General features: G+C 34.1%; 3 protein-coding genes across 4 annotated transcripts; 2 read left to right on the top strand and 1 right to left on the bottom strand.

Annotated features, from left to right (window-relative positions):
• Positions 1 to 10687: 10687 nt before the first annotated feature.
• On the bottom strand, positions 10688 to 24744 carry LOC137406351 (potassium channel subfamily K member 1-like). The gene is made up of 7 exons (XM_068092921.1): positions 24651 to 24744; positions 23268 to 23476; positions 20148 to 20288; positions 16525 to 16679; positions 14601 to 14772; positions 14181 to 14252; positions 10688 to 11575 (listed from the first exon to the last, which is right to left on the bottom strand). The coding sequence occupies exons 2-7, from the start codon at positions 23458 to 23460 to the stop codon at positions 11355 to 11357; spliced, it is 954 nt and encodes a 317-aa protein (XP_067949022.1). The 5' UTR covers positions 23461 to 23476; positions 24651 to 24744; the 3' UTR covers positions 10688 to 11354.
• An 823-nt stretch (positions 24745 to 25567) lies between these two features.
• On the top strand, positions 25568 to 85103 carry LOC137406618 (methylcrotonoyl-CoA carboxylase subunit alpha, mitochondrial-like). 2 transcript variants are annotated; one of them, XM_068093224.1, is made up of 15 exons: positions 25568 to 25586; positions 26098 to 26156; positions 28300 to 28436; positions 29948 to 30125; positions 31315 to 31502; positions 33775 to 33906; positions 36641 to 36824; positions 39800 to 39904; positions 43148 to 43353; positions 66157 to 66267; positions 68249 to 68370; positions 70142 to 70299; positions 76630 to 76823; positions 83999 to 84178; positions 84528 to 85103. In XM_068093224.1, the coding sequence occupies exons 3-15, from the start codon at positions 28356 to 28358 to the stop codon at positions 84633 to 84635; spliced, it is 1947 nt and encodes a 648-aa protein (XP_067949325.1). In that variant the 5' UTR covers positions 25568 to 25586; positions 26098 to 26156; positions 28300 to 28355; the 3' UTR covers positions 84636 to 85103. The 2 variants fall into 2 exon arrangements, with proteins under 2 accessions (XP_067949325.1, XP_067949324.1); XM_068093223.1 differs by lacking the exons at positions 25568 to 25586; positions 26098 to 26156 and having other exon boundaries at positions 28290 to 28436.
• A 23079-nt stretch (positions 85104 to 108182) lies between these two features.
• LOC137406992 (methylcrotonoyl-CoA carboxylase subunit alpha, mitochondrial-like) lies at positions 108183 to 125387 on the top strand. Its single transcript, XM_068093592.1, has 6 exons — positions 108183 to 108209; positions 108412 to 108533; positions 110302 to 110459; positions 116859 to 117052; positions 124749 to 124928; positions 125280 to 125387. Exons 1-6 carry the CDS (start codon positions 108183 to 108185, stop codon positions 125385 to 125387), a joined length of 789 nt encoding a protein of 262 aa, XP_067949693.1.
• The last annotated feature ends 1080 nt before the right edge of the window (positions 125388 to 126467 follow it).

The following is a 126467-nucleotide window of genomic DNA, read 5'->3' as shown; positions in this document are numbered from 1 at the left end:
AAAGCAAATTCGTGTTTTCTGCTCCTATTGTCTGATAAACAAATAACTATAATCAATTAACAGTAGTCAGGGCTTGGCAAACATCAACATGTAGCTGACAAACTAAATGTGTTTTAAATACAAACATATTCACAAAAGGAAAACATTTGGCTAGGCAAACATGCATTCTTTTCTCATTTGAGACAAACTAACTATTTGGTGGTTCCTCATAGGCACATTTCCTTTGAAGGGTTTTGATGGAGCATGAAGTAGCCATATTGGTCAAAGACTGGTGTTTTAACAAACAGCTTCCCTTCACTTTCCTTAGTGACTACTATAACCCTGTCAAGCACTTTTATTTGCAATCAAATTGTTTAGCTTTAGTTCAATAGTCTAATTTCTCTAGCCTTGCTCTTGAACTGAAATACAATAATATCAGATTACATAAGGCCTGCGCTATGTTAATACAAATGTATAAATATACACACTCGAGAGTCACACGATCACACTTAGTGACCTAACATAACAACTGCTAGTTCTTTATCTGCGTTTAGATAGAGAGACAGCAGATTTGTTAAAGCTCTTTCATGAATAACGCTCATTACGTAAATAGGCCAATAGTAAATCATATTTAAGATAACCAAAGCTTATAACTAACCTCAATAAATGAAACAGGATGAATAAGGATGCTTGCAAAATAAAAATGTTGTTAGACAATGTCATACACCTAATATTTATCTCAGAAGAGTTAGCGGTGGCATCGTTTTGTGTGAGCACTCCCTCGGAGAGGGAACAGAAAAACAGAAAAACAGAAAAGCTACTTTAAGCATTTTTACATAGTACAGGATAATCAGTAGAAGTATGGCATTTGCTAGCTGCCAAATTACTTCTCTGTCTAGCAAAGAAAAAAGCAAACATTTTTTGTGAATTAAAACATTAAAATTTGTCCATTTTTTGTAAATTAGAGCTCGGAGCTCCCTCCCTTTCTATCTCTTTTTTTCTATATTTATCTCTCTCGCTATCTCTCTCTCTCTATCTATTTATCTTTATCTCAGTCTGAACTTTTTTATAAGTTTTCCTTTGCTGACCTTCAATATCAACAGCGTGCGCTGTCGGTACAGAAGGTCAGCATGCACTATATATAATGCATGCATTTGTTCCAACAGCAGGCAAATGTATGTATGCCTTTAGTCATGTTTTATGATTTTATCTTGCACTCATTCTGTATCAGTTAATAAAACAACGCTATTTACAGGTATGTTCATGTGAGAGCGCATGTCCTGAGACTTGTTATGATATACTAAATCCTACAGCCTATCACAAACATAGAATGGGCCTTTGGTAAAACTTGTTACAATTTTAAAAGATAAAATCTGCCATAGTTTATATAATAATACCTTGTTGTATTATTTTCAGTACTGATGGCGTTCAAGAATTCCATAGTGGCGAGATATTCTCGGTTGATAGACGATTGTTTGGATGCCAGTCTATGGCTTTTGTATAGAATAACAACAGTTTTGACGTATATCATAGCTTGAAAGGAAATTAAGGCATTGTCAAAGTTTCCTTCTCAAGACATGAAAGTGTCTAGTACTAATTATAGCAAAGGTTTCAGACGAGATAAAGGAAATTGCATATTTTTAATCTTCAACAATTTGCAAGGTTTTGAAGTGTCACATGCCACTTTCATGAAATTAAATGCCATTCAAACAAAAATGAACAGCATTCAATCTTTTTTAATTGTTCAAAAGATTAGTTGATACAATAGCTTTTAAACAAATTGCAACATTCAGGGGGAAAATGGTTAAGATCAATATTGTTTTGCTTTGCGTAAACCAAAGTTTTAATTGTGCAGGAGAATTTTATCACCCTATGATTACTTATTAGCTATAAAATTCATTGTATTCTGTTCTGAGTAACTCACCTTTAGTAATATGCTTGGTTTAGTCTGACTAGTTGCTTTAGATTCAAATTGTTTAAAAGTTTTTTCACGCAATTTTATGTTTGTGACATTAGTTTTAAAAACTAACATTTTTGACTTTTTTTGTCAGAAAAATTCCTGATTACATATTGTTGGCCAAAACATTACATTATTTGAACTGTAGCAAAATTTTTCTGATTTCGTAAAATAAGAATAGTTAAACAAACAATCTTAGCCTTGGTTCTCTGTTGCCTGTTAGAAAAAGTATTCTAATCACCCCTAACAAGACAACCCATGTCTTACTCATATTTAACATAAGAGGAGTTATCCTTACTTTGACTTCGTTGCTGAGGAAAAATAATGGTTGCTATTTCTTTATCAAATTAACTGGTTCTCTACTTTGTAGCTGTGCATTGTTGAACTCTCACAGTTCTATTGAGTACGATATTAACTTAGTACACAAATGAATCAATGATGGTTTTTCTGGCAGTCGATATCTATGGATATCCAAAAAATTCATTTTTATACTATTTTAAAATTAATGAGATTCAATCCATTTCATCTCTTAACCAAAACCTGAAATAGTTTGACTATTTCTCACGAATGCTTGTTCTAGCGTCTTATTCTTTTCTATTTACATGTACTTTGAATGCAAACAACAGTCAAAATAAGCCGCTCATTAAAATTAGGTCTACAACATGTTAAAATTTGGAAAATAATTTATATTAATAAGACCCACATAGTCATTGCGTGTGTGCATGTAGATGTTAGTTTGCATCAACCCAGCGCTTTTTCATTTTATCACTGATTTCCTCCAAACTTCACTAGCATATGTGACCAGCCTCCCACTAGGCAACTAGGAAAATTTCGTCTCAAAACCTCATTTGGCTTCTGAGAATCAGTCTCCTAGTCTGAGAATCAGTCTCCTAGTCTGAGAATCAGTTTTCTAGTCTGAGAATCAGTCTCCTAAACACCCACTCGCTGCGTGATTAAAAATAAAAGTAGATCTGATGCATTGTCCAGCGTAATGCTAGTAGTGAAAACAACTAGATGGATATCGGAACTTACTCAGAAATTACGGATTTATGGACTTATATCCACATGTACTCATATATACAACAACTGATCAAAGTTTATGAACTTATTTATCAACTTTTGTTTCAGAAATGGTTTTGTGTCAGAAAAATGAAACAAAACTTTAAATTTAAAATTTTCCGACTTTTATGACAAGCTGTAACCAACACCTGCATTTATATTGAATGTAGAAAACCACGTTTCTGCACTACAACTGAAGTTGTTGAACTGTTTATTATTGATCAGACTACTTTCAACTGATATAGTTTGTTGATTCAGGCTGGTGCTTGAATTTCACTCACATAACCTGGAGTAGCTGAAAATACCTTAAAAGTGCTCTGCCAAGTTGCGCAAGGCTGAGAGAGTATAAACGTACTAAATCTTTAAAACGCTAGCCGTTAGTATGGCTAATGTTTGTAAGATATAAATGGTTGAGAACTGTGTCATTGTAATCTAGGCACAACATTCCAATTCATAGTATTAGTAGTGTTAGGAATATGTATATATTCTTATATACAATTATATAAATGTACAATGTTGCAAAAATTACTAAATACTGGCATAATTTATAACTTAGTTGCAAAGATAAATGAGTTAAAAAGCTTAAAAACACAGTTTATGAATATATGTGCATACGGAGTACTTTGACTTTAGCACAGTTCTTTTTTGAGCAAATACTTTTTAATTGAAGCGTTTCGGCGGCAAGTATTTCAATAATATAAAATATGAACACTCAGTGACTGTTGACCAATAACGGCTTCATCGAGTGGTTGCAATCTAATGGTGTATGCAATTATACACCTACCCTATATTATGTATTTACTTTTCTCAGAATAGCAAATGGTCTTGGAGCAAACACAACTCAAGTTTAAAAAACATGTAGCTCAGCTTGCTTCTTGCTCCCTAAGATTTGTTTTCTATTTGCTATACGGATCACTAGCTTCTAGCAAGAGATTTACTGAATAATGGTAATATGATATAAAAATGAACTGTTTGTAATAATTTTCATGCCTTACCACTTATATATATATATATATATATATATATATATATATATATAGCTTTTATGAAATAATAGCTAAAAGAACAAACTTAATGCATGATAACGTCTAGCAACATCAAATTAGGTCAAAGTCAGTTATTGCATGCTGTCTGATAATTGCAAGTGAGGTAACTTACATGAAGTCAGTGCGATAACTAGGCTGTAAATGAACCACTTTGATACCTAGTGATACCTCTCCTTTTGTTTATGAGCCTTAATATATGGCTATCTGTAGAAGATACAACAGAATAAAAATTTTGCTGTTGTGCCTTCTGGAACAAAAATAGTTTGAATTGAGTTCTCGTAAATCTAAATCAAATCAGCAAAAGGAAACTTGGGTTTTGATGAATTACTATGTTACTAAACTTGCACCGAGTAACTACAGGTGGTTTTATATCCACACAGGTATAAATATTATAGCAGGTGAGTCTCTCATCCATTATTCTTCCTATAATTCTCTTAAGTGCAGTTTACGGCTCTTTGCACTGAGTACTGCTACACTATGGCTTCTCTACTTCAACATCCTACTAAGGAAACACAGCTAAAACATTCAGTACATACATACACACTTAGATACATACATACAAACATACATATAAACATGCACACATATATACATATATAGAGACATGCATATACATATAAATGTATACATGCATTCATACATATAAATATACATACAAAAGACAAGTATACAAACATACCTACATTATATACATACAGACATACATAAATACATATGTACATGCCTATATACATACACACATTCATACACATGCATACACACATTCATACACATGCACGCACACACACACATACACACACACCCTCACGCACACGCAAACGCACGCGCGCACGCACACACATGCATACATACTCACCAAACAATTCTTTAAGCCCAATACCTAATACTTGCAGAGGCTCAACTGTATAGTATAGAGTTTAACATGTACCCACCATTACTGGTACTAGGTTCTCATACAATAGAGCTGATGTCACATTTAAATAACTTGCTGACCTGGAGTCCTCAGTGCCAGTCACTAGCAAGTCCAGTTTGAACTAGCAGCTAGTATTACATTGAGAGTAAACTGACTGCCAGCGCGTTGTTACGGCTGTAGTTAGTATCAACAAAGAGTGACAACAATCGTTTAATCCTTGTATGGATTATCTAAAAATAATAAAGATTACCTCGACTCCTAACAATGCCTCTTTGAAAAATGTTGTTTTAATAGATGTCATCATTCTTCCCAATGTCAAACATCTACTTAGATATCAATTGGATCATGCTCTTTCAAATCGAGCTTTTAAGATCGCTTGTGAACAAATACGCTGAAAAGAATCATTTCACTATGCAAATATTAAAGATAAACACGGTTTGCAAGTATTACAATTAACAAAGGAAGAGTTGTCATGGCTGACGTAATCGAGCAATATTTGTTATGTGGTTTTCTAGAGACGAGAGTAAATCCTATTTTGTCTGACACGTTTGTGCTGGTGTATATATTTACATTGGCTAGTCAAGCTTGTCCGCAGAGCCAAGTAAATGGTAGTCAGGCAAATTTGATCATTTGCTTGTTTAGCAGTATTGAATTAAAAATCCTTGCACTCATTTACATGGTCTCCTATGTTAAGCACTTGATTGTGGCCTTTGAAGTCACGGGCGACTTACAATCGGGAGCGGAAAGAACATTGGTTACTAATATTAACTCTGGGCCTGAAGTGACTTCAAACATCACAGAGAGACACGCATTTCTTTTACTGTAAAATAACTTGCCATGTGTATGCTAGAATATGTGTATGTGTATGACATACCAAATAATTTGTCTTACAAACTCTGAATTTTCTTATTTTTGTTTTAACAAAAGAACTTTCACATAACATAAATAACTATTTATGGCTTAATGGAAATTTTGAACCAATTTCTGAAAGTGCAAATCGTCAGCTTCTCTCCTATTTAATTAATTAACAGACTAAAATATGTTTATTCAAGCAGCAGGAGGATAAAAGAATTGTGTTATGAGCTATAAAAATATATAGTTGCTATGTAAAAGTTAAACTGTTCAGCCTTATTTTTCATTGGGCACAAAATAAAGCAGCTAATTAGGACTCTGCGTACGATGGTTACATATAATGAAAAGTACAACAGTTTTTACTATTTGATATATTATTTTTCACTTCTCATGCACTACCTACTATCCAGCTAAAAACTTATAGGCTGGTCAATAACTAGGTGTGGTGCTAAACCAATGTTAGTGTTTGGCTAATGCTCTAACTGCCGCACAATCATTCATTAGCCTTATTCTGAGAGCAAATAGGTGATAAGCTAACATGACGACTCACTGTGCTATGTCCATAGTGTTTGCTGTCATAGCGCTAGGAAACAGCATGTCGTTGTAATGCTTCTGCTAGTGTAAAACTTTTCTAGTAATTTCAAAAATTAATCGAATATTAAATTTTAGAAACATTGTTTTATTTATGAACAAAAACCTATTTATCTTTCACTAAGATACCCTATATTGTTAATTAGATAGCCTACAGATGGACACACACAATGACAAAATATGATTTATTAATATTGATGTTGTCCAAAGTTCTCGCCAGTTTATAAAAGTTAAAAAATGGCTAGCTGTATTATTGATAGCGAGCAGAGAGAAATTGAATGAATTTTTCAAGTTTTGTGTTTAGCTATGACATATGGAAAGCAGAAAAAACTTATGATATATGTTTATAAGCACCTTAAAATTTGATTTTAGGACATATGCTCACTCTCGTCATAATTTTCCACTAGTATTTTACTAAAAACTGAATGACCCGTCACCATGAAGGTGTTGTTGCATGCAATCAATCTTAGATTTAAAAGTCAATCGCTATTTATAGCATATCTTTAGAGCTTTTTCTAACACTGAGGAAGCATTAAAAGAAATGTTCTAATTTTCAATTAAACCTGCTGATGCTTTCTGAAGCTGTAAAAACCAAACTTCCTAAAATATTTTTAAAAATAGCTTGACTGACTATCTGGCAGCAAGAAGATGAAATAACTCTTTGCTTTTGTAAATTATATGAGCCATGTTACTTATTCAGTAGCAGCTATCAGTACACGCTCTCCTTATATGCCTATTAGCTGAACACCTTAAGCATGATTTAGGCTTTCTTTGTACTTTTTTATTATGAAATGCTATAGATTTTTGATTTGTGTACTAGGGTGCTTTTACTGTTTGTACAATTTAGATAGGCAGCTTGAGAAAGCTGCAACATGAGAAAAGCTACCATTTATATGCTAATAGTGGTTTAACTCGGGTGCTAGTGTTAGTTACTGTCAGCATTGACTAACTATATATTATACAATGTCAAACAAGACTTTATTATGACCCGTCAAAAGTTCAAAACTAAAAAAACTACATAGAACTACAAGTTTACATAAGAGCTATTATTTATTAATGGTATTGTATGTACTTCGTTATCGTATATCCAAAACTTTGTTGAGAAAACTTTGGAGAACGTAATGGACCAGCCACTTAGTTGGCGGACTTGCTTAATTAATATTTTAGTGAAAATACAAGAAAATAATTAAAACAGCCAACAATCTATCAGTTGTGAGTATTCAGCAGCTAAAGCCCACTGCCGGGTGTAAGGATTTCACAATATAACAACCATACAACTTTGAATAGTAGGTAGACAGATATGCGCTATGTTATTACTGGTCAATGTCATTCAAAGCAAGTCAGACAATGAAACAAAATATAAAATAAACAATAGTAAATTAAATTATGCCGATTAGAGGAAAAGGCTCTTGTCACATAACACTGTTCTATAATGTGAATTGGCAGGGTGTTAGTATTTGGTAGAAAATACAAGGAGAGTGTTAAGTACCATCAATTAAGAACCATCAAGTTGGTACCATCAAATAGGTACCATCAATTAAGTACCATCAAGTAGGTACCATCAATTAAGTACTATCAAGTAAATACCATCAAGTAGGTACCATCAATTAAGTACCATCAAGTAGGTACCATCAAGTAGGTACCATCAATTAAGTACCCTCAAGTAGGTACCATCAATTAAGTACCATCAAGTAGGTACCATCAAGTAGGTACCATCAATTAAGTACCATCAAGTAGGTACCATCAATACCAATATCATAAATAGAAACTGAGCTTACCACCCACTCACACACACACACACACACACCATTACACAGCACCACTACATCAGCTTACCTTCACAGAACCATGCCTCAACGCTGTAGAATTGAGTTTACTGTATGTTCAGATTTCCATATGTAAGCTGTGGCTGACCGCGTGTATGCTGGAGCTCAAAGGAGCAAACCTAATGATCAAGGCAGCTGGAGTTATTGATTTAAACTCGCTGCATGGACTGTTGATAGTGACCTAAAGGCGCATACACAAACAAGGACATAATGCTATACATTATGCAGTAAGTTATTGAATCACATAATGATGCTATTACGTATTCTATCTTTGTTGAATATAAGGCTTGATGAAAATGCTTTCGAGCTTAATACCAATAATGCAAAATATACAACAGTAGTGTTGTCTAGTGCTCAAGGGCAAGTCTTGTAGGAAGCTTTGTGAAGAAATCTGTTTGGTCGAAGTGCTAGATAGGTGAAGGTGTCATGGCAATCATGCATTGCTAGGCCTTATAAAACCGCTAGTGTGGGGGAACATTGCTATGACTGTGTAGCTGTAGATTTTAGTGCTTTCCTATTGAATGAAACTAAATCTATGTTATTGTTTTATCGTTTGTGGGAAATTTACGATGTTCAAACTCAAGCAGAATATCGCTGAATCGGTAGGTTAGATAAAACAGTCAAAGATATTTTGGGAAGTGTGACCACTTACATAAAAAATATGTTGTGTTTCATCCTTAATTTTGTTGGGAATTTGTTCTTAACACATGAGACAGAATATCAGTATCTGCCATAAAAGGTTTTATAGATCTGTATTAATAGATATGCCGATGCTTTGAGATTTATTGCTGCAAAAGTTGACTTTAAGCTTATATTATACTGTATTAATAAGGTATGGAAGTTTGATAAAGATTTATAATGAATATATGTAATTTTAGACCATGAGCTAAATTTTTCAAAATGTTTAAATACGAGATCGATTTGTTTTGTCTGCATTAAATAAAGCTTTGATGAATTTTCGTTTTCAGATGTAAAGGCAAATATATATATATATATATATATATATATATATATATATATATATATATATATATATATATGATATAAACTTTCAATGGCGAATACATTTGTTCATATACTTCTTCTGTCTGAAGTCTAAACTAAGCATCTAAGACTCTACAAACCCTGCATATTCTTATTCAGCAAGGTTTTAAAAAAGTTTTCATCAAACAAAAATTTTTAATTTGCATCGTGAAAGTCGCACAAAAAATTATTTAGCCATTGCAAAGCTTCACTTTTGACTACAATACATTCAGCAGATAGACCTACGTCAAAAATTTTTTTAAGTTTCTCAGTTAGATTTTCAGGCTAAACATGGCTCCCAGGAATAGTGCTGTTGATTGAACCAATGCCAAACTCTCAGAGAAACTACCTGATGACCACAAAAGCTACAAATCAATTGATAAAATGGTTGATTCGAATGAAATCATTAAGTATCGACTAGAATTCCTAGATGACCAACAACCTACAAGATTGCATTCCCATAAACATGCTTGGAAGTAGGAAACAGAGCTATTGTTTTTAGAAACCTAAACACAGAAAATATTTGCTATGAAACTCAGTTACTTATTAAGCAGACGATAGCATATGCTTCAGAGACCAGCATTTTGGCAGGGAAATACACAGCTGAAAATTTGTTCATCCAAGGAATTTCCCATTCTATCAGATCTGTCATTAGAGTTCAAGAGATTCAGTTTCGATTTCAGCATTGCAATGTTTTTGAATAAAAGTCAAAGACAAAGTCTGGAAGTCATTAGACTAAACTCTAAAGAGCTTGCATTCTCTCAGGTCAACTTTATGTAAGCTGCTCAAGAGTTAGTAATACTAAAAATTGTACATCTTGACACCAGATGGACAAACCAAAAGTGCTGTGCGCTTAGAGGTACTCCAGAACTAATATCTCAAGATTGTGCCCAGAGTATCAACAAGGCTTTTTTTAGAGATTATACGGCAATTGTATAGTTATTATTATTACCATGTCATCCTATGACAAATCCCATCACACCTTTCCTTCAAATGAAATAACATCACAGCTATAACAAACAGTCGCTTTGTTCACTATTCACTTCTTTTACCCGTACAACTCCTGGTACCTGTGCCAGTATATAATGTGTATATATAATTGTTTTCTCACCCCTATCAACCAAAGATGGTGGCAGTGTATACCCACTTAGGTTTCCTATCAGAAAGCTAGAGGTTTGAGCACTTGCCTTAGATCTTTGCTGTTTTCAATAGCTTGCTTTTCTGTAACTAACTTTTGTTTATCACTGCCAGTATTCAGGCAAGCCGCATTTGATGTCCAGGTATTATAGTACTATAAAATATAAATGCTCAAAAACTGCTTTGCCGTAATTAAGACAAAGCCTTTCAGTTCGTATAGTATTAGTAGTGTTAGGAATATTAATATGTAAATTATTAAAGCAGTTAATAAATTCTAGCATAATTTTGTACCTGGATTTAAAAAGAAATGAGTTAAAAAGTATAAAAATACAGTTTATGAATGTACGGAGTATTTAGACCTCTGCACTCTTCTTTTTTGAACCAATCATTTTTGTTCAAAAAGGATTTGTTCAAAAAAAACAATAACACCTGCACATCAAATTGTTTGTACAAATTAACCGATTGCATTTATAAACACAGTCTTTTATTTAAGCTTAGTTTAAAACTGTAATGATGAAGAAGAAGGAGCAAAGCTGATACCAAACGTATTTACTAATCACAGTGGCAGCAAGCAGTTGCTAGATACCAATGGTGAGCAATATGGCAACACGCTAAACCTTTACAATGCTTCTGAATTACCCTATAAACAAAAACAAAGCAAGTGACATAGCAAAGAATTACTTTATGGCAAGAATACTAACTTTTTCTAAAAAATACAATAGATACATTATAAGCATCTGTTGTTGTGACTTCAGGAAACAAAAATAGTTTGAATTGAATTCTTGTAAATCAAAACAAGTCAAATCAGCATAAGAAATTTGTGGATTGATGTATTTCCATTTTACTAACTTACACTAACTTACACTAACGTACACTAACTTACACTAACTTACACTAACTTACACTTACACTAAGTAACTTGATGGCCATTTATATCCACGCAGGTATAAACATTACTGCAGGCAAGTCATTCATCCATCATTCCCGCTGTAGTTATCTTGAGCGCGTGCATTTTCCATGTTGTAGTTATTATTTGTAGATGTGTTTACACTGCAAATAGACTGTCTCTCTTGGTCTTCTCTCTCCTCAACTTCTTCCTCCGGTGAAAAGTAGCGAACAAAGTTTAACTGTTTGATGTTTGTGACAGTACGGATGGTAACCATAACACATATTATTCCAAAGAAGAGGTAAACTGCAAATAAATTAATATAGAAGGTGAATTAAATTGCCCTGTATAATATACTGTAATATATGTATAATATACTATAATATAACACAAAGGTTGTTCAACTGCTGCTAATGAATCTTTTGGCTCCATTTATTGGCTGGCCACATTATATTCCGCTGTTTCATAATTTTGTGTGGTTTAAACTAAACAAAAATTGAGCAAGCTCTGATAATTTTTTTACTGAAAGAAATAGCTAGAGTTTTTCCTCAAGGATTAAGTATGGTGTCTGCAGAGGCTGCGCATGCTTTTATGAGCATTATTGCACCAACAATGCTGGTCTGTGATTTTGGCTGAACATGTCCAAGTTCATTTACAAAGGGACCTCGAAGACTGAAGACATGCCCAGTTGCAGAGAGCAGTTTAAGGTTGAGTATACCATTCTTGTTACCACCAGTGGCTTTCTGTGAGAATTCAACTCCAACCTGTTGTTTGCAAATCAGGAGTCGTAAGCTATTTGGCGGCAGCTGTTCTCAATAGGCAATGATAGCTGAGTGACAAGTTACAAAAAAACGTCTAAAACTCTTTTAATGAACTTTTAACAGTGACGGTCTAAATTAGAGAGATGTGAAATTCTTGGCTTTTACCAAAAAAAGCTTTTGTATACTTTCCATTAAGACACACATTAGTATAAAAATAACTTCTCATGACAAGTTGCCGTTTGCCAGTTGCCATATCAAGTTGATAGAAACAAGATGTTGTTGGCGAGTCAATGTAGATTTTGGCAAGTTTATGTTGGCTAGTAGGTTATTTGGCTAGCGGGTGTTAGTTGGCTGATGTTGAAAGGTTGGCATTGCCATGCTGGTTCTGGCAACTTTGCACATGCAAATTGAAGCTGGCACGATTGTACTGGCAAATGTTGGTAGACCTATGTCGTTAGTGCCCTGTGACAGACTAGTCAATATTGTCATGTTGTTGTATATTAGTTACTGCTATATCGGTTAGTACATGGCGGGAGCCAGCATTCACTAGAATGTTGAGACCTGGCATTGGTGATTTGATGCCAAAAACATTATGCTAAAAAAGTTATTTTATGAATTTTCATGGGAAATACAAAATAGGAGATTTGATGTTGGAAAATGAATGCTAATGTAAGTACACATTTTACACAATTTAACAAAGTATGTAAGACCAATGGTAATTGAAGTAGTATTAGGTACTAAAGGAGACTTTTTTAATTCGTCTCAAGTTCTCGAAGTTGACAATATGCTTGCGAAGTCTTCCAAAACTAATCTTTACATACATTTTAAATGTTTCTGTCATCTGTGATACTTACAGACACTTGCCTGGTTTAATCCATAGCAAAAATATGAATAGAAAAGGGAAACATTTCAAACATACTTGTGCTATTTTACACATTGTACCAACTCTAACATATGTTACAGTTGTTAATGTATACCTATATCTTATAAAAACTCTAACAAAAAGGTAGTTTTGAGATAAATGTTGCTGTATAAATACTAACTTATATCACATCAATATATAAGGCAGGCCTAAGGGAACAGATCAAAGTACATTTATTTACCATTGTAGAAAACTCCCCGGTTAATGAAAAAGATTTTCTGCATTGCAGAAAACGAGAGTCAAACAGATATATTAAAGACAGCGTACAGAATATGGCAGAGTCTTGCTGATTGTCAATAACTACCTATTTATTAATCAAATACATGTAGATGAGCCTCTTTGATTGATGCAAATTTATTTGCAATGAACAAGAACACTTGACAAAGTTTAACGACTGTCCTGCCATATTAAACATTTCTAATGTTTAGAAGATGTTTTCATTTCTTTCAGATGCTAATACCTTACAGCTATTTCAGTTCGATAGCTGGCATTCATCTGACAACAGAAGCAGGTCAAAGGGTTATTGACATGTGTCTCCACATGTCAATAACCCTTTGGTCTGCCTGTGAATGTAATTGGACAATAGATCCATTAGTTGAAGACATTTTCTTTTAGTCTCAGAAAATACGCAAAATGTTTTAATGATGTTCGTTAATTGCTTTCATCCAAATCTTAGAAGAGCACCTAGTAGTTCGACAGACAATTGTATAAGACCAGCCCCTGCCTTTTTAGCTATATATAACTACAACAGTCTTAAAATAAGTTATATTTTAGCTACTCATTTAGAACATAGTTATATTTCTAGATTTAAATTGTCCTATTAGAGTAAAAGCTTTTCTATTTATGCAAAGAAGCAAAAATATGTTTTATAACATTCAATGGAATGATTTGTGCTTTTTAAGTTTTCAATTGACATTCAACAAAATTGAGAAATTACATTGTGATGACTACAAATAGAAGATAACTCTTAGCTACATGTAGCATTGTATTGAAAGTATTCAATCATCCAATTTAAGTCAATCATTGTCCAAAGATGTTTCGGGTTGTAAAACTTGTAGTAAGAAAGGATTCAAGCAAATTGGTCGACTTGACATTCTACTAAAACAGCAACTGTTTATATGCCTTTGGGTAACTTTTTTAACAAAAGCATAATCTACAAGTTCTTGAAAAAAATTGGCTTCAATTGTAAGCACATGAATAAATGTACGACAACTCCAAATATACTTACTGGATACACTAAGTTGATAGAATGTGCGTGATGGCTGGGAATAGCCATTCCCAGGAACATAGTCACCGAGACCTAAAACATATTCACCTTGACTTAAATTATATAGTCAAATATTTAATCTTTAGCTGTCAGGCATCACCAGTCTTATAGCAATTTGCCTGTTTGTTCACCACAGGATTTTTTACAAACAAGCAACTTCAAAGTTGCCTTCTCCTATTTACCAGAGGCTAGAATTGCAGTGGCATGAGGAGACATACTAGTTAATCGCTTTATTACATTTAGCAAACTATAATACTGGAGCTAAGAGACCAAAGTACATACTTTGTGTGATGAAATGATAGACAGCTAGATGTACATGTGTATGGCTATACTTATGAATTTCATGTGTACATGGCTATTTGGGTTATACTTGTTACCTACCGATGGTTGATACTGATATGATGCAATAGTAAAGGCTGTCAAGGTAGTTCCATTCACTCTCTAGAGATGAGAATATTGCTGCCGGGAGTAGGAAGATACAAAGGAGCAGTGTTGATAGCACTATGGCAAGATGAACTAGCTTCATGTATATATCTTGTTTTCCCTTCAATAGCTAAAACAGAGGTCAATAATGTTTAGAAATGATGAGAAATACAATAAAGAGTTGAGATTGTATAAGTATTTCCCTGGTTTACTGAATGACTTTGCATAGCTTTTTCATGATTACAATGTATATCTATAATCGCGAATGCATGTGCATGTGTATTTACTTGTACCTGTATTTGCTCATTTATAATTAAATTTACATGTAAATATACATGCATATTTGCATGTACATGTAGATATACATGTACATGCACATGCAAATATACGTATACATAAACATGTAAATATCTATGTACATCAATATTTACATGTACATGTATACATGCATGTACATGCAAATATACATGCACATGTAAATATACATGCACATTTATATTAGTATGTACATGTAAATATACATGTGCATACACATATAGATGTGCATATGCATGTACATGTAGATATACATGCATTTGCACATGTGAATATACATACACGTGTACATATAAATTGTACATGTGTATTTACAGCACATTTGAATGTACATATACATATGCATGTACATGACTGCTATAGACTATTGTAATTCCACTAAGAAGTTTTTATAAATGTTTTCCAGTTACCTAACATTGTAATTTTTAAACATTTTCTATTTGCAAGCAAAGAAATTAAAATTTTGAATATACTTATTCTAATATAGATAAATAAATATGGAAAATATAATAAGTTACTTTGTTTTGTAACAAGTGATTTGATATGATAATGTTATTTGCTTGTTTCCAAAGAAATATTATTGACTGTATATTTGCAGTTTTTTTGCATAAAAACATAACGGGTGTATGACAGTTTGTTTTTTACAGCTATCAAAATATATTTGAATGTAAAAAAATCTCTAGCTGCAAGACAACCTTCCATAAAGACACAAAAACAACAAGTGTTCCACTTCTAGCTTAATTCTCTTTAAAACACACGTTTTTAGATAAAACATTAGTTTTTCTAAAAACCGATAAATCCATAAATCAATAGCAAATTTTAACCAGATATATTTATATATATATTTATATATCTATATATATATATATATATCTATATATATTTATCAAAGTTGGTGCGTCTGCTTATGTTTTTCTGTGTTTGACTAACTATAGGTATTTAAGTCTTAAAATAACAAATCCGTATTGCAGCAGGTTTGATCTCAGATCTTCCCAATCGCCAGTCCAATTCCTTCCCGATTAAGCCACACAAGCTTGATAAATCCATTAGGTGATATATGATATCGTTACAACGCAACATCATGGAGGGCGTTGGCATAATTTTAGGCGTGCTCAATCGGACAGCAAGTAGTTAGCTCTTATTCTTACTCAAACTAGCCATTGGCAATGTGCCAGGCTAATGGCAAGTGACAGGCAACTACATTACCTCTCATTGTTTTAGCATAGAGCTATTAACTATATTTAATCAACTATACTCATTAACTAATAGACCTATTAACTATACTATATGTATAGTTAATAGGTCTATTTTTATAAGCTGGTTTTTAATACCTGTAATTTCACTAGTAAGATGATAAAGTAATTATGTTTAGCAAATAAACAGGAAAACAAAGTTATTTTTTCACCAGCAATAAGGTAAAATATTTCAAAATTATGCCATGAAAATTTAAAATCCTTAGCTGATGCTGAGTTTTAAAATGTTCAGCTACCCAGGCATATTCATTGGTTTAAACAGACTTAACTACGATCATTTTTCGTTTTGAAAATCTTTCCTTTGAAAAACTTACCTTTGAACGCAGAAACCTCAAAAGTAAATTAAGTGGTTTCATCAACCTTAAGGTGACAGCTGACAGCATCACAAATGTCAGAGGCACTCCGAAAGTTGCATAAAATATTGCAAAGAGTTTTCCTGAGTCTGATAAAGGAATCGTATAGCCATAACCTGCAAAATTTAAAAAGTTACATGTAATTAGTAAGATTGTTAGAAGCATTTCCTGTTTAGTTATCACAATCACTAAAAGGATTAAAAGAGTCAAAGGGCATATGACAAGTCAGAGCTGATTGTGTAAGATAACTCGATATTTTGGCCCAGAAATTTGTAGAAACAATCTCTTATGGTGCGTTTGCACCTGGCCGAATTGTCAGAGTTGTGTTTTCTTCAGGAGAATCAGAATTGAAAAGGCTTTTAGTCTGTAAATGATTTAAGATACATTTTGCAGAGATTTTCTACCAAACCAACTCAAACTCTGACCATAGAAATGTGTCACCATTTTATCCATTGTATACAACATCAATACCCAATCTATTTTCCGCTCTTATCAGCATAAACACACAAAAAGAGTCTTTCGTTGCTACACCGCATGTACATGTGCGTAATGAACATAGCCGGTAGTAATTACTAATTAGTTTTGATTTTAAATTATCTTGGTGTAAAAGCACCTATTCTGCTATTAACGCTATTTGTAACTGATTCTTTGAGAGAATAGAATATACCGCCATTGTATTTTTGGAGCTATTTTGAAATATTATTGGCAAAATACTCAGTATATATATATGTCGGTCAAAATCGAACAGCGGAGACTAGGACAAAGCCGATTGACAACCAATTTTCAAAATTAAGCAGCTCCGATAAACTGGACTAGTGTAACCGCATGTTTATGATCATTTCACGTACGGTAATAATTTTGGAGATATTTGCAATTGAAAATGTCTCAAAAGTTATGTATGGTATTTGCTTTCTTGCGTCGGCATTTTACAACAAATTTTCATTTTACGCCAAACTGACTTGGTTGACGTGGGAGCAACTCCGATATATCAATCTAATAGAAACGCAACTTTATGGTAATTTTAGTTAGTAATTTTTATTGCCAATATCTCAAAGGTCAAGTATGATATTTGCTTGTATAGGCTGCTAGAGTCAATTGTGCAGTGTAAGAGCAATGTGAAACAGACAATGACTCTGTGAGTTTGACTAGACATGTATCAGTCCAGTAGCACCAAAACTTTGATGATCAGAAGCATGCTAAAATTCAATGGATACCCAGTTATAAGCTATGCTAAGAATTCATCTGCTTTAGCAGTTTCATGACAAGTTGTCAGAAACCATGTTGCATTTGGCATAAAGAACAGGTTAAAGTCAGATGCCCTTCATGTCTCCATCAGTAGCTATTCTAATAATTGGGTCCAAACCTATCATTCTCCAATAAGGTGGTATATAAATTTAGTAAAAAGCTCGATATTTGTTCTCACTTACTTTGTCTTGCTATGGATAAGTTTTTAGAAGTTTATTTCAAGGTTTCGAATTTTTAAAATTGTTTAGGCGTTTTCAAGTCTGGATAAGTATGAGCATTTCTCACAGTTTTCATTTATTTTAAATTTTCAATAATTAAGCTTATTAAAATATATTTTTTGACTTTGGTATATGTCTCCTCTTCTATACATATCCACAGTTTATAGCTATATTTTGTTAAGTAGAAGATACACGGATTGCTTTTAAAACATTGATGCTTTTAGCTAATAAGATCTTCATTTATTAAAATGCATTTTTTAGACTATTACATACTGGCAAACGCATAAAACTTTAAAGCGTAAAAAGAAAATGGGCAAGTATTGTCTATATTTGTAACATATTCTTTATCTACGTTGTGCTGTTTACATAAAATAAATTATGCTAATAATGCATTATCAACTCTTTTCAACTCTATTTTGCCATAATTGTTTTAATGTAATTATTATGGCAAAGAAAACACTATGGGCTTTTAATGACTACAGTTTTGTGATCGTGCCCTGCTTGGCTGAGCTCTGTTTGCTCGGATACAGTCTGTAGTTGATGATTTGTAAAAGACCAAATGTAGATACTACATGTTGTCCCTAAAAGCATCCCAGTGAGTCTTTAGTCTTGAGTCTTCAGTTTCTCACTCTTGTGAGTAGTGTTCTAAAGCTGAGGTGGTGACCAGCTGCAAGTGTTTACTTTGCATGGCCTTCTTAGCTGATAAATTACTGTTTCCTGCAGATGGTATTTCTCATAGGAACTATTTAAGTAGAAGTTAGGGGGTAAAAAATCTAACAAAGGAGGAAAAAAGTTGAACCAAATTTGACAAGCTTTAGCTAAGCATGATTAATTGCAAGTTACGGTGCGGTGCGATAGTCAAAGCATGTTCCTCTTTGCTTTTACTTATTAATGGTCAATGCGGACTTCTTCATGCGTCGCTGTTCTCATTGCAGCGACTTTAGACGAGATTTATGATGCTAGCTGCAAACACTTAAGCTGCATATTAACATCAAACTACATGAACAGTTTTTGAATCACATCTTATCACTGTATTAAGATATAGTATATTATTATAGGTCTACTTCTTACAGTCATAAAACACATCAAGTACTTTTGGCGTTACACTCATTTATTTTTATATTGGCTTGTATGGATCATGGCATACTTCTCATGGTGAAACATTGAATATAAATTATGCTGCACTGTTGTAAGGTTAACAAAATATTTTCTAAAGGCATTGCATCTGCCATTGGAAGATTGGAGCTAAACTGTATTTTAGAAACAAACTGCTAAACCGTTTGATTTTTATGAGAACTACTAGGTCACAGTTTTTGACTCGACCATGTTGGGCACAGCAAAGCAAAGCCAAGTTTTTGTTGGTACAGACTGCCAGCAAAACCTTTGCTTTTACTAAGAATGTTTAAAATTCTTTTCTGGGTTCATTCTGTAAAATAAAATATCAAGCACTGGCTGTTTACACCGGGTGAGCAGCCACTCAAAAAGTGAATATGGTGTCTGATTAGTTTATTGTGTGTGTTTGGGAGCATTGTTGCACAAACAATGGTTCTGAGTCATGATTGGACATACTCGAGTTCAGTGATAAGGGAACCTTCATGGTCAGGTCCACACCAAGTTAAAGATCAACAGTTTAAGGTTGGATGTGATTCCTGTCATTACATTTATTGAGAATTGAACTTTAACCTGATGTTTGCAGGTCATGCTAGACCACTAGACCACTGCTGCTCTCATGCTGCGGACTAGATAGCTGGGTATCTTGTTAAATTCAAAGACACAAAGATATATTCATTAAAACTAACAAGGTCTAAATGTAATCCTGTAGCATGGTATGGTAAGTTTAGACCTATCTGCTATCACCGTGTATTCTAACAGCAAATTGTGCGCAGTTTCTGCTGAATAATATGCTTGGATTATCGGAGGAAGCTCCTTGTGATCAAGAGATAACAGAACATGATTAATTACTCTTCTCAAATGCAAAAATAATCTTGCTAGTCTCTGTTGTAACATTTTTGTATTTTTAAGCTAAAGCCTTTCTTCTATGACAAGTTTGCATTACAACGTGACCTAAGAAAACTAAGTGAGACAGTAGATACATTGTAAAAAACTGTAAGGTTCCCTTACCAACTGTGGTTAATAGCGAACACGTGAAAAAGAATGCTTCTCCAAAGGTCCATCCAGACTGGAATGTAACATTGTTTGTTACGAGAACCCCAAACTTGTTATAGTTGATGACTGCTTGCAGAAACTCTTCCAACTCCTCATCTACAATAGCAGTTGCAAAATAAGAATTGAGTAGCTGATAGATGCTAGAATTGATACAATTACGGCACGTTTTAAGATTTCAGAAAGAGAGTTGAAGCCTTTTTGATAAATGCAGTGTGTATACTGTCAATAACTATAATAACTCCCAAATTAATTTACAATGTGTCTATGGACCCTATAAAGGTTTAATGAAACCAAAAAATCAAGAGAACTATTAAAATGTAGCTTCAAATAGCAAGATAACTTAGCAGGCCAGGTATATTTTTCACCTGCTTAGGGAACAATGGTAAAAACTGCATTTGATTATCAACGTGGTGCTCATAGAACAACATTGATTAATAAAAACCTCTGCAATTTATCCGAACTTCACAAATATGAAATACAATACATAAAATAATTTCAAGTCATAAAAAAGTAAAACAATCTTTTGAGAACATAAAAATTAGCAGCATAACATAAAGTTAATATCAATGTTCAGCACCACATCAAGGAGAAAAAAATGTTGAATCTATGCCTCATCATTTTGTTACAAACGTAACAAGTGTGTAACATACTTACTTATATGCAGCTTACATACCTGTAGAATACATGCATGTAACTTACATACATGTAACTTACATACATGTAAGCTACATACATGTAACTTATATATACTTGCAATTTTTACACACGTAATTTATAAAATCAAACTTTGTATCTAGCAGTGATTGCTTCCATTTTCAAATTTTCGAAAAGTGCAACTTCTTTTCATTTGTATAAGGCTGCTATACAGATAGCATGCAGATAACTGGCTCACCTGTTATAAAGGCTAAACAAACTGGAGTTACTAGCATAATTTTAACTTCTCGGTCAGTCAAAAGACAACTTAGCCTGTAATTTAACCGCACTGCTATTGAAAATGTTATGAGATGGAGCCTTTTATTTAAGAATTCCACTCTATACAGATGCTCATTGATAAATTGAGTGCACTACCAGCATCCTAATATAAATTGTAGCTGAGATACCAGCTTAACAGTTTTCTGTTAGTGGTGAGTCAGAGAGTCAAAGTTGTAGATAGCACTTACTGAATGTCCAAATACTTTTAAACTAGTTTACTGTGGTGTAGAATAGCAAATCAACTACAACATTAGTACAACTTTAGGTTTAAGGCTGAATGCACAAAGCTATGCGCCTACATAATCTTTGAACCGTCACCCATGAGTTAAGGGAACAATGAGTAATCACATGATCACTTAATGGCAACGTTTCAGATGTCGATGCTAGTGGTATAATAGCTAGGATATCATTGAAAACCTAAGTCTTGGATTTGGAATAAAAAGGTTATCATATGATCTTCGAAGTTTAATAATTACAAACACGTTCAAAAAGAGCTTGAAGTACTGGGTTATTATTGGGTTAAAGTACTTAAAGGCTTTAAAGAACTAAGTACATATGCTTGACACATAAAGGACTCCTAATCATAGCAAACAGAGAGACATCAGTTAGCAGCACTTAAACCTTTCTCTTTGTGGTTTGAGAGAAAAAAGCCTCAAGGGAAGACCAGTAATAAAGAATTTCAACTGAGTTTCAACTCACTCTATTATGTCGAAAGAAACATGGTTAAGCTTTTAACCGGATAAGTGGCATATCGGAGGTTTTACGCTCAGATGTAAACACAATATTTCAGTTAAGTATCATAGTAGTTTTTATTGTAAGCCTACCCTAATATTTATACCTATCTATAGTTTAATTTAGTGGGAGTGTACGCAAAAAGCAAAATAAGCACAAGTGAAAGCACTATAAAAACTATTCTACATTTATTTTGGAAGCTGTATATTCATGGTACTGTCAGTTGCTGATAAGGCCAATAGTGAAGTTTAATTTTCTCTTACTGCTAGTTACAGCAATTATAAGTGGAACTACATATAGTTTGAAATGGCAGACTGCACTGGTATTTACTGAAGCATAATTTTAGATTTTCAGTTAGGTGAACTTTTGCAAAATATTACATGTGTGCAAAATAAAAAAAACTTAAACGGTTTTTTGGAGACAATGGCCAAAATATTTTTTAATACTTTACAGAATAAAATAGTTTTTACAGATGGTTTATTCTTCTACAAGGTTGTAATGCTTAATGTTTGTCAGGTACATCTAGTTGTTAACCATGAGGAAGTTACACTGCAGCTAATATATATGCAAGAAGGTTGAATTAGGTTGTCAATTAGCATGCATTGGCTAACCGTATCAAAGTCACACCAGTTGTCAGACGCCAGATCTGGTCAAACTCAAATATTACTAACAAAAATGAAACTCTATATCTAGAATGGAAGTTAACGGAGTAACAACTCAAAGTAAGTACATAACAACTTTCTTCTCAGTTTACTGTAGACTGTATAATGTAATGATATCTACACTACATCAGCTAATATAGACAACATGTGTGAAGTCTCTGACATACATTTTATATCTGCAGTAGATTGTAAGAGCAACTTCAACCACCAGTTTTTCTACTAGGCAACTGTTTTAAATCTATTACCTGCATAAGCAGGAAATATAATACTCATAGCTCTCAAAATCTGTCAAGATCTTGAGGGCTGGAGATCATCTCTATGTGATGCAGCAGTAATATCATGATATTGTTAAATTGAAGCAAGTATGAGGCATTAATCGATAACTCAAGTACCATCAACTCTTCATATTAGGAGTTTAATGTAGCTACCGACCCTAGTGTAGCTTATAGATTTATAAGAGTGTTAAAAAGGTCTTGAAAACTCTGAGTGGACATTGAATTACTAGCACTGCAACTATACACCTAACTAAAGTAAAATTTCAGACATTTGTAAGAAGCACCTATCGAGCTATGGCAAATGAAATATAAGAATGCTTTATCATTGAGATCCTTTGCGACCGCACTTTTTGACATTTTTAAACTTCCTGATTAGGGATTTGATGCAAATAATAGGCTACCAAGTATAACCACTGATAGAACTATTTACTTACGCGTGATAGAATTGTTGACTTTGGTTGCAAACTGCTGACGAATATGTCGCAGTTCGTCAGCATACTGTTTTTCTATAGGTTGTTCCAGACCAGAGAACACAGCAGCACCAAAGATAAGATAGAAAAAGACAATAGTGGTGAATACAAATAACTTAGTATTAAGTCCAAGTTGGCAACTGGTTGAGCTCACCATTCTTCCAGACTGTGACCTGCAAAAAGAACAAATTACTTATCCTAGAGCAGTGATTATGGTAACTAAAAATCTGAAATTCCATTCATGAATCATTTACCTCTTACTATATTCTGGCCTATGGGCATAGTTAATATAGTAAGAGGTAATGTATTTTCAATTTAGAGCTTCATTGGGTTAATGACAAAGTTGTTTTGACAGATCACATCTTTTTGAAGTCGAAATACAGTTGAGCCCCGCTTCTTTGGACATCACTTTCTCAAACTTTCAATTTTTTTGACAATTTTGAGAGTCTGAAAAAAATCAAATGCGAGCGTGTTTGTCAAAAGAATGACACTTTGACCGATTGGCAGAATGTTGTAATATAATTTTAATTTGTTATTATTACTTGCAATAATATTATACTGTAACCTAAAGCAGGTATAACCATGTGGTTCTTGAACATGTACACTGTACACACTTATTGCACCATATTTTAGTCTAGTATACGTGCAAAACTATATATGTAGGCTGCATGGCTATCATATGGGTGTACAGTACTCTATTTTCTATTTGTAGAATTTTTCAATGTTCAGACATGGCCCAGTTTATATTAGTCAAACAAACAAGAGTTGTTTGTAACCTACAAACAACGTCTATCATTGCAGAGTCTTTTGCATACAAGTAAGCATAAACAGTTAGTGTTTTATCCGTATTCCATGGCAACAGGTTTGGTTCAACACGTAGCAGTTTGGCCAAAAGAAGGACATATGTGAACAGTAATTTTATTAAAACTAGTTCATATTACTAATAACACTATCAAAAAGTGCTCCATTTCCTTTTGAGATGCTAAAAAGTGGGTGGGTAATTGCAAAAGCAAGCAGAACATTGCACTCAAAGTAGGCAGTAAAGGGATACACCAGATTTTCCATAAAATATTGTAAGGCATTATAGGCAAGACAACACTAAAATGGGCTGTATAGAAGCTTTGGAAATAATTACAACACAATAAAGATAGATGCTAAACCTTTACCAGTTTTGATGAATCATAACAACAGTAACATGAGGCTCCAATAAAGATCTCTCTATTGATGAATCATAACAACAGTAATATAAGGCTCTAATAAAGATCTCTCTATTGATGAATCATAACAACAGTGACATAAGGCTCTAATAAAGATCTCTCTATTAAAGTAACTTCTTGCGCTGCTTACCAGATATAGGGAGTAGCAGTCTGCTGTTAAGTTATGCTAAAATATCAGTTTCATTTAGGTAACATGTATCCACTTCTGGCATCCTTGTTAAAACTTGCGAGTATTATGAGATAAATTAGAGAACGCAATAGTATTTGTTATGTGATGCTATGCTATGGTAGCTTCTTAGCTCCACCCACTATTGGACAAACATATTGGTGCTGATCACCAGTTAAACTCTTTGCTCTATGTAGTAGAACTAATGCTATATGTTGTCTACCATACTTGTGTCAGTGTTTAAATTCATCAATTTGAGATTCTTACGAGTTTTTCTGATTCTGATCTTTGATTATTTGTTAGTTATCAATCATTGACATACTTCAAGCCTAGTCTACTCGATTTGCACTCATTAAAACTGTAATACTTTCTCTTTAACGTTTGCATTTTTTTGCATGCAACTTAATATACATATACATGAACTAAAATTTAATATACCTAGTGTTTTTATTTGTCTTATATTGCCTACCATTTGATTGCAGCATTTTGTTATTTTCTTTAAATTGGAAAATTGATTCCTTGGGATTTTTCCTCCAAAAGTTGTAAATTTTCTTAACTACTATCGACATGTATATCTCTTTTTAGTTATTTCATTTTTTACTGTTGTTGTTCACTCACTTGCTCGTTCACTCTTATACAGATGTTTCAGAATAATTTTAAATGCTATCGGTATTAGCCATTATCCTACCTAAACATGTCTGATTGAGAGTTGTTTTAACTGCGAGGAGACAACTTCGCAACGAATTATTTGCTAGCGGTACTTACTTATTGCCTGCAATTGCTTTATCAGATGTAGCGAGCTACATTTCTCGCATTTTCATAAAAAATGGCAGCGCCCGTTAGACTAATACAAAATATAGCTTGCAAATGGCCGGCTTTACTCAGTGTCACTCATCAACGGTAAAGTAGCTATAATGAAATTTTGGTACGTGGCTGAGCTTTAGCAAAACAAATATTCAAATTAATTCAACGCCATTGAAGGAGTCGTCTACAAGCAAACTACTTTCGTAATCATAATTTCATTACTTTTGCTCGCCCTTTTGGGCAATTTTTGCAGTTTTGAATTTTGACCGTTGTCCAAGTTGTAGCGTTGCTGTATGTTCGTAGCGCAAAATATTTTGTTGAATTTGTAGAAGCTATAGCTTTCTCTTCATAAATACTGCCGGCCCCTACACTAGTAATTGAATGACGAATTTAAAGGCTGTTGTGATTTTTGAGAAGAAAGTTTTGATATTCTTCATTTAGTTTTAGCCTTTTCTAATGACAAATATATCAAAAGTACTTGTTGTGTCAGTACAAGTTCGTTATATACTTATTGGTCTTATTGTTGGACGTTTTGTGGTGTTCATCAGTTTGACTTGTTAGTCAATTTGACTGGTTAGCCAATTTTAATTTTCACATTTTCTTGTAGACGGCTGTTGCTGAGTCAAGCTTATGTTACACAAGTAGGCTCTCAGCAGGATGTTAAAAGTAAGTAGATTACTTATATAAGTTATTATTTTTAGTGGCCACTAAGCCAAAGTTTTGTTTAATAATATACTTGTTTAGCCTATCAGCTTGTTACAGTCATGTCTGCCAGAGCTGCAGGAGAATGATAGTCCATTCTGATCATGCTTAAACAATTTGCGAAATCTTTACTATAATAAAAGCAGTGTCTATCCATCTTTCAAAGTCAGGGTCGAAGATTGCTCGAACACATGACATTCAACTTTTTAGTTTAATACTCTAACACTCCCGACAATCAATCGGCTTCTGCCGCTTCAGAGTAATTGTGCAGATAGTTATTCTGTGTGATTTATCGATATATCTTACGATCTCTCGTGGCACCTTTAACTGCCAGGGTACTTGTTCAATTAATGCTAATAAGGCAGTGTTTTGATTTTTCTTCACAGTTGCAAAAACCTCGGTTAAAATTTTCTGGTGGATATTTAAAAAAATTAAAGATTGTTTCTACGTACAAAATGCAACAAGCGCGATACTCTAGTGGCGTAAGGAGAGCGTTAGGTTAGACCAATCCAAATACTACCTGTTTGGTTGACTCGATTCCTAGGAGCCATTTTGATTAGCTAGTTGTGGGGCCTTTCCTAAATTAGTTGTAACAATAGACTTCAATTTTAGTTACAAAACATTGAAAACTTGAAGTTATAGAGAACCGCTGAGCTTCTGCTATCTTACATAAATTTTATATTCGTCATAACTTTTGTTTAAATTTTGCTAAAAATTGAAATTGCCAAAACTTGGTTCATCCTCAACCCCGAACTTAAGAATAATGAATTTAGGGATGAACAGAAATATTAGTATAATGATATTCCAGCAGTTTTCTAACCAGGCAATCATCTCATAATAGTTTGTCATTATGATAATAGTGACAGAAATGAATGACACGTATCACATCATCGCCTGTTTTATGCTCATTGGTTCATTACCTGACATTATTAGCACTAAGGTTCCTTCCTTAAAGCACATAAATTATATAACTTTTTTTATTATATAGTTCAATACATCAGAGTCTTGGCTTTCGAATGAGCCTATATTCAATACACAAAGAATAGTAGAACTATGAAAAGCAGGGTGTCAAAAGCATGTCCTGCAATAAAAAAAACACTTGGTTGCGGTTCCCACAATGTGATGTCATAAATATTATTTAGCCTTAGGTAGTCGATCCCTTTTGCTGCCATTGAGGCTTCGCTTTTCTGTGACATTCGGTGCTGTTAAACCCAGAGAGCGCTAATAATAAACTAGGATTCTAGATTATCAACAATGCTCAGGGATCGTGCTAACGCCCGACCAATACAAACACATGTTCTGGGTTAATTAATTATGCTTCAATAAATATACTGTGGTTGATAAAGGTAATCAAATCACATCGATTAAATTGTGACCTGCAGTTGCGTGGCCCTAAGTCTATATGTCAATCACACTGTCGCAAGATCACGCAATGCTTGAAATTAAGAGAGACCGAAAGAGACCGCATTTATTCGGAACAAAGCCCTTCGCTGGAATTGTGGGATAGGTTGAAAAGGTCGAGCGGTGTATTGTGGGATACATAATCGCACGCACCCATCGCAAGGATCCATTCTGTTGGATACTTGCGATCAGCGTACGCACATCGCGCGACCGTCGTGCGTTGACGTTTCCATATCACAACTGGCCTACGCACGACGTTGTGCACCTTGTTGCGCGCCTTGCGCTGTCATATGGAAACCAGGCTTAAAGTAAGGCCTTTTAAAGATGACTCCGCTGCAGCATAACAAAATTTTAGACAATCAAGGAGGTTATTCAAGTTGAAACTACCGCAAAGCCTATTATTTTCTATAACATTTTCTAGTTTTATGAGGAATGATATGTGTTAAAGATTTTTCCTCTACCCTGAGTTTGTTTCTATTTACCTCATCACATGTATTTCCATTTTGCCTTTTATAATTAGTTTCCATTGAAGTAGGTTTTTAAGTGTCAGCAAGTGTGGATTGCCATCAAAGATGGCCACTGTAGTTGTTATGCTGATGCGCTGATTGCTCTGTGGAGCCGAGACTTTGGCAGCCTTACTTAAGGGAACTCACAGTCCTTGGAACTATGTTTGTTCAAATTTTTAGATGTCTACGTATGTTCACAGGAAAGCCAATAAGGAAGCTAGTGATAGCTAACAGAGGGGAGATAGCATGTCGGGTAATGCGCACTGCCCGAGACATGGGTGTAGAGACCGTGGCTGTTTACAGTGAAGCTGATGCTAAATCCCTCCACGTAGCTCTGGTATGTACTTAGAGCTATCGGTTGCAATTGTTATATTCCTTGCTTCAAGGTAGTGGTGTTTAAATGGGTTAAACACTGCTGATAGTTCCAGATGCTGCTCTGAATTAATACGAACAATGTACAAAGTGTACAATTGGAGAAGTGATAGTTAAAGCCTTTGATTTGCAGTTGTCAAATTTTAAAAGTGTATACACTCATCTTTATCTTGTCAGTCTCTCGGCCAAACTATAGATGTCATAATCACACTTTTGTTTGAATCCAAGAGTTTTAACCGCGATCAAGTTTTGTCGATTTTAATCTCGAAATATTCTTGCAGTCAGATCACCTTGAGTGTCAAAAGCCATCGCAAATAATAGCAAAATACCGATACTTGTTCGTCTTTAAAGGTTGACTGGCAATAATATTCACATTACGTTTATTTGGTATCAAAAGGTTCACCATGTCTTACTCTGCTGTGTTGTAGGTGCAAAATATGTGAAAATGTGATTACAAGCTCTTAAAAGCTCAAAAACGAACAGTTAATCACAGCCATCTCGGAAACGCCAAAGTTTGGAATCTCTTTCTTAACATAACTATGCTGCATTATGTTGTTTATAATATTTATACGGTTTGTTTTATAGTTTTTATTTCAGAATTCAGCCATGTGAGTAAGTATCTAGTCTCTGTATCACTGTATTTACTGGCAATATCTATTTTATGCTTACAGAACTCTCTGAAGAATTATTTTCTTCTCCAAATAGAAAATAGAAGAAAGTTTCTAAAAACAATCCATATTTTGTTTCCGATTTTTTTTGCCGCCGAGATGGACAGATTGATGACTTTTGGCATTGTGTTTATCATACTTTCCCCATCAATCTTTCAAATGTGGAGAAGCATCTGTATGTTGTAAATGCTTTATTTGTTTTTGGATCCTTGTCTTTGTTATAACAAAGATAAGTTGTTTCTTGAGTCAGCCTATCAAGATACTGTAGTGGACCAGCTCTCTGTTCTGCCTGAAGAGAAATTACATTCAATCACAGTTTTATCACCATTTATGTAATTTGTTTTATAATTGATTTCCATGGTACCAGTACAACCAGTTTTATCAGTACAACCAGTCTTATCAAGACTTTCATACATGGTTCCTTTTGTTGTACAAGTTGAGTGCAGTTTATGAGTAAGTTCAGTTATATTATGTAATTTTAAAGTATTGTCAAAGTTGGTAAAATGCAATAGTTTCTATTTTTAAATATGATTATTTCTCACTGACCATGGCTGGACTAGACTAAAGTGACCTGGTGTCGAAGTTTCTGGCTTCAGCTTTACAGTGAATGGAACACTGTCATCGAGAAACACAATAATTATAATCTATGATATTTTAATTTTTTTCCTTTTGCTAATTGGTTTTCGTTTAAGCAACGATACAAGTAGTGGGCAGCAGTCTCCAGTGTTAGCTTTAGACAACCTGAGACAGGTACTTTACTGGCGCTGTCTGGTAGCTCTTCTCAGCCTACTACTGCTGTCTGCTGCAGGCTGACAGCGCCTACTGCATCGGTCCCGCCGAATCTCAGAAAAGCTACCTGAATAAGGAGAAAATAATAGAGGTCTGCAAGATCTCTGGTTCTCAGGCTGTGCACCCGGGCTATGGCTTTCTCTCAGAAAACACCGAGTTTGCTGAACTCTGTCAGGAGAATGATATAACTTTCATAGGTCGGTGAGCTCTACATATGTATATTTAGTCGAGCTGATCGAGTATTGAGTTCCAGGAGATACTCTTTGTAGAGTTGAAGTTAACATCATGCTCTGTTGTTTTAATTGCCGGAGACATTAATTCAGAAACATTGAGACAGGTAGACTGGCACTCTAACACCTGCATCAATGGAACGTCTTCAATTATTTTTGAATGATTGCGCAGTTATTCATTCCCTTTCCCTTATCGTCACACCTGAGGATCTCTCACGACATGCTAGATTGCGAGGTACTTGCATATATACCACACTTTTCGGACTATAAACCGCACCCCAATATAAGCCGCATCTGCTTTATTTTCCAAAAAATTGTATAGGCCGCAGAATTCAGGACAGTGATTTTTAACGCGGCCGCAACTTTGCTGTTTAAAATGGAACAGTGCCTAACAGCGCTGTTTCGTATTAACCAACGCTTTTTATCCTAATGCCTAACGGAACAGTACCGTTAGTCATTAGGTTAAAAAGCGTCGGTTAATACGAAACAGTGCCGTTAGGCGTTGTTTCGTATTTTCTTTCACTGCTAAAGGCGCACTAACAGGAGATTCTGGTTATTGTGCCCTAGTGATGAAGGAAAAAGCCACAGAATATCCGCACCCTTATATAAGCCACATGGCTCAAATCGTCATAAAAAAGTAGCGGCTAATAGTCCGAAAAGTACGGTAATTGAGGTACCTTATACCCATTTTCGCTCATAAGTGATGCAAGAGGGAAAATGATATTTTTAAAGACTCTCATTTTTCAAATTGAATTTGAGAACTTGCACCGACTTGACACTTTAATCTATATGGAATTTTTTATGTAATGCGACGCAAAAAACTCAACATAAACTCTTTACGTTAAGTGGAGCTTACATTATGCGCTTTATGTTACAAGAAGCGTCTTTTGCATTTGCATCTGATAGTCATGCATTGAATTGGATACAATTATTTTGGAACATCTTAAATCAGTAATAAATTATATCTATTCTAGTGGTTCTTCTAGGTCATTAGAGATGACATAACGATAGCGACATAATGTTGTAGTGATATTATTTTAAAAAATTCGGAGTTGTTCTCTCTTGAGTAAGTGTTGGATAACTTCTGTTTAGTTGTTTGATGTAGCTGACTGCATCCTCTAAATATGCCTATAATTATAGTTTTGTACTCCTGCAGGTCCTCCTTCTACTGCCATACGAGACATGGGAATAAAGAGCACCTCTAAATATATTATGTCGGCTGCCAACGTGCCAATCATAGAAGGCTATCATGGTGATGACCAATCAGAGACCAGACTTCTTCAAGAAGCTGAAAAAATTGGATATCCTGTGATGATAAAAGCTGTGAGAGGCGGAGGTGGCAAAGTAAGGCTTATTGAGTTTATTATCGATCTTTATTATTATTATCTGTATGCAATAATGTATGTATGATAGCCTAAAATAATATATAAATTCTGATTGGCTGGCTGGACCTTATCTCCCAATTTTGCAGATAGTTTGCGCTATTTTGCCAAGTTTAATGGCGGACTGTGGATCAATACCAGCCCAGAGCCACTCAGTTCCCAACCAGTAGACTGTAGACTAATATAAGTTTACAGGAGAGAGGCTTGGGGCTGATGGGCCTAGACCGTGCTTTTTCTTTTGTCTGTAAGGTTAGAAGAATATTAGAGTTTTCTAACATAGAGCTGGTGAAGTGGGGTATCATTCTATTAAACTTAATAGCCTCTAAATATTTCATGATATATTCCTTGAAACTCTTTCACCTTGTCATATTTATGACCCCATTGGTTTTAACAGATGTGAGACAAAATTATTATGCGTTAAAGTTTTACATTTGAAATACGCAATAAAAATAAAATTGAATGCGATACTGATTTAAGGTTGCTGCTCAGTTACAATAGCCGAGTCAAGATCTTTTTTAAATGGATTTTAGAACAGCGACAAACGGTTTGAATGTGATGATCGAACCTTTATAAGGAAGTACAAGAATTAAGCTACTTCTTGCTGCCTATAATAATATACAGTAAAGTAAAGCTGATTTAAATGCAGTAGACGCTCCTAAAACGTAACTAATCTGTTCAAGGAACGTTTATGTTACAGCGAATTTATGTTATATGAACAGTAAAATACATGTGAATCGCCTAATCCGTTCCAAGGTTTTTTAAACAAACCTCTTTGACCATATAAAAAGGAAAAGTAAGCTTAACATTTTAATTTGTTGGCTGTACCGTAACTAATATTATTAGTTTGCATCGACAGCTGGTTTCCTTTTTCTCATCAATTTCACCGGTTTTATAAACTATGATTGCGGTGAGTTTACAATAAGTTGATGGGGAACACACATATTCGACGCCCATTTACAACGATTTGATCATTTTTCTTAAACAGTGAAGTCTATTCTGGAAAGTAAAACTAATAACAAAAACTTTATACTTCTACAATAAAGCAAAACAAAAAAATATTTTACTATAAAAAGAGCGTCATCTACTTGTTAAATCGTCTATCCCTATCTAGGGGGTCAAGGTAAGGATAAAAGACAACTTTTTGCGATACTCCCAACTCTCGCAATTCAAATTGGTAGACCGACGCCGTAACACCTGCACCAATTGATCGTCTTTAAGTAGTTATGAACAACTCCGCAGCTACCTATTCTGTGTTTTGTCGAGACATCTGACGATCTATCGTGACGAAATAAAATGTTATGGAAGCTGTTCATATAATAGATATAAGTTAAACCTATGTCTTTTTTTTTCTCTCTCACAAGCGCGGCGAGATATGTTACCAAACATATCGAATTTGAGAAGTAGTCTCTACTTGACACTTTACATGATGTGGAATTTTTGTACATAGTACGAAGCCTAAGTTCTTTATGCTATCTACAACTGAAGTTATATGAGGTATACTGTTATACGGTTATACGGTCTACTGTATATGTTTTTTTATGAAGGCATACCCCGGATGTATAGTGCGCCGTTAGAGATCGTCAGGTGTGCCATAACTATCTGCACAGTTATTCAGGCATTGGCAAATGTGATTGATTGGGGCAGGCGTCAGAGTGTTCGCACAGTTCTTAGTCACAGTCGGTCTACCACGCTGAAAGTTGCGTGTTCGAATCCTGTATGATGCAAAATTATTTTGTTTGTTGACCTTTAGCCGTGGTTTTAGTTAAATGGACGGGCATGGCTCTTATCATAGTAAAGATACCAGCAGAGTTACCATTTCAGTAACAAAATGAGTGTTTTGATACCTATGCTATAGTTCTAAGAAAATGGGAGTTGTCTTAACAATGCTGCGTATGAGGGTGCCATAAATCTTTGAGTGATCTAGAGCAACCCTAAACGAATGATAGCATGCAATATGAAGATTTTGTTAGAGCTTTACAACCTAAAGATTACCTAGACCCATGTCCCTACAGTCAGTCTAATGATGAACAAACTTTGTAACAATGGAATGAACCTTAACTATAGTTTTTTTCTGCGTTGTCTAGATTGATAACTGTATGACTCTCACATATATCATAGATGAGAGGCCAATCAATTCATGAAAAATGGTGTCTCCAGATAAACCTCCATGAACTGTGCTAAGTATGTTACCATCAAGGTGATAGGCAACTCTTTCATGGTTCTACTTTGAAAAGGGGATGAGAATTGCCATGACTGCAGACGAGTTCTCCTCTCAGCTCGCTTCTGCCAAGAATGAGGCTCTCAAGTCCTTCAATGATGACATCATGCTAATAGAAAAGTTTGTGGTGAATCCTCGGCATGTGGAGGTAACTCTCAACTTTGGTTTAGTGCTTGTTTGTTTGCATGCTGATCTACAGCGTTACATTATTGTAGCCAGACTTTTGCTAGTTGGTATTGGCTCCTGCATAGCGAGTCTTATTATTCAGCATATGAGTCTAATATTATATTTGTACAATAGCCAATCATAACACTAGCTGATAATCTGCTCCTACCTGCCAGCCTAGTTTTGTGCTGACCATTTTTATCATTTTGCCCCCAGTTTGGCTGATATTAAATGCGCAATTATATACTTGCGTTGTTGTTAATCCGTTCTTATTGGCTCTGCGAGCAATCATTTTTGTCCAATTGTTAGAGGTCAGGGCTGTATTTGAATGTTTTGCAGAGACAGTTCTTAGTTATCAAGCGATGACACCTTTTTAGGTTGACAATTTTGGACACGAATTTATCAAGTTTCAAACTTTCTTGTAGATAATTTCTGCTCTCTGCAGTTATCGATATTCAAAATTGTTCATATAAAATTGTTAAAAGTGGCTAATTCTAGTTACACCCATTTTCTGTTTATCAACTTTCAAAAGTATTTTAATGCATCACAATAACATAAAAGTCTTGTAGTTCCGTGTCTATAGTCATGGTGTGATTAATTAAAGACGAAAATGTAAAGTGAAAGCTCCATATAGTCTTAAATCTACATATATAAATCTCAAAGTTTGTGTGTCTGTCCTTCGGTATGTCCAGTGATAGCTATTAAAAACTTGGAATGAAGAGCTTGCTGCGTGCTGGATTTGAAGTCACCGAGATTGCATCCGCAAGCTACAAACCACGCATTTAACAACTGAGCTATGCAGTCCTTAGCATTCCATAGATCTTATCATATACCATATGCTGTATGCACATAATAAATGTGCACTTTTGATTATTAACTAATATTACCTTTAGCACTTGTTATTCTTTGAAATTGTTTAAAAGCTAATTTTTTGCTACCATTACCTATTTTTTTAATTTGTAATTTTTGAATGGGCCATTTCAAATGTGTCGCTACACTTCTATTTCCAGTTTTTTTTTGTAAGGTATCCATTGCTAAATTGGTAAAGGCTGATACTTTTCATGCGAACAATTGTATTATTTCGAATAGGAATAGCCTCTACAATCTCTCTCCGTTCGGTCAGACAAAGTACCAGACAAAGACTGTCCAATATTTCATTTTTACATTTGTACCAGAATCGAGAGGTACCAGTATCATTATATTCACAGTTTTGAAGGATATCTTCTGTTGGAACAGTTACTTTTCTATACACACGCACTTCTATGCACAAATCATTATTAATCCCACATATTCAGGATTTTTATTTTTCAGTTCGTATTAATTATATCATTACCAAAACATGTTTTGTTGTAATCGTAGCAAAACAGATTTAATTTAGCTAATACTCGCTAATTATTCTACATTTACATTTAAACACTTTTATAGTTGTTTGATTTTGTTTCTTAATTTATTTGACCTGCACAAAACATTTTCCTCATGATATGAAGTTTTAAAGTTACAGATGTTTGACAAAGTTTGAAATCCTTTACAGTTGTTTTGTTTCTTCTCTGAATTTATTTAAACTGCACAAAAATATTTTTTCGTGATAAGAAGTTTAAAAGTTAGAATGGTAGCTGTTGTTATATGTTAAATAAAATTAACTTTTCTGTGCAAAGACTTGTTACCCGAGCAACGCCGTGCATTCACCTCGTATGCGTATATATACACTGTATTTGAAAGAACTGACTTGTCAACCACAGACTTGTCATCCACAGACTTGTCAACCACAGACTTGTCAACCACAGACTTGTCAACCACTGACTTGTCAATCACAGACTTGTCATCCACAGACTTGTCAACCACAATTTTGTCATCCATAGACTTGTCATCCACAGATTTGTCATCCACAGACTTGTCAACCACATATTTGTTATCCACAGACTTGTCATCCACAGACTTGTCAACCACAGACTTTTCAACCACAGACTTGTCATCCACAGACTTGTCATCCACTGACTTGTCAACCACAGACTTGTCAACCACAGATTTGTCATCCACAGACTTGTCATCCACAGACTTGTCATCCACAGACTTGTCAACCACAGACTTGTCATCCACAGACTTGTCATCCACAGACTTGTCAACCACAGACTTGTCAACCACAGACTTGTCAACCACAGACTTGTCAACCACTGACTTGTCAATCACAGGCTTGTCAATCACAGGCTTGTCAACCACAGACTTGGCAATTGCAGACTTGTCAACCACAGACTTTTCAACCATAGATTTGAGCAACTTTCTGTTTTACTCAGCATATTAAAAGAACACTGCTTCTCGTTAAATACTTTAGTTTAAAGTTGATTGTAACTAAAGCTTTTACAGGTGTGTGAGAAATTGAGAAATTACAGCAATGTAAAAACAGAGATCTAGGAACCTTTACTACTGTGTTCTCCATATTCACTACTGTATACTAGTCTATCATATTTACTACTGTATACTAGTCTATCATATTTACTACTGTGTACTAGTCTATCATATTTACTACTGTATACTAGTATATCATATTTACTACTGTATACTAGTCTATCATATTTACTACTGTATACTAGTATATCATATTTACTACTGTTTACTAGTATATCATATTTACTACTGTATACTAGTCTATCATATTTACTACTGTGTTCTAGTCTATCGTATTCACTACTGTGTACTAATCAGTCATACCTGTTACACAGGTTCAAGTTTTTGGAGACCAACATGGAAACTACGTTTACCTGTTTGAGAGAGACTGCAGTGTGCAGAGGAGGCACCAGAAGGTGATTGAGGAAGCTCCTGCACCTGGTCTCTCTGATGACGTACGCAGAAGTATTGGTGAAGCAGCAGTGCGGGCAGCCCAGGCAGTCAATTATGTAGGGGCTGGTAAGTACTGGCAGCACCGTGATGGTGCTAGCGGTAGTAGGATATGATTTGGCAGGGATTTGCCATGTGTGGCTAGCTATGGACCTTCAGTTCGGAGTATTTTCTTGGTGTATTGGATTTCAGTTGTAGTGGAGAGGTGGAAGTAGTACGGTCTGCTCGGTTTGTGAAAATTATTCGAGGATCACTTTGTTTCACGAGGGACTCATTTACCCATGAACACACGCACTCATTCACACGCTTGCTCACGAGCAGCAATTGAGGTCAATGACGTAGCCAATTACTGCTACTTTAGGTTTGTAGCCAACTATCTAGCTGGCTGTCCGAAAAATTGATGCTAAGGGAAACACATTATTACTACAATGGTTTTGTTTTGCCAGTGGGCTTGTTAGAACTTTGTTTTTGGCAGCTAGTTTTGTCGCGGAACAATTTTACTACAGTGAGGAGTATTTGTACAGTTATTGGAGCGTATTGCCAGGGACCGCAAGTTTATTACCTGCCATAAACAATATTATATTATTGTTGCTGTGGTTTGAAAGTCAGTGAAGTTTAATGCTTCTCAAGGTTCTATCATTTGTCAGAATTTTTTAAATCTAACGTGAGCAACCTTATATAATTTCTTATTGCTTTAGAAACCATTGATTTCATAAACTTTGTGTTATATCTAGTGATGCCTCTAGTTAGGAAACAAACATAATAGTTTGTTTGTTCTCGAAGTGCATGGATATGTTTAGGGCATTGAAAAAGCGTTTTTACTCACAAAATTTTCATATTACTAAACAATGTCTAGAATGATCTAATTTTGCAAGTAGAAATACTACTTTATGTTTATATAAAGCTCTGTGTGTCCAGGAGTAAATAATATGCAGTTGACAGCATTTTAATGCACCGTCCAGCAACAAGGCATAGAGTTAGAGGGAAGCAAGTTAAAAAATTGGTTTTGATTTACGGTTTTGACAAATTGATAATCAGTATACGAAGAGGTTGTTGCTGCATTTATTCGTGAGTTAATCATGGGACGGCTCTTTTAAAACCATTTCCTTCATGTAGAGATTAATTACTTCCGCAGCCTTTTGTTAGCCGCATGTTTTGATTAACATTTCCATGAGCTGAAGCTAAAGGTTTTCTGCTAGGATAAATTATACACAGGTTTTACTTACTCACGAAGCTCGGTCTTTTTTCCAGTGGATGAATTTGGGATTTACTTCATTTTTTGATTGTTAATATGAAACCTCTAGAGATGTACTCGCTAAAACTACTATTTTACTCATGGGGAACTATTCTCTATCCCATCACTCTTGTAATTTTTCCGCAATCTTTTCCGTGGAACAATACATTGTAGTCGAAACTGGAAATGCTCATTATTTGTGAAAACTGGTAATAATCATCTCATAATTCCTGAAGGCGCTCTAGATTAGCTAAGCGTTAATGTAGTTCATTTAAATTTAGCAGCCCACACAGTGTGTCATCCTCGCTCCTGCATTTCACGTGTTGCATGATGGTCTGACACGCCTGTTTCATTTTAGGTGCTATTTTTCAATCTGAATTTTATGATTGGATTTTTGCTGGATTTACTGAACACATCAATTCTTTTGTCTATAAAAAGAATACCGTAAGTTAAAAGTATAATCAATACTGTACACCCGGTATTCATTGACTTTTGATTTGGATGTTTGGAAGAGTACTAGGAATAACATAAACTGCAGTGTTATGGCTGTCAGGATCTCCAGCGACCATCTATAGATGACTGTTGGGATCTCTAGCACCCAGTAGACAAACGGAATGAATTGAATGTCCAGAGTTGTCCTTAATTGCCTTCTTGTCGAAGTAAACCTTTGTTGAAAGTGTTTACCAGGTTTCCACTCCGATCCACACTGATTTGCAAGGTTGAGTCTCAGGTTTCCAGGAATAATTTATCATCAAGTTTTTGTTATTCACTTGATGTTGAGTCAGAGACTTGGCAGAGCTACAGGGTGTCGTACAATTTTCATACACATCGGTTGGTTCAACTACAGCCAAAATATAACCATTAAAAGGGTAATGGTTTTACCTTTAAAAATGCACAGTAGAACTTGGGCTATTCCCCTGGAGAAAGCTTTTAATTTCTTCTTGCGAAGTCAGTTTTTCTCTGTTTGGTAAGTTTTTTGGAAATCTATAGTGACAGTTCTCTGAACACAGCGTACAACAGTAATACACCTATCATCATAGATTTTTTATGCACTTTAGTTAGGGAGCTATTGCTCGGCGATGAACCATTTTTTATATGCGACACATTTCTGTACATGGATGAACACAATGATTGACATACCATTTCTGTACATGGATGAACACAATGATTGACATACCATTTCTGTACATGGATGAACACAATGATTGACATACCATTTCTGTACATGGATGAACACAATGATTGACATACCGTTTCTGTACATGGATGAACACAATGATTGACATACCGTTTCTGTACATGGATGAACACAATGATTGACATACCATTTCTGTACATGGATGAACACAATGATTGACATACCATTTCTGTACATGGATGAACACAATGATTGACATACCATTCTATCATAAAACACAACAGATGTTCCTCCTTTCGGGCTACCACTGTATTTCTCACAATTTTTTAGTCCAAAAACCTGATTGAGTAAGCAGTGTGTTGTTCCTTTAAGTTCTTTTTGCTTTGTAAGAAAGCGCAGAAGGATTTTTAGGGTCGGTTTGTAAGCTCAGCATCGGTTACAAACATTACTTTTTAGCATCTAGTAAAAGTGCTACTCTATTAACACTCCCAGAATCTTTAGCTGAACTAGAATATACTTTTTTTCATGTGTGTCTCTTTGAACGCTTAAACTATCATCAAATAATCATTAAATATTCCTGTGAGTTTGTCAATCCCAAGCCGTAACTGTCCACTGTGACAGGAAGTGGTCAGTTCTCTGACGGGTATGTCTAACGGTCCTATGTATTCATAGGAACTGTGGAGTTTGTGATGGACTCAGAACAAAACTTCTACTTCATGGAAATGAATACAAGGTTGCAGGTAGAGCACCCCGTCTCTGAGATGATCACCGACACAGGTTAGCTTAAGACCTTATAAAAGTGCTCGGGAGGTGTAACTACCCCCAATTCAGAGATAGCACGAGTCATCACTCTCTGCTAAGCATTGGCGTGGTCATCACTTGGGTTGTTGCTACCAGGGTCTTGAAAAGGAAGACTGTTATGGTGTTTGACAATTTTTGTATCCAATGGTATATCCTATGCTAACTAAGTAGATCTATGATTACTAGGTAGATCTATGACAACTAGGTAGATCTATGATAATTAGGTAGATCTATGATAACTAGGTAGATCTATAATAACTAGGTAGATCTATGATAATTAGGTAGATCTATGATAACTAGGTAGATCTATGATAACTAGGTAGATCTATGATAACTAGGTAGATCTATGATAACTAGGTAGATCTATGATAACTAGGTAGATCTATGATAACTAGGTAGATCTATGATAACTAGGTAGATCTATAATAACTAGGTAGATCTATGATAACTAGGTAGATCTATGATAACTAGGTAGATCTATGATAACTAGGTAGATCTATGATAACTAGGTAGATCTATGATAACTAGGTAGATCTATGATAACTAGGTAGATCTATGATAACTAGATAGATCTATGATAGCTAAATAGATCTATGATAACTAGGTAGATCTGTGATAACTAGGTAGATCTATAATAACTAGGTAGATCTATAATAACTAGGTAGATCTATGATAACTAGGTAGATCTATGATAACTAGGTAGATCTATGATAACTAGGTAGATCTATGATAACTAGGTAGATCTATGATAACTAGGTAGATCTATGATAATTAGGTAGATCTGTGATAACTAGGTAGATCTATGATAATTAGGTAGATCTATGATAACTAGGTAGATCTATGATAACTAGGTAGATCTATGATAACTAGGTAGATCTATGATAACTAGGTAGATCTATGATAACTAGGTAGATCTATGATAACTAGGTAGATCTATAATAACTAGGTAGATCTATAATAACTAGGTAGATCTATGATAACTAGGTAGATCTATGATAATTAGGTAGATCTATGATAATTGTTACCAAAGTTAGTTAAACAATAAATATCTATAGCTGATGAAGTTTTAATAACCAGTCAAAGTGTAGAGGACTTAGAGGTCCGTTGTACATACTGATATTGATGTATGCCGTTTATTTTATTATTGCAATTATACATGTTGCTAATTGAACAGTTTTACATTGGTATATAGCTCCATGAAGACTAGTCTCGCGTATAAAAGCAGGTTCTCTGATCCTAGACCATATTAACGACTTTCTCTCAACTGTGAAAGCACTTCGGATATCACGATTCCTTTTGAGCTGAATAGTAGTTCAAGGCATCACGCTTGTAGAACTCAATAAAATTACAGAAATTATATAGTATAGAGTGTTTTTCACCCTCTTTCAAAGAAGTGATGTTCTAGAGGTAACTGAAGAAACATAATGAATGTAGTTAACCGAGTCTGATGAAGTCTGTATATTTGTTGAGTAAAAAACAAATAGTTTCAGGGTAGGGATCTTGTTGCTGAGGAGAAGCTTCTGGCTACTTTTTGGTAATTTATTTCCGATTATTTCAGTCAGTGTGTCATGAGAGACTAGTGTTCTGTCAGCAGCCATTTTTCATTTCTCGGTTAATTAGAAGAGTCCTCATCGTTTCAGCGATATCTCCACAACTCGTAGTAACTCAATCAACTTGTTACTTCGGAATATACTGAACACGTATTATGCAAAAAATGACTGAAGTATATTAATCCAAAACAAAGGAAAAATACGAAGTGAAACTACCCTGCCGAGTTTACTCGGGAGTAGGATGAGGTGGGAAACAACTCCCCAAATTTCCTCAGGCCCAAGCTTCAAAGTTCAGTCAGAGCTCGACATACGAGCTTAATATATTCTGAGATTGAGGACTCAGCTCCTATGTCTATTTACTTGTGTCTCAAGGCGATATTTCCTATATAAAATAACTAAATACTAATTAATCTGTTACCATATTATGAGACAACCACAACACAGGGTATTACGGTGGAAAATGTTTTTCAACTGTTATAGTTTAGTATCTATGCTAACAAAGTAACAAATACTTATTTAGTTGTTAAAGTTGGCAATAAATTTCACATGTAACATCACTATGTACACTACTGTAAGTTTAACCTTTGAGACAGATGTAGTGGCTAACAACGGTCTGAGTCAGATTTGACAGCAATGCCTTTGGTGCACTAAGCCTTTGGGACGCTACGTAACAGAAAATTTGACTTTAACCTAAAATGAATGCATCTTACAAACGCACACTCTCTTGTACGCTAAGTTTTAATCTTTTACTAAACTTCAATTTTGTCGTCTTAATTTTTTATTATCTGTTTCCGATTTGGCGCTTTTTGCCTCGCGCTGACTATAAATTTCGGCCAACATTTTAACAGCTATTTTCAAACTGATTAGAGGAGAAAGACCAAGCGACGCTGTTCTCAAAAGCAGCCTCTCCATATTCCGCTATGCAGTTGCCATCGAGAACCAACTTGTGTTTGTTGTAGTGAGTTTTTAGTATCTGTTTCCTGTTAGCCGTGTTTTGGTTTGTGTTCTGTCAGCAGCCATTTCCACTGTTAAAAAATTACTGTATCTCAAGGAGGAAATTTAGCCAAAATGCTGCTTGTATCTCAATTTTTTTTGTATGTTGGATCAGTTGTATGTTGGATCAGTTGTATGTTGGATCAGTTGTATGTTGGATCACTTGTATGTTGGATCACTTGTATGTTGGATCACTTGTATGTTGGATCACTTGTATGTTGGATCACTTGTATGTTGGATCACTCATATGTCGAGGTCCGACTGTATTATTTAAATGCTAATCTAGAAGTATCAGAATACTCATATTTTTATTTAAATATTTTTCTGTGAAATTTTGCCCAAGCAGCTGTGACATGTACAAAAGGTGTCGCTGGAATATACATATACCATCATGTAACTGGCTAGTAGAGGCAAAATTTGAATTTGAGTTTTTAATGGAATTTGACTACTAATATAAAATGAGAGGGGGTTTAGAGATAGATAATTGTTCAACTGCTCATTTTGCTATGTCTGAATTTTGTTGTGTGGGTGTAGCAAGGTTGTTTGCTGTTCAAAATATAACTGCCGTTTATTTTTGTCATATAGGAAGCCATCTTTCAGTTGGCTCTGTTAAAGCATGAATGTTGGTACAGTGCATTTGCTCAGGTCATCATATAAAACATTTTTATCAATGCAGACCTGGTGGAATGGCAACTACGGGTAGCTGCTGGTGAGCCCCTACCTCTTACCCAAGATGACCTACAGATATTCGGTCATGCATTTGAGGCCAGAGTATATGCAGAGGATCCGAACAATGACTTCATGCCTGGAGCAGGACCACTACACCATGTGTTGCCCCCAGAGCTTGTGCCTTACATGAGGGTAGAGACAGGCATCAGACAGGTGTGCAGGTTATTCCATCAAACTATATGTTGATATATATATAGATATACCCTAGGACACTTTTATTTCGCTAGTATTTAGTTTCGTGAGTAGCCCACAGAGTAAAATTTCGCTGCAACTTAATTTCGCGGCTCTGATGAGTGCGAAAATATAGTGATGTGAAAATAAATGCAGTGGAAAAAACCGATTACATTCCTCAGGTCCAGTTCGCTAATAAGAAAAAAATTCATTTTAGGACTGGTTCGTATTTGTAAACTGCAGGTTGAAATGTGTGGGTGAGATCAATAATTCAATTTGATCACTTGCTGCCATTGTTTCTTATACTATCAATGGCATATAGGTCCCTCCCGCCGTGAATTTCACATTCGAGTCCCAAGAAGAAGAAAATAGATAGGTAACAACCAACTTCACAACCAAAACTGTACATGTACAACCCTTTCGCTGCCATAAACGCATTTATGCGTTTTCTAGGGGCCACTGCCATAAACGCATTTTTGGACTTTCTCAGCAATTGCGTGGTAACCTGATTTTATTATTCGTTGACCACATAACCCACGGTCTTTAAGACTTTTATGAAGTTGACAGTGTTGTCCGAAGATTTATCTATAAAATCAGCCTAAAACAACGAAGCACTTTTAAACGTTTGTTTGAGAATTTCTGATCTAAAAACGAACATTTTTGTGTGAGTTCATTAACTACCACCACGAGTCATAAAACAGATAACTAGTTGATGATGACAGTATAGCCAATTAAGATTTGCGTGATTATACAGATAATTAAAGTAGCAGCACTGTCTCTGACAGTGGTGAAAGTAATAGTTTTGTAAGAGTGAGGAACATTGTGGAGGATAGTTTTAGCTTCGGATCGATCGTAGCTTCACATAGCTTTATCATCGCGCACAATTAGAGATACATTGAATTTTTACATAGCAATATTGGTTGAAATGTTGGCAAAATAAAATATGTAACAAAAATGTTCTAGGTAGAGATTGAACTTGAAAAAATACTGTATACATATCATGAAGCAATATCGGCAATTTCGGTAAAATGGCTGGCATTAGGCCGATAGCGAATTTGTACATGGTTGGCAGTGAAAGAGATAATGTGGTTGGACCTGATAAGGGTTGATATTGTCTTTGGTTGGTAATAAAATTCATCACTACAATAATTATTCTTCAATTTTATGACTTCACCTACCAGACTTTCATCCTCATCAGTTACAAATTCGGTGACTAAACTGATATCATCTTAATTTGCTTTGCCATGCTGCTCAGTCGGTGTATTAGCTATAATGAGTTTTCCAGAATTTTCCCATTGAGCTCAACCACAGACGAAAATTGCCTGCATTTCTAATATGACGATTTTATTGTGGATATCAATAAACAAAGCTATTTAATTTCGCGTTTTCGTTCGTTATGATAGTTTAGTTTCGCTCATGAAATTTTTGCGAGAAGATGACACCGCGAAAATGCGAAAGCTAGATGCCGCGAATACATAAGTGTCCTAGGGTATATATGTATGTATATATATGTATATATATTTATGTATGTATATATATACCCATATTTCCAAGTTAGGAGTTGAATAAATATATACCAGTTAGGAGGTTTCGTAATATAAGGGATTAGGAGTTAACGCAAATATATATGGGTAAGCCTCCTATATGGTCTAATTTATCTACATTGTAGATATATATATATTTATTCACCTCCTAATTATTATATATTTTTATGGAAATTTTAGGAGAATATGGTATCATACAATATATATTCATTGCCTTATCATACTTTGTATATATGCATGCTAGAAAAACTATCAAAACTTGGAGAATGTCTAGATGGTTGTCGTAAATTACATATCAATTTGAAGGTAAAATAATTCATAACTCAATGAGTAAGCAAAAATAATGATTACCAGTTAGCAGATTGCTACAAAATACACATAAATTAGAATGTTACCATTGTAACTTATGTAATAGTTACAATGGAAACATTACATAGCATGGCATAGCTTACATACACTTTGGTAAGATGCCATAACTTATATCATTAAAGAGTTTGCTATAACTTGTTTCTTTTAGAGGCTGCTCTGATTTACATATAATAAAGTATGTTGCTATAACTTATAGATCACTTGATAAATTGCTATAATTTGAATTTCACATAGTTGGTAGCAATTATCTATATATCAGTGAGGAGGCTGCTATAAGTTATATATTATTTAGGAGGCTGCTGCTATTTATAAATTGTTTTGGAGGTTGCTATAACTTACATATCATTGCAGAGGCTGCTATGAGTTACATATAATTTTGGATGTTGCTATCACTTATAGATCACCTAAGACCTTTCTATAATTTGAATTTTCCATAGTTGATAGCTATTATTTATATATCAGTTAGGAGGCTGCTATGGATTATATATTAATTAGGAGGCTGCTGATATTTATATATCATTTAGGAGGTTGCTATAACTTACATATCATTGCAGAGGCTGCTATGAGTTACATATAATTTAGGATGATGCTATCACTTATAAATCACCTAAGACCTTGCTATATTTTAAATTTCCCATAGTTGATAGCTATTATTTATATATCAGTTAGGAGGCTGCTATGGATTATATATTAATTAGGAGGCTGCTGATATTTATATATCATTTAGGAGGTTGCTATAACTTACATACCATTGCAGAGGCTGCTATGAGTGTCATATAATTTAGGATGATGCTATCACTTATAGATCACCTAAGACATTGCTATATTTTGAATTTTCCATCGTTGATAGCTATTATTTATATATCAGTTAGGAGACTGCTATGAATTATATATTAATTAGGAGGCTGCTGATATTTATATATCATTTAGGAGGTTGCTATAACTTACATATCATTGCAGAGGCTGCTATGGGTTACATATAATTTAGGATGTTGCTATCACTTATAGATCACCTAAGACCTTGCTATAATTTGTATTTCCCATAGTTGATAGCTAGTATTTATATATCATTTAGTAGGCTGCAATGAATTATATATAAATTAGGAGGCTGCTGCTATTTTTACATCATTTAGGAGGTTGCTATAACTTACATATCATTGCAGAGGTTGCTATGAGTTACATAGAATTTAGGATGATGCTATCACTTATAAATCACCTAAGACCTTGCTATATTTTAAATTTCCCATAGTTGATAGCTATTATTTATATATCAGTTAGGAGGCTGCTATGGATTATATATTAATTAGGAGGCTGCTGATATTTATATATCATTTAGGAGGTTGCTATAACTTACATACCATTGCAGAGGCTGCTATGAGTGTCATATAATTTAGGATGATGCTATCACTTATAGATCACCTAAGACATTGCTATATTTTGAATTTTCCATCGTTGATAGCTATTATTTATATATCAGTTAGGAGACTGCTATGAATTATATATTAATTAGGAGGCTGCTGATATTTATATATCATTTAGGAGGTTGCTATAACTTACATATCATTGCAGAGGCTGCTATGGGTTACATATAATTTAGGATGTTGCTATCACTTATAGATCACCTAAGACCTTGCTATAATTTGTATTTCCCATAGTTGATAGCTAGTATTTATATATCATTTAGTAGGCTGCAATGAATTATATATAAATTAGGAGGCTGCTGCTATTTTTACATCATTTAGGAGGTTGCTATAACTTACATATCATTGCAGAGGTTGCTATGAGTTACATAGAATTTAGGATGCTGCTATGACTTATAGACCACATAAGAGTTTACTATAATTTGAATTTCTTATAGTTGGTAGCTACTATTTATATATCAGTTAGGAGGCTGCAATGAATTATATATTAATTAGGAGGCTGTTGCTATTTATATATCATTTAAGAGGTTTCTATAACTTACATATCATTGCAGAGGCTGCTAAGGGTTACATATAATTTAGGATGTTGCTATCACTTATAGATCGCCTGAGAGTTTGCTATAATTTGAATTTCATCTAGTTGGTAGCTACAGTACTATTTATATATCAGTTAGGAGACTGCTATGAATAATATATTAACTAGGTGGCTGCTGCTATTTATATATCATTTAGGAGGTTGCTATAACTTACATATCATTGCAGAGGTTGCTATGAGTTACATAGAATTTAGGATGCTGCTATGACTTATAGACCACATAAGAGTTTACTATAATTTGAATTTCTTATAGTTGGTAGCTACTATTTATATATCAGTTAGGAGGCTGCAATGAATTATATAGTAATTAGGAAGCTGCTGTTATTTATATATCATTTAGGAGGTTGCTATAACTTACATATCAATGCAGAGGTGCCATGGCTTACACATAATTTGGGATGTTGCTATCACTTATAGATCAACTAAGAGTCTGCTATAATCTGTACAATAAAACAAAAATCTGTATAAAACAACAATAATTATTGTTAGAACTTACATATTGTATAGTATGTTAAACTTTAACGTAGGAATCAATAAATTTGTATTTAAAACAACAACAGCCACCATGCTTGATACTAAAAAATTCAACTAGTCAAGTACCATAAAATGGTCGTTGCTTAGTCACCAAACGGAGTAAATTTATTCAGACGTCAAGTTTAATGCGATATTACAAAAGCCTCAACAACAAGAAGACCCTGCTGCCAGTTTAATTTTGCCGCTTCTTGAGTAAGTTGTGGGCTCGGGCATAAGTCATCATTATAATTTTCAAACACCAATTTCTTTTAACAGTATACAGCTCTGGCATTTTTGGTAGTTTGCCTCAATCTTCCGATCATGGCTTTTTGAACTCTCAATTTTCTTTTAGGCTGCATAACTTTCTGCTAACTAAAATAAACGAATAATTTAACTCAATATTTATAAATATGGTCTATGTTATAGTTTCTTATTCGGTCACATATCGCTGCTGCACTGCATACAAAAACTTTAAAAAATTAGTTGGTAACAATGCATGGACGCAACTCAGTTACTGTGATTGCTAAAATGAAACACACACATCTTTGCTTGCTGTGCATATTATCTACAGTAATAATATGAATTACTTGCACAACATACTTAGTTACTCAATCTAACATACAATAACAGCAATGTCTTTCTATTCATCTTAAGCCACTCTTAGAACGTTAAGTAAAAACATTTCCCCATTCGGGAATGGAGTGTCAGGTTGCAAAACCTGCGCAATACCACAGCACCATAAATTGGGTAGATTCCAAACAAGCCCATTGTGCCTATGTAGAACCCAGGGAAAAACTTAATGTCACATAGAGAGCCAATAAAAATACAATAACATTCTATCTTGAGGGCATTTTCGCTTTTCAAAACTTCTTTCTTACTGCAATTTATTGTTAGCAATGATCAGTCGGGCTGGACCCAGCACAGTACCAAATTTCTTCTAACTTTAGATATCTTGACTTTGGGTGGTTTTATTGATCAATAGTAATACTGAGTGCTATTATCCACATTTTACCAGTAATAATAATGCCCTGAACTGTCAAGAAATTGATAGAACATTCTACTCAGACACATTCACTTAAATTTGGAAAATGACCCAAAAAGATATATTTCTCATTGTGTAGTTAATTTCTGATTGTTTTTAGTCAAGCACAGCGTTCTAAGTAATCTTTTGGGCTTGTCGGTTTGACAGTAAGTTGTCAGTAGACTGGCTGCTGCGGCATATTTCCTTATATTTGGTTTTTCTTTAAAAGAATTATTATAATTTATCTTAGAGCTTGTTTCTTGAATAATACATAATAGTGTACAGTGCAGTACAACAGATAATATCTATTGTCGGTATTGTATTATCTATCATAGTCATTGTTTTATGCACATTTTCTGTACATAAAATAATAGCTAAGACTGCTTGATACAAAATAACTATACAAGTGCATTACTGCGGAGTTGGCCACTTTTAGTCTTCAAAAAGAGCACATTAATTGACAAATACAACGCAATGATCATAAGAAGGTTCAACAACATAAAAAATTCAGCTGGCATTTTTTCTCGCAGCCTTCTTTAGCAAGTTGTTGGCTCGAGCCCGAATCACTATAACACTTCTGTTAGGCAGCGTTGAGTGTATAGCATCCAACACTGATCTTGTTGGCAGTTTGCCTGATTTTTCAGTCCAGTGCTTGTCAAATTCTGCTATTTCCTCTGCACTTTACCGTTTTCTGCTGACTGAAATAGTAAATAATGTGAATTATCATTTATAAAAATCTGATAAGCTATGGCTTTGATGAATCACATATCATTGCTCAGCTCCATTCAAAAGTTAAATTAGTCTTAAATTAAAAGTTAATTAGGCTAATACTTGACCTATGGGGTCAACCACTGTGGTTAAACACGCATTGTTCAGGTGTTCATTGAAACCACTAATGCCTAGATTGCTCTAGATACCTAAATGCCTCTGACTAGGAGAGCTATGTTTTGTAACCTGACAGCAGCAGAACACAAAAACTAGTGTCAGCATTTATGTAGGCAACGAATTTGACTGAAATACTTGAAAAGTTAGACACCTTTATTTTTTCTACTGCATTTGAGCTACAGCAAAATAATCACGCTTGTTTCCCTAGTACATTGTGTTAGTTTAAAGCCACTTATCATAGCATCACCCACATTTAATCTGATGTCTGAAAATCACTCTTCGATGTTGATAATCCATGTATGTCACTCTGCACTTATTTAAAATCAATGCATTTTTGATTAGATGCTACTACACAAAGAGAAATATACCCTTGGGTTCTTTTTTTAAATTCATGCATTAGTGATTTGCAAATATATGAAAGCAGAGCCTTATTTAAAACTAAAATCTTTTTGCGTCGATATTTGCAAAGTTATGCTTGCTATTTTAACCTTGACCCAAAACTCCAATATTATAACATTCTGAAATACAGCTAAATTGACATAAGGTAGAATCTTAATTTGAAGGCCATGTTCATTTGAGTGCTACTCTAGAAAACTACTCTTGAAAACTAGAGTGTCACCCTTTAATTGACAACCACATCCAGCTGACTGCGACTTCAACATTCTTTGATCTTTGGATCCGATTTTGGACAGGATGGATAGAAAAATGTTGACAAATTTTTACTAACAATGACTCAGTTACAACAATAGCAATTAATACTTTTGTCAATGCATATTGAAGCGAGTTTTCTAACTTCTAAGCTTTACAGTGTTTTCGTTGAAGCTTTGAAAGCAGCACCGTGGAAATAATTAATAACTCTATCAGGCTGATAATAATTTTATTGTTTAAACGGCCTTGATAGTTCGGCATATATGAAAAACCCGTTTAGCAAATATGATGAAATCTGTACTACTATTTGAGGCTAAAATTTCTTGCACATGCTACAGCATTAGAATAAGCAGTTAACGATGGCATTTTGCAAGCTCAACGCCCAGTGTATATGTTATCACTGGATCACAGCTTAGTTTGTGTGTTATATAGTTTTTATGTGTTTTTTTCAAAAGAAGTAGCGTTCACTTGAACGGTGGCGTTCTATCTTTAACCGTCATCTATTATAGTACAGGTCTAGTAGAGGGGCGTTTAAATGAATGGGGATTCAATTAGAGATTACATAATATTTTATTAACCCTTTCACCGCTGCATGCGCATTTAGGTGAAATCAATGGACGACCGGCATATGTGCATGTTGCGAATTTCCTGGCAATTGCGTAGTAACTTAATTTTATTATTCGTTGACAACATAACTAACAGTCTTTAAGACTTTTTATGGTATTGACAGTGTTGTCCAAAGGTTTCCCTGTAAAATTACCCTAAACTCACAAAGCAATTTTAAATTTTTGTTTAGGACTTTTCAACATAAAAAGAAACATTTGTTCTTTCTGATTTTCGAAATATTTAGTGCTATTATAGCTTTCGCAAGTACATCCAGAATTGAAAACAGATAATTACTTATGTTGATAACAATATTGATGATTGTTGATGACTGACGGATTAAGATTTTAGTGATTACACATATAATTAAAGTAGCAGCTCCAATAGTGACTCCAATGGTGGTCAAAGTAATAGTTTCGTAAGAGTAAGGAACATGGTAGAGCATTGTTTTTCGAGATTCGAAGGGATCGTAGCTTCACATAACATTAGCAATGCACAAAGTAGGAATGCATTAAGTTTTTTGAATAGTACTATTTTTTAACGTGTTGGAAAAATAAAATCTATAACAAAAATGTTTTAGATAGAGTTGAAGCTAATATAGATTGAACATATATTATGAAGCACAATCGACCATTTTTGCCACTATAATTGGAAGGGTTAAAAAATGCAGTGCCATGGCATTCAAACATAGATTTTATAGTAATATTATTTCTTATAAATTTTATGAAATAAAACTTTTATTAATGTGGCACGCTCTTGTGGAAATTAACCGTTAATCAGCAACATACCCCCTTCAAGAAAGCGTCCAGCTGTGCTTCGTACCATTTTCCATCTGGTGGATATAGTGCTTGGATGCGGTGACCAGGTTTCTACCAAAATAAGCAAAACAATTTTAATAGCCCAAACAGATGTTATGCAGATTAAAAATTGATGCAAAAGATGCCTGATGTTTTTAGGTTTTTCAGCAAATCCGTGTCCCTACCTCCCATTACTAAAATTCTATGAAGCAGAAATATTTTATCTCTTGCGATATTCTTCTACAAAATTGAAACATAGATTTTAAAGCTTCAACGATTTAAAGGATTTCATTTACTCCAGTCACTTACTTATGACTCAGCCTCTAGTTTAAATCAGTATCAAATTACGACTAAAATGCATCAACTTGTTAATTACAACGAAAATAATACATTATCATAACTTTATACTGCCCTAAGCGAGCAAAACGCCCTATCTGAAAAGTTTTTCAAAATTCACTTTTTTGTGCTTATATGTAATTTAGGTTGAGATCTAACATGTCTCGAAATTTCATATATCTGAGACCACCAGAAATAGCACTTTTCACAATGTGCAAAACGCCCTATCCACATTTACCACACATAAAGTGGCAATCAAAGCTCTCTATCTGCAGATACAGCGTTTTGATTGGCCTGAACATACACAAAGTTGGACATTATGAGCAGCATTATGTAATCAAAGAGTATATAAACAAAGGGAAGCGAAACTGAAGCATATATATTTGGTTGTTTTAAGGCAGCTCATACAAGCTAGTGCACTTCTAAGTGCTCATCTTATTGCTATATTTTTTATCATAATATATTTATTATGACAGGACGATATCTAAGTGACAAAAGTCTCGATTTAAAGATCCGACTCAAAGATTTGATGAAAAATTTGTTTTAATTACATGTCCATTGGAAGGTTTTGCTTTTTTAAAATACTGAAATTTTTGCACTCAGTTGTTTGCTTTAAATTATTTTCAATAAAAGCGTTTGATCTTTTTTAAACTACTATTTTACTTATTCCTTTCATTTCATGACATCAGGTTTGAAGGATACCTAGATCTTTGATCATCTCTTAACTTTTGAGCTAAATATGGCTATTACAGGGCTTTAATCCATGTGTTGACTGGATGAGTAATAGGAATTGCAACATATATTATTTTGTTGACTAATTGCGGGTTAATATCAGAATTTAAACTTGTAATCCTTTGATAATCCAGTCATGGCAAATGGTCTTGTGGCAAACTAACAATGAGAAACCAGTCCAATTAAGCAATCAAAAGGCCCTATCTGCAGTGATAGGGCGTTTTGATTGCCTAGTGCCAGCTTAGTAAATTGTCAATTTAAGCAAACAAAATGCCCTAAGTGAAATAACTCCTTTGATTTTAAAGTTTCACGAAAAAAAATTCAGTAAAGATTGTTGGATATCTCACCATAATAAATAAAAAAAAACAACTAAAATATTGCTAATACTGATGCCAGGTTCGACCAAAACGCGTTTGTGCTTGTGCTGAACAATTTACAAATATCAAGATACAGCGTTTTGCTTGCTCAGGGCAGTAAAGTATAGGCTACTAATAATTCTGCCTGTTTGGTGCTATCAATCAGCTAACACTACTAATCAGAATAAAAAGCATCCATAATTATTTTAATGCTTTTTAAAAAGTTACAAAAGTTAGGAGCATCGACAGAGTCACAGATATTCATCAATTGCTGGCTACTGTGCTATATGTTACCATAACTATTTTAATGTGTGTCGGTTAATCTCACAAAGCTACCCTCGTGTATAATTACAAAGTTATCATTTTATGAAAATTAGTAATAATTTCATTCTTTTAGCATTATAAAGTTGGGGTTTCTTGACCTTTTTAACTTGACAATATTACGATCTTGCAATTAAGGCAGTAAAATCCAAATCCAAATTAGCTGCGAAAACCTATGCATTGTTGTTTGCCGTCGCAATTTGATGACATCAGTAAGTTGCTTTGATATAGTATTTAAATAGGCTCGCCCTACAGGTAAAAAAATGGCCACTACCGGTCTAACCTTTTGCATTGGTATTGAGGCGAAGTAAAATACTTTTTCATGATGCCTTTTCACCATAATATGGTACAATTAATTCAATGACAAAATTGGCAAAAGTAATATCAAACAAATGTGACAAACAAATATACCAATTGTGACATGATTAGTCTGTTCTTCTGCTGCTGCAAAACCCTAAATGGCTAGACGCGTGAAAAAAGCAAAATGTTTAGCGGCTACAATCTCGCTAGAAGGTTGAACTTATGTGATAAGTCTTTAGGTTGTGTAGGAGTGAGAGGTTGGCTTGTTTCTTACAATCTATTTAATCAATTGACTAGCATGCAAGAAGATAGCAAGCCATGCCACATTAGGAGAATGAGTCACTTTAAGCACAAACCACAATTGCATAAGTACATAGGTCATTTCTGCTAGTGAGAAGACCTTGGAGAATAAGACCACATTATGCAATTCTGTGAAGATTTTATTACTGCAGTTATACTTGTGCTGCAATATTTCTAAAACAGTGAAAAGCAAATGAGCTGCCCAACCACAACCTCCTTCATTATAAAGTTACAAAGAATAGGAATAACAACAATAGCTTTCATTTGGAGGCTGAGGCTATTGAGAAGTAGAAAGTGAATTAGCTAAGAAGGCAATAGTAGAACACACATAATAAGAGCATAGGCATCACGATTGACGTGTATGCAGGCAATGAATTCATGTACAATTTCACTACCAAATTTTTTAGTAAAGCTAGACACCTTTGGCTAAAGAGTGCTAGATGTAGGTCAAAACAGGCCAGTGACAAATCTCATGTTATGCATCCTTGTTTGGACACTTTATTTCTAAAGTGTTTAATGCATTGGAAGTTTAACATAAAAGTGTGTTAAGAATGCACAAAGAACATTGACAGCAATAACTGCATAGTACTGACAGCAATAACTGAATAGAACATGATGTTTAATTAAAATGTAAAATAAAAATAAACGTTTTATTTTGTTTTGGTAAGCTTGCAGCAAAAATGTTTGCTGTGCACATAAAATATTGTTTTGCTCCAAATACTTTACAAACAAGTAATAATAACTTTATTGATGCAAATTGTACTGAAATTATAATTGCTACGAGCACCAATGGAAGTCAAAATAAGTAATACAATTCTTACAGACCTTCTAAAAACAATGGCCTTTGCTGCTACAGAAAAGTGAGTAGACCCATAGGAAGAGAAGTAGAGGTTCTTATAGTGCTAAAACTACCTTTGGTTCAGAAATCAGATTTGAAAAGAGCAATGAATTATTATTAGCATTGGCAAAATGTTTGGGATGGATAGGAAACAAAGCTGAGTATTGCACATGCTAGTAATTTAGCTAATGTAAATAGATTTCCTACACTACCTAATTGAAAGCATCAATGCAAAATCTAAATACATGTAAATACTTACTAGCCATAGTACAGAGTGACCGTTTAATGTTTGTCAACATAACATCCGTACCGCTTTGAGCATCTTGAAATTATATTAAAGTTGCTTTCATTATGAGCTCCCTATGACATTTTAAAGTATTAAAATGGGCAAATACAAGTTGCATTTTCAGAGAACTTTTAAATTCAAGTCAGATGCCACAAAAAGTTCCTCTGCGTTGTTTGTAGTATATTCTAAAAGTGCTAACACTACATTTGTTTTAAATTTTAAAGTTGACACAAATAATTGAGCAAATTATGTAGCTTATTAGTAAAACTTTTGTTAACATCAGCAAACAAACTGCATACATGCTGCCCGATATCGAAGGCCAAAAATAATAATATATATTGCTATTTATATTTTAACCAATAGTTTTGCAGTTTTGTTATTGTATAGCAATTTGTATAAAACCTACTGTATTTCAGGTTTGAGTAACTATGAGTTTTAGTAGTGTTCTGACCCTTCCTATCGCGTGTTTTCAACATTTTGAGGTAATAATTAAAAGCCATGAGTTGAATTGCGCAACTTCAGCAGCATATTATACATATATATCATTCGCCAAACTCATTGTCTTGAATCATCAAAGTTCACTAAATCATTCAAAAGGAAATACATACACTTGTATCTCTAATTCTTTTATAGCTTTACCCTTTTACTGCCACCCATGTACAAACTAAGCTACCGGCCTACCGCCAGCCATTTCACCGAAAATTGCCAATTTAGCTTCATGACATGTACATGAAGCATGTATACAATTTTGTTTCAACTTCAAAGTTTATCTAGAAACTTTTTGTAATATATTTTATTTTGCTAAAATGTTAACATATAGTGCTATGCAAAAATCAATGTACCTTCACTTTGTTCATTGCTAAAGCTATGTGAAGCTACAATCGCTACGAAGCTAAAACAATGCTCTACAATGTCCCTTACACTTAAAAAACTATTATTTTCACTATCATCAGAGTCACTGCTGCTTCTTTAATTATCTGTGTAATCACAAAAATCTGAATTTGAATTGGCTATAGTATCATCAACATACATGTAAGTAATTATATGTTTTCTGACTTGCGCGATACTTAACAAAACTTACACAAAAATGTCCATTTTTATTTTGGAAATTCTCAATAAAAAATTTGAAACTGCTTGGTTATCTTAGACTAATCTATTAGAGAAATATTCGAACCACACTGACAATACCATCAAAGTTTTAAAATCATCCGTTATGTTTTTAACGGATAATAAAATTTGGTGACCACGCAATTGTTGGAAAATTCGCAAAAATGTGCAAACGGCAGTTGCTGACAGATTTAGCATAAATTCGCATACGGTAGGGTAAGAGTAAAAACCAACAAAATATTTGTCAATCTCCTGCCTCTAAACATGATATCTCAAAACTGATAATTACTCTCAGTGTTGACTGAGTAACTAAAAGTGGTAATGAGTAACCATGGAAAACTATTCATTTTATATAATTATGCAATTGCTCAGCAATTGCAACCATGACTCATAAAGACTAAGAAGAGCAATACTAAATCTCTTTGCTATGCTACATTCCTTTGATTGGTTTGCGCTATTTATATTATGTAATCTGCCAATAATAGATGAATAGAACACAAAAGTCGCGTAATGGTTTACGTAAGCGTTTGAAATAATACAATGCCTGTAAAAATTGACAACTTTTCTTACTAAAGCTATGGCTATATCAAATTATCACACTAATTTTTGGCTCGCATGTATAATGTGCTAGTTGACAGCAACTTATTGCAATATCGCATACCTTTAATTTTATGTCTGCAAATCAGTTTTGGGTGTGGGCCATCAATGCTTCTCATCCAGCAGTTATCTATAACTAATTGACTAATTGATTAATTTGATTATGAAGCGTCATTGATTATTTGCAACTATACAAAGAAAAACTAATTTTTGGCATGCCGTTACATTCTTACGTCAGGTATACATTTGCTAGTTGCAGTAAAACTTTGTACAGTATATTTTGTGTTGGTGAATTTAAAGTTTTGCTTATCATAGTAACTTTGCCAAAACGTCAAACATTACTACATTTCAAAATACAACCTTACTGATATAATGTTTTATAGTTTGTAATCTATAATTATGTACATGTTAAAAAATATTATAAAACTCGGTAGATGAAACCTTGATTATTTTGACATTTTTTTATGCAAACCAACGTGTAATTAGCAACATACCTTTTCTAGAAAAGAACATCCAACTTTGTCTAATACTCCCTGCCATCTGATGAATATACTGGCAATAATGCTTACCAAGTTTCTACAAAAATTGAATAGATAATTCAAATAACATAAACAGATATACAAACCAAAATGAATGCAAAATACACATTTTAGTTCACTGGTTAGGTTTTTTGGCAAACTTGAATGTCTGCCTCCTACTACTGAAGCTCTATAAAACAGCTAAGCTCTTAATTACTACACAATTACTACACAAGATTCAAACTAAATATTAAAAGTTTTAAAATTCAAAGGCCGCATATACACCAGTTACTTGCTTATGCCTATGCATGTACTACTATTACTTACAAAATCATAACTGAAATACGCAAACTCTCACTATTCATGATAACAATAATACAATTACATAATGATCATGATATTCTAACAACAGTTTTGACTGTTGGTAGAACCACATTAATAACTTTACTTATCATTATAAAAAAACATCAAAAATTATTATATTATTAACTGAAAATAGATTAATGTTAGAGAATTAACTGATTCACTAAAATAACTATTAATTGTCAGCTGGCGTGTCTGTGTTGATGTTACAAAACCGAACATTTGTGTAACAATAATAAAATCCAAAATTAGGATTTTACAAAAAGTTTTGATATTCTCCTTTATGGTATTATAATGCTGAACTTTCTTGACTTTTCTATGCAGAACAATATCAGCAGTTGGATGACATAAACAGGTGTAAAAAAATATATCAAACGTGTTCTATGCTACATTCCTTAAAAATTATAATAATTGAAACATACTTTTTTCACGCTAGTCCTATTTCTTTATTAAATAAAATTTATACTGCTTTTCTACAACTGTATGTTTCAAGTAAATAAACGGTAAATTGACTAAAATAACATGAACAACTTACCAAATGTGACGTGCTCCCTTACATGTAGTTATTCTGCTGCTACCAAGCTCTAGTAGACTACATGGGTGAAGAACTAATAGTCCTAACAGCCACAGCAACATTATAACAGCCACATCTCGCTAGCTGTTATATACTGTGGTTATACTTTTGCCACTTTAATTCAATAAATTTAAAAAATCAATTCTTCGACTAAAAAACCATCTCTCAGGTATTGCATTCGGATGAAAAGTTTCAAAAAAGATTTATTTTGTGGCTGGATGCAACGGCAGCAAAAATATGAATTGCACTGATTATACACTTACTTAAACTTTTACTACAGCCATGCTTAAACATCAGTAGAAACCATGATGTGCAATTATTGTGAATTTTCACAAAAAAGAGCAGATCAATGAGAAGCCGTGCAAAAAAAGGGAGTGCTTAAATGGCAGTCTTGAAAACCATAAAGAGGGTCAGCAAATAAATTGTAATGTATTGTAGTTTGTTAATATACAACTTTATTTCCCAAATCTAATAAAGCTATCATGAATATTAGCAAAACTGACTGTATCCGACATAACTGCTAATTCCTTGTATTGGCTGATGATTAGTCATAAGCTTATTGCAATATGTTTTTAAATAGATTGTGCTATTAACTGAAACGATACCAAAACACTTAGAAGTAAGAATATTTTAAAATTGATATATGCCTCCTAGTTCCATATATAAAAGCCTCCTAGAGTTGGTAATTTATTGATAGAAAATTACACATTTTTGTTGGAGTTGTCTCCTCTTTTCCATATATATGAATATAGATATATAAGGCAATTATGGGAATCATGTTTAAAATACTTCTATAGGGTTGTTAAGCACTATAAACACTGCTAGAATTAGGAGGCTCCCTGGACGCCTCCTAATTTTTCAGAGCCTCCTAACATGGATTATATATTGATAGAAGCCTCCTAGTTGGAAAATATAGTTCTATATATTTATATATGTATATATATATATATATATTAATGGATGTATATATATATATTTATATATATGTACATAATGCCCTGGCCCTTACTACCCAGAGTTGTCATTTCTCTCTCCTCTTTTCACAACAAATTCTTCACTTTTATTATCAAAACTGCCATCTTGTGCCAGTAGAGCAATTCTCATCTCACTGAGTCTAAGTTCGGTTGAACTTTTGATTGCAAGCAGTCCTGATCTGGTGATGTGTCTGTTCCAACACTCTTCCTGTTTCCTTTTAAAACTGAAATATATGTTCAATTTAACACATACCATAGTGAAAATAATGTAGGTTACTGTTCAAATTCAGTTAATTTTCCCTAGAATATCATCAAAGGTGATAAAAATTGCAAAATATGTAGAATAAAGACTAGGGCTGACATTTTGGTGTTTTAGAACAGAAAATGCACCCACATTGTTTTGTGTCTATTTTTACTCAATAAGATACGATTGAAAGTTAGACAAAAACCTACAAGTTGTAGCAAAATGTTCCACCTGAGAAGTTATACGCTAGAGTTTCTCCAGTAGGTAGCTCCAGTTGTGCTTCCTCGTCGTCTGTAGGGTTGTTTTCCTTCAGCATTTAATGGTGGTGTTTCTCAATGACCTCTTCTTTGTGTTCAGTTATACGCCGTTCACCTTTGAACATCCCTCACTGTTGTTTTGGAGCGCTATCTACTTGTTAGATATTTTGACTGGCTTTTAAAGGTTGACTTGCGATAAAATTCACATTACAGTTATTTGGTATCAAAAGATTTACCATGTCTTACTCTGTTGTGTTGTAGGTGCAAAATATGTGGAAATGTGATTACAAACTCGTAAAAGCTCAAAAACGAAAAGCCGTCGTAGATTGGAATCTCTTTATTTCTTTGACGTAGTCATTACATTTGGTTATTGTCTTGTCACATGATGTTCTCACGTGAATTAAAAGGCCAATAAAAGGCTCAATATAAAACTTCTCATAACACTAGTTTATGACAAACACTTCGGGTTTTACTGAAGACCCTGTATCAAATATAGACGCTCACTACTTTACAGTTTTCTTTCGGCTTGGTCTTATCATCTAGTCGTAATCTGATCATGTGACCCATATTTCGCAAATAATTTCTGCAACATTTATCGATTATCACAGGTGACCAACAGGCTCGTCATGTTTATCAGACAGTTATTAGCAATAGTAACAAGCATTACAATGACGATAAAATAGACGCGTATAAACAATAGACATGGTTTTATTGAATGCGTGAAGCAAATTTATTTTTGTGAAAATATTTCGACGAATGAGGTTGCTTGAAAGTGTAAACAGAAACCGTCTTGTAACAACTATGTCCCATTTGAGCCATTTTGGAAAGAGACTCTAACCTACGGCGGTTTTGTGATGGCTGCAATTAACTGTTCATTTTTGAGCATTTAAAAGCTTGTAATCGCATTTTCACATATTTTGCAACTACATCACAGCAGAGTAAGACATGGTGAATCTTTTGATATCAAATAACTGTAATGTGAAATTTGTTGCGAGTCAACCTTTAGTACTTGTAGGCAAGTGAACAATATAACTAGTGTTTGTGCTGTGTTTTAATGTATAGCGCGGGCTTTGGGTCTTGACTGATGATAACAAAGCCGACATCACTGGGCATAATATGAAATATCACAAGCATATCTGATGTTCTGTGATTATGCAAAGAGATAATGACCTGTTCACGTTGACTCTTTAAAGATTTTTGTTTCTAGCAATTTTTGAAACAGACATCAGTGTATTACAGTTCTTTTTTTAAATTAAAAGGCTTTACAGGAATTTTAAAGCTCCCTCTTTTTCTGGTATCTTTAAAAGGATTTGATCTTTAAAATGATTTGATCTAGTCAAGAAAAGGTATTTCACTCATATTCAAGGTTTATTTGATCTAAGCTGTTGTTTGTCTCACTCATCCAGAGCTCTTTCCTACTCACCACTTGTCTCAAACTAGTTGCTTTTAGGCTTACTAGGTATTCCTGAGTCACTAGGTATTCCTGAGTCACTAGATATTCCTAGGTGACTAGATATTCCTAGATCACTAGATATTCCTAGGTCACTATATATTCTCAGGTCACTAGATATTCCTAGGTCACTATATATTCTCAGGTCACTAGATATTCCTAGGTGACTAGATATTCCTAGGTGACTAGATATTCCTAGATCACTAGATATTCCTAGGTCACTGTATATTCTCAGGTCACTAGATATTCCTAGGTGACTAGATATTCCTAGGTGACTAGATATTCCTAGATCACTAGATATTCCTAGATCACTAGATATTCCTAGATCACTAGATATTCCTAGATCACTAGATATTCCTGAGTCACCAGATATTCCTAGGTGACTAGATATTCCTAGGTGACTAGATATTCCTAGATCACTAGATATTCCTAGATCACTAGATATTCTTAGATCACTAGATTTTTCTAGGTGACTAGATATTCCTAGGTCACTAGATATTCCTAGGTCACTAGATATTCCTAGGCCACTAGATATTCTTAGGTGACTAGATATTCCTAGGCTACTAGGTATTCCTGAGTCACTAGATATTCCTAGGTCACTATATATTCTCAGGTCACTAGATATTCCTAGGTCACTATATATTCTCAGGTCACTAGATATTCCTAGGTGACTAGATATTCCTAGGCTACTAGGTATTCCTAGGTCACTGTATATTCTCAGGTCACTAGATATTCCTAGGTGACTAGATATTCCTAGGTGACTAGATATTCCTAGATCACTAGATATTCCTAGATCACTAGATATTCCTGAGTCACCAGATATTCCTAGGTGACTAGATATTCCTAGGTGACTAGATATTCCTAGATCACTAGATATTCCTAGATCACTAGATATTCTTAGATCACTAGATTTTTCTAGGTGACTAGATATTCCTAGGTCACTAGATATTCCTAGGTCACTAGATATTCCTAGGCCACTAGATATTCTTAGGTGACTAGATATTCCTAGGCTACTAGGTATTCCTGAGTCACTAGATATTCCTAGGTCACTATATATTCTCAGGTCACTAGATATTCCTAGGTCACTATATATTCTCAGGTCACTAGATATTCCTAGGTGACTAGATATTCCTAGGCTACTAGGTATTCCTGAGTCACTAGATATTCCTAGATCACTAGATATTCCTAGGTCTCTAGATATTCCTAGGTCACTAGATATTCCTAGATCACTAGATATTCTTAGATCACTAGATTTTTCTAGGCGACTAGATATTCCTAGGTCACTAGATATTCCTAGGTCACTAGATATTCCTAGGCCACTAGATATTCTTAGGTGACTAGATATTCGTAGGCCACTAGATATTCCTAGATCACTAGATATTCCTAGGCCACTAGATATTCCTAGTTCACTAGATATTCTTAGATCACTAGATATTCTTAGGCCACTAAATATTCCTAGATCACTAGATATTCCTAGGTCACTAGCCATTTATAGATCACTAGATATTCCTAGGTCACTAGATATTCCTAGGCCACTAGATATTCCTAGGTGACTAGATATTCCTAGGCCACTAGATATTCCTAGATCACTAGATGTTCCTAGACCACTAGATATTCATAGGTCACTAGATATTCCTAGATCACTAGCTATTCTTAGATTACTAGACTTTTCTAGGTGACTAGATATTCCTAGGTCACTAAATATTCCTAGGTCACTAGATATTCCTAGGTGACTAGATATTCCTAGGCCAGTAGATATTCCTAGATCACTAGATGTTCCTAGACCACTAGATATTCATAGGTCACTAGATATTCCTAGATCACTAGATATTCTTAGATCACTAGATTTTTCTAGGTGACTAGATATTCCTAGGCCACTAGATATTCTTAGGTGACTAGATATTCGTAGGCCACTAGATATTCCTAGATCACTAGATATTCCTAGGCCACTAGATATTCCTAGTTCACTAGATATTCTTAGATCACTAGATATTCTTAGGCCACTAAATATTCCTAGATCACTAGATATTCCTAGGTCACTAGCCATTTATAGATCACTAGATATTCCTAGGTCACTAGATATTCTTAGATCACTAGATTTTTCTAGGTGACTAGATATTCCTAGGCCACTAGATATTCTTAGGTGACTAGATATTCGTAGGCCACTAGATATTCCTAGATCACTAGATATTCCTAGGCCACTAGATATTCCTAGTTCACTAGATATTCTTAGATCACTAGATATTCTTAGGCCACTAAATATTCCTAGATCACTAGATATTCCTAGGTCACTAGCCATTTATAGATCACTAGATATTCCTAGGTCACTAGATATTCCTAGGCCACTAGATATTCCTAGGTGACTAGATATTCCTAGGCCAGTAGATATTCCTAGATCACTAGATGTTCCTAGACCACTAGATATTCATAGGTCACTAGATATTCCTAGATCACTAGATATTCTTAGATCACTAGATTTTTCTAGGTGACTAGATATTCCTAGGTCACTAGATATTCCTAGGTCACTAGATATTCCTAGGTGACTAGATATTCCTAGGCCACTAGGTATACCTAGATCACTAGATGTTCCTAGACCACTAGATATTCATAGGTCACTAGATATTCTTAGATCACTAGATATTCTTAGATCACTAGATTTTTCTAGGTGACTAGATATTCCTAGGTCACTAGATATTCCTAGGCCACTAGATACTCCTAGGTGACTAGATATTCGTAGGCCACTAGATATTCCTAGATCACTAGATATTCCTAGATCACTAGATATTCTTAGGCCACTAAATATTCCTAGATCACTAGATATTCCTAGGTCACTAGCCATTTTTAGATCACTAGATATTCCTAGGTCACTAGATATTCCTAGGCCACTAGATATTCTTAGGCCACTAGATATTCCTAGGCCACTAGATATTCATAGGTCACTAGATATTCCTAGATCACTAGATATTCCTAGGCCACTAGATATTCCTAGATCACTAGATATTCCTAGGTCACTGGATATTCCTAGATCACTAGATATTCCTAGGCCACTAGATATTCCTAGATCACTAGATATTCCTAGATCACTAGATATTCTTAGGCCACTAAATATTCCTAGATCATTAGGTATTCCTAGGTCACTAGCCATTTCTAGATCACTAGATATTCCTAGGTCACTAGATATTCCTAGGCCACTAGATATTTCTAGGCCACTAGATATTCTTAGGCCACTAGATATTCCTAGGCCACTAGATATTCATAGGTCACTAGATATTCCTAGATCACTAGATATTCCTAGGCCACTAGATATTCCTAGATCACTAGATATTCCTAGGTCACTGGATATTCCTAGATCACTAGATATTCCTAGGCCACTAGATATTCCTAGATCACTAGATATTCCTAGATCACTAGATATTCTTAGGCCACTAAATATTCCTAGATCATTAGGTATTCCTAGGTCACTAGCCATTTCTAGATCACTAGATATTCCTAGGCCACTAGATATTCCTAGATCACTAGATATTCTTAGGTCACAAGACATTCCTTGGCCATTAGGTATTTCTAGAATATTTTTTATTTTTATAAGCAAAGGCATGCCATAAGTCATCATATGCGTTTTGCTTCTAATGAAAAATGTAGCTTTTTGCAAGAATGAATAAAAGAATGAAAAAGTTTGAAAGAATTTGGCATTCAGTCAATAGTTTGTCTTGAGTCAACCTGTTGATACCTATTTGGGATATATCATCTGATAGTTTGGTTACTGGCATATTTACAGAGGTTTTGTATATTCCTCTAGTTCTACTTGTTTTCAATTAATTTATGCTTGTTTTTTAACAAAATTTGAATTGAGATATATTTACCAAAGTAAACTATGTGTGGACACAAGTGCATAATGCATGCATTAGGCTCAATCACAATTGAATTGAAATTAGGTCATCTTTGAAAACACTTGCATATAAGATAGAAATTCTATGAACAAAAATTCTGACTTAATTTAGTATTTCAATTGCATGTACAGTAATACCTTGAGATATGAGCTCAATGCGTTCCAGGACTGAGCTCAGGTCAAATCACTCGGATAGTTCAAATCGAATTTTCAAATACAAAACAACTAAATACAAATTAATCTTTTCCCATCTAAAAAAACACCTAAAACATGATATTGCTACGGAAAAACATGATTTTAAAGACTAATTTAACACTTACTCTCATAAAATTACAAATACCTGTCCAATGGTTATGATCTGCAAGAAAATGAGGCATTATTATGAACAGTACTGTGACACTACGTAACATAAACTTTAAACTTAACTTAAATGGGATTAGCATATCATACAGACACCTAAAATAAGTTTTAATCTTAGTTTACTTTTAACTTAATTCTAATTTCACTTTGACCTTCATTTTTTTACATTTGTTCTTTCGGCTCGGCTTTTTTTAGCCTCACATTTTGACTCGCTTACCTAGATTTACATCAGGTCTTTTTTAAAACATTTTCAACTTGATCTGACCAAAAACCCCTGAGTGACGCTCTTCTCATAAGTGGCATCTTGCATACTTGGTTGTCTGGTGGCCACATCGAGAACTACATGTATATGTATCTCATGCTTGTTTTTCAAATTTTTTTCGTAATTCAAAGAAATTTTGCTCAGATTTTTCCTCATAATTCAAATCATTTTTGTGTCGGAACACTCATATCTCGAAATATTACGGTACAATGTTTTTGCATGTTTACGAGACCCTTGAGTATCTATGGTTCTATCTCCTGTCAGTTGTGTAACAATAAACTTATGCTTGATCATTATAATTTACTCAGTTGTTATTGATGTCATTCAGGGAGATGAGGTTTCTGTACACTATGATCCTATGATTGCCAAGTTGGTTGTTTGGGGGGAGGACCGACCTACCGCCCTTTCAAGGCTTATATCGGCTCTTCAGAGATACCAGGTGAACTTTTGCCTTGCATTGTTTAGCATCCAACATCTCTTTTTCCCTGTCTAATGCCCTCGTCCCCTTACAGTATATATTTATATAACAAATACTACATATAATAATTTAGAATAACTATTCTATGCTAGTCCTTATATGTTTGTAATGTCTGTCTGTTTCTATTATTTGTGTCCTAAGCAGTATTCAATTATTCCTTTGAAATAGTTGGATTTAGCAGTATTGCAGACTTGGCTAGCCATTTTTTTCCTAAAATCTTGTAAAAGTTTTGACATGTCAAGTAAATCTGTGACTGGTGTTTTGAAGACTTAACAGCACGTCTGTTTAAAACAAGCTGCAAAATGCTTTATAAGGATTAATACACCCTAAAATCATGAGTTGTCTTCTCTTGCATTATAGAACAATTGCGAAGGTGGACAACTCACCATGTATTGTACTCAATGTATATTTTATGATCGTTTGCTTCAAGTCCATGATTAACAGGTCATAAGCTTCAGTTATAGTTCAATAAAGGTGGTTATTAGTAGTTAACATTCAACATGTTTGTTTCACGTGGATCGTCTGTCAGACAAGATTGCAATTTTAGGCAGGCCTATAGTTTATCAGCTACTAGAGAATTTGTGTTACCATTGATATATTTATCAAATCTTATATGTTTTTTACAAAGATTCAACTTTTATTTGTTTTACCATGAATCAACCTGATGATGTTGCGAAAGCTCCACACGCTTGAGCACTACCTCAACATGACTACTTTTATTGCCCCAGTCAGTTGTTGCAGTGTATTATTCCATTGCAGTTCTGTTCATCAATTGATCTGTTTATTAATAATATCAATAGCACCAATATATAGCGCATGTCTTACTTGTTATTAGGGTAATATTTCAGCCAAAATAAATGATCACAGGCTAAGTAAGTTTATAAAACTACAGCTCTGGTATGTTATACAGTATCCCTTCAGCTCTGTTATGTTATACAGTATCCCTTCAGCTCTGTTATGTTATACAGTATCCATACAGTTCTGTTATGTTATACAGTATCCTTACAGCTCTGTTATGTTATACAGTATCCCTACAGCTCTGTTATGTTATACAGTATCCCTTCAGCTCTGTTATGTTAGACAGTATCCATACAGCTCTGTTATGTTATACAGTATCCCTTCAGCTCTGTTATGTTATACAGTATCCATACAGTTCTGTTATGTTATACAGTATCCCTACAGCTCTGTTTTGTTATACAGTATCCCTTCAGCTCTGTTATGTTATACAGTATCCCTTCAGCTCTGTTATGTTATACAGTATCCATACAGTTCTGTTATGTTATACAGTACCCATACAGCTCAGTTATGTTATACAGTATCCCTACAACTTTGTTATGTAAGACAGTATCCATACAGTTCTGTTATGTTATACAGTATCCATACAGTTCTGTTATGTTATACAGTATCCTTACAGCTCTGTTATGTTATACAGTATCCATACAGTTCTGTTATGTTATACAGTATCCCTACAGCTCTGTTTTGTTATACAGTATCCATACAGCTTTGTTATGTTATACAGTATCCATACAGCTCTAGTATGTCATACAGTACCCATACAGCTCAGTTATGTTATACAGTATCCCTACAACTCTGTTATGTTATACAGTATCCATACAGCTCTGTTATGTTATACAGTATCCCTACAGCTCTGTTATGTAAGACAGTATCCATACAGCTCTGTTATGTTATACAGTATCCATACAGTTCTGTTATGTTATACAGTATCCCTACAGCTCTGTTATGTTATACAGTATCCATACAGTTCTGTTATGTTATACAGTATCCCTACAGCTCTGTTTTGTTATACAGTATCCATACAACTTTGTTATGTTATACAGTATCCATACAGCTCTGTTATGTAAGACAGTATCCATACAGCTCTAGTATGTTATACAGTATCCATACAGTTCTGTTATGTAAGACAGTGACATTGTATTTCTAGATAATAGGCCTGAATACCAACATCAACTTCATGCTGAGTCTTGCCAAACACCCAGAGTTTCAGCTAGGGAATGTGCACACATCATTCATTTCTCAACACAATGACTCACTCTTTCCGAAGAGGTCAGTGATATAGTCTAACTAATTGCTGCTAAACAGATATGAATAATGCCGATGCTGGTTAGTCTATTTCCTTAGAAGTCTGGTTTGAAGCATGCAATACAGTATTCTAGCCCGCTGACTGACACCAAGGTCCTCTTCTTTTTACAGGCTGACCCTGTCACTAGCTCACTTAGGACCAATTCACACTGCAACATAGCAGGCGTGCATTAGGTCACTTCTGCTCTGGTAGTTTAAATCAGGCTGTGCCAGTTTGGCCTGAAACCATTGTAACTCTTTATTGTATACAAAAAGTTAAACGTTACTTCTGTAGCTCTGTGCGATACATTGTTAACCCTATTAGTACCGTGGTGATTTGGTCTGTTTGGTGTATTCATGTTGTGTATGTTTACTGCAGAAGGTACTTTTGTTTTGTAGCGAACAAGCTAATCTTCAAGTGCTCAAACCAGATGATTAATAGAATATTTATGAGCACAAGTGATATTTTGTATTTGAGAAACTTCAGTAGAATATCATCTAATACGTGATTTACTTCTTTTCTAATTTTGTAAGAACAAAGGATAGGACAACTCTAAGTTTTCTGTTTAATAGTTTGCGGGTATTTGTGCTCCAATTGCCAAACTGTTGCCAACAAATGTTAAGAACGCTTTAATCAAGGTTTATATAAACTAGTCATGGATTTCTTATCGTTTATCATCAAGAATAACGACGGTGTTAAGAACGATGGTTTCTCATCAATTGATGAGATAATTGATCAAGATAATTGCAGTCAAACATACTGTAGTGGTTAAATGCTACTGCTTATTTTGTCTGCTCTGTTGTATTATGTGTTTAAATTTTAACAGTATTTTTATAGTGATTGATTGGCAAATCTGTTAGCAGAGACTGGGTTGACTCGGATCAATTGTTTGGCGAGGCATTTCATATGGTTATAGTATCAAAGATACTATTAGTTGATACCCGATGCTTTGTAGCTCCAGCTGTCTTGGCTGAAGTCTTGACGTTTTACATTCAGGAAATACTCATATTGCTGATTATTTTTTGTTCTTGTGAGAAGGCAACTCCTTTAAGTTGAAGAAATATTATTGATCTTGGCCTCATCATCATTCAAGTTGTACCGATGTAATAATTAACCTAATCAATGGGAATATTAGGCTATTGCGGTGTTACTCTGAATGAGTCTATGCCGCAACCTTGTACCTCAGCCTAGTTATAGTTCATTTTAATAGAAAGCACAAGATGGTTGTTTCTTCTTTGGTCTTAGCAAACGTCAGACATCTGCATCTGCAAATAACTATAAAGATAATAATAGCAATACATTGTTTTCACTTCTATTGCCAGCCTGTTAGACTAGTTTTTAAATTTCCATCGAAAATTCAAAACAGTTTTTCATCCACTGTCTTTGGCTTCGTTAGGTAGAAACTGGGTACATCGGTCTTACCTTTATTCGCTGACTATTTTGGTCAGATCGTGAGGACTCTTTAAGCTACAGTATTTTATTATTATTACCGGTATTATTTTGTTGGAATAACACTGGGCTGCTCTCTGTGTCTAGGCGTTTTTATTTTATTGCTGTGTCATACTTGTTGGGATTTCATTTTTGAACTGTTCTTTTTGTCGGTTTTTACCTGACAGCTGTCTTCATAGTCACATTTCTTCCTTATCATTTTTTCTGTAACTCTTCTATCATCGTGCTATATATTTGCTACAAAGGCTTCCCCCTTTCCCTATGCGTTGTTTATCATAACGTTGCATTATTCCTGTCATACTATAGGGACGTTACGCATGAGGAACTGCTTTTGGCTGTCACCTGTCTCTTATCAAACAGAAGGATCGGCTCACCCAATAACACAGGAGCATTTAGTTCACTAGCCAGTGCCAGGTTCAACCACAACAAGGAAGAGATTATCACCCTTCAACACAATTCTACAGGTGCTTTGCAGTGTCTATTGTCAGTTAGCAATTGTCTGCCCAATACACTCCTGTTTGCTATTCTCAAGCAGTAGTTCTCTATTCATTCTAGCACTAGTTTAGGCACAGTCTATGGAAACACTCCAAATAACTGATATGAAGATAACAAAATTGTTAGTAATTATAAGGTGGGTTTAGGCTAGGCTCAGGCATTGAAAATATTTTGTATGTTTTCAAAGTTGAATCTCTTTTAACCTTCAGGTCCAGCTTAATATTGTCCAAAGTCTTAGAGCAGTTTGTAAAGGCTGTTTTTCTGTGAAAAACAGTCTTTACAAACTCTCTAATTTTTTAGGCTTATTCAGTACATACAAGCTTGGTCTACAAATATGAAAAAGGGAGGAGGAATGCATCGTTGACTACATATAGGGGTACATACGAATAAACATGAGTAAGCAAATCTGAAAAGTGAAGGGTGCAGCTCCGAAAAATTAACCCTTTTGCAAATTTGTTTTCAGAGTTTTTCCTCCTGAGGCAAATTAGATTCAAAGAAAGGGGGTCATCATGTTTTACGTTCACTAATCTATTCATAACTCAAAAACCGTATGTTTAATTTTTATGAACTACGAGCTGCATGCCCGGTGTTGCATGGGTAATAAAATAATTACTCACTGAATTTGAGTAACTTACCTGGTAAGCTAGCAAACCAGGAGGCTAAGTCTTTACTATCACAATAGCTGTGTTTGAAGCCAACTTTCTAATCGTTAATGATCAATCATGCTAGTAATAACCAATAAAAAATTTTCTTTAGCAGGAGTATTTTAACTGATGTAATGACTATATGACCACTAATAATCCGTTGTATTGCAAGTAGTTTGTGTGGTTTAATCGGCAAGCTAATTCTTCCAGAACTAGAGGTACAAAGTTCAAATCCAGTACGAAGCCTATTTTGCATTTCTGAAACTTTATCGCTATAACTGGTCAGATGAACAGACACAGGTACATAGATACATATATATATATATATATATATATAAATATATATATATATATATATATATATGCATATATATGTATATATACAGTATAAATGATCAGTAGAAAATTCTCTGCAAAGTCATACTAATAATGACGTGATTGGATTTAAATGTATATGAACTTTTCAGGGATGCAATTGGTTTCACCACAATTTCAAATATATGTATATATTATTTTCCAACATGAGGCTACTCAGCCCTAGCGCGTCATCAATGTCTGCATCTTACTAAGGTTCATTTCTAAGATTATTAATGACTAGACGCATATCAGTATTTAAATTATTATTATTAATTTTGAGTCGCTGCAATGAGGTGTTAACAGCATAATTATGGCTTACTAATTGTTGTGGTTGCCTTGATAATAGTGACTAGCTTGTCATAAATATCGCTTGTTAGAATAATCATAAGTACAGTCTGAATTGAAATCACTTGAGCCTAAATCCGATCCACTGTCTTAAGCTAAGACAGTTTGTCCATAGGCTGGTTCACATCCTGATCTGAAGCACTAAAACATTTTGATGAAAGATTAGAAGTCTTTGCAGCCGCTACGTATGAAGTACTAGCGCTTGGAAGCCATTTTTATTGCATGTCCAGCTTCAAAGTTTTTCGTTTTTTCCTCAAAATTTTGAAAATAAAATGATTGAGTTAATCAAGAGTTTCATCAGTCTAATATGTGCTGACAAAATAGTCCCTTGTTTGATTCGATCTGATGCTTCGACGTGTATGAAAAACTAATCTCCAAAAACTCTGACACAGGCAAAATGAATATCGCCATGCGATAAATTGTTTGTTTCTATTTTGGAAAATTTTAAAGTAACACGATTGAGGTAAGTAAAAATTCTGTAAGTTTAATATATTTTATCCAAAGAGTTTTTCGTTTGACTCGGTCTGAAGCTTTGATGTTCAATAGATGCTCCTATAATGTATACCTCCTATAAGTTCAATTCCAGATAGCAAAGTGTCAGGTCCTGGCAAGTTCTCAGATGCGATTTGAATGGTAACATATCTCTCCGCACTTTTGAGAGAAAATGACAAATGTATAGCATTATGTTTATTATATACACAACTCCCATGACATTCTAGTTCTTTGTGATAGATATTCAGATGTGTCCACAAAAAGGGAGAATATGTAGCCGCGTAATTGTTCATAAATACTCAGAGGCAACCGATTGGTGCAGGCGTTACAGTCTTCCTAGCGATCTGAATGTCACGAGTTAGAGTATCATCAATAGCTATTTCATCCTAACCTTGATCTTTGGATCGAGATAGACGACGAACAGCTAGACACTTTTCATTTTGCAGTAAAAAACGATTTTCATGTAGACATATAAAATATTTGTTATTAGTTTTACCTTGTCGAATAGATGTTGCTGTCTAGAAAAACTAAACAAATCATTGTACGTGGATGTTGATTGGTTTGATAAACTATGTATATGCACTCCCCATCAACTTCTTGTAAAATTACTTCAATCATGGTCTATAAAACCAGTAGATATAATCAGGAAACGGAGAAAACTTGTCGATGCGAGCCCATTGAAAAGTTAAGTGTAGTTTTTCTTTTTTGTATGGTCAACGAGGTACATTTGGAAATATCTTGGAATGGATAAGGCAATTTGCATGTATTTTACGGTTCGTATAGTGTGAATTCCCTGTAACCTTTAAACGTTCCTGGAATGGCTTATTTACTGTATATGAAAAACTGATTTAACAAAATACTCATGCAAGTGATATAAATGAAGCTGTGCTCGTGGGAGAGTGAGCGGTGAAACCAATGTCGCTACTCCTGTCAAAGGGTTAAAACTTACACATAGTTAGTTACAATACTCCCACTCAGTTTATGATTTAAAGTTTAAAACTGTAAAGTGGTCATGAACTAGGAACAGAAAAACTATGTTGTCTCTAAACCTACTGTAGGTTGTGTCGGTCAGACTGTAATCGTAACCTACGCATAGCTCATGTCAGTACATAGTGAATATGTCATTAGGTATTGGTTTCATTACTAAATCCGCGATGTTGTCAGTGGATGGACAGAACTCAGTATGAACATCTTCATTCTCTATGGCTTCACAAACAATATGATATTTTACGGATGTGAATTTAGTCCGTTTACTGGTTTTATTGCTATGAGCTGTTGCTGTGGCGGATTGAGTGTTGGTGCGTATAGTGCAGCGGTTGATCGTTGATGCGTGTAGTACAGCGATTGATCATTGATGCGTATAGTACAGCGATTGATCGCTGATACGTATAGTGCAGCGACTGATCGTTGATACGTATAGTACAGTGATTGATCGTTGGTGCATGTTGTACAGCGATTGATCATTTATGCATATAGTACAGCAATTGATCGTTGATGCGTATAAAACAGCGATTGATCGTTGATACATATAAATTCAGTGATTGGTTGTTGATGCGTATAGTACAGCGATTCCCCGTTAGTTTTTTATAGCCAAAACTTCTATGACTGATAAAGACAATATCGCACCCTCTTTGTATGAATGAGACAGAAATGCACACAATACAATGAGAAATGGACATATTCAGAATATACGAAAACAATATGTTATTGGAAAGTCGTTCTATTGATAATCGGAAAGCGATGAAAGATGTGTAAAGTGATACCGTAGAACGAAAGCTGTCGTTTATTTATAATTTGTGATAATTTTTGTTAAAAATTGCAACGCAGTTCGTACAAATGTATCATGTTTTTTCGTTATAAAAAAATCTGAACTCAGATTTTTTGACATCAAATACACTTTCGTCGTTTTAACAATTGACCCTTATACCTTCGTCGACCAACAGCTCTAATCGGTGAAGTCTTGATATAGTAGAACGGGTTGAGTTCTTACGTCTAACATCTTTTATCAGCTGTCATAGCCCTATGCGTTCACTAATCCCATCGAACAGACGTATACGCAGAGTCTGTTGGGCAGAATGCGATGAAGGTTTAAAACTTGCTGCACTAGCTTGTCGATTCTGCCAGCATTAAAAAAAAACTCTCTAGACTTGGGATGTCTGTCTGCATCGATAGCATAGCCTGCATCTGTGTATGCCATCATCGGTTTATCTTGCTTTGTCAACAGCAGATCAACAACCAGAACAACAATCAGTCATGCGTTCTTGTGGTACACACATTGAACATAGCTAACAGTTCCACTGCTTCAGTCGTGTCTATCCAATCAATCAGGCAGCATAAACTATCGACGATCGATTGATATATAAGCCAAGATCATCACAAATTAGCTTAACATAAGACGCACTTGTTCCTTATTGAATTTCTGGTATAGCTGCTGGGTGAATCATTTTTGGTTTAGTTGTAGGGAGCTGTGTCCTCTTTCAGTAACTACACTAAGCCAATGGTGTATTTCACATAGACGAGTTTTTGTGAAACATCGAGAGAGCACGTGCTTAACTTCCTTCAGCCACAGCTCAGATTCTGTCTCAGTGTTCAGATCATCAATGCTCACGCGTGTAATTATTATCTGCATGTTTGTCTATCCGATATATACTCAGCTATCAGCAGTTGACTAGGTAAAACTGAATAGTTTGAAATATCAATCGAATGTTTCCTGCCAGCATTTAAAGGACTCTTTGAGACCATAAAGTGATGTTTTAAGCTAACATGTTTTCTTTGCCAGATTTGATGAATCCTGCAAGTTGTGATTTGTAAATATGTTCACAAAACCTGACTAGGCAGGGAACTCTCTAGAAGAAATCATGCACCTCCGAAAATTTAAAACATCCAAACTGTTGTTTACAAGAGATTGCTATATCACCCAAACTGGGTTGTTATTTTTTCCTGTGAATAAGATGAATATGCACCTTTTCACAGGAAAAGGCTAACCGTTAGAAGTTTACTTTTTCTCAAAGTAATATTAGTCACATTGAGCATTTCTCATGCCTTCAAATTTCTTTCCACCGAAGTTTTCAGATGCCATTATAAGGTGGGCATTACAAGCGAGTTTTTGATTATGCATTCAAATTCTAAAATTTAGTAACTAAAGTATCAAGTTAGAAACCTGTTTGTGTGTTTTTGAAATTATTTTAGTATTTGTATAAGACCTCAAACACACCACCTTTTTGAGAAATATGATGATGGAAGTGCTGAAGTCCTATTGATAACATAAATATTACAACTGGTTCCTTATGATCAATTGTTATAAATAGGTTGTCTTGACAATGGTTTATTAAACTTAAAATGGCATCAACCAGTATAAATGATTTCATTGATGCGGATTTATAAAACAAAAATAATCCTTGTTGGAGTTTGAAAAGTCGTGACGATTTCCGGTTGCAACCTTTTTAGGGTTTAAATAGCTACTATAAATTGTATTGTGTATACTGTCTCGTCCGCCCTTCGACATGCTGCCCTTCCCGCCACTTAGTCCACCTGATTCCTTCACCACTGTTCTTGCATCTATTCATTCCTCCTTGTTCCCCTTTTCTATTCCCTGCATCCCGCCCCTTTCATTCTGCCTGCTCTGTTCTCTCCTTATCCCACATTTCTCACTGGAATTATCAGGTATTTTCTTTACTGTTCAACCGTATTTAAAAGCTTAGCTACGAGAGACCTTCATCTGTGTCAGTCAAAGCAGTGTTTGTGTACCATAGACAGTGCTATCTTTCCGATTTTGTTACATGCTCCCTCAGCTGGGTCAGTTGGCATCTTAGTCGCCTAAAATTTACTTCCTCGAATATTAAGGCTTCCTATTTGAACTAGATTGGAGGCTTAGGCAAGAATAATTGAAACCTATTGCATGCTACAGAATAGTGAACTGTTATGTTCTTGATAATAACAAAGAAATGACAATTTTCATCAGACCCGCTGGTATCAATAAATTAACTGAACAGAAAATGAACGCATATCTTTGATCTGATTGTTGTGTTATGGTTGGATTGTTTATCCTTGTAGCCCTTTAGTGATTGATTGGTTGTCTTGAGTATGATAATGATGGTGTAGATTTTAGGTGAGGTTGTAAAATGCTCATTTTATTTTGCTAATTTTATGTCTTTTTGGATAATTTAAAACATTTTTTAATGTAAAAATAACTTAAAACCAATATTTAATATATAATACAGTGTGAATTTATAAATGGAATAACATTGGTTTAATTTTTAGAAACCGAAACCTCGTGTAATTTCGAATAAGACATATGACTTTTACAGCTCGAGTTAGAGATAACAAATATTTTTAAATAGCCAGCAAATATGTTTTTTTTCTGATTCTACATTTATTGCTCTGTTTCGTTTAGGCTACTTCGACTTCATCATTTTGTTTAGTGTTTGTGTATCTTTAAGACATTTCATCTCACCTTTTTAGACAGGAAATTACGAGTTGTCTCCCATGGAGATGGTTCATTGAGCATATCAGAGGGTGATGTGCTGTCAAGAATTGAAGGAAAGATGATCGAGTGTGAGAAGACCGGAAGGAGCACTGCCGTGGTGGAGTCCAATGGACGGGTACTCAAATGTGATGCAGTTGTTATGGATAATAATGTCTACTTATTTACAGAGGTAAGTACAGTTTTAAGACAACCCCTTGTTTATTGATCAAGGGATAGAGTAGGAATCTGCATTTATTGACTAAAAGTGGTTTTATTTTCAGTTAAACTTTCACTGACCAAAGTATCTGAGTCGCCGATCATGCTTAGCAGCGAGTGGGTCCAATTCCTGCCTTTTTTTACTCTCCAGCATCATTATAGTTTTTTTGTCATTCCTCTTCTATCTTTTAACTCTTTGAACCCTGGCCATTCCTGTCAATGTGTGTCAGTAACCCTGGCCATTCCTGTCAATGTGTGTTAGTAACCTTTGCCATTCCTGTCAATGTGTGTCAGTAACACTGGCCATACCTGTCAATGTGTATCAGTAACCCTGGCCATTCCTGTCAATGTGTGTCAGTAACCCTGGCCATTCTTGTCAATGTGTGTCAGTAACCCTGGCCATTCCTGTCAATGTGTGTCAGTAACCCTGGCCATTCCTGTCAATGTGTGTCAGTAACCCTGGCCATTCCTGTCAATGTGTGTCAGTAACCCTGGCCATTCCTGTCAATGTGTGTCAGTAACCCTGGCCATTCCTGTCAATGTGTGTCAGTAACCCTGGCCATTCCTGTCAATGTGTGTCAGTAACCCTGGCCATTCCTGTCAATGTGTGTCAGTAACCCTGGCCATTCCTGTCAATGTGTGTCAGTAACCCTGGCCATTCCTGTCAATGTGTGTGTCAGTAACCCTGGCCATTCCTGTCAATGTATGTCAGTAACACTGGCCATTCCTGTCAATGTGTGTCAGTAACCCTGGCCATTCCTGTCAATGTGTGTCAGTAACCCTCGCCATTCCTGTCAATGTGTGTCAGTAACACTGGCCATTCCTGTCAATGTCTGTCAGTAACACTGGCCATTCCTGTCAATGTGTGTCAGTAACCCTGGCCATTCCTGTCAATGTGTGTCAGTAACCCTGGCCATTCCTGTCAATGTGTGTCAGTAACACTGGCCATTCCTGGGCGATTTGTCCAACGATCCGAAGTTTTTAAACTTTTAACAAATATGTCTAAATGTGCTCATAATACAATAATATTTAGTAAAACTCTAGTAAAAAGTCGGACAACCCTCAGCAAATGTCATCAAACAGAAAAAAACAGTATTTCCTTATTATTTGGGCTAAAACTATAAAAAATTGTGCGATTTCAAAAAAACTCGTAAAACTATTTACAGTAGTATCATATCCATCGAGCACACGCTCATCATTTCGTGACTCAATCAAACTAGAAAATTATTTTTTATTTGCATCATCATAATCATCCATGACCTACCAACGAATGAGTTGCATCGATCTTTTCGCGACATCATTCTAATAACATTTGTTATTATAGGAAGTAGATAAAGATATTTGAAAACTGTTACAAATGGAAGTGAAATCTCTGGTCTAGCATTTTGTGCTAGAATTAATTTGATTGGTTTATCCTGTTACTTACAAGCAGCTGTTGGAAACAGGGTCATGTGAATGTCGGCATTCTGGCTGCTATAGTTTTTGACACACCTACGCAATACCGGAATAATGACCATTAGGGTTCAAAGGGTTAAATTTTCATTGAAAAAATGTAGAGACAAAATTTTTCACAAGCAAATTATTTAAAAACATATTTATAGTTCTTCGTTGTGAACCATCAAAAATGTCCCCAAGCGCTCATATCTAACTGGTTATAAGGTAAAGCAGTCTTTCAGGGAATATAGCCTCGGGAGATAGATAACATGCCTAATTCATATTTACAAGGGATGAACAAGTTGGTCGCATGCTTTTAATTAGGTTGACAAGGAATGAGAAAAGGCTTTGTAATTAATAATGATGAGAAAACACAACTCCTCGTTTGCTCCTTATTCACAAAATTAGGATTTCAATGTGTAGCTCCGATCATTAGCCAATTCTTTCATCTGTTTATATCAAAGAGTGCAATTCATACTTATGAAAGGGTATTTCAACTTTATCCATGCATTTTGTGTTTCAAATAAGGAATAATTTATTCAAGGCAAAAGTAGAAATAATTTAACAAACATTTCATTGTGAAGTTAAAGTCACTTCATCAAAGGTAGTACGTTTTATAATGCCTTCTGAATTCAGGGTTGGAAAAAACCACAGTTTTTATGAAAAAACCGGAAAAAAACACTTTTTTTAGTTTAAACCGGTTTTTATGGTTTAAACCGATTTTTATGGTTTTTATAATTTTACCAAGGTTTTTGCAATTTCAAGTTTAATTAACATCGCTTACTATAGTTGCATGATTGAGTATTGAACATACATATGTGGAATCATCTGTTAAAGATGGTACTGTGGGAGTTGTTATGGGAAAAAAGAGAGAAAACATATGGAAACTTTAGAATGAGCCTTAAATCAAACATGATCGATGAAATACAGAGCAGAAATCTTATCACATAAAGTGAATGATTTACATACAGCTCTATGTATAAGTAGGAACTTTAATCCAAGTGATTAGTCATGTGGTAGTGTAGAGCAGAGCATAATGCAGATGCATTGCTAGTGTTTGGAGCAGTGGCAGATGACTCAACTTCTATCACCTGAATATTAGCATCACTGTCTAAATTGGTGTTGTCAGCTTGACATCTTGCTACGTGAGCTCTAAGCCTATCTGCATGACCTTGCGTTACGACAGCACACCTATTACATTTTGCCTTGAAACCTTTGCCTTTTGCAGTTCGAGTGAAAAACTGCCAAACGGGATCCTGTTTGCGAGGCATCTTGGAAATTTGAGGCACAACTTTAACTTTTCAAAACACAAAAAACTTGATAAACTGAATTTTAACAATCCAACTACTTTGGTTTGTGCCCAATAAATGAAATATTAGTTTGCAAACTTAAAGCTTTTTTCCAAAATGATTTTATTGTTTTAATTTCTAATTGTAAGTAATCCTTTCTCACTGGCCAGACTTGAGAAAGTATTCATTCATTATTAGAGACGATGATTGGATTAGATTTCACATGGTTTTTATATTTCATCAGTAAAGAGATCATCATATCACTTGATAAAACCAATTGAAAATGAAATTCATTAATTCATTGTTGTGCTAGGATTTCATGTAGTTTCAACTTGAACTCTGCCATCAATTTACTACGGTGTCCTAAATAAACTTCCACAGCTGATAATTACATATAATTGCATTTCTACCGCACATGAACCACTATAGGAGCTTAAAATATTATGTTTTTCACAAAAAATAATGAAAAAAACCATAAAAACCGGTTTTTTTCGGGCTGGTTTAAACCACTCGGTTTAAACCGGTAGTTTAGACCGAGGCAACCCTGCTTCTGATGCCATACTCAAGGTATAGGGAATTGTGGTAGTTGTTTGTACCGATTATGTACACCATACGCGCTGGGTTTGTTGACAGCAGATAAGAGCAGCCCTCTCAATTCATCGCTAAACACTGCTGCCCAGTATTTTTTATAACTTAATCGATCTTAATGGGCTACTGTAATGCCTAGGTAAGCTATTCAACAAATGTGTTCAGAGAACGCTAAAAATGTATTTACAGTAGACGCTCCTATAACCTAAATTTCTGATAATGTAAGAAATTTATGTGGAGTTTTTGCTTCATACTACGTAAAAGAAAACATATAACGTTAAGTGTCGTCAGATGGGTTTTCAAAATTGAATGAAAAGTTAGTTTATCTCTCCGCACTTGCGGAAGAAAAAATGATGTACGCATAGCGTTATATCTATTGCGTATATAGTGTATAACTTTCGCGAAATTCTAGTTCGTCGGAATAGATCATCAAATGTGTCGACAAATCAGAGCATAGGATAGCTGCCCAAGTGATTATAAATACTTTAAGGCGATAGATTCGTGCTGGTGTTACACCGTCGGTCTCCCAATATGAATGACACGAGTTGGAGTATAGTTGAAAGTGATTTTTATTACCTTGACCCCCTGGATTTAGATAGACGACGAACAGATGGAACCGCTTTTTATAGTGAAAATATTTTGTTGTTTGCCCTATTGTAGTCATACAAAATATTTGTTATCATTTTCGCCTTGCAGAATAGACTTTGTCGTTTAAAAAAATAAGCAAATGGTTGTAAATGAACGACAAAAATGGGCAGTCCCCATCAACTTGTTATAGAATTCCCGCAATCACAGTTATTGTTGCAAACTAATAATACTGCAGTTACGGTACAGCTCACAAATTAAAAGAGTTAAATCAAGTTTTTCATTTGTGATCTGTCAAAGGGGTGTGTTTGGAAATATCTTGGAGTGGATTAGACAATTTACATGTATTGTACTGTTCTTATAACGTAAATTCTCTATAATGTAAAAGCTCCTGGAACGAATTATAATTATTCACATTGTGGGAGCGCCTAGTGTACTGGGTTTGTTAGCGGGTCATCCTCTAATCAATAAAGTATTTTCTGCATCGATCGTACATCATTAAAAATTACTTGTTGAGGATAACTCCAAGAATGCTCATCGTGTAAATCAATAACGCAAGCGTTCTTATTACACTCATAAGCACTAGTATTATTCAGTGATTGGTTGCTTCCTACTGGTTAAACAATTAAGTTCTTTTAAATAAATATGAAGGAATACTACCAAGCATTTTATTGGTCTTTTGTATGATTAAATGTATGGTTAAAGGAATAGCGGCTGGCAATGCTAACATCCTTAGCAAAACTTCGTCTCTCTGGATGGTAGTTTGTTGATGCCATATAAGAATAGAAAGTAAAATGAACCAAAACTTTGATAAGTGTTTCCATTCGAATACAACCTCTTTAGGATTTTGAAATACTTTGCTTACCTGGATTTTTAAAATAAGGTATCTTTGTTATAGATATTATTTTTATTGGCTCAGAATCATACATGTAAGTTGCCATATGGTTGATAAGCTAGCTGTAAGAAGACCAAAATCCTCAATCTTACATGCTTTTTGTAGAATAAAAACTCTGTAAATTTATCTTAATCATTGCAAAATACTAGACTGACAAGTCCTCTCCCTAGACATGTAAACTGTTTTGCAATCATATGCATTACATATACATGTATTTCTACTTTCTAAATCTGATGTGCAAAGCTAAAGATACCGTCATCAAGAATATTTTCGGTTTTCATTTCCAGCCACATTTTTCATTTTTCAACTGAACAATAGATTTGTATTTTTGTTAGCCTACAAGTTAACATCGTTATGATTTATTGTCAATTAGTTGAAGAAACTTCGACTTATCCAAAACACCTTCCGTTCACTTGTTGCACTTGACTGTAGATAATGACAGAAATTGACTTCTTAATTGCTACTGAACCTTATAATCTGGCAGTCCTATTTTTTGACCTTTGCAACTTCCCTCCCTGTATTATACTGATTGATAAAATATTCCAATGTAACAATAGAATTGATTGCATATATTCATTTATCCACATACATACAGTAAACGCTCCTACAAAGTAAATAATCCGTTCCAGGAACGTTCACGTTATAGGGAATTCACGGTACAAGAACAGCACAATACATGTCAATTGCCTAATCTGTTCAAAGATCTTTCCAGACCTACCCCTTTGGCCATGCAAAGAAGAAAAACTTCACTTTGACTCGACTCTTTTAATTTTTGGGCTGTACTGCAACTGCAGCATTATTAGCTTGCATCAATGCTTTTTCTCCTTTTTTGATCAATCTTACAGGTTTTATAGACCATGATTGTAGTTATTTTTAAAGCAAGTTGATCAGAAGCGCACATCTTCGAAGTTTAATTACAACAATTTGCTTGTTTTTTCTAAACAGCAAAGCCTGTTCTTCAAAGTAAAACTAATAGAAAATATTTTATGCATCTACAATAAAGACAAACAACAAAATATTTTACTATAAAAAGTGGTGCTACCTGTTCGTCGTCTATCTGTATCCAGAGGTCAAGATTAGGATAAAAGAGCACTTTCGACGATGCTCCAACTCGTGACATTCATATTGGTAGACCGATGCTGTAACATCTACACTAATTGATCGCCTTTGTATTTATGAACATTTGCGCAGCAGCTGTTCTCTGTTTTGTCGACGCATACGACGATCTATCACGACGAACTAGAATTTCATGAAAGGTGTGTATATATAATAGATACAGTTTTATACGGGTGTCGTTTTTTCTCTCAAAAGTGCGGCAAAATTGAGTAATATTCATATGAATATGAGAGCTCGTCCGACTTGGGACTTTACGTTATATAGAATTTTTTACGTAGTAGGAAGCAAAAACTTGACATAAATTCTTTACGTTATCTGGAATTTGCGTTATAAAAAGTATAGGCTATTCGAGCATCTACTGTATGTTCATTTATTCTTATCGCATATATTGATTTATCCTTATTGCATATATTGATTGATTCTTATTGCATATATTGATTGATCCTTATTGCATATATTGATTTATCCTTATTGCATATATATTGGTTTATCCTTATTGCGTATATTGATTTATCCTTATTGCATATATTGATTTATTCTTCTTGCGTATATTGATTTATCCTTGTTGTATATATTGATTTATCCTTATTGCATATATTGATTTATTCTTATTGCATATATTGATTTATCCTTATTGTATATATTTATTTATTCTTATTGCATATATTGATTTATCCTTATTGCATATATTGATTTATTCTTATTGCGTATATTGATTTATCCTTATTGTATATATTGATTTATCCTTATTGCATATATTGATTTATCATTATTGCATATATTGATTTATCCTTATTGTATATATTTATTTATCCTTATTGCATATATTGATTTATCCTTGTTGCATATATTGATTTATCCTTATTACAATTATTGATTTATTCTTATTGCATATATTGATTTATTCTTGATACATGTATTGGTTTATCCTTATTACATGTATTGATTTATCCTTATTACAATTATTGATTTATTTTTAGGCATAAGCTAATGTTGCAAATTTGGACTTTTTGCATACTTGATTATAATGCTCCCAAATACTTTCGCTGTTGAATTTTTGGAGGTAAAAAAGAGCATCACACTTACAATATATGGTAATCATATTTTCACTATGTCTAATAGAATTCCTTTCTGATTCATATGCCAATCTTATTTGGTGATGGCTTTATTGTAGCATATGGTTTTATTGTAGGATGGCTTTATTGTAGCATATGGCTTTATTGTAGCATGGGTTTATTGTAGCATGGGTTGGTACATCTGACTCTCCCCCTGCCTAAATACCAAACTTCTGATATGGCTGGAGCCACACTCTCCGATGCTCTGGCTCCAATGCCAGGTGTAGTAGACAAAGTCTTCGTTCAACCAGGAGAAAGGGTGGAGGAAGGCCAGCCTATGCTAGTGATGATCGCTATGAAAATGGAGGTGAGGCTATGAATCTACTTCGTTTCCTGTTATGCTTCTCTGCTTGGGAGGGTTTATAGCTTGTTCTTGGCATTGTCAAAGAAACATCAAATGGAGACACATCTCTTAAATCGGATACAGCTGAAGTCCTATTCTTGAACATTCCCACAGCATCACATTCTTGAGCCTCTTCTGGTGTAACAGTTGCTGCCTCATGAGCGTTTATAGACATAATAAGTTAGGGTACAGCTGAAATCATCAAATGGCTTTTTCCAGAGCTGTCATTTCTGACTGGTTTGTGCACTTTGTCTCAAAAATACTTGTTGTCATATACTATTGTCATGTTTATTATTTTTATTTGCTTTAATAGTATGTGATCAAAGCGCCAAGAGCCGGGCTGGTGGAGACGGTGCCCTTCCAGGCTGGTACAACTGTTCAAAAGGGTGCAAGGCTTGTTCATATCGCTGAAGAAAGTTAAATAGCGAGTTGCCCAACCCTACTCTAAAAACTATCTGTCTAACCAGAGACATAGTCAAAAAAAAATTGTACATGCCTGTGTCAGGTCCAGGGTATCTAGACCGTGTTGCCTGTTCTGTCATTTGTGTAAGCTGATGGATTGTATAGGCAAAGTTCTGTCATTGTCAAGTTCTGTCATGTAATTCCCCTATTACCACCAGTTTCACTCTTGTTTGCTGACTTTTCTGTTTTTCTAGACTGTTGATGAGTTGGCAGCCATATTTTTATATTTTGCTGGAAAGATTTTATATATAATAGATGCAGATATATCTATAGGCATTGTGTAAGTTGGTTTTTTGCTTAGTGGTTATTGTGTTATAGTCTAATATCTCTAGTTGAATGTTTACAACCCTTCTCATTTGGTAGATGGTCTCTGGTGTTTGTTTATAAAACTATTTATTTTCTGGAGTAAATATATTTTGAGAAAGAATTAATTTATCCAATGACATACACAGATAGTCTTTCAAAGGCCGGAATCGCTAATATATTGCATAGATTTTTGCTTTTTATCTCAACAAGTATGCCTACATATGTTCATCTTTAAGGTTAGTGATTGATTGGCTTCTCAAGATGGGATTAAATTCATCAACGATAAAACGCGAACTATTTCCTGGCACATTCGTTTGTGGAAAAATGTAAACTCAACACTAATTAGGAAGTGATGGCAGTAACGGTAGTAATCATTGTCTTATATCAGCTGATTGGCTAATAAACCACTTCATAGCAGCCATGTTGGATGGCTGATGAGTATCTCCAGTCTCCGAGACACATGAAACTTACAACAGATTTTGAGTAATAAAGTCATAAGTAGTAGAATAATAATAGATTTATACTAACTATCTCTCCATTATTGTTTAATCTTGGAGCAGGAGTATGCACAGCAGGCATATAAATATTGGAGCTTGGAAATACATGCAAACATCTTCAATTGTGGATTTTTCTTGCTACGGCTGACCAAAGTTTAGTACATCCACAGATGAGCTTTTTACCAAATTCACTGATATTCAAGGATGATTTATAGGAAATCACTCTAATACAAAAAAATTAGGAAATGATGGATTTGGCAAAATCTGTTCCAATGTGAAAGGGTTTGTTTTTTTTTAGAGGTTTACTTAAAGGTTTAAAGGTTGAAAGTGTTAGACCTATCTGGAGTAATCTTATCTTGTTTATTGGTAGCACCGCCTTTTTGGAACTATGCCTACCCTTTATAGGTCGATTTTTAACGACTCATTTGATCACGAATATACTTAACTAGGTCATTAGCTTGATTTGTTGAAAATAATTTGGTTTTTAGCATTTTTGACAGTTGAAACAATTAAACAGTGTATAGATTAAGTTATTTTATTAAATAATTACTTTCACGTTATTTTACGCTAATCGAACTGCGTGTCTGTGTAGTTGATGTTTTGTCCAGTTTTAGCAGTGATGCGCCTTATTGGCAGGGTGGTTAACAACGCGTCCCGATGTCACTCATAAAGACAGACTTCAGTCTTGTAGCTGCACAGCTGTATGCTACAATAATTTAATTACTAAAGTTATCACAAGTTACGTTGGTTTATCTAGTTACCAGTATGAAAAAAATCTCATGTAAAACTCAGCAAGCTCGTTCATGTCAGACAGCATACGAATAACTTTAAAGAGAAAAAGGTTGTGCACTAAAACTTTGTAAACTGAAAACATTACATAGTCAGATCAAACCTTATTTGTTGCTGTGTATATTGACATGGGGAGGGTAACTCCTATACTCACAAGTTATCAGCTAGTGTGTTATATCAATTAGCAGTATAATGGCTTGATGCACGCACAGGTTATGCTACAGAAATACTTACAGTCATATTCTATTGTGGAGCAGTCAAGATAGGAACTTCTATAAAACCTCCAACTAATGTAATTCGCTATCTCATCCGTCGTGTATTCCTTATGATTATATGTACCTTCTTCTGTAAAGAGCTCCTTACTGTGTGGGTAGTACTCCTTGATTATACAGTAGTCACGATGTATTGCTTCATAAGCCTGAGTGATTTGAAAACATTTTATTTGTAGCCATACTTTGATACCAAACATTCAGTAATCAGAAATTATATTACATCCGTCTAAAATATACATGTACGTATATATTGACTCTTCAGTTAAAACGAAAATTGTGCTGATCTCTTATAAACATTGTTTTAATTTTATGCTGCACTTTTTGGTCCACTTCAATTTTCGCTATAAAATTTAAAACTGATGCATTAACCTTGACTACCAGATTTACTGTTCTGATATATTAGACTAGAGAAACTGAATACGGTACTCAGGTTAGTTGTAAATAGAGTACTGAAGCACTATTATTAATGGTTAGCGATACTTATAAAGCAGCTAAATGTTTATTTTTTGATTTTTCTCGCAAAATATGTATGAGTAACTTTTTTAATCACATATTTGATGTTGATATAATTACTTTCAATAATAATAATGATAGTTGAACATGAGCTGTAGAAATGTTTTATGTTTCACGTGTGAACAGACCAGTTATACCTGATAATGAAAGGTCTTGCTATATAACTAAATATATATACTAGAAATTCCACTGCCATACAGCCCACGACCAAAGAGATATTGGAAAAAAGAAAGGGTACTGATGGTTGAGAAATGCAATATTAGCAGTCAAATGGTACTGCAGTGCAATAGGATAACTGCAATGGTAGCTGTAATGTACTGGGTGTTATTATATACAACAAATAGCAATAATGAAAGGAAAAGATTATATGTTTATATCTCTCCCTTGCAATAGGAGAAATGCAATATTGGCCAATATTAGAAGTAAAATGCACTGATATTATTAGAATAACCAATATTATTAATATAGTAATAATATAAAACCAATGCACATATTTGTTTACATTTCAAAATGTCATTGCTAGCAATATCAAGAAGTTGTGATATTTATATAGATTTTTAGAAAATCTGTACTACGTAGTCATTGTTCTGTAGTCATCCAAACTTATAATTAAATATTGTAATAACCTCATAAGGATCGTTAGAAAAAAAATCATCGTCATTTCCTTTACTTACATGCGTTAGACATCAGTTAGAATACCAAAGCACTCAAGAGTGTCTGAAATGTCAGTTACTTTGAAATCGCCAAAAATGAAACTTTCATGAAATGATTTCAGTACTCCTACGTTAATTACAAAAACCTTCGGCAATTTGACAATGCTATAGACTGGTGAAATGTGCACGTTATTTTTTCGTGAAATGCACACGACTTAATCGTTCTATTCTCTGTCGCTCGGTGTTTCAATATCCGGTCTTAACTTTTATTAAACCAAGCTTGTCAAGCGTTTTGTAAAGAATTTCAGCCAAGTTAATTTGTCTTTTTGTGTATAATCTGATCAGATGGGTAAGTTTTAAGATAATGCCGACGGTATACAAAGACTTGGTAATATATTTAAATAGGCTTATATGTGTTTTGTATCGTTATTATACTTTAACGACTCTACAAAACGATGGTTAAAATTGTTGATGAGATTTCAAGACAAAGGTTCGTCTCATTGTTGATGAATAATTTTTGTAAGTTGTGTGCACATGCCTTTATCATAAAAACTCTCAAACATCGCATCCGCTCGTTCGGTCGTGGGATAATTTACAGGCACTATCGAATCTTTATATTTGAAAAATGCTAGTATACGTATACCAACGCTTCAACGAACCTTCAGTAACCAATTAATAGTTAATTTCCTCAAAGCACTAGAGAAAGTTATAATGATATAAGGTATTATGATAAATGGTTCCAAAGTTTTTACAGAGTTATAACATCAGTGTTAATTATTAAACTCATTAGAAGCTCTATATTTTCTGCACCTGTTTACAGGTTGCCCAGACATATCAATTCTATAGTACACTTACTGTCCAACATTCAGTGGTTTCTCAAATATTTTTGTAACTTAAAAATAATAATGAGATAGTCTTTGTTGTTTTTTGTGTTTTATGAAAGCTTTAAAAAGTATTTTCCAACAATAATTCAGATCACGCAAATAAATATTTGATATTCAAATCGTTTTTATCAACACACACACATACACGCACGCACGCACGCACACACACGTAATTGTCTAGATATTTATGCTTATGGTATATTTGTTTTTTACTAAACACATATTTGATAACAATAATTTTAAAAAGTACCAGAATAATTTGTACAATACCTCATCCTCAGTCCATCCGTCTATGGTATCACAACTAAGGGAACAGTCTCTATAAAGTAAACCATGTACTTCTTTCTCATGCTCCTGTAAATATATATTCAAGTTATATAATGATAGATTACGTATACAATATGCGTATATGCATTGTATACTATATTGCTTGTAATGAATATAACAGTTGCTACTGAAGTTCACTGAATTAAAAAGACAGATAGCTGACAGATTTATGTATTTAACTTCTTCCTTACCAAAAGTTCTTCAATCAGATTCTTAGCAAACCTGGCTGAGTTGATTCTACTAGCCGATACCTGCTGCACTTCAATTAGGGCTACAAATACGAGTGGAAAAAATTATTGAAGAAGTAAATGATGATGCCTAACTTCCTATAAAAAATTAGCTCATAGCAATTACGAAGAATCAAATTTTTGGCTATCCCTTTAAAGGTAATAAACTACTACATGAACTCAAAATTTATTCTTTGCAAAGAAGCTATTTTAACCGTATATTAAAAAAGGTATTTTATCTAGAATTCTCTGAGAGTTGACGACTTAGTTCCATAATTAAAGGCTATTAACTAGACTAAAAATAAAACATCAACTTAACAAAATATTGTTTATTTTTATTTGATTCAGCCAGATTTAAATATTAGAAGCATTGAAAAACATTTACGCTGAAAGGGAAACCACTTTGTGCATCTTTTACCAAGTTTGCTGAGTGCTCAACAAAATTTTCTATTGTATATTTTAACTTATTGAAAGAGACTCTATTTGTTATTTACACAATTTTTTAACAATAACATTTATCAGCTGGTTAGATATGATATTCCTGTTAAGAGAAATGAATATTTTTTTGCATTAAAGAAATACTGCAAGGTTAGTGTAAACCTTAAACCTTAAACATTCAGCACTTTTGTTTTACAACGATGTATTACAACGATGTTCTACAACGATGTTTTACAACGATGTTTTACAACGATGTTTTACAACGATGTTTTACAACGATGTATAATAACACTTGAAACATTTTTGTTGAAAAAGACTGTAAATATTTTAGACTGCTTTCTAGTTTAAATGCATTTTTATAATGCGCGTAAAACCAGTAAAGAAATTGCAATATACCAGAGAACAGTCTAGAGTCAAAGTATTACTTACGCCAAGAAAAAAAGAAGATAACTTGAATGATATTCATTACTTTTACTGTATGAAAGTGAATAATTACAACAAGTGTGAAAAGGTTGACTCTGTGTTGGTTCTGTTTTGCTTCCATCTGATTCTCTAATTTATACCTCATGTTCGGTGAGTCACTCTTCCGTCAGCTGCGCTGATGTTGCATTCACATTGCATTGACGTTGCATTTTAGTTTCAACAGATCCGAGCAGTCACACACCAAATGGCGAGAGTGATAACATAAAATGTCCTACTATCTGTTTATCTTTAGAGGCAGTAGCTAGTAAATAGGATTGGCATTGCGAATCTATAAGTTTCGGTGAATGAAAATCTACCAGGTTAAAAGAATGAGGAAGTAAACGAGATTAGTTGTAGAATTGACTAAAGACAAACAGTACATAACTTAGGAATGTTTAAGAAATGATGTTTACAATTGATGTTATTTTGTGATGTTTTACAATGAATATTATATCAGTGTTAACAATTTTAGGTGTATTAACTGTTCAACCTTGTTGAAGTTCAAAATTCACCTAGTTAAGCTCAGAATATCCAAACCATGTGATATCAATTTTAAAGATTTTTTGAGTGAATCCTGTTGCATGTAGTTGTCAATTTGTTACACTCTCTCGATCACAATATAAAAATCTGAGAGTAAATTTGCAAAAAAATTTCATTTGCAACTCTTCACTAGCTGCTCTTTAATTAATCTCCTAGAATAATGGAAGATCTCTGTGTTATTATAGTATATACATTGTTATTGGCCTTTCATAAGCTGCGTATAAAATATAAAAAAACATCAGTACTAGGAATTGACAGATAATTTAACATAAAATTTACACCAACAAATAGAATGTTAAAGAATATTTGAGGAGTTCACTTCCAAAACCAGTTATTTCCATTTTTGGCACTTTTTGACTTTTTAATCTTAAATTATACTCTAATAATATGAGTACCTTGTTCAATAGAGTTTTTGTTCCTAAACTAATTATTTTTCATACATTTCACGCACTAAAATCTTGGTTTTGTTCCAAAACCAGTTATTTCCTATTGGGTTTCATTCCAAAAGCAGTTATTTTTGTGCTTTCTTTTCAATTGGTTGTTGTAAAACTAGGTCAACTTTTTGATTCATTGACTTAGTTATGCAAGCTATCTCTCCACTGCCTGTGCTTTCATGATGGATGCATCTTTAGCAAGTAATTATACTGTAGCAATATTAAATGACTTTTTGGAAGAACCTGTGCAAATAACCCGACCTGCTAAAAAGAACAAAGAGAATGTAGAAGGTAATTAATTTAAACCTTTTACTGTTAAATTGGCTTGAAACCAAAATTTAACTAAATTGCAGAAGGCAAAGAAAAATTAAACAATCACATCAAACACAATGCATGTTTTTTGTGTTTAGTACAAAAGTTAACTGGTGCTAGTAGTAGTAATCTACTACTATTTTTGCCATTGCCTCTTTCGCAAGCCAATGTATCGGCTTGCACAGTAATATAAGTACAGATCATAAGTTGATGGATCGCCTTGTCAATAGGGTGTCACTTTTCTTTTCATTACAAGACCCAAACATTAGCTAGACTAATCAAATGATGTCTTAAACAACCTTACTGCCAATCACGTGCAACCAATAAAAAACTTTGGCTTAACAATTTCATTTTTAATTATTTTTCAAAACGGCAAAACCAGATCGTTATTTTCATAGATATAAGAAACACACCCCGTTTGTTCAACGCAAAAAAAAGTTGTGAGAGTGAGATTTACTAAACAATTTTATACATATCTTGTAGAAAATTTCTTTCTAAATAAGATGCGTTTTACAATAAAACGATATACGGTATGTTTTTATTTTCGAGATATTATTGTATATAACATATTGGGTCACCGCTTGTAACTAGTGCGCATTAATTATTAGTTCACATAAAGCTGTGGTTAAAGTCAGACTATTATCTAAGACTTATTGTTTAAATCACGGGTTGCTGATTCTTTCATGTCAAAAGCAGTTATTTCTGGAAATAACTGCTTTTCAAAAAAAATGCAGAAGTCTGTTGGCTGTTTACCATGCTTCTTGACAAAATTGTTGGACAAAAAGAAAGTATAAGCTTGCTTTGCCATTTGTCTTGAGAATTAGTTAAAAACTATGCCAATTATATTGAACAATATTGAGTATACAAAATTTTCTTGTTTGTGAAAAATGCTAAAATCGGAAATAACTGGTTTTGGAAATGAACTCCTAATTTATAGAAATACTCAGTTCCTGGTAAATAAATGAGTATGAATTACACTAGCAGTAAACCACTTAGGTTGATAGCCACTAGATACTTAAATAAACTAGTGAGTCTCTTTTAAAAAGTTGAAGTAAACCAATCAGCTATTAAACATTTTAATTGTATGAGCCATCACTTAGTGTACACAATATATTATATTATATGAGCCATCGCTTAGTGTACACAATATATTGTATGAGCCATCACTTAGTGTACACAATATATTGTATGAGCCATCACTTAGTGTACACATAATATTGATGATATAGCCATCACTTAATGTACACAATATATTGATGATATAATAACAGTATAAAATTTTTGACGTAGACAGTATTTAGAAAGCTCAACAATGAAATTGGATATCATTTCACAAAGTCTTTTTTTGCAATGGGTACTAGCGCAGGTTTTTTAGCGCAAGTTTATTTGTAGATTTTCTAATGAAACTCTCAAATACAAATAAGTCTGTTTTATTAGAAAGTCAGCTAGCATCTAGTCTTGCCAGAATTCCTGTGAGTTGAGATGTAAAAAGTTGCACTTGCTTAAATTAATACTTGGATTTCTCCAGGTTCATTCCAGAAAAATTTTCTGAACTTCAACTCAAACGAACTACGTTTGATAAATATCCAATCACTTTGTTGATACCACAACAACCAACCAAGTAGAAGAAACGTATTGAACACTAGTTATGAACTATTTTAGTTTTGAAATACTTTCTGCTTGTAGGTTTTGTAACGGTTTACCAATATTTTCAAATGCAACCTATCGTATAGACCAATTTTTCTATATTTTTCAAATACAAATAAGTATAACATAATAAAATTGGACTATACGATAGGTTGCATTTGAAAGTATAGCTTTACCGTTACTAAACCTACATGCAGATTATGTTACAAAACTAAAATAGCTTATAACTTGTGTTCAGTTTGTTTCTTTTAGTTGGTTTGTTGATGTGGTATCAACAAAGTGATTGGATATTTATCAAACATAGTTTGTTTGAGTTAATAAAGTTCAGAGAAATTTTCTGGAATGAACCTGGAAAAATCCAAATACTAATTTAAGTAAGTGCAACTTTCTACGTCAAACTCACAGAATTGCTAGCGGCATCACAGACCGCAGCTGACTTTTATTTTTTATGCTAAATGTTTTCTTTAGTCTTTATGTTTTCTTCAGTTTTCATGCATACTTAAAGCGATAAACTATATTTATCCGAGAAGACTTCCTCGAATAAGATCATAAACTAATTGAATTGTCAATCAGAAATATACTGAGGCCTATCACAATGTTGTTGAAACTCTTAACAAGTTACTAAAATAAACCAATCAGACTCTTAAACTCAGAAAGTAAGCCTACACATTCAGTTTCTATACATGATTATTTTGCAAGCTAAAACAGGTGTTCTCAATGGCCTCTATAATATCTTCAATGAAATAGAGAAAGCTCTACTGAGCACACCGCGACTAACATTCAACTCAATGCTAAAATGTTTGAAAGCATCGAGTTATCTTTCGGAGTGAAAATTAGTAAAAAAACACTTACAATATTTATGTCTCAAATTAACAGAAAAAACACAATAATTAAAATCACTTTGAATAAAGTCTAGTGTTAAGTTAAAAGCTTTTAGATTAGTTTTATCAATTTAGGTGTTCAATAGGTTCATCATTCGGGTTAATGATAACCCGGATGATGAACCTAATCATCATCCGGGTTAAACTTTTCGGTTGTTAAAATTTACATATTTAAATATACATAGTTGATAATCTTTTTGACTCTGGCTCAGATGTAGTCTGAGTAATTAGCTAAAAACTAAAAACTAATTTTCAAATCACTAAAGTTTTTCATTTTGTAAACAATAAATAAAAATAATTGATCTATCAAGACAAGAATATGAACTAGCAAACAATAAATGAATAGGGAAGAGTACTAATCATTTTGTCTAGAAATTAATACCAAACGCGGTGACAATCATTATGAATATAGATTTTATCAATAACCAACCAAAAAAAGATATCTCTCTATACTGACTACCTTTTGTAATTGTTCAGTTGATTCTTGTAAAGACCATTTGTTGTTGATACTTAAAAGATTTTACATTGTAAATCAGGCACTTTTTAGAACCCTGAAATTTCATCTAGAAAAAATATACTGCATATTTACTTTGGGTTTTAAACTTTCTCTAATCAATTTAATATAACAGTATATTGAAGCAGTATATTTGTATCAGCAAACATCCAACTTTTCATAAACATTTCTCTAGTAGTACTTAAATATGGTTAAAATCCTTTGAAGTTAGATCACTAGGTTTTTAAAGGCAATTACTTGTTAAATGGTGAGCTATACATTAACCTGTTAATAGACACACCAAATTTCCCTATTAAATATATTATTGCTAGGTGAAGACTTGATATCAGAGGATAATTCTGGTATATTGTAACAACTTACTATCTTCAAAGTCATTTGTCACTGATAATGACTGAAAAAAGTGGGAGTGGGAGAAGGAAGGGTTTACAAAAAAGTGATGGGGAGGGTTAACATTAATGAACAATATTTATACAGGTCATAACAATGAGGAAATGAATATTATGTAATGTTTTGTTTAATTAAAGATTATATCGGCTTACACCAGAGTAACACCTTTAAAAACATGAATCACTGCTTTCACAGTTTTTTGCAATTTCTTCAGATATCCTGCAAAGCCTGCTATACCCCATATTTGACATGTTTTTTCCTCTTCAAACATAATGAAATATATTCTTGGAAAGTGGAGCCTTGATATCACACAAAAATTCTGTTAAACTGTAACAACTTGCTATCTTCAACAGCTTTTGTCACATATAATGACTGGAGGAAGTGGGGAGTTTTTAGATAGTGCAATAATATTTATACAAATCATACCAATGAAGAAATAAATATTATGTACTGTTTTGTTGGATTTAGGATTATATCTGCTTGCATCAGACTAACACCTTAAAAATATTAATTACTGCTTTGCAATTTTTCAGGCATGCAGCAAAAATGTTCAGTTTCCATTAGTCATTTGGTGTTTACCTGCAATAGCTGTCATGTGAAATAAAGCTTTATAGCCTACCAATATCCTGTTATATACATCTGTGTAGCTCACCCTAACAGGTGAGCAATTGCGGCTTCAAGGCTTACAGCACCTGACCTACATCAACAAAGAAATGAGGTTTCAAGTGTCCCTTTTGATGTTCAACTCACAAAAGGGCCACTTGTGACAGGCATGACATCCGGCCAAGAGGTTCTTTTCTCACTAAACTCAAACATGCCCAGCAAAAATCAGAGACTAGCTGTTTGTGTAGCATTTGCTATAAAGAAAACACACATGGCCCTGCAGTAAGCTGAACAGGCATCATATCCGATCATTGAGTAATATCTGCTTGCTCCATTTTACAACCACATAATATAGTCAATGTTTTATCATTGGAAGCCATTTGTGTTATTAAGAAAATATATGAATTGATAACGAAATTTATGTTAAGTTTGTAGTTATATTGATTTCACACCATATTTCAGTCTGTTCATTATGAGTAAGTCTAACAAAATAAAAGGTAAAGAAATATATTCCACAATTTTTTTTTAATCAGCAAATGATAAACCTAGAAAAAAAGCCATTCCTTTGAGCAGTATGTTTTATCAAGTTAGCGTGAAATGAAATCTATAGATTATCAAACCGGCAAACTAAGCATTGGCGACCAAGAAAGCATTTTAAATAAAATGCCACTTTGATGTCATGCTTTTCTTGAGAAATTCTCTGAAAACGTTCTTGTTAACTTGGCATACTAAGTGCTGATCCTTTATACTGAGCCAATTAGTTCATCATTTTGAAACCTCCCCATTTGATATTTTTGGCTTCAAAAAATTCTGTCATTTCCTTTTTTGCATGCTCATTATGTGGTTCATAAATTTATTACTTTCTTATTAAATAGTAATACGTTTTATAATATTCAGAAGTGTGTATACTTTTGTAGCGTTTTAATGTTTATATATGGAAAATATTTAAAACATTGTCAAAATGTTTTTTCTTATCCAACATTCTTCTGAACACTTTCAAATCTCATTGCATCTAAGATAATACAATGATATAAAGCTGTATTAATAATCTATTACATCTTTTGCAAATGCTTGTTGATTAGATTTTATATAAGATAATCTGCAGTAACCTTGTGATACTCATCAAGTACTATGCTATGCAGAAATATTCGTTGTGTCTATTTATTATACAGCTTTCAGAGTTACACGAGGTTTCTATCAATTATAGAGTGTATTATATTATAACAGCAGATGTCATAGCCGGCCTATCCCCCATTAATCAAACAGCAGCTGAAGTATAGTTATACATGTACATCATCTAGAATAATTCTGAGCTCCATTACTAGGAATCATATCAGTGTTAAGAATGTCTGCCTAGACTGATATGATACACTTTGCTATAGCTGCAGGTTCAAAGTGAATATAGGTTCCTCGGTAAATCTGTATTTACACTATTGTAGAGTTTTGAAAAAGTAGTAACTCAAAAAGCTAAACTTCTGCCATGTTAACAATCATTGCATACTAAAGGATTTTATCTAGATAATAAGCTTATCAGGTCAGTTACACACAAATAAGATATTCTAGCCAAGTTTTAGTGCATGCCAGTATGAATAGTACAACCTAGCAGTAGAAAGTTGTATATTCTCAATTAATCAATATCTATAGATCAATATATACACAGTGATTGGTTAAGACTGTGCTACACGGCTCAATTCGAACTTTAAACTCTTGTCTATAATTTGTGCTTTTTACTTTTACACATCAGTTGAAATATCTATTATCACCTTATGCTGTATCATGATGTTTATATTCTTTGAGATGTATTGCTTTTTGACACAAAATTTAATGAAATTCCAGTTTCAAATCAAAATTCATTAGCTAAGGCGATAAATTCAACTGACTACAATCTAAAGTATACTATAAATAATAAGACTATGCTTGAACCTTATTTTAGTACAGAGTATGATATAAACACTTTACTTCTTACTTTAAAGATACTTTATATAAAGGTCTAAAGTGTATGAAATGGAGTTAGGAATTTACAAGCTGTGTAATATTAAATTGGAGGTTATTAAATCAAAGACTTTTGTTAACATTAAATTTTTATTCAACAATAAATACTGCACTTACTTTTGGTTTTAATCTTTCTTTATTCTTTTTAATGTAACAGTAATTTGAGACAGTATATTTGAATCAGCAAATATTCCACATTTGATAAACATTTCTGTAGTATTAGATAAATACCGTTAAAAGTCTTTCGCAGTTTGAATCACAAGGTTTGTAAAAAAAATTACTTGTTAAAGGATGAGCTACACATTAACGAGTTAACAGACACACAAAATTCCCACACATAAATTTTTAAAACTAATGACACATAACCATAATCCATGAGTAAACTGTTTCCAGATAGCTCAAAGCACAAGTAATCAAACTCTACATATTTATTCTAATAGATACGCTATTGTTTGTCTTAATTTGTACCATGCATAACACTTTACTCCTTCAATTGCTAAAAAGTCAGAGCAATTGGGCCGATAACACTTGTGCAAACAGTGGAAAGGATTGATAATAATTTAGCTGATATTTCTTTGAAATGCTGACTAAATACAGTATAAGACAGCAAACAAGGCATTCAATGTCCATTACCTCATACAAACTCAGGGATGAGTGGCTATAAATCAAAGAGATAACATTCATCATACACTCAACATGTGCCATGTTGTCTAATACGGTTTACAAGTTCACACTAAACAAATACAATTTTGTCACACCTACATAGTTTAAGTACAAGGTCTGTAAGGACTCTCATCCACTCCCCTTGTACTCATCAGCAAAGGGATTAGGGTACTTTTGTAATTTAGTTGTACTGAAAATTTAGTGTTTCTTCAGCTTTTTAAAGATTTATTAAAATCAAGCATCAAATTTCGAGCATCAAAAAATGGTACTGCCAAGACAGTAGCTGCCATATAAGAGGATGTGGCCCTGATTGGGGAGTTTTAAGAACATAAATTCGAAACTGTTGACATAAATATTTCACATACTTGATGAAACACCAATCTTAAAAGTTTGAGTCTAACTTGACCTCAAATTTAGTAATTTTTTGTATTTTAATTTGTATTCTTAAGACATGATCACTGAACAAATTTAAGTCAAACTATTAAATTGACATGACTGTCATATAAGACAGTCATGTCAGTGTGTCTGTATCTGACAGTGTGATGACCTGGTGGGTAGTAGAGAGTTTCTATTGATAGATTTAGTAGCTGAAAATCTAATGCATCCAGTTTATAAATTTTTCAAAAAATTGAGGAAAGTTTTTTATATATTTGACATGCTTTTTCTTCAAACATAGTTAAATATATTCTTGGAAGGTGTAGCTTTGATATCACACAACAAACCCGATACCCGATAGCAACTTACTATCTTCAACAGCTTTTGTCACAGATACTGACTGGAGGAAGTGGGGAAGTTTCCAGATAGTGGAATAATATTTCTACAGGTCATAACGATGAAGAAATAAACGTTATGTAATGTTTTGTTTGGTTAAGGTTTCTATTTGCTTACATCAAACTAACGCCTTTAAAAATATGAATTACTGCTCTTGAAATTTGTCAGATATCCTGCAAGAATGTTCAGTTTCCATTAGTCATTTGGTGTTTACCTGCAATCACTGTCATGTGAAATACAGGTGATAAATTCAAATCATCACAATCTAAAGTATACTATAATTGATATGAATACGCTTGAATCCTTCTTAGTACAGAGTATTATATAAACACCTTACTTCCCAGCTTAAATATACTTTATATAAAGGTTTGAAGTGTATCATGTGTAAGAGTTTCCAAACTGTGTCATATTGAACTAGAAGAAACCGGTAGTGACTACGGTGTGGTTGTTTAGTTGTCAGATTTGTAAACTTCTCTTTTGCTCCCAATATGAAACTAAGCCTGAAATTTAGCCAAAAATATCAACTTGTTAATGACTGATCCAAATTTTACATTCTAAAATAAAATAGTTTTGAAAAGAATCAGCACTTTAAAAATATGTAAATTTCCATAGAAATGATTGCATATGAAACTAAAAAGTAAAACATAAATACTAGGAATTTAAAGGCAATCTTACTTTAATTTTGAAGCTACATGAAGATGTTTAAAGATTATTTGTTGAAATACTGAGTCACTGATGAGTAAATGAGTGGAGACATACACTAGTAGTAAAACTGTTTAGTTAGTAGGTTCTATCTATTCAAGTACAAGAAGTCTTTTTGGCAAAAGTTAAAGTGAAGCAAACAGCTATTTAGCATTTTAATTATTTCAGCTAGCCGTCATTCGGTGTACACTAGATGCTGATGATACAACAACTATATACATGTAGTAATTTTAAGAGATTATATGTTGGTAAATCTGACATGACAAATACATATAGTGTATATATAGATACATGAGCCCTTCAGGATTATCCTGAATACCATTGAAATACAAACTTATTAACCAAGTCTAAGTTGTTATTGAGCAGAACTATTAAATAATATTACAGAGATGCTGACTATTGCTGTAAATCTATAAATAATAATCTGTATCTCTTTAATTGGTCAGCAGTTATCTCTTTAATTGGTCAGCAGTTGTAATATAGTTAAACATAGTTTATGTTGTAAATCAGGGGTCTGCAACCTGTAGCCATTTGGACTCGTTTTCTGCAAGAAGGAGCGACAGGTAGTAAGAGACACAAACCCTTTTGATATTTTATATTAAAAAAAAGTAAATACTACATGTAACAGCTTTGTTAAGCTTTAAGTGCCTGTATACCATGTTTACACCATGAATTGAAAATGTGTGACATGTACATGTATAATAATTTAACTGCTGAGAAAACAAAATTACAATTTTGCAAACAACAATAAAATAGCTAATAATAACTTGAACATAACGTGCGAATATTACATTGTTTTTACGGTTACTTAAAAAAATTTCAATTTCAGGTATATGTCATTCTTTCTTTTAACAGAATGCCGAAATTAAATTTTAACTGCAGCAAATATTCTAAGTGTCATCTGTGTGCTGTCATTTGGTGCGTAAGCTGAGTAAGCTGTTAACCTGATTAATAAAAGACAAGACCGTCTTATTTTTAAAGTCAATGAACAGATGCTCAAGAATCTTAACAAATGATTCTTTAATACATTCTCAGTCCGTGAACGGCTTTTCATGCCTGACTATTTCTTGAGTGGCCACAACACTAGCCTAAACAGTTGAATTTGCCGATTTCACCCACTTTTTCATATGATTTTTGCTCTAATTAGCCTTATGCATCAGCTCCAAAACAACCTTTTTTTCATCTCTCTCTGGACATTTTTGAGCAAAGACTGTGTGTTTATTCCGAAAGTGTCTAACAATTTTGACTTTTTGTTGTTTGCAAAATCCTCATTACATATTAAACAAACTGGTGAACGAGCCTCATCAGCGGTGAAAGCAAACGAATCAGCCCACATATGATTATATGTTCTATTTTCGTCTGTCAATTTTATTTTTTTAGTATTTGTCACAGTTTGTCTACCTGTAGTAACAAAAATCAAAAATTGTCATGCCGGCTTTTGTAATTTTGGTGGTTATATCAACCCATAAATAATCATGCATAACAAGCGGCAATGTTTGATTTATTAACATAATTACAATTTTTAAATTATATTACAAACTCTAGTGATAAAACTTTTATATTTGTATGAATTACTTGGCATATGGTAAAAATTGAAAAAAAAACGAAAAAAAATCCAAAGTCAGAGGAAGCCGCTGTAAAAGGATGAAAGAGCCGCGGGTTGCCTAGCCCTGTTCTAAGGGAACTCTGAGCTACATTACTAAGAATCATATCAGTGTTAAGAATGTTTACATAGACTGATATGACTACACTTGAACCTTATCTTAATACAGAGTATAACATGAACCAACTGAGGTTCATCAGTAAAATACTTAATATACTTCAGACAACTGGTCATTATTAAATGAAATTTCTGTACCAGCTAGACATTTGTAGTAACAGCACGGTCTAAGAGAACAAAAGTTCCATCTAAATTTCAATGATGCGGGGTTTACTTAAGACACTTTGTCAAATGTGATTTAAAAAAGCTTATTTTCTGGGAAAAAATTATTACAATGATCCGTATAAAGCAAAACATCATTTTATATTCTTTGCACTTTTCCTTTGTTATGAAAAAAAGACGCTGAGCAATTAATCGCTGACAATTGTATTGCGGAGTTAGTTTAGTATTTTTCTTTTAGCATTTTATGTTTAAACTTAATTGATCAGATTTTCTTCATCAAAGCTTCTTTAAATAAAAAGGCCGCTCGCTCTACCTAAAACAATAGAATTGTTTTCTGCATAATTAAAATTAAATTTTAACAGCCCAACTGATTATGAAATTTGTATTTTATCATGTTAGAGTAGCAACATTTATTTTAAGCGATATGCAAATTTTTCACCCAATCAAAAAATGAATTAATGATAGTTTCTATTAAATAACATAACCAATACTTAACCATAACTCACAGATGTTATAAAGGGACAATCGAAATAGCATTTATATACTATATTTCTTCATAAACTTTTATTGTAGTTAAGGGCAGTTTACTTGTTACCTAGCGACAGATACTTAATGAGACAAGGTTCTTAGAAATCTTACTTGCACTCAGCTAGTGTAACATCTTACTGCGAGTGATGCCACTTTTTGACCGCTTAGGATCAATCCAGTTTTAGGTAGTAAATTAATGCAAGCATTGATATTTACTGACTAAAGTATATCTGTTCATTTCATTTGTTTTAGTTTTTATTAACAAAAGTATCCATATTTTTTACCATGATAATGCCAGCCCACAAGAATTTTACCTGCATTAGCTTAGCTAAAAGTTATGAGCTGTGAATCATGCAGCATGCAATTAAAATATTTGATTATCTGAAAATTTTTCGGAGAGACAAAAAGGCAGAAACATCTTTGTGTGAATTCCACACAATCACATGGTTCCTGAGAAACAACAAAATTGTTCTGCAAGTTTTTATTCTAATCATTCGACTCAACAATAAAAGCCTGCTAGCCTGATAGCTTGTATTTTAGTTGTTGATAGCTGTTCCAGATATGCTACCAACAGTGCAATTGCCCATCATTATTGACACTTTGGCTTTTAACACCGGTCATTAGTTGGTTTGCTAGGCGATCTTCTAGGACTATTTTAAAGTGTGCGAGTTTTTAACCTCTTATCTACAGACATCATTAGGAACATCTAATTTTACAGTAAGTTATTTGTCTACTTTAACTACAGGTGTTTGATGGCTCATCATGTAATTTTGCACTTTTATCAATGTCTTTATACACATGTGTTAAGATGGACTTGACTGTTTTAATCTAAGATGCAATCGTTACTGGCCGATTGATCTATAACCAACAGAAGCTGGGTTCATTATATATTATCTATTTTAACCGGGGCGCTTTACAGTCTTATTAGCATTTGGAGGATATATCCTAACTATTGTAAGTTTTAATAACTTGCCATATGTTGAATTCAGTAAATGAATTTGCCTGTTTTCTACTAATAACTATGTATATTTTGTCAATAGTTTCTGCACATTCTTATTTTGTTTAAACGCATGGTTGTTCTGGGTTTGTTGTATACAAGGCAATTAAATGAAAAAAACAAATCAACTGACAAAAACATCTATTCGTTTGTCGCCATCCATATATCCTACCCAGATACCAGCACAATGACATCGCTGTTTATTTGCACACCCTCCCTAAAAATATTCAAATTCCGAGTGTCATATTTTGTGCATATATAAGTTTATACTGTATACCATGTGTCATAGAAATCGACAGCCGACCACAGGAAAAGGTGCTGATTTCTTGCTCATTATGCGTTTTAGTTACAATTTAGAAGCGTATATCATACTGCAAACTGCGTAACTAGGGTATCCTGATATCATTAGCTTGAAAACTGATGCTATTTTAAAATGTATGCATACACATTTAATCCTTACCTACATGGAATGTATTTATACATAATTTTTCAAATACATCGCAACTCTGACAATGGTAATTGACACTATCTACTACTTCTACTGAATAGCTATGGTTTCCAGCACATGTTTTATCTGAGCTATTGAAACACATATTTAACATTAATATTGCATATAAAGTGGGACAATATTTTGCTTCAAAGTTAATTCAAATATAGATAATACTAAATAAACTAAAACTTCTGTCCACCCACTGCAGGTTGTAGAAATTGGCTTACTTTCAATATATTCACAGAATCCTGAACATAATAAAGAGCCAAGATGTTTAAAATAGTTTGAACGTTTCGTTAAGTTTTGCTTTTTTCTAAACAGATCAAAGCAGTCACATGCTAGGTGATAAGTATGTATAATAATATATAATATGTTATCATCTTTTTATCCTTTGAGGCAATATCTAATAAACAGGATTTGTCTTGTGACACTCCAGGCTTTTGTGAATGGAAATTTACCAGGCTAAAAATATGAGGAAGTAAACGAGATGAGTTGTAGAATTGCGCAAACAAACATTACATAGTTACAGAATAATTTCAAGAACGCTAATGATTGTGTTGGCTATCTTGTTGTTATCTGCTAAGGATACTTTATCAAGATGAACTCTAGATCATTTAGACTGCTTAATATATTATATAACAGTAAATAGCTTGTTAACAGCTATTACCTAATAAAATTTTTTACGATTCAAAATTTTTTGTGGTTCAAAGTTTTTATGGTTTAAAGTTTGCCCAATTGAGTTAAGATTCTCCAAACTATGTTTAATTAGCTTAGACAAAACTGTGTTGTGTGGATGCTTTTATGTATAGTTGTCAAGTTGTCACCCTCTTCTTGTGCTCACAATATGATAGTCAGTCAGTAAATTAGACAAAAACCACCACTGACAACGTGATTGCAAGTTTATTCTTTAAACAATGAATGATTTCTGCAATATAATAATATATAGGTTCACATGATAAGTATTAAAAAATATAGCATAATTTCTAAGAATTAGACTATTTTAATTGAATTTTGTACCAACAAACAGAAGTTTAGTGATTATCTATGGTAACATTTTACATTATAATTTATCTAATGTTTATAAAAATTCTAAAAGGTATCTAATCAAGTTAGGAGTCTCCAAACTGTGTTTTAAAAAATTAAAAAAGTGGGTGTTGACTGTAGTAAGGTTGTATAGCTGTCAGAATTCTACTCTCTTTTTTGCTCACAATATACAACTAAGACTGAAAATTAACCAGAATTACCATAGGAAACCATAAAAAACAATTGCACCTGAGTTTATCTTTTAGAATAAAATAGTTTTTGAGAGCTCTCAGTTTTTTAAGAGTACATAAATCTTTATTGAAATAAATAAAACAATAGATGAAAATAACAAAATCTTTAGGAGTTTTCTGACAATTTCATTTAAATGTTGTAACTGCAACATGTTTATAAAGATTATTTATAGAAATACTCAATCACTGATGAGTAAATGAGTAGAAATCACTACTGAAAAACAAGTAGATACAATCTACCTACTTAACTAAACAAGTAAGTTATTTGACAAAAGCTTGCGCAAAGCAGATGCCTTTCAAACAATTTAATTATATGTGCTAGCCATCAGTTACCATACTGTAGTCATTGATCATACAACAACTATATAATGTTTTTTCAGTGAGACGCTCTTTTAATAAATTCAACAATGAGATTTGAAATTATTATTTCAAAAACTTTTTAACAATGGACACTAATGTAAGGATTGATGTAAGTTTTCATGAGCCATACTTACATGTATTTCAGTAAGTGAATATTGAAAAAAATGGGCTGCACTATAGCCAAAGTTATAAATATAGCTATGTTACCAAATAAACCTACAATAAGAAAATATTTTGAAAGTTAACTAATCTTTTATTAGTATTAAAATGTTTTTTCTTGCTGGTGTGTTACTTCTAAATCAGAAAAGTGGTAGGATATTATTCAGACGTCGATTACACGAGTAGAACAAGTTCTGAGAAATTTTCCTAAATGAAATTTAACAAGTTAAAATATTAGTTGAAACAATTGCAACTTTTCACAATGCTGTCACAGCAACTCTGGCAGCATTTTTATAAACACTTTGTTAATCCACCAAAACAGGGTTTAAACTTAGCCAAAAAATATTTTACTTGATAGAAATCTTTTTTTAGTTTTAATAGACTTAATAATTGCAAATAGAAACAACTGCTTGCTGATGATATAGACGGGGGGCAGAATTTAATTTTTTATGTTTTTCTTGTCTTTAATCTTCATTTTTCTTCAGTTTTATCTTCATTTTGTTGTCAGTCTTCCTGCATATTTGAAGCAATAAACTATATTTATCAGAGTATTATCTTGAATAGAATTTTAAAATAATTGTTGGTGATTAGGAGATATACTGAAAAGATTTCCTTGAATCAGATCATAAACTAATTATGTGTGAATTAGAGATATAATGAGGCCTATGAAAATGCTATTAAAACTTTTAACAAGTTACTAAAATTAACCAATCAGAATCTTTAACTCCGGAAGTAAACCTACACATTTAAATTTTGTATATGGCTACCTTGCAAACTTTAACAGGTGTTCTAAAAAGCCTCTGTAATATTTCAATTACCTGAGAAAGCTCAACTGAACCCAACGAAACTAACATTTAGTTCAAAGGTAAAATGTTTAGTAGCATTGTATTGTGTTTCATTATTAGATAGTTTGTGTCTGTGTTTTGTTCAAGTTGCAGAAATGAAGTTATATAACAGAAACGCTGCTTTCACAACTAAAACAATGAGTGTATGCCTAAAAAGTATGTATGGCCTAATTTCAACCAAAATACCATAAAATCTTTGTATCTATCTTTGTAACTCATTGTAGTGTGAATAGCTAGAAAATTGAAATTTAATCCTTTTGCAGTAATTTCTGAATTGATTCGATTCTTACACAATTATAATGAAAAGGAATCGAGATTTGAGTACTTAATTTGTTGAAAAGAATTGAAACAGATCAATTTATTTTTTAAACCAAATAAACAACTCTGGTTGCTCCATCGTAGAAACATGTAAAACTGCCAATAAACTGAGTTTAGTAGTCAGTTGTTTATTCCGAGTTTTTGTTGCTTTGTTGATACAAATTGCTTGATTGTTGTTTTATTATAATTTGAAAACAAACCACCCTAAATCCTCTAATTTCATGATGAATAATAGTAACTCTGCTCAATGCAATTCGGTTTACTAAAATTTGATTCAAATAAAACTAACCAGCAGGGACATGTTTTATTAATACATAGCAAACTTTGATACAAATGTGATATCTGTTGGCAATTTGCTTTATCATTTTTACAAAAAGAAGCCTTTTTACTATGCTTATGCAGCTCTTAATTGATAAATGAAAATCATTTAAAATAAGAAAATGTGTTTCTAAAGTTTTTTCAAGTGTGATATAAAGATTATTGGTTGATTTGCACAAGTTGATAAAGTTTCTTGCTAATTTTATGTTTTTTCAGTGTCTTTTAACACTGAGTAAGCTATCTCGGCATCCCGTGTAAAAGCTATTAGATCTTGTCTACAGCTTAATCTTCTGACTTTACTTTGTTTGAACTTTTATTATTTGTGAGTGATTTACTCAAACCATACTATTGCAAGCAGTTAGGACTGCCAGCAGTTTCCTTGAATTCATTGTCCCTCGACCAAATGAGCGGATGCGAAGTTTGGGAGTTTTTATGATAAATGCATGTGCACACAACTTACGAAAATTATTCATCAACAATGAGATGAGCCCTTGTATAAAAATTTCATCAACAAATTTAACCATCGTTTTGTAGATTAGTTAAAGTATAATAACGATACAAAACACATATAGGCCTATTTAAATATGTTACCAAGTCTTTGTAAATTATCGAAATTCTCTTAAAACTTACCCATTTGATCGGATTATACACAAATAAACAGATTTATTATGACGAAAATCGTCACAAAACGCTTGAAAAGCTTAGTTTAATAAAAGTTAAGACCGGAAATTGAAACGCCGAGCGACAGGGCATAGAACGATTAAGTCGTGCGCATTTAAAAAAAAAACGTGCACATTTCACCAGTCTATAGCATTGTCGAAAGTTTCTGTAATTAGCGTGGAAGTACTGAAATCGTTTCATTTCAGTAAAGGAAATGACGATGATATTTTTTTCTAACGATTCTTATGAGATTACGATATTTAATTATAAGTTTGAATATTCTTCTTGATAGTGTTAGCTATGAAGTTTTGAAATGTAAACAAAATTGTGCATTGGTTTTCTATTGTTACTGTATCCATACAGCTCTGTTATGTTATACAGTATCCATACAGCTCTGGTATATTATACAGTATCCATACAGCTCTGGTATGTCATGCAGTACCCATACAGCTCTGTTATGTTATACAGTATCCATACAGCTCTAGTATGTTATACAGTATCCATACAGTTCTGTTATGTAAGACAGTATCCATACAGCTCTGTTATGTTATACAGTATCCATACAGCTCTGTTATGTTATACAGTATATATACAGCTCTAGTATGTTATACTGTATCCATACAGCTATGGTATGTTATACAGTATCCATACAGCTCTGTTGTTAGACAGTATCCCTACAGCTCTGTTATGTTATACAGTATCCATACAGCTCTGTTATGTTATACAGTATCCATACAGCTCTGTTATGTTATACAGTATCCATACAGCTCTGTTATGTAAGACAGTATCCATACAGCTTTGTTATGTTATACAGTATCCATACAGCTCTGTTATGTTATACAGTTTCCATACAGCTCTGTTATGTTAGACAGTATCCCTACAGCTCTGGTATGTTGTACAGTATCCATACAGCTCTAGTATGTTATACAGTATCCATACTGCTCTGTTATGTTATACAGTATCCATACATCTCTGTTATGTTATACAGTATCCATACAGCTGTTATGTAAGACAGTATCCGTACTGCTCTGTTATGTTAGACAGTATCCATACAGCTCTGTTATGTAAGACAGTGACATTGTATTTCTAGATTATAGGCCTGAATACCAACATCAATTTTATGCTGAGTCTTGCCAAACACCCAGAGTTTCAGCTAGTGAATGTGCACACATCATTCATTCCTCAACACAATGACTCACTCTTTCCGAAGAGGTCAGTGCTTTAGTCTAATTAATTGCTGCCAAACAGATATAAATAATGTCGATGCTGGCTAGTCTATTTCCTTAGAAGTCTGGTTTGAAGCATACAATACAGTAGTTATTCTAGCCCGCTGACTGACACCAAGGTCTTCTTCTTGTTACAAGTTGACCCTGTAATTAGCTCACTTAGCATTCATTCACACTGCAACATAGCAGCCGTGCATGAAGTCACTTCTGCTCTGGTAGTTTAAATCAGGCTGTGCCAGTTTGGCCTGAAACCATTGTAAAACTTTATTGTATACAAAAAGTTAAACGTTACTTCTGTAGCTCTGTGCAATACATTGTTAACCCTAATAGTACTGCGGTGATTTGGTCTGTTTGGTGTATTCATGTTGTGTATGTTTATTGCAGAAGGTACTTTTGTTTTGTAGCAAACAAGCTAATCTTCAAGTGCTCACACCAGATGATTAATAGAATATTTATGAGCACAAGTGATATTTTGTACTTGAGAAACTTCAGTAGAATATCATCTAATACGCGATCTACTTTTTTTCTAATTTGGTAAGAACAAAAGATAGGATAACTCTAAGTTTTCTGTTTAATAGTTTGCGGGTATTTGTGCTCCAAGTGCCAAACTGTTGCCAACAAATGTTAAGAACGCCCTAATCAAGGTTTATATAAACAAGTCATGGATTTCTTATCGTTTATCATCAAGATTAACGACGGTGTTAAGAACGATGGTTTCTCATCAATTGAAAGATAATCGCAGTCAAACATACTGTAGTTGTTAAATGCTACTGCTTTATTTTGTCTGTTCTGTTGTATTACGTGTTTACATTTTAACAGTATTTTTATAGTGATTGATTGGCAAATCTGTTAGCCGAGACTGGGTTGACTCGGATCAATTATTTGGCGAGGCATTTCATATGGTTATAGTATCAAAGATATTATTAGTTGATACCCGATGCTTTGTAGCTCCAGCTGTCTTGGCTGAAGTCTTGACGTTCTACATTCAGGAAATACTCATATTGCTGATTATTTTTTGTTCTTGTGAGAAGGCAACTCCTTTAAGTTGAAGAAATATTGTTGATCTTAGCCTCATCACTGTTAAAATTGTACCAATGTAATAATTAACCTAACCAATGGGAATATTAAGCTATTGCGGTGTTACTCTGAATGAGTCTATGCTGCAACCTTGTACCTCAGCCTAGTTATAGTTCATTTTAATAGAAAGCACAAGATGGTTGTTTCTTCTTTGGTCTTAGCAAACGTCAGACATCTGCATCTGCAAATAACTATAATAATAATAATAATAGCAATACATTGTTTTCACTTCTATTGCCAGCCTGTTAGACTAGTTTTTAAATTTCCATCGAAAATTCAAAACAGTTTTTTATCCACTGTCTTTGGCTTTGTTAGGTAGAAACTAGGTACATCGGTCTTACCTTTATTCGTTGACTATTTTGGTCAAATCGTGAGGACTCTTGAGATACTGTATTTTATTATTATTATTATTATTATTTTGTTGGAATAACACTGGACTGCTCTCTGTGTCTAGGCGTGTTTATTTTATTGCTGTGTCATACTTGTTGGGATTTCATTTTTGAACTGTTCTTTTTGTCGGTTTTTTACCTGACAGCTGTCTTCATAGTCACATTTCTTCCTTCTTATCACTTTTTCTGTAATTCTTCTATCATCGTGCTATATATTTGCTACAAAGGCTTCCCCCTTTCCCTCTGCGTTGTTTATCATAACGTTGCATTATTCCTGTCATACTATAGGGACGTTACGCATGAGGAACTGCTTTTGGCTGTCACCTGTCTCTTATCAAACAGAAGGATCGGCTCACCCAATAACACAGGAGCATTTAGTTCACTAGCCAGTGCCAGGTTCAACCACAACAAGGAAGAGATTATCACCCTTCAACACAATTCTACAGGTGCTTTGCAGTGTCTATTGTCAGTTAGCAATTGTCTGCCCATTACACTCCTGTTTGCTATTCTCAAGCAGTAGTTCTCTATTCATTCTAGCACTAGTTTAGGCACAGTCTATGGAAACACTCCAAATAACTGATATGAAGATAACAAAATTGTTAGTAATTATAAGGTGGGTTTAGGCTAGGCTCAGGCATTGAAAATATTTTGTATGTTTTCAAAGCTGAATCTCTTTTAACCTTCAGGTCCAGCTTAATATTGTCCAAAGTCTTAGAGCAGTTTGTAAAGGCTGTTTTTCTGTGAAAAACAGTCTTTACAAACTCTCTAGTTTCTTAGGCTTATTTAGTACATACAAGCTTGGTCTACAAATATGAAAAAAGGGAGGAGAAATGCATCGTTGACTACATATAGGGGTACATACGAATAAACATGAGTAAGCAAATCTGAAAAGTGAAGGGTGCAGCTCCGAAAAATTAACCCTTTTGCAAGTTTGTTTTCAGAGTTTTTCCTCCTGAGGCAAATTAGATTCAAAGAAATGGTCGTCATGTTTTACGTTCACTAATCTATTCATAACTCAAAAACTGTATATTCAATCTTTATAAACTACTAGCTGCATGCCCGGTGTTGCATGGGCTATAAAATAATTACTCACTGAATTTGAGTAACTTACCTGGTAAGCTAGCAAACCAGTAGGCTAAGTCTTTACTATCACAATAGCTGTGTTTGAAGCCAATTTTCTAATCGTTAATGATCAATCATGCTAGTAATAACCAATAAAAAATTTCCTTTAGCACGAGGATTTTAACTGATGTAATGACTATGACCACTAATAATCCGTTGTACTGCAAGTAGTTCGTGTGATTTAATCGGCAAGCTAATTCTTCCAGAACTAGAGGTGCAAAGTTCAAATCCAGTTCGAAGCACACTTTGCATTTCTGAAACTATCGCTATAACTGGTCAGATGAACAGACACAGGTACATAGATACATATATATATATATATATATATATATATATACAGTATAAATGATCAGTAGAAAATTCTCTGCAAAATCATACTAATAATGACGTGATTGGATTTAAATATATATGAACTTTTCAGGGATGCAATTGGTTTCACCACAATTTCAAATATATGTATATATATATATATATATGTATATATTATTTTCCAACATGAGGCTACTCAGCCCTAGCGCGTCATCAATCTCTGCATCTTACTAAGGTTCACTTCTAAGATTATTAATGACTAGACGCATATCAGTATTTAAATTATTATTATTAATTTTGAGTCGCTGCAATGAGGTGTTAACAGCATAATTATTGCTTACTAATTGTTGTGGTTGCCTTGATAATAGTGACTAGCTTGTCATAAATATCGCTTGTTAGAATAATCATAAGTACAGTCTGAATTGAAATCATTTGAGCCTAAATCCGATCCACTGTCTTAAACTAAGACAGTTTGTCCATAGGCTGGTTCACATCCTGATCTGAAGCCCTAAAACATTTTGATGAAAGATTAGAAGTCTTTGCAGCCGCGGCGTATGAAGTACTAGCGCTTGGAAGCCATTTTTATTGCATGTCCAGCTTCAAAGTTTTTCGTTTTTTCTTCAAAATTTTGAAAATAAAATGATTGAGTTAATCAAGAGTTTCATCAGTCTAATATGTGCTGACAAAATAGTCCCGTGTTTGATTCGATCTGATGCTTCGGCGTGTATGAAAAACTAATCTCCCAAAACTCTGACACAGACAAAATGAATATCGCCATGCGATAAATTGTTTGTTTCTATTTTGAAAAATTTAAAAGTAACACGATTGAGGTAAGTAAAAATTCTGTAAGTTTAATATATTTTATCCAAAGAGTTTTTCGTTTGACTCGGTCTGAAGCTTCGATGTTCAATAGATGCTCCTATAATGTATACCTCCTATAAATTCAATTCCAGATAGCAAAGTGTCAGGTCCTGGCAAGTTTTCAAATGCGATTTGAATGGTAACATATATCGCCGCACTTTTGAGAGAAAATGAAAATGTATAGCATTATGTTTATTATATACACAACTCCCATGATATTCTAGTTCTTTGTGATAGATAGTCAGATGTGCCCACAAAAAGTGAGTATATGTAGCTGCGTAATTGTTCATAAATACTCAGAGGCAACCGATTGGTGCAGGCGTTACAGCCTTTCTAGCGATCTGAATGTCACGAGTTAGTGTATCATCAATAGCTATTTCATCCTAATCTTGATCTTTGGATCGAGATAGACGACAAACAGCTAGACACTTTTCATTTTGCAGTAAAAAACATAAAATACTTGTTATTAGTTTTACTTTGTCGAATAGATGTTGCTGTCTAGAAAAACTAAACAAATCATTGTACGTGGATGTTGATTGGTTTGATAAACTATGGATATGCACTCCCCATCAACTTCTTGTAAAATTACGGCAATCATGGTCTATAAAACCAGTAGATATAATCAGGAAACGGAGAAAACTTGTCGATGCACGCCCATTGAAAAGTTAAGTGTAGTTTTTCTTTTATGTATGGCCAACGGGGTACATTTAGAAATATCTTGGAATGGATAAGGCAATTTGCATGTATTTTATGATTCGTATAGTGTGAATTCCCTGAAACCTGTAAACGTTCCTGGAATGGCTTATTTACTGTATATGAAAAACTGATTTAACAAAATGCTCATGCAAGTGATATAAATGAAGCTGTGCTTATGGGAGAGTGAGCGGTGAAACCAATGTCGCTACTCCTGTCAAAGGGTTAAAACTTACACATAGTTAGTTACAATACTCCCACTCAGTTTATGATTTAAAGTTTAAAACTGTAAAGTGGTCATGAACTAGGAACAGAAAAACTATGTTGTCTCTAAACCTACTGTAGGTTGTGTCGGTCAGACTGTAATCGTAACCTACGCATAGCTCATGTCAGTACATAGTGAATATGTCATTAGGTATTGGTTTCATTACTAAATCCGTGATATTGTCAGTGGATGGACAGAACTCAGTATGAACATCTTCATTCTCTATGGCTTCACAAACAATATGATATTTTACGGATGTGAATTTAGTCAGTTTACTGGTTTTATTGCTATGAGCTGTTGCTGTGGCGGATTGAGTGTTGGTGCATATAGTGCAGCGGTTGATCATTGATGCGTATAGTACAGCGATTGATCATTGATGCATATAGTACAGCGATTGATCGTTGATGTGTGTAGTACAGCGATTGCTCATTGATGCGTATAGTACAGCGATTGATCACTGATACGTATAGTGCAGCGATTAATCGTTGATACGTATAGTACAGTGATTGATCGTTGGTGCGTATAGTACAGCGATTGATCGTTGATGCATGTTGTACAGTGATTGATCGTTGATGCATGTTGTACAGCGATTGATCATTTATGCATATAGTACAGCAATTGATCGTTGATGCGTATAAAACAGCGATTGATTGTTGATACATATAAATTCAGTGATTGGTTGTTGATGCGTATAGTACAGCGATTCCCCGTTAGTTTTTTATAGCCAAAACTTCTATGACTGATAAAGACAATATCGCACCCTCTTTGTATGAATGAAACAGAAATGCACACAATACAATGAGAAATGGACATATTCAGAATATATGAAAACAATATGTTATTGGAAAGTCGTTCTATTGATAATCGGAAAGCGATGAAAGATGTGTAAAGTGATACCGTAGAACGAAAGCTGTCGTTTATTTATAATTTGTGATCATTTTTGTTAAAAATTGCAACGCAGTACGTACAAATGTATCATGTTTTTTCATTATAAAAAAATCTGAACTCAGATTTTTTGACCTCAAATACACTTTCGTCGTTTTAACAATTGACCCTTATACCTTCGTCGACCAACAGCTCTAATCGGTGAAGTCCTAATATAGTAGAACGGGTTGAGTTCTTACGTCCAACATCTTTTATCAGCTGTCATAGCCCTATGCGTTCACTAATCCCATCGAACAGACGTATACGCAGAGTCTGTTGGGCAGAATGCGATGAAGGTTTAAATCTTGCTGCACTAGCTTGTCGATTCTGCCAGCATTAAAAAAAAACTCTCTAGACTTGGGATGTCTGTCCGCATCGATAGCATAGCCTGCATCTGTGTATGCCATCATCGGTTTATCTTGCTTTGTCAACAGCAGATCAACAACCAGATCAACAATCAGTCATGCGTTCTTGTGATACACACATTGAACATAGCTAACAGTTCCACTGCTTCAGTCGTGTCTATCCAATCAATCAGGCAGCATAAACTATCGACGATCGATTGATATATAAGCCAAGATCATCACAAATTAGCTTAACATAACACGCACTTGTTCCGTATTGAATTTCTGGTATAGCTGCTGGGTGAATCATTTTTGGTTTAGTTGTAGGGAGTTGTGTCCTCTTTCAGTAACTACACCAAGCCAATGGTGTATTTCACATAGACGAGTTTTTGTGAAACATCGAGAGAGCACGTGCTTAACTTCCTTCAGCCACAGCTCAGATTCTGTCTCAGTGTTCAGATCATCAATGCTCACGCGTGTAATTATTATCTGCATGTTTGTCTATCCGATATATACTCAGCTATCAGCAGTTGACTAGGTAAAACTGAATAATTTGAAATATCAATCGAATGTTTCCTGCCAGCATTTAAAGGACTCTTTGAGACCATAAGGTGATGTTTTAAGCTAACATGTTTTCTTTGCCAGATTTGATGAGTCCTGCAAGTTGTGATTTGTAAATATGTTCACAAAACCTGACTAGGCAGGGAACTCTATAGAAGAAATCATGCACCTCCGAAAATTTAAAACATACAAACTGTTGTTTACAAGAGATTGCTATATCACCCAAACTGGGTTGTTATTTTTTTCTGTGAATAAGATGAATATGCACCTTTTCACAGGAAAAGCCTAACCGTTAGAAATTTACTTTTTCTCAAAGTAATATTAGTCACATTGAGCATTTCTCATGCCTTCAAATTTCTTTCCACCGAAGTTTTCAGATGCCATTATAAGGTGGGCATTACAAGCGAGTTTTTAATTATGCATTCAAATTCTAGAATTTAGTAACTAAAGTATAAAGTTAGAAACCTGTTTGTGTGTTTTTGAAATTATTTTAGTATTTGTATAAGACCTCAAACACACCACGTTTTTGAGAAATATGATGATGGAAGTGCTGAAGTCCTATTGATAACATAAATATTAGAACTGGTTCCTTATGATCAATTGTTATAAATAGGCTGTCTTGACAATGGTTTATTAAACTTAAAATGGCATCAACCAGTATAAATGATTTCATTGATGCGGATTTATAAAACAAAAATAATCCTTGTTGGAGTTTGAAAAGTCGTGACGATTTCCGGTTGCAACCTTTTTAGGGTTTAAATAGCTACTATAAATTATATTGTGTATACTGTCTCGTCCGCCCTTCGACATGCTGCCCTTCCCGCCACTTAGTCCACCTGATTCCTTCACCACTGTTCTTGCATCTATTCATTCCTCCTTGTTCCCCTTTTCTATTCCCTGCATCCCGCCCCTTTCATTCTGCCTGCTCTGTTCTCTCCTTATCCCACATCTCTCACTGGAATTATCAGGTATTTTCTTTACTGTTCAACCGTATTTAAAAGCTTAGCCACGAGAGACCTTCATCTGTGTCAGTCAAAGCAGTGTTTGTGTACCATAGACAGTGCTATCTTTCCGATTTTGTTACATGCTCCCTCAGCTGGGTCAGTTGGCATCTTAGTCGCCTAAAATTTACTTCCCCGAATATTAAGGCTTCCTATTTGAACTAGACTGGAGGCTTAGGCAAGAATGATTGAAACCTATTGCATGCTACAGAATAGTGAACTGTGATGTTCTTGATAATGATAAAGAAATGACAATTTTCATCAGACCCACTGGTATCAATAAACTAACTGAACAGAAAATGAACGCATGTCTTTGATCTGATTGTTGTGTTATGGTTGGATTGTTTATACTTGTAGCCTTTTAGTGATTGATTGGTTGTCTTGAGTATGATAATGATGGTGTAGATTTTAGGTGAGGTTGTAAAATGCTCATTTTATTTTGCTAATTTTATGTCTTTTTGGATAGTTTAAAAAATGTTTTAATGTAAAAATAACTCAAAACCAATATTTAATATATAATACAGTGTGAATTTGTAAATGGAATAACATTGGTTTAATTTTTGGAAACCGAAACCTCGTGTAATTTCGAATAAGACATATGACTTTTACAGCTCGAGTTAGAGATAACAAATATTTTTAAATAGCCGGCAAATATGTTTTTTTTCTGATTCTACATTTATTGCTCTGTTTCGTTTAGGCTACTTCGACTTTGTCATTTTGTTTAGTGTTTGTGTATCTTTAAGACATTTCATCTCACCTTTTTAGACAGGAAATTACGAGTTGTCTCCCATGGAGATGGTTCATTGAGCATATCAGAGGGTGATGTGCTGTCAAGAATTGAAGGAAAGATGATCGAGTGTGAGAAGACCGGAAGGAGCACTGCCGTGGTGGAGTCCAATGGACGGGTACTCAAATGTGATGCAGTTGTTATGGATAATAATGTCTACTTATTTACAGAGGTAAGTACAGTTTTAAGACAACCTCTTGTTTATTGATCAAGGGATAGAGTAGGAATCTGCATTTATTGACTAAAATTGGTTTTATTTTCAGTTAAACTTTCACTGACTAAAGTATCTGAGTCGCCGATCATGCTTAGCAGCGAGTGGGTCCAATTCCTGCCTTTTTTTGCTCTCCAGCATCATTATAGTTTTTTTGTCATTCCTCATTCTATCGTTTAACTCTTTGAACCCTGGCCATTCCTGTCAATGTGTGTCAGTAACACTGGCCATTCCTGTCAATGTGTGTCAGTAGCCTTTGCCATTCCTGTCAATGTGTGTCAGTAACACTGGCCATACCTGTCAATGTGTATCAGTAACCCTGGCCATTCCTGTCAATGTGTGTCAGTAACCCTGGCCATTCTTGTCAATGTGTGTCAGTAACCCTGGCCATTCCTGTCAATGTGTGTCAGTAACCCTGGCCATTCCTGTCAATGTGTGTCAGTAATCCTGGCCATTCCTGTCAATGTGTGTCAGTAACCCTGGCCATTCCTGTCAATGTGTGTCAGTAACCCTGGCCATTCCTGTCAATGTATGTCAGTAACCCTGACCATTCCTGTCAATGTGTGTCAGTAACACTGGCCATTCCTGTCAATGTGTGTCAGTAACCCTGGCCATTCCTGTCAATGTCTGTCAGTAACACTGGCCATTCCTATCAATGTGTGTCAGTAACCCTGGCCATTCCTGTCAATGTGTGTCAGTAACCCTGGCCATTCCTGTCAATGTGTGTCAGTAACCCTGGCCATTCCTGTCAATGTGTGTGTCAGTAACCCTGGCCATTCCTGTCAATGTGTGTCAGTAACCCTGGCCATTATTGTCAATGTGTGTCAGTAACCCTGGCCATTCCTGTCAATGTGTGTCAGTAACACTGGCCATTCCTGTCAATGTCTGTCAGTAACACTGGCCATTCCTGTCAATGTGTGTCAGTAACCCTGGCCATTCCTGTCAATGTGTGTCAGTAACACTGGCCATTCCTGTCAATGTCTGTCAGTAACACTGGCCATTCCTATCAATGTGTGTCAGTAACCCTGGCCATTCCTGTCAATGTGTGTCAGTAACCCTGGCCATTCCTGTCAATGTGTGTCAGTAACCCTGGCCATTCCTGTCAATGTGTGTGTCAGTAACCCTGGCCATTCCTGTCAATGTGTGTCAGTAACCCTGGCCATTATTGTCAATGTGTGTCAGTAACCCTGGCCATTCCTGTCAATGTGTGTCAGTAACACTGGCCATTCCTGTCAATGTCTGTCAGTAACACTGGCCATTCCTGTCAATGTGTGTCAGTAACCCTGGCCATTCCTGTCAATGTGTGTCAGTAACACTGGCCATTCCTGGGCGATTTGTCCAACGATCCGAAGTTTTTAAACTTTTAACAAATATGTCTAAATGTGCTCATAATACAATAATATTTAGTAAAACTCTAGTAAAAAGTCGGACAACCCTCAGCAAATGTCATCAAACAGAAAAAAACAGTATTTCCTTATTATTTGGGCTAAAACTATAAAAAATTGTGCGATTTCAAAAAAACTCGTAAAACTATTTACAGTAGTATCATATCCATCGAGCACACATTCATCATTTCATGACTCAATCAAACTGGAAAATTATTTTTTATTTGCATCATCATAATCATCCATGACCTACCAACGAATGAGTCGTATCGATCTTTTCGCGACATCATTCTAATAACATTTTTTATTATAGGAAGTAGATAAAGATATTTGAAAACTGTTACAAATGGAAGTGAAATCTCTGGTCTAGCATCTTGTGCTAGAATTAATTTGATTGGTTTATCCTGTTACTTAAAAGCAGCTGTTGGAAACAGGGTCATGTGAATGTCGGCATTCCGGCTGCTATAGTTTTTGACACACCTACGCAATACCGGAATAATGACCATTAGGGTTCAAAGGGTTAAATTTTCATTGAAAAAATGTAGAGACAAAATTTTTCACAAGCAAATTATTTAAAAACATATTTATAGTTCTTCGTTGTGAACCATCAATAATGTCCCCAAGCGCTCATATCTAACTGGTTATAAGGTAAAGCAGTCGTTCAGGGAATATAGCCTCGGGAGATAGATAACATGCCTAATTCATATTTACAAGGGATTAACAAGTTGGTCGCATGCTTTTAATTAGGTTGAGAAGGAATGAGAAAAGGCTTTGTAATTAATAATGATGAGAAAACACAACTCCTCGTTTGCTCCTTATTCACAAAATTAGGATTTCAATGTGTAGCTCCGATCATTAGCCAATTCTTTCATCTGTTTATATCAAAGAGTGCAATTCATACTTATGAAAGGGTATTTCAACTTTATCCATGCATTTTGTGTTTCAAATAAGGAATAATTTATTCAAGGCAAAAGTAGAAATAATTTAACAAACATTTCATTGTGAAGTTAAAGTCACTTCATCAAAGGTAGTACGTTTTATAATGCCTTCTGAATTCAGGGTTGGAAAAAACCACAGTTTTTATGAAAAAACCGGAAAAAAACACTTTTAGTTTAAACCGGTTTTTATGGTTTAAACCGGTTTTTATGGTTTTTATAATTTTACCAAGGTTTTTGCAATTTTAAGTTTAATTAACATCGCTTACTATAGTTGCATGATTGAGTATTGAACATACATATGTGGAATCATCTGTTAAAGATGGTACTGTGAGAGTTGTTATGGGAAAAAAGAGAGAAAACATATGGAAACTTTAGAATGAGCCTTAAATCAAACATGATCGATGAAATACAGAGCAGAAATCTCATGACATAAAGTGAATATTTTACATACAGCTCTATGTATAAGTAGGAACTTTAATCCAAGTGATTAGTCATGTGGTAGTGTAGAGCAGAGCATAATGCAGATGCATTGCTAGTGTTTGGAGCAGTGGCAGATGACTCAACTTCTATCACCTGAATATTAGCATCACTGTCTAAATTGGTGTTGTCAGCTTGACATCTTGCTACGTGAGCTCTAAGCCTATCTGCATGACCTTGCGTTACGACAGCAAACCTATTACATTTTGCCTTGAAACCTTTGCCTTTTGCAGTTCGAGTGAAAAACTGCCAAACGGGATCCTGTTTGCGAGGCATCTTGGAAATTTGAGGCACAACTTTAACTTTTCAAAACACAAAAAACTTGATAAACTGAATTTTAACAATCCAACTACTTTGGTTTGTGCCCAATAAATGAAATATTAGTTTGCAAACTTAAAGCTTTTTTCCAAAATGATTTTATTGTTTTAATTTCTAATTGTAAGTAATCCTTTCTCACTGGCCAGACTTGAGAAAGTATTCATTCATTATTAGAGACGATGATTGGATTAGATTTCACATGGTTTTTATATTTCATCAGTAAAGAGATCATCATATCACTTGATAAAAGCAATTGAAAATGAAATTCATTAATTCATTGTTGTGCTATGATTTCATGTAGTTTTAACTTGAGCTCTGCCATCAATTTACTACGGTGTCCTAAATAAACTTCCACAGCTGATAATTACATATAATTGCATTTCTACCGCACATGAACCATTATAGGAGCTTAAAATATTATGTTTTTCACAAAAAATAATGAAAAAACCATAAAAACCGGTTTTTTTCGGGCTGGTTTAAACCACTCGGTTTAAACCGTTAGTTTAAACCGAGGCAACCCTGCTTCTGATGCCATACTCAAGGTATAGGGAATTGTGGTAGTTGTTTGTACCGATTATGTACACCATACGCGCTGGGTTTGTTGACAGCAGATAAGAGCAGCCCTCTCAATTCATCGCTAAACACTGCTGCCCAGTATTTTTTATAACTTAATCGATCTTAATGGGCTACTGTAATGCCTAGGTAAGCTATTCAACAAATGTGTTCAGAGAACGCTAAAAATGTATTTACAGTAGACGCTCCTATAATCTAAATTTCTGATAATGTAAGAAATTTATGTGGAGTTTTTGCTTCATACTACGTAAAAGAAAACATATAACGTTAAGTGTCGTCAGATGGGTTTTCAAAATTGAATGAAAAGTTAGTTTATCTCTCCACACTTGCGGAAGAAAAAACGATGTACGCATAGCGTTATATCTATTGCGTATATAGTGTATAACTTCCGCAAAATTCTAGTTCGTCGGAATAGATCATCAAATGTGTCGACAAATCAGAGCATAGGATAGCTGCGCAAGTGATTATAAATACTTTAAGGCGATAGATTCGTGCTGGTGTTACACCGTCGGTCTCCCAATATGAATGACACGAGTTGGGGTATAGTTGAAAGTGATTTTTATTACCTTGACCCCCTGGATTTAGATAGACGACGAACAGATGGAACCGCTTTTTATAGTGAAAATATTTTGTTGTTTGCCCTATTGTAGTCATACAAAATATTTGTTATCATTTTCACCTTGCAGAATAGACTTTGTCGTTTAAAAAAATAAGCAAATGGTTGTAAATGAACAACAAAAATGGGCAGTCCCCATCAACTTGTTATAGAATTCCCGCAATCACAGTTATTGTTGCAAACTAATAATACTGCAGTTACGGTACAGCTCACAAATTAAAAGAGTTAAATCAAGTTTTTCATTTGTGATCTGTCAAAGGGGTGTGTTTGGAAATATCTTGGAGTGGATTAGACAATTTACATGTATTGTACTGTTCTTATAACGTAAATTCTCTATAATGTAAACGCTCCTGGAACGAATTATAATTATTCACATTGTGGGAGCGCCTAGTGTACTGGGTCTGTTAGCGGGTCATCCTCTAATCAATAAAGTATTTTCTGCATCGATCTTACATCATTAAAAATTACTTGTTGAGGATAACTCCAAGAATGCTCATCGTGTAACTCAATAATGCAAGCGTTCTTATTACACTCATAAACACTAGTGTTATTCAGTGATTGGTTGCTTCCTACTGGTTAAACAATTAAGTTGTTTTAAATAAATATGAAGGAATACTACCAAGCATTTTATTGGTCTTTTGTATGATTAAATGTATGGTTAAAGGAATAGTGGCTGGCAATGCTAACATCCTTAGCAAAACTTCGTCTCTCTGGATGGTAGTTTGTTGATGCCATATGATAATAGAAAGTAAAATGAACCAAAACTTTGATAAGTGTTTCCATTCGAATACAACCTTTTTAGGATTTTGAAATACTTTGCTTACCTGGATTTTAAAAATAAGGTATCTTTGTTATAGATATTATTTTTATTGGCTCAGAATCATACATGTAAGTTGCCATATGGTTGATAAGCTAGCTGTAAGAAGACCAAAATCCTCAATCTTACATGCTTTTTGTAGAATAAAAACTCTGTAAATTTGTCTTAATCATTGCAAAATACTAGACTGACGAGTCCTCTCCCTAGACATGTAAACTGTTTTGCAATCATATGCATTACACATACATGTATTTCTACTTTCTAAATCTGATGTGCAAAGCTAAAGATACCGTCATCAAGAATATTTTCGGTTTTCATTTCCAGCCACATTTTTCATTTTTCAACTGAACAATAGATTTGTATTTTTGTTAGCCTACAAGTTAACATCGTTATGATTTATTGTCAATTAGTTGAAGAAACTTCGACTTATCCAAAACACCTTCCGTTCACTTGTTGCACTTGACTGTGGATAATGACAGAAATTGACTTCTTAATTGCTACTGAACCTTATAATCTGGCAGTCCTATTTTTTGACCTCTGCAACTTCCCTCCCTGTATTATACTGATTGATAAAATATTCCAATGTAACAATAGAATTGATTGCATATATTCATTTATCCACATACATACAGTAAACGCTCCTACAAAGTAAATAATCCGTTCCAGGAACGTTCACGTTATAGGGAATTCACGGTACAAGAACAGCACAATACATGTCAATTGCCTAATCTGTTCAAAGATCTTTCCAGTCCTACCCCTTTGGCCATGCAAAGAAGAAAAACTTCACTTTGACTCGACTCTTTTAATTTTTGGGCTTTACTGCAACTGCAGCATTATTAGCTTGCATCAATGCTTTTTCTCCTTTTTTGATCAATCTTACAGGTTTTATAGACCATGATTGTAGTTATTTTTAAAGCAAATTGATCAGAAGCGCACATCTTCGAAGTTTAATTACAACAATTTGCTTGTTTTTTCTAAACAGCAAAGCCTGTTCTTCAAAGTAAAACTAATAAAAAATATTTTATGCATCTACAATAAAGACAAACAACAAAATATTTTACTATAAAAAGTGGTGCTACCTGTTCGTCGTCTATCTGTATCCAGAGGTCAAGATTAGGATAAAAGAGCACTTTCGACGATGCTCCAACTCGTGACATTCATATTGGTAGACCGATGCTGTAACATCTACACCAATTGATCGCCTTTGTATTTATGAACATTTGCGCAGCAGCTGTTCTCTGTTTTGTCGACGCATACGACGATCTATCACGACGAACTAGAATTTCGTGAAAGGTGTGTATATATAATAGATACAGTTTTATACGGGTGTCGTTTTTTCTCTCAAAAATGCGGCAAAATTGAGTAATATTCATATGAATATGAGAGCTCGTCCGACTTGGGACTTTACGTTATATAGAATTTTTTACGTAGTAGGAAGCAAAAACTTCACATAAATTCTTTACGTTATCTGGAATTTGCGTTATAAGAAGTATAGGCTATTCGAGCATCTACTGTATGTTCATTTATTCTTATCGCATATGTTGATTTATCCTTATTGCATATATTGATTGATTCTTATTGCATATATTGATTGATCCTTATTGCATATATTGATTTATCCTTATTGCATATATATTGGTTTATCCTTATTGCGTATATTGATTTATCCTTATTGCATATATTGATTTATCCTTCTTGCGTATATTGATTTATCCTTGTTGTATATATAGATTTATCCTTATTGCATATATTGATTTATTCTTATTGCATATATTGATTTATCCTTATTGTATATATTTATTTATTCTTATTGCATATATTGATTTATCCTTATTGCATATATTGATTTATTCTTATTGCGTATATTGATTTATCCTTATTGTATATATTGATTTATCCTTATTGCATATATTGATTTATCATTATTGCATATATTGATTTATCCTTATTGTATATATTTATTTATCCTTATTGCATATATTGATTTATCCTTGTTGCATATATTGATTTATCCTTATTGTATATATTGATTTATTCTTATTGCATATATTGATTTATCATTATTGCATATATTGATTTATCCTTATTGTATATATTTATTTATCCTTATTGCATATATTGATTTATCCTTATTGCATATATTGATTTATCCTTATTACAATTATTGATTTATCCTCATTGCATATATTGATTTATTCTTGATACATGTATTGGTTTATCCTTATTACATGTATTGATTTATCCTTATTGCAATTATTGATTTATTTTTAGGCATAAGCTAATGTTGCAAATTTGGAGTTTTTGCATACTTGATTATAATGCTCCCTAATACTTTCGCTGTTGAATTTTTGGAGGTAAAAAAGAGCATCACACTTACAATATATGGTAATCATATTTTCACTATGTCTAATAGAATTCCTTTCTGATTCATATGCCAATCTTATTTGGTGATGGCTTTATTGTAGCATATGGCTTTATTGTAGCATGGCTTTATTGTAGCATATGGCTTTATTGTAGCATGGGTTTATTGTAGCATGGGTTGGTACATCTGACTCTCCCCCTGCCTAAATACCAAACTTCTGATATGGCTGGAGCCACACTCTCTGATGCTCTGGCTCCAATGCCAGGTGTAGTAGACAAAGTTTTCGTTCAACCAGGAGAAAGGGTGGAGGAAGGCCAGCCTATGCTAGTGATGATCGCTATGAAAATGGAGGTGAGGCTATAAATCTATTTCGTTTCCTGTTATGCTTCTCTGCTTGGGAGGGTTTATAGCTTTTTCTTGGCATTGTCAAAGAAACATCAAATGGAGACACATCTCTTAAATCGGATACAGCTGAAGTCCTATTCTTGAACATTCCCACTTAGCATCACATTCTTGAGCCTCTTCTGGTGTAACAGTTGCTGCCTCATGAGCGTTTATAGACATAATAAGTTAGGGTACAGCTGAAATCATCAAATGGCTTTTTCCAGAGCTGTCATTTCTGACTGGTTTGTGCACTTTGTCTCAAAAATACTTGTTGTCATATACTATTGTCATGTTTATTATTTGTATTTGCTTTAATAGTATGTGATCAAAGTGCCAAGAGCCGGGCTGGTGGAGACGGTGCCCTTCCAGGCTGGTACAACTGTTCAAAAGGGTGCAAGGCTTGTTCATATCGCTGAAGAAAGTTAAATAGAGAGTTGCCCAACCTTACTTTAAAAACTATCTGTCTAACCAGAGACATAGTCAAAAAATTGTACATGCCTGTGTCAGGTCCAGTTGATCTAGACCGTGTTGCCTGTTCTGCCATTCTTGTAAGCTGATGGATTGCGTAGGCAAAGTTCTGTCATAATAATTCCCCTAGTACCACCAGTTTCACTCTTGTTTGCTGACTTTTCTGTTTTTCTAGACTGTTGATGAGTTGGCAGCCATATTTTTATATTTTGCTGGAAAGATTTTATAATGGATGCAGATGTATCTATAGGCATTGTGTAAGCTGGTTTTTTGTTTAGTGGTTATTGTGTTATAGTCTAATATCTCTAGTTGAATGTTTACGACCCTTCTCATTTGGTAGATGGTCTCTGGTGTTGTTTATAAAACTATTTATTTTCTGGTGTAAATATATTTTGAGAAAGAATTAATTTATCCAATGACATACACAGATAGTCTTTCGAAGGCCGGAATCGCTAATATATTGCATAGATTTTTGCTTTTTGTCTCAACAAATATGCCTACATATGTTCATCTTAAAGGTTAGTGAATGATTGGCCTCTCAAGATGTGATTAAATTCTGTAATTGTAGTTACGATTTGAACTGTAAAATGTAAGGTTATCAGGGTGAAAGTTAAAGGGAACCAGCGACTGGTTTAAAATAGTGTTAATTTTAAAATCATCAACGATAAAACGCGAATTATTTCCTGGCACATTCGTTTGTGGAAAAATGTAAACTCAACACTAATTAGGAAGTGATGGCAGTAATGGTAGTAATCATTGTCTTATATCAGCTGATTGGCTAATAAACCACTTCATAGCAGCCATGTCAGATGGCTGATGAGTATCTCCAGTCTCCGAGACACATGAAACTTACAACAGATTTTGAGTAATAAAGTCATGAGTAGAATAATAATAGATTTATACTAACTATCTCTCCATTATTGTTTAAACTTGGAGCAGGAGTATGCACAGCAGGCATATAAATATTGGAGCTTGGAAATACATGCAAACATCTTCGATTGTGGATTTTTCTTGCTACGGCTGACCAAAGTTTAGTAC

Source organism: Watersipora subatra, chromosome 10 (genome assembly GCF_963576615.1).
Source record: "Watersipora subatra chromosome 10, tzWatSuba1.1, whole genome shotgun sequence".
Classification (NCBI taxonomy): domain Eukaryota; kingdom Metazoa; phylum Bryozoa; class Gymnolaemata; order Cheilostomatida; family Watersiporidae; genus Watersipora; species Watersipora subatra.
The sequence above is the reverse complement of the archived record's forward strand: the minus strand, read 5'-3'. Positions and strand labels throughout refer to the sequence as shown.

Excerpts from the sequence above, each read along its gene's own strand:
- LOC137406351 (XM_068092921.1), bottom strand. The coding sequence starts at position 23,460 with ATGGTGAGCTCAACCAGTTGCCAACTTGGACTTAATACTAAGTTATTT. Across the intron at positions 14,773-16,524 it reads TGAGGTTTCTGCGTTCAAAG|CTATTGAAGGGAAAACAAGA; the intron begins GTAAGTTTTTCA and ends CCTCTGTTTTAG. Across the intron at positions 11,576-14,180 it reads CTATCAACTTAGTGTATCCA|TTTACCTCTTCTTTGGAATA; the intron begins GTAAGTATATTT and ends ATTTATTTGCAG.
- LOC137406618 (XM_068093223.1), top strand. The coding sequence starts at position 28,290 with ATGTTCACAGGAAAGCCAATAAGGAAGCTAGTGATAGCTAACAGAGGG. Across the intron at positions 66,268-68,248 it reads CGGCTCTTCAGAGATACCAG|ATAATAGGCCTGAATACCAA; the intron begins GTGAACTTTTGC and ends TTGTATTTCTAG. Across the intron at positions 84,179-84,527 it reads TGATCGCTATGAAAATGGAG|TATGTGATCAAAGCGCCAAG; the intron begins GTGAGGCTATGA and ends TTGCTTTAATAG.
- LOC137406992 (XM_068093592.1), top strand. The coding sequence starts at position 108,183 with ATGTTAGACAGTATCCCTACAGCTCTG. Across the intron at positions 108,210-108,411 it reads ACAGTATCCCTACAGCTCTG|ATTATAGGCCTGAATACCAA; the intron begins GTATGTTGTACA and ends TTGTATTTCTAG. Across the intron at positions 124,929-125,279 it reads TGATCGCTATGAAAATGGAG|TATGTGATCAAAGTGCCAAG; the intron begins GTGAGGCTATAA and ends TTGCTTTAATAG.